This window comes from Elaeis guineensis, chromosome 3 (assembly GCF_000442705.2).
Source record: "Elaeis guineensis isolate ETL-2024a chromosome 3, EG11, whole genome shotgun sequence".
Lineage (NCBI taxonomy): Eukaryota > Viridiplantae > Streptophyta > Magnoliopsida > Arecales > Arecaceae > Elaeis > Elaeis guineensis.
In genome coordinates, this window is record NC_025995.2 from 112,534,789 (window position 1) to 112,657,665 (window position 122,877).

Consider the following 122,877-nt stretch of genomic DNA (forward strand, 5'->3'; position numbering starts at 1 on the left):
TTACTATAACCACCATGATGGCAATAATTATTGTGACCTTGACCGCATCCACGGCCATGACCTCCCCATGCCCAAAATTGTTAAATGATATCACATTCACTTCAAAAAATGGAGCAGAACCAATTGGGTGGGCTTCATGATTTCTTATTAATAGCTCGTTATTTTGTTTATCCATAAGAAGATATATAATCAGTTTAGAGTACTTCATAAAACCCTTTTCACGATATTGCTGCTACAGGAGTGCATTTGCGGTATGAAAGTTAGAGAATGTTTTTTCTGACATATCCTCATCAGTAATATCTTCTCCACATAATTTCAATTGTGAACTGATTCTAAATATCGTTGAATTATACTCCCTTATAGTTTTAAAATCCCGCAATTTTAAATGTATCCAATCATAATGAGCTTTTGAAAGAATCATTATTTTTTCGTGGTCATATCTTTTCTTTAAATTTTTTCAAAAATCAAGTGGATCTTTTACTGTAAGATACTCAGATTTTAATCTTTCATGGAGATGGTGATGAAGAAAAATCATCGCTTTTGCCTTATCTTGATTGGATGCTTTATGCTTCTTTAATTGTGTCTCCAAGACCCATAGCATCGAGATAAATTTCAACATCTAGTATCCATGACAGATAATTCTTGCCCGTAATATCCAGAGCCACAAATTCAAGCTTTGCAAGATTTGACACGATGAAAACTATCATAGAATATAGCAAATAAATTATAAAAATAAACGTTCAATATAATAATGATTTAATAATTACAAAATTATTAATCAACATATAATTGAAAAATAAATAAAAATAATAACAAATTAATAGATAATGCATTCAATCTACTACTATAATAAGATCAAAATAAGAAATTTAATGGGATCAAAATTACCTATGGCAATCAAAATTACCTACCAAACATGCCTTTAGACTTGTCATACTCCCTTCTCTTGATTCATATGGCAATCAATGCTCATACACAGAATGCGACAACAATGAAATTACATCAAAAGTTTGCCCTATGCAGGATACAATGGTTCTCAGGAGCCATACAAAATTTTTATCATTCAATTAAGCCCGTGGCTTAGATTTTTTGTTTTTTACTGTGCATGGAAACTAGAGCCATCAACATGACAAGCACTCAGAATAGTAGCAGATTAAGTGTTTGAACAAATGCTAGAACAAAGGATCTACCTCTACTCCTTAACAAATAAAAATCCTTTAATGGGCATCAAAATTACCCAAAGAAATGAAGCTTGGCTTATAGAAATGATGAAGAGATAGTACCAAAACTTGAGAAATTAGAGCCTCCTGCTGATAACGTATTATAAAATATAACTAAAAGAGCAAATTGGAATTAAAGATGGAGATGAGAGAAATGGAGTTCTTTTATTTCATTTTCCAAGTGTATCAATTACAAACTACATGGCCTCTATTTATAGGCTCATGTTTATAAGTAATTATATTTACAATAAATTAAGAAAATAAAGAGGGGAATTAAACACATTAGATGTTATGGAATGTGAAAAGTTTTGGAAGGTGAAGAACGAGAAAGGGCATCTACACATATAATATTCAAAACAACAATATCCATATGTGAAAGTGGTCCAATGTGCATCCAACTAGACAAATATGCAGGACCCACCAAGGCTCTAATTACATCATACTGTTAGGATTTGATATCTCGATATTCGATCCATATTGAATCCACAGCCAGGTTCGCGATGAAAAATGGAGTCCAACGAGATCAAGATCACCTCAAACGGAGTTTAGATGGCCGAGATACGTCATTTTGAAGTCTGCAAGGAACCCAAGGCGACGGAGGACCGCCGGCGGCGGACTGGCGAAGCGATGGCAGCGCGACCGTCGGAGGTGGGATGCCGCCCAGCATGTGGCCCGGCCTAGGCATGCGTGCAGGGGGCGCGGCCCGGGCCCTGGGGCCCGATGCGGGCGTAGCCCAGGCCCGTGCGTTCGGGCCGGCCTAGGCCCAGGCGCCGCACTTGGGGCCTGTACCTCGGTCCACCATGGATCGGATGGTCCACGACCCAGCGCATGGACGGCATGGGCATTTCTCACACATTTCGCACGGTCCATAGTACTATTTCATGAATCGATGTGCGATCAGAGGGCGTGGGTTGATCTGAGACTTGACCCGACGGCTGAAGGAGTTTTTGGGCTATTGTTTGAGCCTGATTAGGATTCCTAATCCTTATCTAACCTGGGTTTAAGGCCTTTAAAAGCTTGTGTACATGAACAGAGAAAGGTGGTGGCTTGTTTTTCTCTGTGGATGCGCGAAAAGGCTCCATGCTTGCATGAATCTGAGAAGGCCAAAACCCTGTGAAGAGATAAGAGGAGAGTCGTACGCTGGGAGAGAAGAAGCAGGGCTCTTGGACAGTAGACAGCAGTCACTTTAGGGGTTCAGAGGGGTCTTCCAAGAGAGAGCTTTTGTGAGGAAAAACTTTCTGTGAGGGAGAAATTTGGTATACGAGGGTTAAGGGTGAGATCTCCTCTTGTAATATTTTTTTTCATAATGAAATTTGTATGCTCCATGGAGGCGAGCCCTTTTATGGCTGATCCACGTATTTTGATTATTTTTATTTTGTTTCTTCTTTCTTTCTGCTGCATCGTACAGTACCGAAAAGGTCTTGGGAGATGGTGTCCTGGCCAGACATCCACCCAACAAGTGATATCAGAGTGAGACGGTACAAAGATGCAGATTGCAGCGGTGATAAGCAAGACTGAAGATGGAGAAGATAGGAACAATCAAGATGGAGATCAACAAATTTGATGGTAAGAGCAATTTATTCTTGTGACAGGCAAGAGTGAAGGACGTGCTCATCCAACAGGGGTTGATCGATGCTCTCTTATGCGATGAGAAGCCGACTACCATGGAGGTGCGGGATGGAAATGGCTACAGATGCAGGCAGTGAGTACCATCCGCATGTACCTAGCGGATGAGGTGGTAATCCATGTACTGAGCGAGACTTCTCCGACAGTGTTGTGGTCGAAGCTCGAGGAGTTGTACATGACGAAGTCTCTCACCAACACTCTTTTCCTCTGGAAGTAGTTTTACCAACTACAGATGACTGAGGGACAGAGCGTGCAGGAGCATTTAAGCCACTTCCAGAAGATCCTCACCAACCTCCTCAACATTGGTGAGAATATTGAGGAGAAGATCAGGGCGTTGGTTTTGCTAGCATCACTTCCACCTTTGTATGAATCCTTGGTGACTACTCTTGGAGAAGAGCACCATCAAGATGGACGAGGTTATCACGGTGATACTCCAGAATGAGATTCTTAGGAGGGAGAACCCGACTTCGAGCTCAGATGGCGGTAGCTCAGCTTTGGTGGCTTCTGGAGGAGCAGGAGGAGGTAGATGGAGTGATAGAAGATCGCGACAAGGACGGTCTAAGTCTAGGAGGGACTTGAGCAAAACCAGATGTTACCGATGTGAGGAGTTGGGGCATCTAGCCAGAGATTGCCCTCAACTAAAAAATCGGACGGTGGCTGCTGTAGCGACGGTCGGCAGTGATTCAGATGGAGATGTCCTGGAGATATCTGATGAGATATCTATTTTTTTCAATAGTGGATATTAGATTCTGCATGCCCCTATCATGTATATTGCAGAGAGGAGTAGTTTGACTCTCTGAAGAACAGTGAGGGTACTGTATATCTATCGAATGGATCGAGCTGTGCGATTAGAGGTATTAGGACGATCAGCTGGAGGACATATGACGGTGCAGTGAGGAGATTGGGGGAGGTCCGATACATATCCGATTTCAAACAGAATCTTATTTCACTAAGCAGATTGGATTCGAGAGGCTACAGGATGGTAGCTGGTGGAGGAATCTTGAGGGTGTTACGTGACGATAGGATTGTACTGGAGAGGAAGAAGGGGAGCAGAGGACATTATTACATGACGAAAAGTTCAGTGCGAGGTGGAGCTTCGAAAGTCAGGTGGAGCCCAGAACGAGGTGGAGCTCCAGGAGGAGGTGGATCGGACATGAGATGGAGACTCGGGAGAATGAAAGATGACGTCGCAAGGTGAGATTCCTATTGCCGCAGGATGATGCCCCGAGTATATCTCAGGTCAGAAGGAGTACAGCATACGATGGAGATGGGATTGAGCGGTCTGGCTCGACTCACATATTTGTCCATCCATGATCAACAGGCGATTGCCCCAGGACATGGAGGCGAGGAGATCCAAAAGCTTTCGGAGTTAGGAAGAGACCGAATATCGAGTCGAGATGGAGATTGTTAGGTTTGACACCTCAAGATTCAATTCACATTGAGCCCACAGCAAGGTTCATGATGAAAAATAGAGTTCAACGAGATCAAGATCACCTCAAACGGAGTCCGGATGGCCGAGATATGTGCTTTTGAAGCTTGTATGGAATTCTAGGCGACGGAGGACCGCCGGCGGTCGGCTGCGGGCCGGTGGAGCGACGGCGGCGCGGCCGCAGGAGGTGGGACGCTGCCCAGCGTGCAGCAGTGCACGGGCCAGGCATGCAGGGCACGGCCTGGCCCAGGCACGCGCGCAGGGGGCGCGGCTCGGGCCCAGGCACCAGGCGGGGGCACGGCCCAAGCCCACGCGCGAGGGCCGGCCCAGGCCCAGGCGTCTCAGCTGGGGCTTGTACCCCGGTCCACCATGGACCGGATGGTCCACAGCCCAGTGCGTGGACCACATGGGTGTTTTCCATGCATTTTGCATGGTCCATGGTACTATTCCATGGACCGGTGCATGATCAGAGAGCGTGGGTTGATCTGGGACTTGATCCAACGGCTGAAGGGGTTTTTGAGCTATTGTTTGAGCATGATTAGGATTCCTAATCCTAATCTAACTTGGGTTAAGGCCTTTAAAAGCCTGTGTACACGAACAGAGAGAGGTGGTGGCTTGTTTTTCTCCGTGGACGCGCGAAAAGGCTCTATGCATGCGTGAATCCGAGAAGGCTAGAACCTTGTGAAGAGAGAAGAGAGAGAGCCATACGTTGGGAGAGAAGGAGCAGGGTTCTTGGACAGCAGTCGCTTCAGGGGTTCAGGGGGTCTTCCAAAAGAGAGAGCTTTTGTGAGGAAGAATTTCTTGTGAGGAAGAAATTGGATGTACGAGGGTTGAGGATGAGATCTCCTCTTGTAATATTTTTTTTTCATCGTGAAGTTTGCATGCTTCATGGAGGTGAGCCCTTTTGTGGCTGATCTACGTATTTTGATTGTTTTTATTTTATTTTTTTCTTTTTTTCTGTTGCATCGTGCAGTACGAAAAAGATTTTGAGAGATGATATCCTGACCAGACATCCACCCAACACACACTTCCTGCACATCTTGGTCATCCAATGTGTACAACATGGGATAAAGGTGGTAAGCAAAATGGTCCAACATGAGTTCAATCTCAGTGCAAGCATCTGGCTTCCAGCTATCTATACCAAGAAAAACAGGCCAGTGAAACTTCGCAACGCTTTCCTGGCATTAGGTTTGTACAGGCAAAACTGAAAATTTTATAAGGGAAAATTCATTAGAGGGAGGGAGGAGACGGTGGGTACAGGAGGAAGGCAGGTGAGATACCCATATGCCCAATGGAAGGGTCTACGTCACGAAAAAGACTGCACATGGGACAAGCATCCACCTATATCTTCTGGCCTCCTCTTCTTGTCCTTGGACCATTGGATTAACCATGCTGCCATTCACATATGGAAGTAAGTAGTGTACTGAAAGATGTAAATAAGAAGTGGCTTGAGAACTGAAAATCAAAATATGGATCTAGTATATGCAGTTGCCTTTGAGCGTTTATCATTAGTCGAAAGCCATTAAATTGGGAGCCCTCCCAAGTTGCATTCGTCTTTTTTTTTTTTTTGGTTAGTTTATGATATATTAATTCATTCCACTTGTCTGGAAGCATAAAATTCTGAAGGCTAACATTAATTAATTAAGGGTTTTGCTAACCAATGCCCTAAGGGCACTGGTCAAGAAACATTTAATGTTTCTTGGAAACCAGCAAAACCTTTATTCAAGACATTAGAAATGAGGATTATACCCTTTTATATTCTTTGTAAAGAGTATAATTATCTTTATAAATATTTATTTTTAATATCGCATGAGTCAACGTCTTGAATAAAGATTTTGTTGATTTTTAAGAAATATTAAATATTTTTTAACCAGTGCCCTCATTAGCAAAACCTATTAATTAATACAGGATTCTGAAGAGCTTGATATTTATTAATTTATTTAAGTTATAATAAGATGAAATAGATAAAAATTAAATCAAAGTTTTTATATATATATATTTTTAAATATTTAAATTTTATTTAAATATCTTTATAAAATTATTATTTGTATATATATTTTTATAATTTTTTTTATATATTTATTTATAATGATAATTTAATTATTTTAATTTTAAATAATTAATTTTTTAACGGTATTAGATGAGGTAGATATATGTGCAAAAACCGAGATAATATGTTTAGTGCCCTGCTGAAGAGCTCACAACAAAACAAAATAAAGAGAATCCATGCTCTGTTTGATCAAAGACACAGGAAAAAAAGAATATTAGAATAGGGTCAGTCTCTAAAGGTCTGCCTCGATATCAACGCGCTAAGCATATTTCAAGGGGACTGGTGGTTGTCAACAAAAGAGGGGGAAAAAAAAAAAAAGACTGGTGGTTCTCTAAGAACCTTTTTTTTTTTTCACATGTATTTTTCCAGCTGATGAGTGGTTGGAGTGCCTTCTGTAGCACAGTGTTTGTGGAAGAGCTTTTTTGAAAAAAAAAAAAAAAAAGAAGAAGAAGAAGGGAGTTCCATTTAAGCCAACTGCACCAACAAAATGCCATTACAAGCTGGTCACATCCTCTTCTCAATTATTTTTCAAGTTTACTGTTTTGGCGGCTGTTCGTACGTCTTCCATGCAAAATATCTTCACTAAAGTTTTCAGTTTGAGCCAAATGAACATGCCTTCCTTTGCATGGTGAAAGAAGCAGTTTATGGTGTGAACGCGCCAGTCTCCCATCTTTGCGTGGTCCTGGAAACATTTGGAATATTTCCCTCTTTGCGTGGTCCTGAAAACATTTGGAAATTGAGCTGGCTTGTGATGGAACATTCAATTGCTTGCAAGATTTCATCGAATTGAATGGTAATGAAATGATAGTCTCTTCTGTGTTGTGGTGCAGAGAGAACTTCTTTAGTCCCACATTGGTTATGAGTTAAGAGAAAATATGATTTATATTGATTGAAACTTTCTCTTCCAATGTGAAGCGTCTTTTAAAGGACAAAACTGTGAGGCTCTAAATGATCAAGGTCCATTGAAACCTAAAAGCTCACTGAAGTCAAAACGGACAATACCTTTATGTATGCGGAGGCGACATGCATAAACCAACCATCTGAGCCTATTCGACTTCTTGACTCATGACCATAACACTCTCCTTCCTCTTTTATCTCCTCTCTTATATGTTGCGTGCGGTTGGTATGAGAATCGCTTTGCCTTCCTCAAGAAATCCCTAAACTTGTTCACCTCATGGTTTTTTCTGACTATCAAAGGGCATAGTAAGCAAACATTTCAGGCCCTATTAAACTATCTGGCCACCATGGTTGCTACTAAACAAAGAGGTTTACACCCCTTCTGAGTAGATTATTGGGTAAATATGGCAACATTCATTTGGTATTGTTGAACCTAAATGGAATTAAAGGAATCTACGATTGGAGACTGTTGTGGACAGGCCGCGGAGGGGCCTCCTTAATAGTCCCACATCGGGCAACTCTGGTGTGTGCATGTGCTTAAGTAGTGCGGGCTTCCTCTTACCCATGTGAGATGCCTTTTGCCCAGAGGGGCCGAGGGGCAAAACCGTGACTCCGGGTGCACGTGCGCCAGTAGAGGCGGCATCTCCGGAGAGAGCGGACAATACCTTACGTGCGGTGGAGGAGGAAAAGTTCCGTAAACTTAACACGTGTACACAACAGTGGCGCGCCAGATAGGGGCACCCGTCCCCTATCGTTCAACACATGCACCCTCCAGAGTGGAGGGCTGTGTTATGGGCAGACCGCGGGGGGGCCTCCTTAATAGTTTCACATCGGACAATTTTGGTGTGTGCATGTGCTTAAGTAGTACGGGCTCCCTCTTGTCCACGTGAGGTGCCTTATGTCCAGGGGGGCCGAGGGGTAAAATCGTGACTCCGGGTGCACGTACGTCGGTAGAGGTAGCGTTTTCGAAGAGAACAGATAATACCTTACGTGTGATGGAGGGAAAAAAATTTTGTAATCTTAACACGTGTACACAATATAGACTATAGAAGAGCTGCATCAAATAAGCTAGACTCAAGTTGCGTAACCACCGTGACATAAATTTTTTAGCTATTTATTTGAGCTAATAATAGAGCCACCAATCAACTTGATTATCACACGGCATAATCAACAAGAAGGATAAGAATTTTTTTGAGCTAATAGCAGAGCAGCCTGTCAAGTTGACTGTGACATCGCGTGATCGATAAGAAGGAGAAGCATTGATGTGACTTCTTGGTCTGAGATGGGTAGGTTTAACGCCAAAAAGTCAACGGGCCGACACTCTGGGTAGATAGTAGAAATAATGCATACCAGGATCTCCTATTAAACTCTAATCTTGTATACGTCCAACTCATTTGGTTCGCAGGAAAAAAAATATCTTATTCCTAAAAAGTTGATGCCCAAGTATTTGATATGCGGGAAAATGGCTTAGTACAAATACTTTTTCAGATGGCTTATATTAGATTGAACATTTATTTTTATAAAAAATTATATAAAATATTTATTATATATTTAATAAAAAAATAAAAAAATATCATATATATATATATATTAAAAAAATAATATATTTTTTATTTTTAAAAAAATAATTTTTTCATATCATACTTGAATTGTTCTTTCTTATAAATTATGAATAATTTATTTTTATGAAAAAAAAATATTTCTCCATCTTTTTTATTAAAAATTTTTAATTAAATATGAGATTTTTTTTTTCGTTGATCGTATCTTCCCTCCTACTCTTTGCAAGCTAAGTGAGTCTGTATTATATTGAAATTAATCAGGTACATTAATGAAAGTAAAAATCAGAACTGAGGTATTGCGGTCAATCCCCTGTTGCATCCGCCATCGAAAAAGAACATCTGCAAAAAGAAGTCTCTACCAACTTAAGCATCAAAGAATCCCACCAAAATTATCGATCGGTGGTCATTCGGACTTCCACAATTACCGATATAGAGTCGATATATTCAGACTGCTGACATAGAGTCAGCATACCAGAAACTGCTAGTGTAGAAACCGCATAATGACCAGAACATGATCAGTGATGGGTATAACCGTCCATCTCACGATCACATAATGCCGGAATAAGTAGGATCCACGTCTCTAACCGTTACAAACAGTTATCAATAACTCGTCTATAAAAGGAGGTAAATGAACAATATCTGAAAAAGATATTCTTTTAAGCTGATACTCTGTTTCTCTAAACATTCATCTGCTGTTCACCATTCCTCACTGACTTAAGCATTGGAGGGTCTCTACCGGATATAATTCTGATCAGTGCGGATTTTTTTTTGCAGATACTCTTTTGGTGACGGACACAATAAAAGATTGGCCGTAACACGAGGAATGATCCTGAGCAATATCTGTCACGCCCCGAACCCAACACCCGGGTCGGATACGTGATGGCCGCACACTCCTTAGAGCAAGCCCTAAAGAATATGCAAGGCCAAAATAAATCATTACAATCTTATCAACCATAATATTTAATTTCAACAGTAATTCATAAAACTTGCATAATAACAATTAACATTCCTTCAATTCTCTGATCAGATACTATGATACTCTATTTATCCTTCTGCTCACCCATAAATCCAAGCCATAACCAATCTAAGTCATCCTGTAACTCTGAGAAGAAAAAGAAAGATGAAGGGGTGTGAGCTTTACAGCCCAGTAAGAATTCCCATATCACACTGATATAGTAATATAGTCTGAAAATAAGGATAAGCAATAAAATATAAAATCTCATGTTCAATGTCCAGAATAATGCAAACATTCATAAATTTTCTGTCTTGTCAAAATAGATGCATCATCATATGTTAACAGGTAAAACACTTTTGTTCAATAATTATTTCATGTCTTATCTTTCATTTCTTCTTTCACAATCACATGATTTTTAACAGTTTCCTTCTGGCTCTGGACTATCCAAGTCTATACCTCAGTCATCATCCGGATCGAATCCATTTAAAAAGTCTTTCAAGACTGTCCCAGGATGAGCTCCTGGCCGGCTGTCCCACGTACCAAAGCCCGTGAGAGGCTGTCCCAGGCATAAGCTCCTGGCGGGCTGTCCCAGGCATGAGCTCCTGGCCGGCTGATCCACCTGTAAGCCAGTGGGGGCTGTCCCAGGCATAAGCTCCTGGCGGGCTGTCCCAGGCATAAGCTCCTGGCCGGCTGTTCCACATGACAAGGCTAGTCCATACCATATATCTCTTTCTTTTCATTTAATCATTATGTATTGATTTCATCAAATCAATTCCGACTTGCATTATGATCAACTCAGATATGTCATATCCATATAATCATGCTATAAATCTCTGATACATATATATTGACATAACATACTCATGCTCAAAATCAAATAACAGTATCTCAGATATAATAAATTCATCGATCTCAAATCCGACAATGCAAAACCAATAATGCAAGACCAACAGTAAAATAGCATATATATAATAGTGATCATGTACAGAGATTCTTACCTTTATCGGTGACTGATCCAAACACAGAAATCAATGTTCTTCTTTGATTTATGAATTTTTCTAACAAAATATTCCACTCGATATCATATGCAGACAATCATCTCTTCATAACCCTGATCAATATAAAAATCACATATATGGAGAAAATTACCGATAATCGATCTGATAACACAAATCTAGGATCTCTCTTAGGATTAACCAAAATTAGGATTTACCTAAGTATCTGGATCCTCCACTGATCCATAAGACTTCTAGAGAGAGAAAATCCATGAAGAGAGAGAAAATTCTAAAGAGAGAAAGTAGAGAGAGAAAGTGGAGAGAGAAACTTTTGTATCCTTCCGATGAGGCACTCATGATCGAGATCATCAGAGGTCCTATCAGGGTGACTCAATATGAATCAAGTGTTACAAATTTCGAATAGGATCGGACTGAGATCAGATCTACCGCACGAAATTCGGAGCAATCTCAAATCATCTTATTTTCATCTTCAAGTTTATTCTAGGGTTCATGATGCAATCAGAGAGGAAGAAAAGATCCTAGAGAGACAAAATCCGTAAAGAGAGAGAAAAGTCTAGAGAGAGAAAATGTAGAGAGAGAAGGTAGAGAGAGGAGAGAGAAAAGAGAGAGAAAGAAGAGAGAAAGGAGAGAGAGGAAAATTCTCTCCTTCTTCTTCTTTTTTATTTTATTTTATTTTATTTTTATTTTTATTTTTCTCTTTCTCTTTTTTCCTTTTTTTTTCTTTTCTTTTTTCTTTTTCTTTTCTTTTTCTTTTTCCTTTTTCTTTTTCCTTTTTCTTTTCTTTTCTTCTTCTTCTTCTTTCTTCTTCTTTTCTTTTCCCGCGGCCTCCCTTGGCTGAAACAGGGGAGGACCGTGAGCTCCCCCCCCGGTGGCTCGGGCTCCGGCAGGGTGGCGGCCTGGCCGGAGATCCAACAACGGCCGGCGGCCATGCGAGCTGGCCGGCGAGCATTCTCCCTTTTTTTTTTTCGAAAAACAGGGGATCCGTCCCCTTTCTTCATGATTTCCGGCCATGGGCCGATCGCCGGCGGTCGAGATTTTTCAGGGAAAGAAGAGAGGGAGATGGGGGTTCGGTCTCGGGGATGGGACGCCGCAACCGACGGCGCCGGTGGCCGAAAAAGAGAAGAGAGGACCCGGCCAAAATAGAGCAAAACAGGGATTACTATCTTCAAGGATTTTCCGACGATCCTGACGGTCGACGAGGAATTTAAAAACATGGGAAGAAAGAGAAGAGGGAGAGGAAGAAAGATTGAACCCTTACCTGAACTCCGGTGACCTCTTCGACCTTCAATTTCCGACGAACATGAGAAGAGGTTGCCGCAGCCTCTACGGAGAAAAGGAGAGAAATCGGGCTCGAAGATCACCGGTGGAGGGTCTTGAGAGAGGGAGAGGCTTATTTATAGGGGTCCCTAGGGCTCGGATGATCCTAGGACTCCCCTTCCATCCGGGATTCATCGAGGAAGAAGACTCCCTTCGGGAGTCTCCTTCTGCTCTGTTTTTTTTTTTTTTTTTGTTTGGGTTTTGGGCTTGATCCTGGGCCGGGATGTTACAATATCCCCACATGCCATGATCAATAATAAAATCAATCATATTGGCCTAAAAAAAAAAAAAAAAGCCAACACGAGGAACGTGCCATTTTTATACAAAACAACGTAAGGTAAACGGAACAAAGGGAAATTTTTTATACAAAACAACCATTATTGTAAGGTAAATGGAAACAAAGGACCGGCTTTCTTGATTTTAGCCTACAAAACAAAGCAAAAGAATCCAGCTGGGCTGGATCACTCCAATAAGACACTTCCATAGACTGGATTCTGTAAGTCATGTACCCTCAAACTTCAAGTCATTTTTTAGAATTTGTGAGGGTTGAAACTAGGGCTGAATTGAATTTGATACTGATTAAATACCATTATATCCATATCCATATTTGTTTTATTTGATGAATATATATATAGATATGGATATTAGTTGGATGTGAAAGTTTGCATCTATATCTAGTTCTAATGGTATAGATACAAATCACATACTAAAAGTATGGATATAAATAAGATATATATTGGATAATGAAGTTTTATGATCATGAAATCAAAGGTATTACTAAGTAGATGGTAATCAAGTAAATAGCATATTTATATGATCACATATTTTCTTAAAAATTTATGAATACTATTTAAAATAAATATTATAAATAAAATTAGATATTTGATATGGGTTGAATAGTTGTTTATTCATATTCATATTTATTTTTTTTTAATAGATATGGATACAAATATAGATATTAATTGGATACTCAAATATGTATGCATATCCAAATATATTCGGATATGTATAATTCGAACTCATATTATTTGGTGCACTTTCACCCCCTAGTTGAAACTTAAAATCTCTCCCTATCACATGGATCCAAGAGAGCGGTGCCAAGCAACAACAACTAAACTCTAGTAAATGGACAATATTATACTATTATCAACATTCTCATCTGCCTATTTGATGTATTTACATTATGTCTATACATGTTTCCATTTTTGAACTTTGAATTACCTAATCCAAATTCATGAGAATTCGAACCTAAAGCCTCTCTTCAGATTATGTGCCAAGGAAAGTAGTGCCAGTTGTGAAACTTAAAACACCCTCAATTTAACGATTGATATCTTTCATATCATGTTGTGCTAAACTATTATTATCTATTTTTACATATTTCTATTACATCTACACATGTTTATGGTCTCAAACTTTAAATAATATATCCTAATCCTCTAGAATTCAAACCGTGAACTTCTTTCTGGTGTACTTGTGGAAAAGACCAGTATCAACCAGCAAATTTTAAAATTTTGTTAATATAATAATTAACAAATTTTACATTATTTCATATTACCATGAGAATTCAAACCTCAAACTTTTGGTGCCGGGAAGAAGTACTAACCACTAAATTTAAAGTCCTATTAGTATGTATTATGTTGGAATTGATCTGGCACACCAATGAAAGTAAAAATCAGAACTGAGGAATGGTCCCGAGCGGGATCCCCACATGCCATGACCAATAACAAAATCAATCATACATGGCCTAAAAAAAAGGGAAGCGTATATTTTAAATCAAAATCAGAGCTGCGGAATGGTCCCGAACAGTATCCCCACACGCCAGGACCAATAATAAAATCAATCATACATGGCCTAAAAAAAAGGGAAGCGTATATTTTAAATCAAAATCAGAGCTGCGGAATGGTCCCGAACAGTATCCCCACACGCCAGGACCAATAATAAAATCAATCATACGTGGCCTAAAAAGAAGTAAAATAGCATGTAAAATAGCATGTCCTCAAGCAGAAACGGGGAGTTTAGTTCTCATAAGTAATGGTCTAGCAATTAACTAGAGGTGTTTAATAAATGATTCTGCTAAATCATTTTATGTATGAACATGTGCAACAGGTTATTCCAATTGACATACAATAATTCTTAAAAGCTTGAGGTGTAAATTCACCAGCATTTTCAAGATGAATTGTCTTAATTGCATAATCTGAAAGATGTGCTCGTAAGCGAATTATTTGCGAAAGCAATCTCGCAAATGCCAAGTTGCGAGTTGATAATAAACACACATGTGACCATCTTGTCGATGCATCAATTAAAACCATAAAATATCTAAATGGTCCACATGGTGGATTTATGGGCCCACATATTTCACCTTGAATACGTTCTAGAAATGCAGGAGATTCAATCCCAACTTTAGCCGGTGATGGTCTAATAATTAATTTGCCTTGAGAACAAGCAGCACACGAGAATTCATTAGATTGAAGAATCTTCTGATTCTTCAGTAGATGTCTGTGTGAATTTTTCATTGATTTTTCATATCATTATTGATCCGATATGGCCCAACCGATCATGCCAAACAATAAAATTATTTTGATCAGTAAACTTCTGATTTACTGTAGCATATGTTTCAATCGTACTAATATTCATGTAGTACAATTTGAAAGAAAAAGCAGATAATTTTTTCGATATACATTTCTGACCCGAGACAATAGTTCTAATATAGAGGGTACTCAATATTTTTCTCATTTGTTGTCCCAATATGATATCCGTTATGACGAATATCTTTAAAACTTAATAAGTTCCCTGGAGACTTAGTGGAAAGTAATGCATCATTTATCATAAACTTCGTTCCACTGGGTAATAGTATATTAGCTCTTCCGGAGCCTTCAATTAATTTTGTGCTACCAGATATTGTATTGACATTGGCTTCTTTCATTATCAAATGAGAAAAATATTTTTTATCTTTAAGAATGGTGTGCATTGTTGTACTATCTGCGAGACATATATCTTTATCATTGATCTTGGATCTAGCTAAAAATTGAAGTTTTTTCCATATTTTTCTTCATTAAAACAAGATATATAGTAAGAAATCTTACAAATTAACATAAGAAAATATTGCATATGAATTTTGTTATTGAAACCATAATGGAAAACTTATCAAACATAAGTAAAATTTCATAATGAAATTTCTTATTGAACACATGCTGAAAACATACTAAAAATAGACCTCAAACATACAAAGAAACACTAAAATATCTTCATTTTTGGACATTTCCATCACCAATCAAATGATCAATTCTCCCTTCAGGATTTTCAAAGAAATTGGCAACATCCAAATGTGTTATATCAACAAGGCCAGGTCGAAATTGTCATCTTGATGTGCAAGGTTTGTCTCTATATTTTTCCCCTTATCTTTGAGCGATTCTTGATAAAGTTTAACAAGATATTTCGACATACGATGGATACGTGACCAATGCCCTTTCATGCCATAATGATAACATAAATTTTCTATATTTCGTTTATTCCATCCATTTTTATCTTTCTCTTATTTTTCTCCACTATTCTGTCACTTCTGGTGGTGAGATATGTTCTTATAATTGGAAGAGTTATTATTATAACCAACATGATTGCAATAATTATTGCGACCTCGACCGCATCCACGGCCACGGCCATGACCTCGCCGATGCCCAAAATTATTAAATGATGTCACATTCACTTTAGAGAATGGAGCAGAACCAATTGGGTGAAGCCGCTATTTTGTTTATCCACAAGAAGATATATAATCAGTTCAGAGTATTTCATAAAACCCTTTTCATGATATTGCTGCTACAGGAGTGCATTTGCAGCATGAAAGTTAGAGAATGTTTTCTCTGACATATCCTCATCAGTAATATCTTCTCCACATAATTTCAATTGTGAACTGATTCTAAATATCGCTGAATTATACTCCCTTACAGTTTTAAAATCCTACAATCGTAAATGTATCCGATCATAATGAGCTTTTGGAAGAATCACTATTTTTTGGTGGTCATATCTTTTCTTTAAATTTTTTCAAAAATCAAGTGGATCTTTTACTGTAAGATACTCAGATTTTAATCCTTCATAGAGATAGTGACGAAGAAAAATCATCGCTTTTGTCTTATCTTGATTGGATGCTTTATGCTTCTTTAATTGTGTCTCCAAGACCCATAGCATCGTGATGAATTTCAACATCTAGTATCCATGACAGATAATTCTTGTCCGTAATATCAAGAGCCACAAATTCAAGCTTTGCAAGATTTGACATGATGAAAACTATCATAGAATATAGCAAATAAATTAGAAAAATAAACGTTCAATATAATAATGATTTAATAATTGCAAAATTATTAATCAATATATAATAGAAAAATAAATGAAAATAATAACAAATTAATAGATAATGCATTCAATCTACTACTATAATAAGATCAAAATAAGAAATTTAATGGGATCAAAATTACCTATGGCAATCAAAATTACCTACCAAACATGCCTTTAGACTTGTCATACTCCCTTCTCTTGATTCATATGGCAATCAATGCTCATACACAGAATGCGACAACAATGAAATTACATCAAAAGTTTGCCTTATGCAGGATACAATGGTTCTCAGGAGCCATACAAAATTTTTATCATTCAATTAAGCCCGTGGCTTAGATTTTTTGTTTTTTACTGTGCATGGAAACTAAAGCCATCAACATGACAAGCACTCAGAATAGTAGCAGATTAAGTGTTTGAACAAATGCTAGAACAAAGGATCTACCTCTACTCCTTAACAAATAAAAATCCTTTAGTGGGCATCAAAATTACCCAAAGAAATGAAGCTTGGCTTATAGAAATGATGAAGAGAGAGTACCAAAACTTGAGAAATTAGAGCCTCCTGCTGATAACGTATTATAAAATATAACTAAAAGAGCAAATTGGAATTAAAGATGGAGATGAGAGAAATGGAGTTCTTTTATTTCATTTTCCAAGTGTATCCATTACAAACTACATGGCCTCTATTTATAGGCTCATGTTTATAAGTAATTATATTTACAATAAATTAAGAAAATAAAGAGGGGAATTAAACACATTAGACGTTATGGAATGTGAAAAGTTTTGGAAGGTGAAGAACGAGAAAGGGCATCTACACATATAATATTCAAAACAACAATATCCATATGTGAAAGTGGTCCAATGTGCATCCAACTAGACAAATATGCAGGACCCACCAAGGCTCTAATTACATCATACTGTTAGGATTTGATACCTCGAGATTCGATCCATATTGAATCCACAGCCAGGTTCGCGATGAAAAATGGAGTCCAACGAGATCAAGATCACCTCAAACGAAGTTTAGATGGCCGAGATACGTCCTTTTGAAGTCTGCAAGGAACCCAAGGCGACGGAGGACCGCCGACGGCCGGCGGCGGACTGGCGAAGCGATGGCAGTGCGGCCGTCGGAGGTGGGATGCCGCCCAGCACGTGGCCCGGCCTAGGCATGCGTGCAGGGGGCGCGGCTCGGGCCCAGGCGCCCGGTGCGGGCGCAGCCCAGGCCCGTGCGTTCGGGCCGGCCTAGGCCCAGGCGCCGCACTTGGGGCCTGTACCTCGGTCCACCATGGATCGGATGGTCCACGACCCAGCGCATGGACGGCATGGGCATTTCTCACACATTTCGCACGGTCCATAGTACTATTTCATGGATCGATGTGCGATCAGAGGGCGTGGGTTGATCTGAGACTTGACCCGATGGCTGAAGGAGTTTTTGGGCTATTGTTTGAGCCTGATTAGGATTCCTAATCCTTATCTAACATGGGTTTAAGGCCTTTAAAAGCTTGTGTACATGAACAGAGAAAGGCGGTGGCTTGTTTTTCTTTGTGGATGCGCGAAAAGGCTCCATGCTTGCATGAATCTGAGAAGGCCAAAACCCTGTGAAGAGATAAGAGTAGAGTCGTACGCTGGGAGAGAAGAAGCAGGGCTCTTGGACAGTGGACAGCAGTCACTTTAGGGGTTCAAAGGGGTCTTCCAAGAGAGAGCTTTTGTGAGGAAGAACTTTCTGTGAGGGAGAAATTTGGTGTACGAGGGTTAAGGGTGAGATCTCCTCTTGTAATATTTTTTTTCATAATGAAATTTGTATGCTCCATGGAGGCGAGCCCTTTTGTGGCTGATCCACGTATTTTGATTATTTTTATTTTATTTCTTCTTTCTTTCTACTGCATCATGCAGTACCGAAAAGGTCTTGGGAGGTGGTGTCCTGGCCAGACATCCACCCAATAAGTGATATCAGAGTGAGACGGTACAAAGATGCAGATTGCAGCGGTGATAAGCAAGACTGAAGATGGAAAAGATAGGAACAATCAAGATGGAGATCAACAAATTTGATGGTAAGAGCAATTTCTTCTTGTGACAGGCAAGAGTGAAGGACGTGCTCATCCAACAGGGGTTGATCGATGCTCTCTTATACGATGAGAAGCCGACTATCATGGAGGTACAGGATTGGAAATGGCTACAGATGCAGGCGGTGAGTACCATCCGCATGTACCTAGCGGATGAGGTGGTAATCCATGTACTGAGCGAGACTTCTCCGACAGTGTTGTGATCGAAGCTCGAGGAGTTGTACATGGCGAAGTCTCTCACCAACACTCTTTTCCTTTGGAAGTAGTTTTACCAACTACGGATGACTGAGGGACAGAGCGTGCAGAAGCATTTAAGCCACTTTCAAAAGATCCTCACCAACCTCCTCAACATTGGTGAGAATATTGAGGAGAAGATCAGGGCGTTGGTTTTGCTAGCATCACTTCCACCTTTGTATGAATCCTTGGTGACTACTCTTGGAGAAGAGCACCATCAAGATGGACGAGGTCATCACGGTGATACTCCAGAACGAGATTCTTAGGAGGGAGAATCCGACTTCGAGCTCAGATGGTGGTAGCTCAGCTTTGGTGGCTTCTGGAGGAGCAAGAGGAGGTAGATGGAGTGACAGAAGATCGCGACAAGGACGGTCTAAGTCCAGGAGGGACTTGAGCAAAACCAGATGTTACCGATGTGAGGAGTTGGGGCATCTAGCCAGAGATTGCCCTCAACTAAAAAATCAGACGGTGGCTGCTGTAGCGACGGTCGGCAGCGATTCAGATGGAGATGTCCTGGAGATATCTGATGAGGTATCTATTTTTTTCAATAGTGGATATTAGATTCTGCATGCCTCTATCATGTATGTTGCAGAGAGGAGTAGTTTGACTCTCTGAAGAATAGTGAGGGTACTGTATATCTATCGAATAGATCGAGCTGTGCGATTAGAGGTATTAGGACGATCAGCTGGAGGACATATGACGGTGCAGTGAGGAGATTGGGGGAGGTCCGATACATATCCGATTTCAAACAGAATCTTATTTCACTAAGCAGATTGGATTCGAGAGGCTACAGGATGGTAGCTGATGGAGGAATCTTGAGGGTGTTACGTGGCGATAGGATTATGCTGGAGAGGAAGAAGGGGAGCAGAGGACATTATTACATGACGAAAAGTCCAGTGTGAGGTGGAGCTTCGAAAGTCAGGTGGAGCCCAGAACGAGGTGGAGCTCCAGGAGGAGGTGGATCGGACATGAGACAGGAGACTCGGGAGAATGAAAGACGACGTCGCAAGGTGAGATTCCTATTGCCGCAGGATGATGCCCCGAGTATATCTCAGGTCAGAAGGAGTACAGCATACGATGGAAATGGGATTGAGCGGCCTGGCTCGACTCACATATTTATCCATCCATGATCAACAGGCGATTGCCCCAGGACATGGAGGCGAGGAGATCCAGAAGCTTTCGGAGTTAGGAAGAGACCAAATATCGAGTCGAGATGGAGATTGTTAGGTTTGACACCTCAAGATTCGATCCATATTGAGCCCACAGCAAGGTTCACGGTGAAAAATGGAGTTCAACGAGACCAAGATCACCTCAAACGGAGTCCGGATGACCGAGATATGTGCTTTTGAAGCCTGCATGAAATTCGAGGCGACGGAGGACCGCCGGCGGCCGGCTTCGGGCCGGTGGAGCGGCGGCGGCGCGGCCGCAGGAGGTGGGACGCTGCCCAGCGTGCGGCAGTGCGCGGGCCAGGCATGCAGGGCATGGCCTGGCCCAGGCACGCGCGCAGGGGGTGCGGCTCGGGCCCAGGCACCAGGCGGGGGCGCGGCCCAGGCCCACGCGCGAGGGCCGGCCCAGGCGTCTCAGCTGGGGCTTGTACCCCGGTCCACCATGGACCGAATGGTCCACAGCCCAGTGCGTGGACCGCATGGGTGTTTTCCATGCATTTTGCATGGTCCATGGTACTATTCCATGGACCGGTGCATGATCAGAGAGCGTGGGTTGATCTGAGACTTGATCCAACGGCTGAAGGGGTTTTTGGGCTATTGTTTGAGCATGATTAGGATTCCTAATCCTAATCTAACTTGGGTTAAGGCCTTTAAAAGCCTGTGTACACGAACAGAGAGAGGCGGTGGCTTGTTTTTCTCCGTGGACGCGCGAAAAGGCTCTATGCATGCGTGAATCCGAGAAGGCTAGAACCTTGTGAAGAGAGAAGAGAGAGAGCCATACGTTGGGAGAGAAGGAGCAGGGTTCTTGGACAGCAGTCGCTTCAGGGGTTCAAGGGGTCTTCCAAAAGAGAGAGCTTTTGTGAGGAAGAATTTTTTGTGATGGAGAAATTGGATGTACGAGGGTTGAGGATGAGATCTCCTCTTGTAATATTTTTTTTTCATCGTAAAGTTTGCATGCTTCGTGGAGATGAGCCCTTTTGTGGCTGATCTACGTATTTTGATTGTTTTTATTTTATTATTATTATTTTTTTGTTGCATCGTGCAGTACGAAAAAGATTTTGAGAGATGATATCCTGACCAGACATCCACCCAACACACACTTCCTGCACATCTTGGTCATCCAATGTGTACAACATGGGATAAAGGTGGTAAGCAAAATGGTCCAACATGAGTTCAATCTCAGTGCAAGCATCTGGCTTCCAGCTATCTATACCAAGAAAAACAGGCCAGTGAAACTTCGCAACGCTTTCCTGGCATTAGGTTTGTACAGGCAAAACTGAAAATTTTATAAGGGAAAATTCATTAGAGGGAGGGAGGAGACGGTGGGTACAGGAGGAAGGCAGGTGAGATACCCATATGCCCAATAGAAGGGTCTACGTCACGAAAAAGACTGCACATGGGACAAGCATCCACCTATATCTTCTGGCCTCCTCTTCTTGTCCTTGGACCATTGGATTAACCATGCTGCCATTCACATATGGAAGTAAGTAGTGTACTGAAAGATGTAAATAAGAAGTGGCTTGAGAACTGAAAATCAAAATATGGATCTAGTATGATGCAGTTGCCTTTGAGCGTTTATCATTAGTCGAAAGCCATTAAATTGGGAGCCCTCCCAAGTTGCATTCGTCTTTTTTTTTTTTTTGGTTAGTTTATGATATATTAATTCATTCCACTTGTCTGGAAGCATAAAATTCTGAAGGCTAACATTAATTAATTAAGGGTTTTGCTAACCAATGCCCTAAGGGCACTGGTCAAGAAACATTTAATGTTTCTTGGAAACCAGCAAAACCTTTATTCAAGACATTAGAAATGAGGATTATACCCTTTTATATTCTTTGTAAAGAGTATAATTATCTTTATAAATATTTATTTTTAATATCGCATGAGTCAACGTCTTGAATAAAGATTTTGTTGATTTTTAAGAAATATTAAATATTTTTTAACCAGTGCCCTCGTTAGCAAAACCTATTAATTAATACAGGATTCTGAAGAGCTTGATATTTATTAATTTATTTAAGTTATAATAAGATGAAATAGATAAAAATTAAATCAAAGTTTTTATATATATATATTTTTAAATATTTAAATTTTATTTAAATATTTTTATAAAATTATTATTTGTATATATATTTTTATAATTTTTTTTATATATTTATTTATAATGATAATTTAATTATTTTAATTTTAAATAATTAATTTTTTAACGGTATTAGATGAGGTAGATATATGTGCAAAAACCGAGATAATATGTTTAGTGCCCTGCTGAAGAGCTCACAACAAAACAAAATAAAGAGAATCCATGCTCTGTTTGATCAAAGACACAGGAAAAAAAGAATATTAGAATAGGGTCAGTCTCTAAAGGTCTGCCTCGATATCAACGCGCTAAGCATATTTCAAGGGGACTGGTGGTTGTCAACAAAAGAGGGGGCAAAAAAAAAAAAGACTGGTGGTTCTCTAAGAACCTTTTTTTTTTTTCACATGTATTTTTCCAGCTGATGAGTGGTTGGAGTGCCTTCTGTAGCACAGTGTTTGTGGAAGAGCTTTTTTGAAAAAAAAAAAAAAAAGAAGAAGAAGAAGGGAGTTCCATTTAAGCCAACTGCACCAACAAAATGCCATTACAAGCTGGTCACATCCTCTTCTCAATTATTTTTCAAGTTTACTGTTTTGGCGGCTGTTCGTACGTCTTCCATGCAAAATATCTTCACTAAAGTTTTCAGTTTGAGCCAAATGAACATGCCTTCCTTTGCATGGTGAAAGAAGCAGTTTATGGTGTGAACGCGCCAGTCTCCCATCTTTGCGTGGTCCTGGAAACATTTGGAATATTTCCCTCTTTGCGTGGTCCTGAAAACATTTGGAAATTGAGCTGGCTTGTGATGGAACATTCAATTGCTTGCAAGATTTCATCGAATTGAATGGTAATGAAATGATAGTCTCTTCTGTGTTGTGGTGCAGAGAGAACTTCTTTAGTCCCACATTGGTCATGAGTTAAGAAAAAATATGATTTATATTGATTGAAACTTTCTCTTCCAATGTGAAGCGTCTTTTAAAGGACAAAACTGTGAGGCTCTAAATGATCAAGGTCCATTGAAACCTAAAAGCTCACTGAAGTCAAAACGGACAATACCTTTATGTATGCGGAGGCGACATGCATAAACCAACCATCTGAGCCTATTCGACTTCTTGACTCATGACCATAACACTCTCCTTCCTCTTTTATCTCCTCTCTTATGTTGCGTGCAGTTGGTATGGGAATCGCTTTGCCTTCCTCAAGAAATCCCTAAACTTGTTCAACTCATGGTTTTTTCTGATTATCAAAGGGCATAGTAAGCAAACATTTCAGGCCCTATTAAACTATCTGGCCACCATGGTTGCTACTAAACAAAGAGGTTTACACCCCTCCTGAGTAGATTATTGGGTAAATATGGTAGCATTCATTTGGTATTGTTGAACCTAAATGGAATTAAAGGAATCTACGATTGGAGACTGTTGTGGACAGGCTGTGGAGGGGCCTCCTTAATAGTTTCACATCGGACAACTCTGGTGTATGCATGTGCTTAAGTAGTACGGGCTTCCTTTTGCCCATGTGAGACGTCTTTTGCCCAGAGGGGCCGAGGGACAAAACCGTGACTCCGGGTGCACGTGCGCCGGTAGAGACGGCATCTCCGAAGAGAGCGGACAATACCTTGCGTGCGGTGGAGGAGAAAAGATTCCGTAAACTTAACACGTGTACACAACAGTGGCGCGCCAGATAGGGGCACCCAACCCCTATCGTTCAACACATGCACCCTCCAGAGTGGGGGGCTGTGTTATGGGCAGGCCACGGGGGGACCTCCTTAATAGTTCCACATCGGGCAACTTTGGTGTGTGCATGTGCTTAAGTAGTACGGGCTCTCTCTTGCCCATATGAGATGTCTTTGTCCATGGAGATCGAGGGGTAAAATCGTGACTCCGGGTGCACGTGCGTCGGTAGAGGCATCGTTTCCGAAGAGAGTGGATAATACCTTACATGTGATGGAAGGAAAAAAATTTTATAATCTTAACACGTGTACACAACAGAGACTATAGAAAAGCTGCATCAAATAAGCTAGACTCAAGTTGCGTCACCACCGTGACATAAATTTTTTAGCTATTTATTTGAGCTAATAATAGAGCCACCAATCAACTTGATTATCACACGGCATAATCAACAAGAAGAATAAGAATTTTTTTGAGCTAATAGCAGAGCAGCCTGTCAAGTTGACTGTGACATCGCGTGATCGATAAGAAGGAGAAGCATTGATGTGACTTCTTGGTCTGAGATGGGTAGGTTTAACGCCAAAAAGTCAACGGGCCGACACTCTGGGTAGATAGTAGAAATAATGCATACCAGGATCTCCTATTAAACTCTAATCTTGTATACGTCCAACTCATTTGGTTCGCAGGAAAAAAAATATCTTATTCCTAAAAAGTTGATGCCCAAGTATTTGATATGCGGGAAAATGGCTTAGTACAAATACTTTTTCAGATGGCTTATATTAGATTGAACATTTATTTTCATAAAAAATTATATAAAATATTTATTATATATTTAATAAAAAAATAAAAAAATATCATATATATATATATATATTAAAAAAATAATATATTTTTTTATTTTTAGAAAAATAATTTTCTCATATCATACATGAATTATTCTTTCTTATAAATTATGAAAAATTTATTTTTATGAAAAAAAAATATTTCTCCATCTCTTTTATTAAAAATCTTCAATTAAATATGAGATTTTTTTTTCGTTGATCGTATCTTCCCTCCTACTCTTTGCAAGCTAAGTGAGTCTGTATTATATTGAAATTAATCAGGTACACTAATGAAAGTAAAAATCAGAACTGAGGTATTGCGGTCAATCTCCTGTTGCGTCCGCCATCGAAAAAGAACATCTGCAAAAAGAAGTCTCTACCAACTTAAGCATCAAAAAATCCCACCAAAATTATCGATCGGTGGTCATTCGGACTTCCATAATTACCGACATAGAGTCGATATATTCAGACTGCTGACATAGAGTCAGCGTACCGAAAACTGCTAGTGTAGAAACTGCATAATGGTCAGAACATGATCAGTGATGGGTATAACCGTCCATCTCACGATCACATAATGCCAGAATAAGTAGGATCCACGTCTCTAACCGTTACAAACGGTTACCAATAACTCGTCTATAAAAGGAGGTAAATGAACAATATCTGAAAAAGATATTCTTTTAAGCTGATACTCTGTTTCTCTAAATATTCATCTGCTGTTCACCATTCCTCACTGACTTAAGCATTGGAGGATCTCTACCGGATATAATTCTGATCAGTGCGGATTTTTTTTTGCAGATATACTTTTGGTGACGGACACAATAAAAGATTGGCCGTAACACGAGGAATGATCCTGAGCAATATCCCCACATGCCATGATCAATAATAAAATCAATCATATTGGCCTAAAAAAAAAAAAAAAAGCCAACACGAGGAACGTGCCATTTTTATACAAAACAACGTAAGGTAAACGGAACAAAGGGAAAATTTTTATACAAAACAACCATTATTGTAAGGTAAATGGAAACAAAGGACCGGCTTTCTTGATTTTAGCCTACAAAACAAAGCAAAAGAATCCAGCTGGGCTGGATCACTCCAATAAGACACTTCCATAGACTGGATTCTGTAAGTCATGTACCCTCAAACTTCAAGTCATTTTTTAGAATTTGTGAGGGTTGAAACTAGGGCTGAATTGAATTTGATACTGATTAAATACCATTATATCCATATCCATATTTGTTTTATTTGATGAATATATATATAGATATGGATATTAGTTGGATGTGAAAGTTTGCATCTATATCTAGTTCTAATGGTATAGATACAAATCACATACTAAAAGTATGGATATAAATAAGATATATATTGGATAATGAAGTTTTATGATCATGAAATCAAAGGTATTACTAAGTAGATGGTAATCAAGTAAATAGCATATTTATATGATCACATATTTTCTTAAAAATTTATGAATACTATTTAAAATAAATATTATAAATAAAATTAGATATTTGATATGGGTTGAATAGTTGTCTATTCATATTTATATTTATTTTTTTTTAATAGATATGGATATAAATATAGATATTAATTGGATACTCAAATATGTATGCATATCCAAATATATTCGGATATGTATAATTCGAACTCATATTATTTGGTGCACTTTCACCCCCTAGTTGAAACTTAAAATCTCTCCCTATCACATGGATCCAAGAGAGCGGTGCCAAGCAACAACAACTAAACTCTAGTAAATGGACAATATTCTACTATTATCAACATTCTCATCTGCCTATTTGATGTATTTACATTATGTCTATACATGTTTCCATTTTTGAACTTTGAATTACCTAATCCAAATTCATGAGAATTCGAACCTAAAGCCTCTCTTCAGATTATGTGCCAAGGAAAGTAGTGCCAGTTGTGAAACTTAAAACACCCTCAATTTAACGATTGATATATTTCATATCATGTTGTGCTAAACTATTATTATCTATTTTTACATATTTCTATTACATCTACACATGTTTATGGTCTCAAACTTTAAATAATATATCCTAATCCTCTAGAATTCAAACCGTGAACTTCTTTCTAGTGTACTTGTGGAAAAGACCAGTATCAACCAGCAAATTTTAAAATTTTGTTAATATAATAATTAACAAATTTTACATTATTTCATATTACCATGAGAATTCAAACCTCAAACTTTTGGTGCCGGGCAGAAGTACTAACCACTAAATTTAAAGTCCTATTAGTATGTATTATGTTGGAATTGATCTGGCACACCAATGAAAGTAAAAATCAGAACTGAGGAATGGTCCCGAGCGGGATCCCCACATGCCATGACCAATAACAAAATCAATCATACATGGCCTAAAAAAAAGGGAAGCGTATATTTTAAATCAAAATCAGAGCTGCGGAATGGTCCCGAACAGTATCCCCACACGCCAGGACCAATAATAAAATCAATCATACGTGGCCTAAAAAGAAGTAAAATAGCATGTAAAATAGCATGTCCTCAAGCAGAAACGGGGAGTTTAGTTCTCCTAAGTAATGGTCTAGCAATTAACTGGAGGTGTTTAATAAATGATTTTTCTAAATCATTTTATGTATGAACATGTGCAACAGGTTATTCCAATTGACATACAATAATTCTTAAAAGCTTGAGGTGTAAATTCACCAGCATTTTCAAGATGAATTGTCTTAATTGCATAATCCGAAAGATGTGCTCGTAAGCGAATTATTTGCGCAAGCAATCTCGCAAATGCCAAGTTGCGAGTTGATAATAAACACACATGTGACCATCTTGTCGATGCATCAATTAAAACCATAAAATATCTAAATGGTCCACATGGTGGATTTATGGGCCCACATATTTCACCTTGAATACGTTCTAGAAATGCAGGAGATTCAATCCCAACTTTAGCCGGTGATGGTCTAATAATTAATTTGCCTTGAGAACAAGCAGCACACGAGAATTCATTAGATTGAAGAATCTTCTGATTCTTCAGTAGATGTCTGTGTGAATTTTTCATTGATTTTTCATATCATTATGGATCCGATATGGCCCAACCGATCATGCCAAACAATAAAATTATTTTGATCAGTAAACTTCTGATTTACTGTAGCATATGTTTCAATCGTACTAATATTCATGTAGTACAATTTGAAAGAAAAAGCAGATAATTTTTTCGATATACATTTCTGACCCGAGACAATAGTTCTAATATAGAGGTACTCAATATTTTTCTCATTTGTTGTCTCAATATGATATCCGTTATGACGAATATCTTTAAAACTTAATAAGTTCCCTGGAGACTTAGTGGAAAGTAATGCATCATTTATCATAAACTTCGTTCCTCTGGGTAATAGTATATTAGCTCTTCCGGAGCCTTCAATTAATTTTGTGCTACCAGATATTGTATTGACATTGGCTTCTTTCATTATCAAATGAGAAAAATATTTTTTATCTTTAAGAATGGTGTGCATTGTTGTACTATCTGCGAGACATATATCTTTATCATTGATCTTGGATCTAGCTAAAAATTGAAGTTTTTTCCATATTTTTCTTCGTTAAAACAAGATATATAGTAAGAAATCTTACAAATTAACATAAGAAAATATTGCATATGAATTTTGTTATTGAAACCATAATGGAAAACTTATCAAACATAAGTAAAATTTCATAATGAAATTTCTTATTGAACACATGCTGAAAACATACTAAAAATAGACCTCAAACATACAAAGAAACACTAAAATATCTTCATTTTTGGACATTTCCATCACCAATCAAATGATCAATTCTCCCTTCAGGATTTTCAAAGAAATTGGCAACATCCAAATGTGTTATATCAACAAGGCCAGGTCGAAATTGTCATCTTGATGTGCAAGGTTTGTCTCTATATTTTTCCCCTTATCTTTGAGCGATTCTTGATAAAGTTTAACAAGATATTTCGACATACGATGGATACGTGGCCAATGCCCTTTCATGCCATAATGATAACAAAAATTTTCTATATTTCATTTATTCCGTCCATTTTTATCTTTCTCTTATTTTTCTCCACTATTCTGTCACTTCTGGTGGTGAGATATGTTCTTATAATTGGAAGAGTTATTACTATAACCACCATGATGGCAATAATTATTGCGACCTTGACCGCATCCACGGCCATGACCTCCCCATGCCCAAAATTATTAAATGATATCACATTCACTTCAGAAAATGGAGCAGAACCAATTGGGTGGGCTTCATGATTTCTTATTAATAGCTCGTTATTTTGTTTATCCATAAGAAGATATATAATCAGTTTAGAGTACTTCATAAAACCCTTTTCACGATATTGCTGCTACAGGAGTGCATTTGCGGTATGAAAGTTAGAGAATGTTTTTTCTGACATATCCTCATCAGTAATATCTTCTCCATATAATTTCAATTGTGAACTGATTCTAAATATCGTTGAATTATACTCCCTTATAGTTTTAAAATCCCGCAATTTTAAATGTATCCAATCATAATGAGCTTTTGAAAGAATCATTATTTTTTCGTGGTCATATCTTTTCTTTAAATTTTTTCAAAAATCAAGTGGATCTTTTACTGTAAGATACTCAGATTTTAATCTTTCATGGAGATGGTGATGAAGAAAAATCATCGCTTTTGCCTTATCTTGATTGGATGCTTTATGCTTCTTTAATTGTGTCTCCAAGACCCATAGCATCGAGATAAATTTCAACATCTAGTATCCATGACAGATAATTCTTGCCCGTAATATCCAGAGCCACAAATTCAAGCTTTGCAAGATTTGACACGATGAAAACTATCATAGAATATAGCAAATAAATTAGAAAAATAAACGTTCAATATAATAATGATTTAATAATTACAAAATTATTAATCAACATATAATTGAAAAATAAATAAAAATAATAACAAATTAATAGATAATGCATTCAATCTACTACTATAATAAGATCAAAATAAGAAATTTAATGGGATCAAAATTACCTATGGCAATCAAAATTACCTACCAAACATGCCTTTAGACTTGTCATACTCCCTTCTCTTGATTCATATGGCAATCAATGCTCATACACAGAATGCGACAACAATGAAATTACATCAAAAGTTTGCCCTATGCAGGATACAATGGTTCTCAGGAGCCATACAAAATTTTTATCATTCAATTAAGCCCATGGCTTAGATTTTTTGTTTTTTACTGTGCATGGAAACTAAAGCCATCAACATGACAAGCACTCAGAATAGTAGCAGATTAAGTGTTTGAACAAATGCTAGAACAAAGGATCTACCTCTACTCCTTAACAAATAAAAATCCTTTAATGGGCATCAAAATTACCCAAAGAAATGAAGCTTGGCTTATAGAAATGATGAAGAGATAGTACCAAACTTGAGAAATTAGAGCCTCCTGCTGATAACGTATTATAAAATATAACTAAAAGAGCAAATTGGAATTAAAGATGGAGATGAGAGAAATGGAGTTCTTTTATTTCATTTTCCAAGTGTATCAATTACAAACTACATGGCCTCTATTTATAGGCTCATGTTTATAAGTAATTATATTTACAATAAATTAAGAAAATAAAGAGGGGAATTAAACACATTAGATGTTATGGAATGTGAAAAGTTTTGGAAGGTGAAGAACGAGAAAGGGCATCTACCCATATAATATTCAAAACAACAATATCCATATGTGAAAGTGGTCCAATGTGCATCCAACTAGACAAATATGCAGGACCCACCAAGGCTCTAATTACATCACACTGTTAGGATTTGATACCTTGAGATTCGATCCATATTGAACCCACAGCGAGGTTTGCGGTGAAAAACGGAGTCAACGAGATTAAGATCATCTCAAACGGAGTTTAGATGGCTGAGATATGTGCTTTTGAAACCTGCAAGGAACCCAAGGCGACGGAGGACCGCCGGCGGCGGGCTGGCGGAGCGGCGGCAGCGTGGCCGCAGGAGGTGGGATGTCGCCCAGCACATGGCCCGGCCTAGGCATGCGTGCAGGGGATGCGGCCCGGGCCTAGGCGCCCGGTACCGGTGTGGCCCAGGCCCGCGCGTTCGGGCCGGCCCAAGCCCAGGTGCCGCACTTGGGGCCTGTATCCCAGTCCACCATGGATCGGGTGATCCACGACCCAGCGCATGGACGGCATGGGCGTTTCTCACACATTTCGCACGGTTCATAGTACTATTTCGTAGACCGATGCATGATCAGAGGATGTGGGTTAATCTGGGACTTGACCCGACGGCTGAAGGGGTTTTTGGGCTATTGTTGGAGCCTGATTAGGATTCCTAATCCTAATCTAACCTGGGTTTAAGGCCTTTAAAAGCTTGTGTACACGAACAGAGAAAGGCGATGGCTTGTTTTTCTCTGTGGACGCACGAAAAGCCTCCGTGCTTGCATGAATCCGAGAAGGCCAGAACCCTGTGAAGAGATATAAGAAAGAGCCGTACGCTGGGAGAGAAGGAGCAGGGCTCTTGGACAGCGGACAGCGGTCGCTTCAGGGGTTCAGGGGGGTCTTCCAAGAGAGAGAGAGCTTTTGTGAAGAAGAACTTTCTGTGAGAAAGAAATTTGGTGTACGAGGGTTAAGGATGAGATCTCCTCTTGTAATATTTTTTTTTCATAGTGAAGTTAGCATGCTCCATGGAGGCGAGCCCTTTTGTGGCCGATCCACATATTTTGATTATTTTTATTTTATTTCTTCTTTCTTCCTGCTGCATCGTGCAGTACCGAAAAAGTCTTGGGAGGTGGTGTCCTGACCAGACATCCACCCAACAAGTGATATCAGAGCGAGACGGTACAAAGATGCAGATTGCAGCGGTGGTAAGCAAGACTGAAGATGGAGAAGATAGGAACAATCAAGATAGAGATCAACAAATTTGATGGACAGAGCAATTTCTCCTTATGACAGGTAAGGGTGAAGAACGTGCTCATCCAATAGGGGTTGATCGATGCTCTTTTATATGATGAGAAGCCGACTACTATAGAGATGCGGGATTGAAAATGGCTACAGATGCAGGCGGTGAGTACCATCCGTATGTACCTAACAGATGAGGTGGTGATCCATGTACTGAGCGAGACTTCTCTAATGATGCTGTGGTCGAAGCTCGAGGAGTTGTACATGGTGAAGTCTCTCACTAACATTCTTTTTCTCTGAAAGTAGTTTTACCAATTGCAGATGACTGAGGGACAGAGCGTGCAGGAGCATCTAAGCTACTTCAGAAGATCCTCACCGACCTCCTCAGTGTTGGTGAGAATGTTGAGAAGAAGATCAGGACGCTGGTTTTGCTAGCATCGCTTCCACCTTCGTACGAATCCTTGGTGACTGCTCTTCTTGTGGAGAAGAGCACCATCAAGATGGACAAGGTTACCGCGGCGATACTTCAGAATGAGATTCTCAGGAAGGAGAACCTGACTTCGAGCTCAGATGGCTGTAGCTCAGCTTTGGTGGCTTCTGGAGGAGTAGGAGGTGGTAGATGGAGCGACAGAAGATCGCGACGAGGACGGTCCAAGTCCAGGAAGGACTTGAACAAAGCCAGATGTTACCGATGTGAGGAGTTGGGGCATCTAACCAGAGATTATTCTCAACTCAAAAATCAGACAGTGGCTACTGTAGCGATGGTCGGCAGCGATTCAGATGGAGATGTCTTGGAGATATCTGATGAGGTATCTATTTTTTTCCAATAGTGGATATTAAATTCTGCATGCCCCTATCATGTATGTTGCAGAGAGGAGCAGTTTGACTTCCTGAAGAACAGTGAGGGTACTGTATATCTGCCGGATGGATCGGGCTGTGCGATTAAAGGTATTGGGATGGTCAGCTAGAGGACACATGATAGTGCAGTGAGGAGATTGGGGGAGGTCCGATACATATCCGATTTCAGACAGAATCTTATTTCACTAAGCAGATTGGATTCGAGAGGCTATAGGATGGTAGCTGGTGGAGGAATTCTGAGGGTCCTACGCGGCGATAGGATTGTGCTGGAGAGGAAGAAGGGAAGCAGAGGATATTATTACCTGACGGAAAGCCCAGTGCGAGGTGGAGCTTCGGAAGCCAGGTGGAGTCCAGAGCGAGGTAGAGCTCCAGGTGGAGATGGATCAGACACGAGACATGAGACTCGGGAGGACGAAAGGCGATGTCGCAAAGTGAGATTCCTATTGCCCCAAGATGATGCTCCGAGTAGGTCTCAGGTCAGAAGGAGCACAGCATACGATAGAGATGGGATCGAGCGACCTGGCTCGACTCACATATTTGCTCATCCATGATCAACAAGTGATTGCCCCAGGACATGGAGGTGAGGAGATCCAGAAGCTCTCGGAGTTAGGAGGAGGCCGAATATCGATTCGATGTGAAGATTGTTAGATTTGATACCTCAAAATTCGATCCACATTGAGCTCATAGCGAGGTTCGCGGTAAAAAATGGAGTCCAACGAGACCAAGATCACCTCAAATGGAGTCTGGATGGCCGAGATGTGTGCTTTTAAAGCCTGTACGAAATTCGAGGCGACGGAGGACTGCCGGCGGCCGGCTGTGGGCCAGTGGAGCGGCGGCGGCACGGCCGCAGGAGGTGGGATGCCGCCCGGTGTGCGGCAGTGCGCAGGCCAGGCATGCAGGGCATGGCCCAGTGCGGGGCGCGTGGCCTGGCCCAGGCACGCGCGTAGGGGGCACGGCTCGGGCCCAGGCACCAGGCGAGGCCCGCACGCGCTGGTGCGGCCCAGGCCCATGTGCGAGGGACGGCCCAGGCCCAGGCGTCTCGCCTAGGGCTTGTACCCTGATCCACCATGGACCGGGTGGTCCACAGCCCAGCGCATGGACACATGGGTGTTTTCCACGCGTTTCGCATGGTCCACGGCACTATTCTATGGACCGATGTATGATCAGAGAGCGTGGGTTGATCTAGGACTTGATCCAACGGCTGAAGGGGTTTTTGGGCTATTGTTTGGGCCTGATTAGGATTCCTAATCCTAATCTAACTTGGGTTAAGGCTTTTAAAAGCCTGTGTACACGAACAAAGAAAGGCGGTGGCTTGTTCTTCTCCGTGGACGCGCGAAAAGGCTCCATGCGTGCATGAATCCGAGAAGGCTAGAACCTTGTGAAGAGAGAAGAGAGAGAGCCATACGCTGGGAGAGAAGGAGTAGGGTTCTTGGACAGCGGACAGCGATCGCTTTAGGGGTTCAGGGGGGTCTTCCAAGAGAGAGAGCTTTTATGAGGAAGAACATCTTGTGAGTGAGAAATTGGGTGTACGAGGGTTGAGGGTGAGATCTCCTCTTGTAATATTTTTTTTTCATAGTGAAGTTTGCATGCCCCGTGAAGACGAGCTCTTTTGTGACTGATCTACGTATTTTGATTATTTTTGTTTTTTTTTTTTTTTTTTTCCTATTGCACCATGCAGTATCGAAAAAATTTTGAAAGATGGTATTTTGACCAGACATTCACCCAACACACATTTCCTGCACATCTTGGTCATCCAATGTATACAACATGGAATAAAGGTGGTAAGCAAAATGGTCCAACATGAGTTCAATCTCGCTGCCAGCATGTGGCTTCTAGCTATCTATACCAAGAAAAAAAGGCCAGTGAAACTTCGCAACGCTTTCCAGGCATTACGTTTGTACAGGCAAAACTGAAAATTTTATTAGGGAAAATTCATTAGAGGGAGGGAGGAGACGGTGGGTACAGGAGGAAGGCAGGTGAGACACCCATATGCCCAATAGAAGGGTCTACGTCACGAAAAAGACTGCGCATGAGACAAGCATCCACCTATATCTTCTGGCCTTCTCTTCCTGTCCTTGGACCATTGGATTAACCATGCTGCCATTCACATATGGAACTAAGTAGTGTACTGAAAGATGTAAATAAGAAGTGGCTTGAGAACTGAAAATCAAAATATGGATCTAGTATATGCAGTTGCCTTTGAGCGTTTATCATTAGTCGAAAGCCATTAAATTGGGAGCCCTCCCAAGTTGCATTCGTCTTTTTTTTTTTTGGTTAGTTTATGATATATTAATTCATTCCACTTGTCTGGAAGCATAAAATTCTGAAGGCTAACATTAATTAATTAAGGGTTTTGCTAACCAATGCCCTAAGGGCACTGGTCAAGAAACATTTAATGTTTCTTCGAAACCAGCAAAACCTTTATTCAAGACATTAGAAATGAGGATTATACCCTTTTATATTCTTTGTAAAGAGTATAATTATTTTTATAAATATTTATTTTTAATATCGCATGAGTCAACGTCTTGAATAAAGATTTTGTTGATTTTTAAGAAATATTAAATATTTTTTAACCAGTGCCCTCGTTAGCAAAACCTATTAATTAATACAGGATTATGAAGAGCTTGATATTTATTAATTTATTTAAGTTAAAATAAGATGAAATAGATAAAAATTAAATCAAAGTTTTTATGCATATATTTTTTAAAATATTTAAATTTTATTTAAATATTTTTATAAAATTATTATTTATATATATTTTTTTATAATTTTTTTATATATTTATCTATAATGATAATTCAATTATTTTAATTTTAAATAGTTAACTTTTTAACCATTTCAAGGGGACTGGTAGTTGTCAACAAAAGAGGGGAAAAAAAAAAAAAGACTGGTGGTTCTCTAAGAACCTCTTTTTTTTTTTTCACATGTACTTTTCCAGCTGATGAGTGGTTGGAGTGCCTTCTGTAGCACAGTATTTATGGAAGAGCTTTTTTGAAAAAAAAAAAGAAGAAGAAGAAGAAGGGAGTTCCATTTATGCCAACTGCACCAACAAAATGCCATTACAAGCTGGTCACATCCTCTTCTCAATTATTTTTCAAGTTTACTGTTTTGGCGGCTGTTCGTACGTCTTCCATGCAAAATATCTTCACTAAAGTTTTCAGTTTGAGCCAAATGAACATGCCTTCCTTTGCATGGTGAAAGAAGCAGTTTATGGTGTGAACGCGCCAGTCTCCCATCTTTGCGTGGTCCTGGAAACATTTGGAATATTTCCCTCTTTGCGTGGTCCTGAAAACATTTGGAAATTGAGCTGGCTTGTGATGGAACATTCAATTGCTTGCAAGATTTCATCGAATTGAATGGTAATGAAATGATAGTCTCTTCTGTGTTGTGGTGCAGAGAGAACTTCTTTAGTCCCACATTGGTTATGAGTTAAGAGAAAATATGGCTTATATTGATTGAAACGTTCTCTTCCAACGTGAGGCACTTTTTAAAGGACAAAATTGTGAGGCTCTAAATGATCAAGACCCATTGAAACCTAAAATTCAAAACGGACAATACCTTACTTATGCGAAGGCGACAAGCATAAGCCAACCATCTGAGCTCATTCGACCTCTTTACTCATGACCACAACACTCTCGTTCTTTTTTTATCTCCTCTCTTATGTTGCGTGCAGTTGGTATGGGAAATGCTTTGCCTCTCTCAAGAAATCCCTAAACTTGTTCAACTCATGGTTTTTTCTGATTATCAAAGGGCATAGTAAGCAAACATTTCAGGCCCTGTTAAACTATCTGGCCACCATGGTTGCTACTAAACAAAGAGGTTTACACCCCTTTCTGAGTAGATTATTGGGTAAATATGGTAGCATTCATTTGGTATTGTTGAACCTAAATGGAATTAAAGGAATCTACGATTGGAGACTATAGAAGAGCTGCATCAAGTAAGCTAGACTCAAGTTGCGTAACCACCGTGACATGAATTTTTTAGCTATTTATTTGAGCTAATAATAGAGCCACCAATCAACTTGATTATCACACGGCATAATCAACAAGAAGGATAAGAATTTTTTTGAGCTAATAGCAGAGCCGCCTGTCAAGTTGACTGTGACATCGCGTGATCGATAAGAAGGAGAAGCATTGATGTGAATTCTTGGTCTGAGATGGGTAGGTTTAACGCCAAAAAGTCAACGGGCCTACACTCTGGGTAGATAGTAGAAATAATGCATACCAGGATCTCCTATTAAACTCTAATCTTATATACGTCCAACTCATTTGGTTCGTAGGAAAAAATTTATCTTATTCCTAAAAAGTTGATGCTCAAGTATATGATATGCGGAAAAATAGCTTAGTACAAATACTTTTTCAGATGGCTTATATTAGATTGAACATTTATTTTTATAAAAAATTATATAAAATATCTATTATATATTTGATAAAAAAATAAAAAAATATCATATATATATATATATATATCATATTTTTTATTTTAAAAAAAATAATTTTCTCATATCATATATAAATTATTCTTTTCTATAAATTATGAAAAATTTATTTTTATGAAAAAAAATTGTTTGTCCATCCCTTTCATTAAAAATTTTTAATTAAACATCAGATTTTTCTTTTTTTCATTGATCGTATCTTTCCTCCTACTCTTTGCAAGCTAAGTGAGTCTGTATTATATTGGAATTAATTTGGTACACTAATGAAAGTAAAAATTAGAATTGAGGTGTTGCGATCATTCTCCTGTTGCATCCGTCATCGAAAAAGAACACCTGCAAAAAGAAGTCTCTACTAACTTAAGCATCAGAGAGTCCCATCAGAATTATCGATCGGTGGTCAGTCGGATTTCCATAATTACCGACATAGAGTCGATATATTCAGATTGCTGACATAGAGTCAGCATACCAGAAACCGCCAGTATAGAAATTGCATAATGGTCAGAACATGATCAGTGATGGGTATAACCGTCCATCTCACGATCACATAGTGCCGGAATAAGTAGGATCCACGTCTCTAACCGTTACAAATAGTTACCAACAATTCGTCTATAAAAGGAGGTAAATGAACAACATTTGAAAAAAATATTCTTTTAAGCTGATACTCTGCCTCTCTAAATATTCATCAACTGTTCATCACTCCCCACTGACTTAAGCATTGGAGGGTCTTTACCGGACAGAATTCCGATCAGTGCGGATTTTTTTTTGCAGGTACTCTTTTGGCGACGGACACAGCAGGAGATTGGCCATAATGATCCCGAGCAGTATCCCACATGCCATGACCAATAATAAAATTAAAAAAAAAAAAAAAAAAAAAAGGAAACATGAGGAACGTGCCATTTTTATACAAAACAACCATAATCGTAAGGTAAATGGAAACACGAGGACGTGCCATTTTTATACAAATCAACCAGAACCGTAAGGTAAACGGAACAAAGGGAAACGTGCCATTTTTATACAAAACAACCATTATTGTAAGGTAAATGGAAACAAAGGACCGGCTCTCTTGATTTTAGCCTACAAAACAAAGCAAAAGAATCCAGCTGGGCTGGATCACTCCAATAAGACACTTCGTTCCATAGACTGTAAACATATTGTAGCAAAACTTGTCATGGATCAATGCACCAAAATTATCACAAAAAAGTCTTTTTTTCTTTTTTACTTTGAGGATATTATCACAGAAAAAGTCTGTTCACAAATTCCAGTCCCGCACAGAAGTCTCTCTTGGACCTCATTTAAAACCTACATTCTGCTCACACACACAAAGCAAGCTCTCCCTCTCATAAGCTTGTTATCCTCTCTTTCTCTCTTGAAGAGAGGGAAGAGATAATGGAAGTTATGAGGCAGCTTGCTGTCCTCCTGACTGTTGTGGTGGTGATAACAACAATCACAACCATATCAGAGGGGGCTATCCCAACGAACACATTGAAAAAAGTTCTGATGGTGAACAACAAGGGCCCTTTTTTGGGCCTTGTGGTGCCGAATTCCTTTGAGATGAACCCTCTCCTACAGTCTTCCCAATTTGTCCAGAGCAAGGAGCTGCCATACTTGGATTTTGGAGGTAAGGATGTTGTGATTCCTTCTAACAGCCCTTTTTTTTTTTTTTGCTCTTGCTTCCCTCTTTTGCTAATGAAATATATATCAGTTAATATGTATTAGTCAATAAGAAATATAACATTCCTGTTCTCTTCTCTTCTTCTTTTCAAATCCTTCTTGGTGTAGGTCTAAAGATTGTCTCAAATTTTTTTTGGTTTAGAAACTGTCTCGTAAATTTTTTTTTTTCCCATACCTCTATATGATTTCCTTCCACCTTTTATGGTTTTATACAATCTCTGACTCACTTTGGACTTGATAAATATATCCTTTCGGTAAATAAATTGCTCATGCATATATTTTTTTGTCATCATCAAAAGGGAGAAGGTTCCGATTTGGAAAGGTAGGGGAGCAAAAGGTGATCATTGTCATGACGGGATTAAGCATGGTATGTGGCTTATTGGTGTCTTTCGTTCTCTCTAATTATGCATACATTGCTCAAAGAAGAGATTAGTATTCTGACTTGGAGTCGGTTGTTTTAAATTATGGCTGCAGCTTAATGCCGGCATAACCACTCAGCTGCTATTGGCTCTATTTGATGTGAAGGGAGTGGTGCATTTCGGAATCGCTGGAAATGCTAATTCCGACCTCCAGATCGGAGACGTGACAATTCCCAAGCGATGGGCTCACACAGGCCTCTGGAATTGGCAGGTGTGTTGCATTTTCACTGAATAAAAACATAGAACAAAATGAAAAGTTCTAATAAACAAAAGAGCAAAAAGGAAAAGAAACATTAAAACTGAGGTGATATATGTTGCAAAACAAATGGATCATCTTGGTGGATAGAAGAGATCCTCTCTCTCGGGCAAAGCTGGGATTTAGGGCCTGTTTGGAAAATCCAGCAGAATTAGGCTGAATTTTCTTTAGGAATCGAGCCTGCTAGCCTGCCCAGCTCATTTTTCTCTAAAAGGCCATTCTAGTCTTGGTCTGAATCCCACCAATATGCATGTTGGACTTTAAGATATATTAAAAAAAAAAATGGAGGTGTTTTTTTTTTCTCCCACAGGATTTGGACTTGAGAGGGACTGAGTTGATATGGACCTTATTTAAATATGCCTCTGCTTCAGCTAGGCATGAAGTCAGAATAAAAAAAGCTTACTTCGAAATTAAGTACTGATATGGTTTGCAGATAGAAATCAGGTCTGACATATAATCAGGAAATGTTTGTAAAACATGCCAACATGCATCCAAGTGTTGGTTAATTTGCCAGATATGGTTGTGTTAGGACATAAAGTGCTAGCTTGCCTGCTTGACTAGGGACCAGGAAAATATGAAGTTCCCTGAATTTGTTTTTGCAGCTTTTTTTTAACTTCATAGTATTATTCTTTTTATTTGATTAGGATTTGCAAGTAGCTGCCGGTTTTTCTTTCAGTTCATCTTCTTACATATATATAGTTTTTTCTTTTTTTTTTAAATTTAAAGATATTAATTTTTGTATTGCCTCCTTGCTCAGAGATATGGAGATGGGCCTAATGATGAGCTAGCCTTCGAATCCAGTGGTGACTATACAAGGAAAATTGGATATCTTAACTTTTCAGATTTCGACATAAATAAAAATAAAAATTTTGGGAATTATTTGAACAGTGTGTGGTACCAGCCAGAGGAAGTCTTTCCAGTAAGTGGAGTTCCTGAAGTTAGAAAGCATGCCTTTTGGGTTTCTGTTGACCAGCATTACTTTGCACTCTCAAAGAAATTAGAGGTAATATTTATGGTTTTATGCTAGATTATAGATATTTGACCTTTCAGTCTTCTATTTGCATAGCTTTCATAAAACAAGCACTCCACCTTCTCTGCAAAGAAGAAAACAATAATATGTTTAGCCTTTAGAAAAGGTAAATAGTGAGAGATGTTAATCAAATACCTACATTTATCAATTAATTAGATCTTCTTTTCTTATGCCATCTTAAAATAATATTACATAAACTTGCACAGTTTTTTTGTCTGATTTTGAAGTGCTGAGGCTTTTTGATGCATTTAAAAAAAAAAAAAAACAAAGGTACAGAATGAAATTTAATTTTTGAATATCTCTAAGTTTTCTTCTTGGATACAGTTTCTTTAATTAATGTTTATGGTTCCAAGTCATGCACAACTTCATGCTTAATTAGCAACAAAGCCTCCTCACTATATGCAGCAGAAATGTGTCATGGCGAATATTTTTAGATCTTGGAGGTCTGGAAATTGTGCATGAACATAGTAACATATCCAGGAGGAGCCGATTTTCATTTTAACTATACTAAAACTTTCTTTATGCATATACTTATTTAATTCTATAACAAAAAAAAAAAAAATTTCCAGTGAAATATTGAAAATTTTATCCTAGAATTCAGTACTTATTTTCTAATATTACTCTCCTTTTTGGAATGCCTATGTTAGGGCATGAATCTCACAAGGTGCGTTAACTCCACAACTTGTCTAAAAAGGAGCCCTGTTGTGAAAAGAGTCGAAGGGGGTTGCAGTGCTAGCATCTTCATTGATAACGCAGCGTATAGCCAGTTTCTGAGATCCAAATTTAATGTGACTCCAGTTGACATGGAGACTGCTGCAGTTGCACTCATTTGCCTCGAACAAGAAGTTCCTTTCATAGCTATTAGAGCTCTCTCTGATTTGGCTGGCCGTGGCTCTTCCAAGTCCAATGAAGCTTCTATTTTCGGTTCCTTGGCAGCACAAAATGCTGTTAGTGTTGTCACAAAATTCATATCCTTGTTGGCCTAGAGCTGTATTTCAATATCACTATAGACTGAATTGATCCAATAAATTTTCATGATATGCTTAGCTCTTTTAGTTTGAGTTGTTGAAACAATACTCATTGATAAAGTGCAGCATACATTAAGAAAGAACAAAGTTCTGATCCTGTGGTGTTGGTAGCATGAAGAGAAATTTTGTATAAAAGGAAGAACTGAATTCGTCTCATTTTACGAGAAACTTATTAATTGCAAGGAAACTCTATGGGTGTTTGCATGGGCACAAAGTCCTCATAAAATGTATCTTTTGTTATCCATCAAAGACCATCTGCTTGGGTCCCATTTTTTGGTAATGTGGTTATGCAACATGAGGCATTTTGAGTTGGACTTATCTTTGCTATATCAAATAGTCTGACCAATTGTATCATACATATGGATCACAGTATTAGTCCATGGAAAGAGAATAAAAATTCAGAATGAATATCTACTCAGAAAAACTCAGAGAATGAATAGATTACATTTCAGAATGCTTAGTTAAGCTTGAAAAAAATATTAGGAAGAACAAACATAGGATTCCAAAATTCGAAAGGATCGATAATTTCAGGCAAGTGGATAAGATTTCAAAATCAAAAAAAAAAAAAGAAATAAAACAAAGAATAGAATGGACCAAATGCTCCTATAAAGGCTTTTATGTATCAGCGTTCTATCTTTCCAAAAATAACTTCAATCTCATGCGGAATTGGTTGGATCAAGATTGGGTACTATTACCAATCCCCTTTCAACGTTTACGTAGGTTATTTATAGGTTTACTCTGGCCATCTGAACTAAGTCTAACATATGGTTTTTCCTTTGATTAGCATCAATTGATCTTTCCTTCTGATCATCAATATTTTTCCTTTTTTCTCACCAAGTGTAACTTAAGGCTAGTAGGATAAACCACATAATGTGATTATAGCAATTGACGACTTTTTAAAATTGATATTTGGATTAGTATCTATATTTTTCTGGTGTGTAAGTCATGTACCCTCAAACTTCAAGTCATTTGTCAGAATTTGTGAGGGTTGAAACTAGGGCTGAATTGAATCTGATACCGATTAGATACCATTATATCTATATCCATATTTATTTTATTTGACGAATATATATATAGATATGAATATTAGTCCGATGTGAAAGTTTACATCTATATCTAATTTTAATAGTATAGATACAAATCACATACTAAAAGTTGGATAATGAAGCTTTATGATCGTGAAATCAAAGATATTACTAAATAGATGGTAAATCAAGATAATAGCATATTTATATGATCACATATTTTCTTAAAAGTTTATGAGTACTATTTAAAATAAATATTATAAATAAAATCAGATATTTGATATAGATTGAATAGTTGTCTATTCATAATCATATCCATTTTTTTTAATGGATATAGATACAAATAGATATTAGTTGGATATTTAAATATCTATTCATATCCGAATATATTCGGATATATATGATTCAAACTCATATTATCCGGTACACCTTCACCTCCAAGTTGAAACTTAAAATCTCTCTCTATCACATATATCTAAGAGAGTGGTGCCAAGCAACAATAACAAAGGTCTAGTTAATGGACAATATTCTACTATTATCAACATTCTCATCTGCCTATTTTATGTATTTACATTATGTCTATACATGTTTATGTTAGGATTTGATGCCTCGAGATTCAGTCCACATTGAGCCCACAGTGAGGTTCGCGGCGAAAAACGGAGTCCAACGAGATCAAGATCACCTGAAACGGAGCTCGGATGGAGGAGATACGAGCTTTTGAAGTCGGCACGAGAATCAAGGCGGCGGAGGACCGCCGGCGGCGGGCGGCAGCGGCGCGGCCGCAGGCGGCGGTGCGCGGGACGCGCGTCCCAGGCCCGCGTGGGATGCGGGACCCAGGCCCGCGCGGGACGCGCGACCCAGGCGCAGGCCCACGCGGGACGCGCGACCCAGGCCTGCTGGCCCCTTGCCCCGGTCCACCGTGGACCGGGTGGTCCACGGCGCGGTCTGTGGACCGCATGGGCGTTTCCCACGTGTTTCTCACGGTCCACGGCACTATTCCGTGGATCGGAGCGCGATCCAACGGCCCAGAGGGCTCCCGGTCTTGATCCGATGGTCCAGGGGTTTTTTGGCTTTGTTTAGGACTCCTAATCCCTCTCTAATCAAGGTTTAAAGCCTGTTTAAACCTATAAAAAGCCCTGTGACCAAACAGAGAGGATTGGTGGTTGTTTTTTCGCCGCGAACCTCGCTGTGGGCTCAATGTGGGCTGAATTTCGAGGCGTCAAATCCTAACAATCTCCACCTCGACTCGATATTCGGCCTCCTCCAAACTCCGAGAGCTTCTGGATACAATCAAGATGGAGATCAACAAGTTCGATGGTAAGAGCAATTTCTCCTTGTGGCAGGCAAGGGTGAAGGACGTGCTCATCCAACAGGGGTTGATCGATGCTCTCTTGTGCGATGAGAAGCCGACCACCATGGAGGTGCGGGATTGAAAACGGCTACAGATGCAAGCGGTGAGTACCATCCGCATGTACCTGGCGGATGAGGTGGTGATCCATGTGCTGAGAGAGACTTCCCCGACGGTGCTGTGGTCGAAGCTCGAGGAGTTGTACATGGCGAAGTCTCTCACCAACACTCTTTTCCTCTGGAGGCAGTTTTATCAACTGCGGATGACTGAGGGACAGAGCGTGCAGGAGCATCTGAGCCACTTCCAGAAGATCCTCACCGACCTTCTCAGCGTTGGCGAGAACGTTGAGGAGAAGATCAGGGCGCTGGTTTTGCTGGCGTCGCTTCCTTCTTCGTACGAGTCCTTGGTGACTGCTCTTTTAGTGGGGAAGAGTACTATCAAGATGGACGAGGTCACCGCGGCGATACTCCAGAACGAGGTTCTCAGGAGGGAGAACCTAGCTTCGAGCTCAGGTGGCGATAGCTCAGCTTTGGTGACTTCTGGAGGTGCAGGAGGCGGTAGACGGAGCGACAGAAAATCGCATCGAGGGCGGTCTAAGTCCAGGAGGGACTTGAGCAAAACCAGGTGTTACCGGTGTGAGGAGTTGGGGCATCTAGCCAGAGATTGTCCTCAACTGAAAAATCGGACGGTGGCTGCTGTAGCGACGGCCGGCAGCGATTTAGATGGAGATGTCTTTGAGATATCTGATGAGGTATCTACTTCTTCCCAGAAGTGGATATTAGATTCTGCATGCCCCTATCATGTGTGTTGCAGAGAGGAGCAGTTTGACTCCTTGGAGAACAGTGAGAGCACTGTATATCTGCCGGATGGATCGAGCTGTGCGATCAGAAGCATTGGGACGGTCAGTTGGAGGACACATGATGGTGCAGTGAGGAGATTGGGGGAGGTCCGATACATACCCGATTTCAAGCGGAATCTTATCTCACTTAGCAGACTGGATTCGAGAGGCTACAGGACGGTAGCTGGTGGAGAAATCCTGAGGGTGCTACGCGGCGATAGGATTGTGCTGGAGGGGAAGAAGGGGAGCAGAGGACATTATTACCTGGCAGGGAGCCCAGTGCGAGGTGGAGCATCGGGAGCCAGGTGGAGCCCAGAGCGAGGTGGAGCTCCAGGAGGCGGATCGGGCACGAGACAGGAGACTCGGGAGGACGAGAGGCGACGTCGTAAGGTAAGATTCCTATTGCCGCAGGATGATGCCCCGAGCAGGTCTCAGGTCAGGAGGAGCACAGCATACGACGGAGATGGGATCGAGCAGCCTGGCTCGACTCCCATGTTTGCCCATCCATGATCAGCAGGCGATTGCCCCAGGGCATGGGGGCGAGGAGATCCAGAAGCTCTCGGAGTTTGAAGGAGGCCGAATATCGAGTCGAGGTGGAGATTGTTAGGATTTGACGCCTCGAGATTCATCCCACATTGAGCCCACAGCGAGGTTCGCGGCGAAAAATGGAGTCCAACGAGACCAAGATCACCTGAAACGGAGCTCGGATGGAGGAGATACGAGCTTTTGAAGTCGGCACGAGAATCGAGGCGGCGGAGGACCGTCGGCGACCGGCGGCGGGCGGCAGCGGCGCGGCCGCAGACGGCGGCGCGTGGGACGCGCGTCCCAGGCCCACGTGGGACGCGGGACCCAGGCCCGTGCGGGACGCGCGACCCAGGCCCAGGCCCGCGCGGGACGCGCGACCCAGGCCTGCTGGCCCCTTGCCCCGGTCCACCGTGGACCGGGTGGTCCACGACGCGGTCTGTGGACCGCGTGGGCGTTTCCCACGCGTTTCTCACGGTCCACGGCACTATTCCATGGACCGGAGCGCGATCCAATGGCCCAGAGGGCTCCCGATCTTGATCCGATGGTTCAGGGGTTTTTTGGCTTTGTTTAGGACTCCTAATCCCTCTCTAATCAAGGTTTAAAGCCTATTTAAACCTATAAAAAGCCCTGTGACCAAACAGAGAGGATTGGTGGTTGTTTTCTCGCCGTCGTACGAACCGAGAGAAGAGAGAGAGGCGTGAGGCGCTGTGAGAGAAGGAGCAGGAGGCTCCTAGACAGCGGTCGCCAGGCTCTTCAGGAGTTCAGGGGGGTCTCCAAGAGAGAGAGAGCTTTTGTGAGGGGAACTTCAGGTGAGAGAGAATTGGGTGTACAAGGGTTGAGGGTGAGGTCTCCTCTTGTAAAATTTTCTTTTCATAGTGAAGTTTGCATGCCCCGTGAAGGCGAGCCCTTTTGTGGCTGATCCACGTATTTTGATTATTTTTCCTTTTGTTTTGTTTCTTCTTTCTTCCTGCTGCATCGCATGGTACTGAAAGGATTTTGGAAGGTGGTGTCCTGGCCAGACATCCACCCTACAGTTTATATTTTTGAACTTTGAATTACCTAATCCAAATTAATGAGAATTCAAACCTAAAGCCTCTCTACAGATTATGTGCTAAGGAAAGTAGTGCCAATTGTGAAACTTAAAACACTGTTAGTATGATGATTGATATCTTTCATATCATGTTGTGCTAAACTATTATTATCTATTTTTACATATTTCTATTACATCTACACATGTTTATGGTCTCAAACTTTAAATAATATATCTTAATCCTCTAGAATTCAAACCGTGAACTTCTTTCTAGTGTACTTGTGGAAAAGACTAGTATCAACCAGCAAATTTTAAAATTTTGTTAATATAATAATTTACAAATTTTACTTATTTCATATTACCATGAGAATTCAAACCTCAAACTTTTGGTGCCGGGAAGAAGTACTAAACACTAAATTTAAAGTCCTATTAGTATGTCAGTTAACAACATTCGTGTGCCATTTTGCATTAAACAATGGTCTTGAAGATTTTTTCATGTATTTGCATTATATTCATACATCTTGCTATTACAAACTTTGAAGATAAGAGGGTTGATTAGTTTCTTCTATTTTAACAAAAAAACTTTCTAGTCATAGTAAATATTAATTTTTTCCCTAAAGCTAATATATACGTTCTTTATAAACATTTTTGGCCAATATTTTGAAGACATTTTTGGTCGTATGCAAATATCGGTGCCGATATGATACATATAGATTTCTGAAGCCTTTAATCCCAATAAAACCGCTATTCCGGTCATATTTCGTATCGGACGGCCATCGTAACAGCCAACATGTCGATCTTTAAATACCTCATTGCCCCATTCCACCAAACGACCTCTTCGCTTCCCTATTCCTGTTTCCATTTCCTTCCCTTTTCTCTCTGCCGTGTTAGAAGCCCTAGCTATTCCTTCTTGTTCCTTCCCGGGAGATAGGAAGAAGGCGGCGTTGGGGAACAAATCGAGAGCCCCAGGTATGCCGATCATCTTCTGATCCCTAATTGATTTGTTTTCCCTTTCGATTTGCAGAGCGATTAGCTATTGATTTTTTCTATTAGGGTTCAAGATTCTCGATCCTTCTTGGCTCCGAAAGTTTTTATTTTTTTGTTGTCTTTTGATCGACCGCCGAAATTTCTTTGGGGTTCTGTGGATTTCTGTGATTCTTTTTGTTTTTTTTGGTCGAAGTGATTCTTTTTCTTCGTAAAGCGGCTTCTATGCAACTACAGTCAAATAGAAGACCTAGCAGCAGTGCCCTCCCTGACGTCAAGCCCCTCTTGGAGGAAATCTAGAGGGAATGACTCTTACTTGTAAAATCTCGTCAGGAGATGTGCTCAAAATTTCTCCTTTGTTAGGGTTGAATCCAACGAGAGCTCCTTTTTCTTGGGGGTTAATTCTTTTCTTTCAAACCTAATCATCTCTGCTATAACATAATTTTGTCATCTGATAATTCTTTGCTACTGTTATTTTGTACATGTTTAGTATCTTTATAATTTGTGGTATTAGTATTTCAAATGAAAATTTTAGTTTTTTTGAGAGAATTCTTAATCTTGCATTCAGGTGCTCTGTGGTGCTAGTTTGGAAGATTTCTTGCAGGTGAAGAGAGGGCTTGCCTCGACTTGTTTCTTGTGGTAAGTTTTGATGGGGTTTCCAATAGAAGGGTTAGCTGGGCATACTTTTCTATGTATTGAATTGTTATAAACACTTGCAGATTGTTTGGAAAGATCCTTGATCATGGCAGACTTGGAGAACCTGCTGTTGCAGGCAGCAGGGAGAACGGGCGCATCCGGGAGGAAGAACAGCCACTCTCGTCCTCAGTCAAGATGGCGAAGGGAAGGCTCGTTTTCTGATGGAAGTGATTCCAAAGATGATGATTCTGATAATCCTAGGTATAATAAAAGAAAATCAGCAGGCTCTCAGGTCCCTCTTAAGAAGAGGCTCGACCCTCCTGAGAAAGACAAGAGGAATGGCTGGGGGGATGATGACGATGACGATGATGACAGGCACAGCAGTGATGATTCCGACAGTGCTCCATCTGTTGGAAGTGATCTTTATAGGGATGAGGCAGATAAGGAGGAACTGGGGAAGATGTCTGAATTGGACCGGGAGTTGATCCTAGCAGAGCGGAGCACCAAGATAGATGATTACAAATTAAAGAAGATGGCTAGAGCATCATCGAAGATTGATAAGTCCCGAAAAGAGAGCCCTCCCCCTCTGCCATACCGCAGCCGCTCATCAGCCCGCACTGATAGGACAGCTGCCAAAAGTGCCTTGAATGAGCTGAGGGCCAAGCGGATGAGACAGCAAGATCCAGAGGGTTATCGTAGTAGATTCAAGGATGCAGCTGGAGAAGGAGGTGGTGGTGCTGGTAATCAGGATTCATCTCCTTCCAGACATAGATCAGTAGCCAGTCCTCCTAGTGACTTGAGCAATGACCGTGAAAATGGGGGCAGAACGGATAGCGAGGATGAGAGGTTCCCAGGGAACAACAAAATTGAGGATGATCTATTAGATGATTCGCCATCTAGATTGGATCCACTGAAGTTTGAGGATATCAAAGATATAACAATTCGGAGGTCAAAGCTGGTTAAGTGGTTCAGAGAACCTTTCTTTGAAGAGCTCATTGTTGGGTGCTTTGTAAGAGTCCAGGTTGGATCTCGATCTGGTGCCAGATATAAGTTGTGCTTAGTTCGAAATGTTGATGCAAGCAACCCCAGTAAACAGTACAAGCTGGAGCATTATATGACTTATAAGTTGTTGAACTTGACATGGGGTAATATGTCAGAGAGGTATGAGATGGCTTATGTATCAGACTCTCCAGCTCTTGAGAAGGAGTTTAAGGAATGGCAACATGAGGTTGAAAAGAGTGGTGGTCAGATGCCAACTCGTCAGGATGTGCATGAGAAGAAGGAAGCTATTCAGAAGATCAGCAACTTTGTCTATTCAGCAGCCACTGTGAAGCAGATGCTGCAAGAGAAGAAGTCAGCCTTGGCAAGGCCAGTCAATGTTGCAGCTGAGAAGGATCGGTTGAGGAAGGAGATGGAGGTGGCAGAGAGTCGGCGGGATGAGGCAGAAGTGGAAAGGATTCGGGCAAGGCTGAAGGAGTTAGAGGAAATGTCTCGGCAAGCAGAACAGAAGGATTTAAAAGCTGTTAGATTGGCTGAGATGAATAGGAAGAACCGAGCTGAGAACTTTAAGAATGCTTCAGAGTTGAAGCCAGTGAACACAAGCTTAAAGGCTGGGGAGGCAGGTTATGATCCTTTTTCTAGGAGATGGACTAGGTCAAGGAACTATTATGTGTCAAAGCCTGGGGGAGATGGGAATGCAGAAGCTGCAAATGGGGATAATGGGAGTGCAGCGATGGGTAATGGAGATGCAGTTGCAGTGGGGCTACTGAATGGGGTCGAGGCTGGTGTGGCAGCCACTGCTGCAGCTCAGGAAGCAGCAGCAGGTGCAGGGAAGTTGGTGGACACGAGTGCACCAGTTGATCAGGGGACAGAATCAAACACACTGCATGATTTTGAGTTGCCAATCTCTTTGGCTGCTCTACAGAAGTACGGGGGTCCTCATGCTGTGCATTTGAATTTTATGTCAAGGAAGCAAAAGATAGAAGCAACGACTGGATGCAAGGTTCCAGACAATGATGGGCGGCGACATGCTTTGACTTTGACAGTTAGTGACTACAAGAGGCGGAGGGGTCTGCTTTGAATTACGGCTTCAAATGGGTTTCAATCTGTCATGTCTGGTTGGAACTTCTTTGGTTCCAATTCAGTGTCCGGGTTCTCTCTCTCTCTCTCTCTCTTTCTCTCTCTCTCACACACTCACACACACACACACACACACACACGCACACACAGACCCACCCACCCACCTACCTCCTTCTGCCTTCCCCTTACCGACTTTCAAAAATTGAATTTTGGAGTTTATGTTGCTTCAATGGAAGATATTATTTACTTTATGAATATTTTTGAAATGAGGATTTATGTTCAGATTATGTTGAACAACACCTCTTGGACAATATTTCTTGTTTAACTAATCAACATAGTTGGATCCCTGATTTTAGATGTGCAAGTATCCTTGTGAGCTTCTGAGATCTCCATCCAAAGTCCAAACTGAATGGCAATTAATCTGTGCATGAACTTGTCTTTAGTTTCTGGGATAGAATTGTCTCACACTTGTAATCATGTTTGCTGTAATCATTGTGATTGAGATCTTCATCCTTTGCTTTGATCTTCCTGTCAATGGACTCATCATTCCTTATCAAAAAAAAAAAAAAAGGACTTGTCATTGATGAAATATGTCAATTTTAAAACTTAGGCAAGTATATCTTCTGTCATATGTGAAACAATCCTACCTGGTCTTTTCGCGATGTACATGTAAATAGTCATGTTTACTTGATATCATGCTATTTTCAAGTATTTAACAAACCCAGCTATGATCTTCATGCACATTGTTAGAGTAAAACCTTGACTTCATACATTGTCAATTATTTACGAGCGTAAATTTCTTTTTGCATAATGCAGTTATTACTAGTTTGTAGGGCAGCTATGCACAATCTACATTGTTGGGACCACATCTCTGGGATTACTAATTTGTTTAGGATGCATGACCGAAAGATTGTAGAAAATTTCTTTCTTGCATGATTTGTTCGATGATGCACTTCTTCAAATTCACCCATCATCGGTGGGAGGTTCGTGATACAAATCTGGCACAACAGAGCGTTATCTTCTTTGCATATATGTTTGATCTTTGCCTTTGTCTACTGTTGTGGGTGACCAGAGACCGGTAATGACCCATTTGGCTTAACCAATTGCCAATCTCGCAGGTCCTCAGACTTTTGAGAGAGGAATCAATTTGCATTGCATTCAACCATGCGATCAGCTCAACATCCCTGATCTCCACATTTACCTTCGCCATCGCCGAGAGATCCAGAAGCCAATTGGTTCTGTCAATCTCCATTGCCGTCAGAGGTTTCCCGTGTGCCAATGCATGGTCAAAAGCTATCATTGTTCTCTCGAAATGCCCAAATGACAGGTGCGGGGCGTCGAACATGTTGTTCACGAACCCTTCTGGAATTAGGGATATGTGGTCAATTAGGATTTTATATAGTGGAGGGATGGTGGCATCTTGCATGAACATGCGACACTTGTGGCATGCGTTTCTTCTGACGATGCTTTTACACATATAAATATGTCCTGTAAAGCTAGGCCACATCTTTGGATTCCAAGGATATATTTTATCAGAGGTATGGGTTGAGAGAGACCGAGTGAGATAATGGGAGAAATGCATGAGACATACGACTTGATGGTTAAAACGTTAATTAGTATGGGAAATGGAGACATGCTAATTCAGCGTGCTATGTTTTAATAATTTATTGTGTACTTCCTTATTATCATGCTCATACGTCCAGAGCAATCTTGGTTACAGGTAAGCATGCAGATAATCATAGATCATGAAGTAAAAGAATATAAGCTTTTCAAAATATATTTATTTATTTAAGAAAGATGTATGAAAGATGCGAGAATAAAGAATTATACAAGAAACAACACTGTTGGCAACAAATGTACAACATCATCAGCCAGTAATACATAAATTTTGCAAATTAGTCATGAATAAATTGTAAAACTTATATATATTTTATGAATAATTGGTTAGTTTGAATTGATCGATTATTCAAGAAATATGCATGACTAAGTAGAAAATCAATGATAATTCAAGAAATTTTTATAATTGGGAAAATATTTCTATGATACTTACCCTGATCGTATGCATGGAGGTAGGAGTCTTAGAAAGTAAGGCAACAAATAGTGTTTGATGGTATTGAAAATATTGAGTTATCAGAAAAATATTATTGCTATTGAAAAATGGAAATAGCTTATTCCATCGGATATAAGGATCATGGTACACGGATGGTTGATTGGCGCGTGCCAGATCTCATCCAACAGCTCCCGTGTGTTGCACCCTATATGATACTGTCAGTTAGGAGTGGCAATGGATTGCTTAGTCAATGAAACACTATCGCTTTGACAATTTTTTTTTCTCATCTGGAATGTTGAAATGATTGTTGCCAGACTGTTTATTGTTGATCTCCTAACAACTAGATCCTTCGAGTGGCTTTTTGTGATTTTTTTGTTTTTTTGTTTTTTGGAGAGAACGTATTGTTTGCAGTAAAATTATTAGTAAATATAATCTGCAAAGCTTGGATTCCCTGTGACTCCAAAACAAAAAACTCTTGGATCCTGAACCACTATCGGTAAAACAAAATTTCCTTAAGTATATCCTTATAAACTACCAAATAAAAGAGGAATTCTGAACGCAACCACACTACAAGATGCCAATTTTAATGGAACAAAGGCAAAAAAAAAAAGAAAAGAAAAGAAAGCAAAACAGACTCTAGGATCGTCTTTCAGTTTTTTTCATATTCCGATCAAAAATTTTATTTCTTAAAAAAATTTAATCCTTTACCTCTCAATAGTATATTTGAGGAAGAATATACATTCTCACGATTTATATCCAAAGGCCAATTAGAAATTGAATAAAAAAGATTGGATTATGGATATGGAGTCGCGAAGCATAATTTTTTTGGATTGGATTAACTCTTCCAATTGAATGGGTACGAATAAAGGATCTATGGATGAAGATACAAAAGTTTATTTTCAATCGTAACTAGATCTTCAATTTTTTTTTGTAAAAGGGAAATTGAAGCCAAATAGCTATAAAATGATGGTTTTGGTTTACCAGAACCATCAGCATATTGTTTCAGCTCGGTGGAAACCAAATTCTTTTCCTCAGGATCCTGCGAGTGGAAATAGGGAACGAAGTAACTAGACTAAATGGATTTAGTATAATCTCCCTCCTCTAAAGGGATCATCTAGAAAGCAAGTAGCTTTGGATGGATTCATACAGAAAAGCTAACATAGATGTTATGGATCTAATTTTTCTCTTTGGGAATACATCGATCTTCTATAAAGGAGCCGAATGAAACCAAAATTTCATATTCGGTTTTGAATTATCTAAATGCTCTTACTCCTTCACTTCAGCATCGATCAAACTCTCCATTTCTTCACTTGCCTGACAACCACAGGTCGGCCTTAGCTCATTATATTGCCATCTTTGAGGCCTCAACCAATTTCCTTGGACATCCATCCATGCAATAGATCTGACACCACCATTCTCCATATTCAACATTGCCATCGCCACAAAGATCCACAAGCCAGTTACATCGATCAATCTTTATATTTATCATTGTTATATTTTATCTAAATGCGTAGCGTAGTGCATTCATGGTCCCAATGGGGAAGTCTAGCCACTCTACTCTTTGGGCACGGTAGAACAAGACGCGGCCGGGGAAGCAAAATGAAAGAGAGGGCTTGGGAGCGATCAATTCATGATCGTATCATACTCTCTGATCTCTCTCCCATGCATCCTGGCCCAATGTTGGCGAAATATATTTCTTTATTTACGTCCACGATCACTTCTTCGTTTTGTGGATTTTTTTTCAAATTTTAGTTAGAATTCTATATATATATTTTTAAAAAAATTTAAACGAATGTTAATAAGAAAAGTATGAATTATATATATATATATATATATATATATATATATATATATATATATATATATATATATATATATATTATAAAAAAAACTATGGCCGTCCATGGCTATAAAATGTGTCACGAGCGAACTCTAATTATTTGTGAAGCGGTAAAGGCAAAGGAGGGAGCTTGGCGTGCGGCACGCTAGTTATTTTTGAAGTGGTAAAGGCAAAGGAGGGAGCCTGGCGAAGGGATAGGGTTATATATATATATATATATATATATATATATATATATATTAATTTTATAAAAAAAACTATGGCCGTCCATGGCTATAAAATGTGTCACGTGCGAACTCTAGTTATTTTTGAAGTGGTAAAGGCAAAGGAGGGAGCTTGGCGAAGGGATAGGGTTGAGAGGTGAGAGGAGGACCGACTCGTAGAAGTGGTAAAGGCAAAGGAGGGAGCTTGTCGAAGGGATAGGGTTGAGAGGTGAGAGCAGGACCGACTCGTAGCCATGGCGGCAGCCAAGCGGAGCGAAACGGCGATGCTTGTCATCGATATGCAGGCATGAGATATAATCTTCCACTTTTGCCCACGTGTTTTTCATTGTCTACCATGAGACTCGTCGCCGGTGTTTGGAGAGTTCCCTACCCCCCAGATTTTGGAATTCCTCTCGCCCTTCAGATTAATTTATTTATATGGTCCTTTTTATGACAATTTTCAATTTATTTGTAGTTAACATCGTCTTCTTTCTTCGCTAATTTCCAGAACGATTTTGTATTGCCGGAGATGGAAAGTCCGATGCTGGTGGCCGGGGGCGAAGCTATCGTCCCATCCGTCGTCAAGGCCATTTCGGTGGCCCGAGAGCGTGGCATTTTCGTTATTTGGGTCAGTTGCAGGTCCCTTTTTCTTTTTCGTTCTCCTTTCCTCCCAAATGATGCCTGCGTTGGTATGGTAATCGGCGATTCTTCACCAGTCACCACGAAATCTTTTCCGATAATTTTACGTGCATTGTTTTAGACGACACCCTCTTTCTGTCTAATTCATGGACAGATTTATTGATTTTATTATTAAGTTCTCCACAATGATCCCCTCTTTGAGAATGCCAGATATACTTGACAAAATATTAACCAGCGTTTTTCTTTTATCACACGGTGCAAAATAATCAAGGGATTATGATTAAATTCTGATAACTTAAATGTCCGTAATATTGATATTGACAACAATTGAATAGATTATTTGCAACTATCCCAAAGGATTTTATGGAATTTATGATGGTGGCTTCTGGAGTTTTTGTATTAGTTTGTATATTTCTCAGTCAGTTAAAAAAATATGAAGGATCGTAGGTTGTTCGAGAACATGACCCCATGGGTAGAGATGTTGAGCTCTTCCGCAGGCACTTGTATTCCAATGGTGAAGGACCTACCGCGAAGGGTGCCAAAGGTGCAGCACTGGTTGATGGACTTGCAATCAAGGAAGGAGAGTATAAGTTGGTGAAGACTCGCTTTAGTGCATTCTTCGCGACCCACCTTCATTCACTTCTCCAGAGCTCTGGAATCAAGAGCTTAGTTATTGTTGGTAAGCACTAATCTACTGTGGATTGTATAGCTTGTCTGCTTGTTAAAGAAGAACTTTTCCTTCATAAGCTCTAAATTTATAAGTCATACAAAAAAGCTATAAGACTTTGATGCGACAGTTCTTCATTTTGCTATATTAATTCATGCTGCTTATGTTTGCGTTGTTTTTTTTCTCTTTTTTTTCCTTTTTTTAAAAATCTGTTTATTTTAGAAATAAGGTCAGACTGCCACCTCCAAGGCTCAAACTCTGGGTCCATACCTAGTTCATGTGTGGAAAGATACAATGTTTGGTTATTGTATTTTTAATTCATGCGTTTCAATAACTCAGTACTCAAGTATTAATCTTCAATCCTTCATCCTCCCAGTTATATTTTATCCTGTTGAAACAAGCACGCCATCAGGGGACTAACCCAACAACCTCTTCTGTGTTTAGGAGTCCAAACACCAAACTGTATTAGACAAACTGTGTTTGATGCAGTAGCACTGGATTACCAAACTGTCACTGTCATTGTTGATGCAACAGCTGCAGCTACACCTGAAATTCATTCTGGTGAGTGGGTTTATGATTTTTATGCAGTAATTCTCATACTTCTTTCCTACTTGCTTGTGATTTCAACTGGTAGTTGTAGTTATATTGGTTACTGGAAACTTGCCACTAACATCCTGTTGCTTTCACATCTAATTGAGACATGAGAGCTGTGAGCTAGCCTTCAAGAATGAGTCAATGGTACTAGGCTTATCCTTTGCACAATCAAATTTTTATGAATACCAAGAAAGCCGGATACAGCTGGAAAATGGATACATGGAAGGAAAGATAAAATACCAAAATGATAGAGAATTTGAAACTATCAGATTTAACAAAATATTAGCTGGAAAACCTTTTTTTTTTTACTACTGGATATTGCCTCCTAGTCTCTTGCCATGTTGCATGACTGCTACTTGTGGTTCTTGATTCAGTTCTTTTTCGAGGTAATATAGTGGTGTTTCTGCACATGTAGTTTCTTTTTACCATAATTATGATCTCTATTATTCTTGCTCTCCGCTCAAATTGTCTTTCCATGGATTTGAAGTTCTTCAATATGACTACCATGCATGGAACTTGAGGAATTGAATGAGGATTACCTATTACTGCAGTCGGTCTGGCCTAAGAAATTTGATGATAAGCCCCTTGGGAAGTTCACAGCAGATCTCTCCCTGTATCAATTTCTACACTGTGGAGCAGGTCCTCTGTCCATTTTATTATGTGTTGCGAAGACTTCAGGGCCTGATAAACTTAATTTTTTGTATGTGGCTGGTGATTAAGAATTTCCTTCATACTGCTGAGGTCCTAAGTAAATAGGCATGGACAGTATCCTCTAGTTGTTCATTGTGGGATGCTGCAACAGAAACGGTATCTCACCTATTCCTGCATTGCTCTTTCAGTAAGAGCTAGGGTTTGTCATTAAGGTATGTGTTCAAGCAGCAAAGGACACCCACCCAATGCCTGGATTTCACTGAACCAGGTCTTGACAAATGCTCTTCATGACTTCAGAGAATGGGTTAGACTGTGCCCTGCCAAGTCAATGGCCTTTCACTCTAGGGTGGCAGAAAAATCTCGTCTCTCTTCTATCAATCCTAGTTGGCTTGGATTGCATCCCTTTCTCCTTGCTGCGGCTGCTGTATTTTCCCTTCTGTTTGGCTTTTTGTCTTTTTTCCCTCCCCCCTTCTTTGTATATGTTACATTTTTCTGATATTTAATGTAGGAGCATATAAGACGCTCCTCCCATTATTTATACAAAAAAAGTTCTTCAATATGAGGCAGTTGATCATAGGTTATCAATAAGAAATAAAACTGATATGGAACCCAATGACTGTCTATGGAGAACTTTAATAGGGATGTTGTGAAGTCAACTTTATTACTAATTTGTCTCATTTGATTGTTGCTGTCACTAAGATTACATATAGATATGCTTTATTCTGATGCTTTACCAACTTGCAGTTCTTCAGAAAACACTAATTTTAAATTTATTTTCTTGAACCAGCCAACATTAGAGACATGAAAAATATAGGAGTGTTAACGCCAACGTTGCAGGAGTGGTGCAGCTTTGATGCTTGATTAAGTAATTGTGATTGTCAGAGCAGATTCATGGGGTCAGTATCTGGAATACGATACCTTGTTTAATATACTTTAGCGTGTAAGTACCATTGCCTCATATGGTTTTAACACATGTATGTAACATCTAGAATTATTGGTATATTCAGCATTTTTTTCTTTTCCCCATTCAACAAGTTCAAAGTCGAATCTTTGTTCCTTGTGATGAACTATTTCAGATTTTTGCACATCATGAAGGAGAAAAGAAAATAAGAGCAATGTCACTATAATTTGTTTTTCAGGTTTGCAGTTACAGTATGAAAGAGCAGCGCCACAACTCTAAAAGTCAGAATAAAGTAAATGAAAAGAAGAGCAGCAGTAGAGCTATGGAAGAGCAAGAGGAGGGGGATATAATTTATGTCTCATCTCACTGAACTACATATTATGTCTGTGTTATCCGCCCACCTTTCTTTTATTATCTGCTATTTCTGAGGTAATGGTGAAGGGCAATGAGATCTGAATATAAGAACCAATGCCTAAGGTTAAATATGATGGTCCTGACAAGAAGGAAGTTCTGACTCGCCCTTTCATGAGAAACTATTGATAGATACTGATTGATTTGTATGTGTGCAGAAACATAACAATGCAGAAATGAAACTCCTTAGGTAAGAGAAAGAGTGTCGACTTCATGCTTTTGTTCATGGCTTTAGAGAAGACATGCAACCAAGTTGCCTCCTTATAAATAGCTTATTAATGTAAATTATGGAATGATTACATTATGTTTCATATATTACAACCGTCATAGATGGATAACCTTCTTTGTCGTAATTCGTGGTTAGAAAGATCATAGTTTTTGACAACATAGAATGCTCATTTGATGTTATCAAAAAGGTGTTAGAAGTTATTTATTGTATACATTTTCTTTCCTGTATTCCTATAGCTGATCAACTTGTGCTTTCTTTGGGTAGTCTGGAGAATGCCCTGCAATTAGATGCTGAAGTCAACAAGGGAGACCACCTGACTTGTTAATAGTTTGTTTCATGGCCCCACCGTCAGTGGCTAGCTTTGTTCTATCATGGAACTCTTGTAGTCTTTTTTTTCTTTTTTTTTATCTTCTGGTGTCTTGATATGAAAATGAGTTGGACACTATCAATAGAATGTGTGGTTATTTGACTATTTAATAACATGGGAAAGCAGGATTTCTTGCAACACAATCATGATAGAGTTACACAGGATTTTTATCATTGAAAACAAGATTTTAAATCTCATTGGATAGAGGTGCCCTGATTTCTTCATAAAATGACACACTCTATTGTGCTATCCCATTCCAGCAATCTGATCGTACATTTTGGTAGATATTCTTCATCTCTCTTCCCTTCTTCCTTCATTTTTTTCTTTCTTTTCCTTTTTTTCTTCTTTTCTTTTTCTCTTCCATCTTCTTCTTCTTTTTTCTTTTTCTTTATTTTTTGATCCTTTACTTTCTTTCTTTTTTTTTTTTTTTGCTTCTTCTTCTTTCTCTTTCTTTTCTTTCTTCTTTTCTTCCCCCTTTTTTTTTTTTTACTTTTCTCTTATTTTCTTTCTTTCATTCTCCTCTCTTTTAACTTTTTATTTTCTTCATCTTTTCTTTCTTTCTTTCTTTCCTCTATTTTCTTCTCTCTAGATGAATTTTGGAGTTTCGATCCTATATTGATTCTTTTTTCTCGTAAGAACAGAATGGGATGGTCGGGACACCTCCTAACCCGTTGAGACATCAAACTTTGATTGAAAAGAATATGTTATGATTGACTCTACCAACTAGATTGTGTTGAATGTTAACTGTAGTAGAGTTTGCACCGTTAGAGTTGCAAGGCTCTAGTTCCTATGCTTCCATCCAACAATGACATGCATAATTTAGGTCTATCAACCACTCCTTTTATTGTATTTTTGCGGTTCAATTGCTTTTAACTGTTTATGCTTCTTATAAGTATGTTACTATAATATGAATGGAGTAGACGGGATTGCATGGGGGTCTTTGTTTGCACACCCCCATGAAGATATTTCAATTAACCAGTGATGAGCAGGAAGACAGATGAAAGAGAATATCAAGCTGTATTGTTCCCTTCCTATAAATATGTTTGGCCATACATGAGATGATACCCAATGCAATTTACTAAACATCTGCCAACATTTTCAGTGAAAACTTTATGGACAAATTTCTGCCTATTTGTTTTAACTTTCTATTATATTTTTCATGGATCCACCTAACCTCCTTTTTTGAAGAGTAATGGAGGAAGTAAGTCACTTCTCTCAAATTTATTAAAATGGGACAGAATGCAAAAAATGTAAGCAAGTACAGGGTTAAGGCATGGGAGGAAGAGAAGTGTAGAGGAGAGCTTGGTTCTTCCCTTCAATAGCAATCGACGGATATCAGGTAACTTTTTGATGCGTAAATTTTCCTAGAGATAAAAAGAGCGAATAGTTCTATGAAAGACCTCGCGAAGGGTGAACAGTTTTACGTAAGACCGCGGTCGATGAAGAAGAAATAAGTGAAGAGTCTCACCTCCAGAGAGCAAGACACTTTCAGGAAGCGAATATATATATATATATATATATATATATATATATATATATATATATATATATATATATATATATATATTAATTAAAAGATATATATCAAAAGAAAAAAGAGAGAGAAAAACTATGATGGCATAATTTATAACTAATTGCTGATGGTATCTTCAATATGAGACCTACTTTTCTATCCAGCCACCACAAAATTAACTGTTTTCAGTGGTGGACGTAACTCGTATAGGATTCATCCTACCAAAACCAAGTAGTTTATGTTGCTGTTGAATTAATATTTATTTCAAATAAATAAAATATTATTAAAGATTTTATAAATAATTTGTCCACCCCAGCTGGCATTGTTTATAAACAATATTCGTGGTGTCCGGAAGTTTCATCTCGTTCTTATTTTTCAATCAACAAGTGTCTATGTGTATTCATCAATAAATAATCCATGCTTGGAAGTAAAATTTAAATAAATTAATTAAAGTTTTGATGGATAGCCCAAGAGCATTGTTGGGTTCAGCTGTTACCATGGTAGGTGTTTATCTTTCTTCTTCGCTCTTTATGTTATTTACATGAATGTGCACGTGCTGATTTAGTTACTACCCTGTTTCATTTTGGCATTTTTATGTAAGCCATTCAGAAGTGTTGTCTCTTGGTTCGGGCCATTCAGAGTTCGGCCTCGCTCCGAGTAGTTCTCTGATCTATTAGGTTTAATAATTTGTCTAAACTCTCCCATGTACCGTCCGGAGAGATCATTTTGTTATTTCTGTTGTCATAGATTTTTTTAATAATTATAAAATAATATTATATTATTAATTTAATTATTTTATAATTATAAAATAATATTATATTATTATAAAATAATTATATTATTATAAAATTATATTATATTATTATAAAATAATATTGTATTGTTGTAAAATAATATTACAATAAAAAGATATTACATTATTTATTATTACAAAAAAATATTATAATAATATAATATAATATTATTTTATTGTAAAAATATAATATAATATTGTAATTTTTTTAAAAGATACAAAGATATAAAGGTAATTTTAATTAAAATAGATAGTTATTTTAATTTATATTTGAAATGGGGAGGTATTTTTATATAAAATTTATTTGGAAGAATTTTATAGGTTGGATATGAAACTAAAAATTTATTTTTAATTTTTTATATAATATTTAAATTTTATTTAAAATTAAATAATAAGTTAGAGCGTCGGATAAAAATAAAATAAATATAATTCATCTCTGATGGACTTCCTGCTTTACGGTTTATCGGAAGGACGAAGGGCGAAGGAAGCCGGAATCAAATCCCAAAAATGTCCATCGCCACTCTTTCTCCCTTCTCCTCCACCGGACCCTTCTTCCCCCGAAACCCTAATTCTAAACCCCTAATTCGAACACAAATAGGAGCTCGCTGGAGAGATCAAGCTCCGTCCAAGGCGATATCGCTCGTTCCTCGTCGAACGTCCATTGAACCGGCGACGACCACTTTCTTGAGCAGCGGACGTTCTGGAGGGTCCGCCGCTGCAATACCAGCGGCTCAGGTATCCTTTTTCTAGGGTTTCTTCTCCTCCTCCTGACAGTATCATTTGAAGCTTTATGTATCTATTGGTTTTCTGCTTTCCCTGGTTTGCATCAAGAATCTTTTTCTAGACCCTATCAAAAAAAAAAAATTCTTTTTCTAGATGTCGTCTTTGCCATTAACTTAGACATAAAGCGCACATGGAAGAGACATTCGGTCTTGGTACGATCAGACATTCTACATCTGATCACAAATTTATGCTTTTACTGCAGTCTAACTATGATTCTCTCTCCATAAGTCATCTTTTTTGATGAAAAAATATTGAATCTTGATAACTTAGTTGGTAGATTTTTTATGGAGAAGATATCTTATTTAATGCAATTTTACTTTTGCTATTGAGATGATAGTTCTGTTACTAATTATTTAGTTTTTGTAGGAAAAGATGTCCCATGTTATTGAGATTGTAGACCAAATGTAGCTTGTAATATTATTTTGCGTATGTTGTAGATTTCTGGAGAAACTGTCCAATCTAATGCAGAGAAATGGAGCAAAACAGCAATGTTGGTCATAGATATGCAGGTGAGAGAGATATCTTCTTTTGCCCGAATTTTTTTACTCTTTTTGCCTTGTTCCCACTCTTTGGGAATTTGTTTCTTGTTAAATGAACGTACATTTCTTTGTTAATCTCCAACTTACCCTGGTTATATAAAGTTTTTATTAACATTCTATTTATTTCATTTCCAGAATGATTTTATTTTGCCAGATAGACCGATGTGTGTGGCTGGAGGCCAAGCTATTGTCCCATCTGTCATCCAGGCCATTTCTGTTGCAAGAGAGCGTGGAATTTTTGTGATATGGGTCAGTTTTAAGGCCCGCACAACACCACCCCCTCCTCCTTCCTTGATTTTTGCCTGTCCTCTCTACCTATTGATATAGATTTTTTGAAGATAGAACGTACATATATGGACTATTAAGATGACCTTTTACTACTCTTGTTCACCTATAAATTTTAAATTCTAATCTAATTAAATTAATTTCAGAAACATGTCTGCCGATGTGTGGATGCATACCTAGACATGTACACTGTACAATTACATTCCACTGCAGACACTTGTGCACGAACACACACACAAAAATGCAAATCATTTTGAATCCGTATGTATGAATGCGAAGATAACCTGGATCATATTTAAATCTTATAAATTATTTCTATTGGTGGAATCTTTTAATAACTTTGAACCATCTAAAATTTTTTTCATATTATTCTGAGAAACTTATTTTTCTTTTTGCAATCATCTTTTATTTTTCTTCTTTCATATGCCCAATGGATACTTGGTAGAGGATTGACTTGAAGAAAGTTTTCAACATACATAGAAAATAATAAAGAGGTTGTGTGCACATTATAAACCTAAGGCATTTTTCATATTTTAATGAAATTGTGGAAGGATCAATACACCTTTCCATAGAAAGCTTGTAGAAAGTTTTAGATGGTTCTTACATTTAAAGTCATTTATGTTATTTATCTCACACCCGTGACAGTAAAAGAACAGAGAATGTAGGTTGTTCGAGAACATGATCCTTTAGGAAGAGATGTAGAGCTCTTCCGCAGGCACTTGTATACTGATGGTGAAGGACCTGCTATGAATGGTTCCAAAGGTGCAGATCTAGTTGATGGACTCTTGATAAAGGAAGGAGATTACAAGTTGGTGAAGACACGCTTCAGTGCATTCTGTGCCACACAACTTCATTTGCTTCTTCAGACCTCTGGAGTCAAGAGCTTGGTTGTTGTGGGTAAGGAGCAACAGAGTAAATTGTATACTTTTTTGTTTTTGGCATCTGCAACAATCAGGTTTTTTCATCAAGCTTAAGATCTTATGTGCTGGTTTAACATAGTCCATTAATTTCTGCTCAGTTTCAAGGTTCGTTGGAACAAATCAAAAACCTGTGCAATGCAATACATGTTCTGAGGATTACAAGTGCCATTCTGTACAAAAGTAGTCTTGTATCAAGTTTTGAACTCAATTTGATTGCAATTCGCTTGTCGTTGGGAAAAATGTATCTAAAAAGGGTCATTAAACTTAGTGTATTCGTACTTTAATTAAGAATAGTCGCTTGTTTGACCGCATCTCTTTCCTTGCTCTCTCCGTCTCTTTGCGCGCGCCTCGCCCCCCGTGGTCTCTCAGTCTGTTTATGTGCGTGTGTGCATGCTCGCATGTTGATTTTGTAGAAAGTGTGGGTCAGAGGATTTGTATAGTTTTGACAATAACAGCTGGTATTCCCCATCTCTGTTGTGCTTTTTCATTTGCTTGTTCTTATTATTCTTCAGTGCATTCTCAAATGTTTTTCTTTAGTTCATGGACTTTGACATTCTAAACTGTTTGTGATTCTGTTGGAGCTTCCTTCTCCATCGCTTGGCTATTTTTTGGCATTCTACCCTGAAATCTTGAACAACATCAACCCTTCCCTTGCCCTTCCTGAACCACCACTACCAGAAAAGAAATCTTCTTTTATGTTTATATCTTTTCTCTTGCCAGTCTCAAGCATACTAGGAAGTTGGAACAAATAGAGGGTTTATAAAGCCACCGCAGTTAGTTGGGGTCACTTCACTGCTTGTGGTAACAATATCCTTTTGTTGGTTTTGTATAGGCTGATGATGCAATTACCCTGACAATGCGAATGACGTGCCATAACATTTTAGCATTTTTGGACCATTGCATTTTGCTCCATCCTATAAATACTGTTTGGAAATTAACTCATCCAACTTTTCAATGTTCAGGAGTTCAAACACCAAATTGTATTAGGCAGACTGTCTTCGATGCAGTATCCTTGGATTACCAATCTGTTACTGTCATTGTCGATGCAACAGCTGCTGCTACTCCTGAAATTCATCTTGGTAGGTACTTTTATTGGCTACTATACACTAATAGTCCATTCCTGTATGTCCTATTTGCCTCTGTTTTCTGTTGATAGTTGTATATATTTTGGTGCTTGGAAGCTGCGTTCTGGTTATTTGATGGATATTATATACACCACCTTTCAACAATATAAAATCTGATTGACAGCTAAAAGCTAGGTTATTGGAACTCATGATAATTTGAATAAGGTTTGGTTTTTGCACTATCAAAGTTCTTGGAATCAGGAAAGGCAACATTAAACTAACCCCAAGCATGAAAAGAATATGGAGCTGATTGAAGAAAAGACCATTACAACCAAAACCAAAATCTTTAGCTTGATACTCTTTGCCTTTCACATGATGACATGAATGCTGTGAGTGCCTCTTTTTGTTCAGCTTTTTTCTAGCAGATATATTGATGTATTGGCACAACAAGATGTAGTACCAAAATATAAAAATGGAAACACATTCCTTATTTTCTATTCCAGTTGGCTCAGCTGGCTTTTAGGCTTTTCAGAATGTCGTGATTGATTTAGTGTAGGTGAGTGAATTAGTTTAGTAAATAACTAAATATGATATATATGCCCTTGAGAATGTTGCGGTCAATAACTCTATTTCAGATCTCTCTGTCTCAGGCACCCATGCATATGACTAGTTCCTCTATCTCATTCATTTACAAGTAGATGCACTTTACTTTGATATCTTGTTACTTGAATAGCTTGAAGAAACTCCAGTGTAACTGAAGTTTACTATCTTGAACCAGCCAACATCAGAGACATGAAAAACATTGGAGTGGCAACACCAACTTTGCAGGAATGGTGCAGCTTGGATGCTTAATTGTGGTTCCTGGTGGTAAAGAAGTTTTCTTTGTAGATCCACATCTCAATTGTGATGCTTAGTTGAATAAAGCTGAACATGTACATGTGTCATTTTCACTTGGCAAAGATTCACCTGACTTGGTTCGCATTAGCTTATCGGTTTCATTGCTTCTGAGGGACGCACAAGGATCTCCAAATACTATCAGCTGCCCTTGACAAATCTGCTTAAGTTAAAACCTTCCAAAGATGGGATGCTAACCATCTATTCTTTGCTCCATCGTAACAAACGCTAGTCAATTTACTGCACAGTTCTTATGATTTTTAGAACCCAAAATTGCTGATTTTGCCCTTAAGCTTGTACCGCTGTTTTGTATCAGGCACAGGTCATGTGATATAGACCCCCATTGTCAATTGATGGAAGAGCGCAAAAGAGACAAGCAACAGGTTGATCTCTGTTATGGAAGGAAGCGAGCAGGTGAGATTCATGTTGGGCAGGTTGGCAAGTCTTTGGCATCCATTGAAATACAAACATTTGTGTAGGATAAATATTGATATGAACAATATAACATTGTTGGATGCCTCATTCCATCATCAAATGATTAGTTGCCTGATAATCCAATGTGTGAGATGATTTAGAGATCAGCAGGAGTGCTGTGTATAGAGAGGGAAGGAGAGTAGTGAGAAGAACACGAGTTCTGGCTCATTAAACCAGCACCCAAAACTTAGAAAAAAAATGATATTAGGATTTTAGAAATGTGAAAAATTAAGGATTTTGCTAATTCTTGTGATTTGTGTCTTTTTGCCTCTTTTCGCAGAAGATATCGTGAGAAGAGTCGATTTGATGTCTGGAAAGGACCCAAGGACCTGCCAAATCTTTCTAATGGTCTTAGTCAACAGATCTCTTCCAATATGTCTTTGTTAGTAATGAAGAAACCGTGGGTTTTATACCAAAAAAGAAAAGAAAAGAAACCATTGGTTAACGAGTCTCAAACAAAACTTGCGCATTCTGTTTTAAGAACTAGGACTGGAGGAAATTTAACGAAACTCAGGTCAAGCCTGAAATCTAATTCAGGTCATTGGTATCAATCTCCATAACAACCATTAACAACCATTTGCCTCCTCCATTAGCAACCATTTCCCTTGTAAATTGGGCGGATGTTGTTGGTGGCAAGCAGCTGCGACATATTCATTACTTTACTCTGATATCACATCCAAGTTAAACGGCATGATCTTTAGTTATCACATTATCAAAATTTTGGAGACCAAGAAGGCAAACACGGTACAGACCGGAAATATCAAAACGTTTGAGGAATTCAAAATACTCAATTATGCATACATATATGTGCATGTACGTATTTGTGTGTGTGTGTGTATATGTATAAGTGTGTGTGCATAACCTTTCAAGTCTATTGACATATCATATTCCTGTCATAGGTACTTTCAATTCAGTGCTTTTGAAGGGAAAATAATCATTATCTGTGCACAATGAGAAGATTTCCAGGAACCTAATGCTTTTAGGATTTGAATTGGCCTTAATTTGAGTCTCAACATATAATTAATAAATGTATGGCATATCAATGGTGATTGCTTGCCATTGGTGACATTTGATCCCGTGACTACTTATGGATCATTTTCATGGAAATGTTGCAATAAGTAACTCGTAATGTCATCTGAATGCCTCTGATACTATTAGTTTTATATGGAGAAGCATTTTATTTTGATATCACATTTATGAGTTACGTTTCATTCATGAGTCAGCATTAAAGTCAACTACACTTTCGTAGACCATCCACTCTCCATTCCAAGTTAACAACTCACCTGCATTTTACCCCCCTTGCTTCCCTTTTTAGTTTTTATCCCCTCTTCTATTTCATCTTCATTTTCCTAACAGGAGCAACTCACTATTAAAGCACGCATGTGAAAGGACGTGGCCGTGAACGGCTGCATAATGAGACTCTTAGTGATACAGATTGGACTTTAGGAGATCTAGTTTGGGTTGTATCTTTCGTGCAAAAGAATAATAATTATTATTAATTTTTTAAGGGATGTCAACTGTTGGATTATATCTGGCACAGATCTCAAGGCACTCTAACATTCTTCCACGTGTTTTGACAGATCCCAAAGTATCTATTGCACAATCTAATGATTGACATCGGAAAAAAGAGCTGAATCATTCTCTCGCATGGAGGAACAATCCACACCCTAAGAGACATTGGGTGAAAGTTAGTGTACGCTGGAATGTATGGTGAGACTTGTCTTGTTCTAAAGGGAGAGCATGGTCTGAGCTCAACAGCCGTGCAGTAATCCATGCAGCCGCAAGGTCTAGAGTGGAAAAGCAGTGCTTGCGCAAATCACGCTGCCTGTTCAAACAGGCCTAGTGATAAGGTCAACGAGATGGTTCGTCATGATCTTCATTTGGAAGAGCTGGTCAAACTTTACTGGAATGTTCTTGCGACGAGTTTGGTTCATTGATTACTTCAAAGATGTAGAAGAAACAGTTGTGTAGAGGGAACTTTTGGTCATAGTATTGACGCAAAAACAGAATAGGTACGATGGATTGAGAATGAAATTGTTGTCTTTTTTCACCTGATAGATAATATTTAACAAAAAGAATATAGTTTGATTTGTTCTATTGGTATTTCATGTCTCATCTAGATGAGTTTACTAGATGTTCTTATTTATTTTTTTTTTTTTCCAGCAGGCTGTTCTCATTTGTTTAATAGCTCTCTCTCTCTCTCTCTCTCTCTCTCGTTTATTTGACGTGAGAAATTCTGCCGGCTCTTGCTATTAGATTAGTTATTTGTCAAATTTGTTCCTTGTATAGCTAAAAAGAAAAAAGTGATAATGGAAAATTAAGAGAATGGGAAAAAAAAAAAGGCGTCGAAGACGAAGAGAAGGAAATTATGGAGGATGGTTGACATGATGACATTACAAGAAATAATTTTATGACCATGAGTGAAGAAGATTCAGGACTCTGTCTTGAACTATCTGAAGAGAAGGTAACAAACCAAAATTTATAACCTTCGAAGGTCCGGTACTCTGGCTTTTTAAAGAGCTGCACCCTTTTAGAGTCATTTTAAACCAGAAATAAATCTGTAAATATTGAATCATTCCATGCGGACGAATGGATTTTTCGAAACTGTAATTTTTGTTGAAATTTTTGGCCAAGTGAGGGTTCGAAAATTTTCAATTCTCATACTCATGGTTCGACCGGTCCCAATGGTGGGATCTCCTCGCCGCCTGGCTTTTGGAGTCCAAACTGCTATTCAAGTCCAACGGCTAAGCGCGTCCGGTCGTTATCATCGCGGAATCGTACTTGTCGCCGAACCTGAGTTCATTATTTAAATAATTTTTTTAAAAAAATTATTTATTAAAATAATATATTTTTTAATTTATTTATAAAATTAATATAAATTTAAAAAATGTCATTTGAAATGACGTTTTATAATGTCCACATCACAACCCTATCTGTTCCACATAGATGATTAAAAAAATATAATAATAAAGTCATCATTTGAGATGACGATTTTAAAAATCTCATTTCAAATGATGACTTTCATTATTTACTTCTAAAAAAAAATTATAATTTTAATTTTTTTTTAAAAATAAAAATTTTAATTTTGATTCAAATAAAAATTTCATTTCAAATTAGTATCCCCATTTCAAATTATTTTTTAAAAAAAATATCCTAAAAAAATGGGTCTATAAAAATAAAAAAATAAAAACTACCATAAAAAAAGGAAAAAAAAAGGAAAAGAATGGAAAAAAAATAAAAATTGTAATTCTAAATTTTAAGAAAATAAAAATTTTAATTTTAATTCAAATAAAAATCATCATTTCAAATTACAATCTCCATTTCAAATTAATTTTTTTTAAAAAAATATCCCAAAAAAATACCTCAAAAAAAATGAAAAAAAATAAAAAACACCATAAAAAAAAAGGAAGAAATGGAAAAAATGGAAAAAAAAATAAAAACTATAATTCTAAATTTTAAAAAAAATAAAAATTTTAATTTCAATTCAAATAAAAATCATCATTTCAAATTAGGATCCTCATTTCAAATTAATTTTTTAAAAAAAAATATCTCAAAAAAAGAAGAAAAAATATCTAAAAAATAAAAAACATCATAAAAAAATAAAAATTATAATTCTAAATTTAAAAAAAATTAAAATTTTAATTTAATTCAAATAAAAATCATCATTTCAAATTAGTATCTCCATTACAGATTAATTATTTTAAAAAAATATTCCAAAAAAAAAAAAAAATACCTGAAAAAAATAAAAATAAATAAATAACACCATAAAAAAATGAAAAAAAAGGAAAAAATAGGAAAAAAATAAAAATTATAATTTTAATTTTAAAGAAAATAAAAATTTTAATTTTAGTTTTAATTCAAATAAAAATTATCATTTCAAATTAGTATCCCCATTTCAAATTAATTTAAAAAAAATATCTGAAAAAAAATATCTCAAAAAATAAAAAATAAAAAATATCATAAAAAAGAAAAAAATGAGAAAAAATAAAAATTATAATTCTAAATTTTAAATAAAATAAAAAATTTTAATTTTAATTCAAATAAAAATCATTATTTCAAATTAGTATCTCCATTACAAATTAATTTTTTTAAAAAAATATTCAGAAAAAGAAAAAAATACCTCAAAAAAATAAAAAAATAAAAAACATCATAAAAAAGAAAAAATTAAGAAAAAAATGAGAAGAGAAATCAAAATTATAATTTTAAATTAAAAAAATAAAAATTTTAAATTTAATTGAAATAAATTTTAATTTAAAAAATGAAATAAGAATTTTAATTTTAATTCAAATAAATTTTAAAAATAAAATAAAATAAAAAATCAATCTGTATCATCTCCTTACCGATCAGTATCAGTGCCGTACCGACTTAAATTATCTGATATATTATTATTATTTACGTTATAATTTTTATAGCCATTTTAGCATAATTTTTTCTCTCCTAATGTTCTGAGACACATGAGATTATGTGTATCCATATCCACAAAGCATAATATCCGATCACTTGAAATGACGTTTTAAAAAATGAGCTTAAATATCAAAAAAATAAAAAATATAAATTTTAAATTTTAAAAATAAAAATAAAAAATTATAATTATAATTTTAAATTTAAATTTAAAAAAAATAAAAATTTTAAATTTATTTAAAATAAATTTTAATTTAAAAAAAATAAAAATTTTAATTTTAATTCAAATAAATTTTAAAAAAAGAAAAAAATAGAAAATCAATCCGTATCATCTCCGTACCGACCAGTACCGGTGTCGTACCGACTTATAGCAGCCGAAACCGCATCGCACCGAACGGTTGGTAAAAGCACCATAATGTACCAGAGTCTTACCGACCTATACCAGCTTATACCGCACCGTAAGTAGCTGTTCGTGTCCGTATCAGATTGAGATGTACCAATGCGATCCGATTCATCTCATTTATCGAAAAATCGACTTGAACTTTGCTGGTTCCCCGCCGACTTATCTGATTTAGCTTATTTTTAGATATTTCAAGAAATATAATTAAATTATCCGATATATTATTATTATTTATGTTATAATTTCTATAGTCCTTTTAGCATAACTTTTTCTCTCCTAATGTTCTGAGACATATGAGACTATGTATATCCATGTCCACAAAGTATAATATCTGATCACTTGAAATTAAATAATATAAAATAGAATCAATAATTAATAATATAAAATAGAATAAAAATGTCAAGTGTACAAAAAATAGTACAATAAAAATTTTAAAAATATTAAGTACAAATCTAAAAACTACTAAGTCCCACAAGGACATCTTGGTGCCCGTGGTCGCTTGGACCTTCTCAGGAAGGTCCTCAACAGCTATTCCTGCTCTTGTATCTGCTGTGATGGCTCCTCTCCTACATCAGTGGAGGTCTGCTGGTCATGCTGCTCAGGAATAACTGGTGCTGTCGGATCATCTACGGACTGAGTGGCCCCCTCAACCCTTTCATCTGGATATACAGATGGATCTAAAAAGAAAATGTCATACTCATGTGGCCAACTGATACCCAGTGATGTCGTCTGGGGGATGTAGGAAGAAGAAGGCCCTGCCATCTGTGGATCAAAAGGTGATGGCATCTGTGCAGCATATAGTGATGATATCTGCGGAATATGCGGTGATGACATGTGTAGAAATATGGTGACGGTATATATCTCATATCTGGCGCATCAGCTGCTTCATACCAAGGTGCACAGCTATTTGGGTCAACACCAATCACTATCAATATTTTTGAATTTGTTCTCTCTATCTCACGCAGTATCTGAATCTGCTCGTCCTCATCAATCGTAGATAAAGCACGACGAGCATCCAACATAAGACCCGACATAGAATCAGTCTACATAATAAAAATAAAATTAGCAATATACTGTAAAATATAAAACAAAAATATAACACAAACAACATAAACTATTTTTCAATCTTAATTATTAGAAGTAAAGACATTGATATAAAATATAATTTTTATGGTCTTATCAAAAGACGTATAGCAGAACTCTCGCTCTCGTATTCTGGAATTGCATACCGAGGCTGTCCAATGACTCGCACTGTAATGCAAAAAAATCAAACCATGTAGTCCTCGGTATATGGACGGCTTCTCAAAATGAGATCACCATAAACAATGTGATCTCGACATGCATCCCAAATATCGATATACTCTGCATGTCTGATACGTCAGTCAATACAAGCTCTCTCTCGTCGATCAATATGATGAAGTTCCTGACTGGTATCAAACTACTCTGGAATGCCCTGAATCTGACCAAACTGCCGCAGGACACGATCGAGAAGATGCCATTCTACCACATCAAAATAAATAAGTGGCATCCTAGCAGTCCATATGTCATGTCCAATTGTACACATTTGCGATAATATAGCCAATATCTTATGTATATATAGCCTCCACAAAAACTAACAGAGTTAAAATAAAAAAAATTAGTAAGATAAAATTTTAATAGATTTTGAATACTGTAAAATAATATTTGTAAATAAATAAAAATTATCCATCTATGTATATCAACTAATGTTTCAACTGGCACCTATAAATCTATGCCACTCTTGTCGATACATGATGAACGTTGAATGCAACGTTCCATCTGTTTGACAGTCTACTCATGTTAAATAGATTTTTTTAGATTTAAAACAGTACTAAATTTTAAGTAAACGAAGCAATATTTTTATACCTATATCCCAATGGTCTGTCTAATCTGAATGGAATATCAGGGTCATACTGCTCTGGTGGCATCTCGAGCAACTATCATCGTAATAGACTAATAGTCGGCATCCTCTTCCATGCCCAAATATGTAAATTTCAAAAAAATCATACCTGATATATCAAATCAAAGCTACAATATTAAATTTTTAAAAATATTAAAAATATTAAAAATATAAATTTTTAATTCACATACCTGTAGTAATACAAGATAACCATCAATCTCGTTCTGGTCAGCATAAGAACCCCAGCACATAGTCCTGTACAGACAAGCTAGTACTGCACTGTCCCAACTGAGCCTACGAATGAACTCTAAATCCTCTAATAATGGTAAAAACATCAACTTTATCTTGTTCGATGAAGTATCAGATAATAGAACATCACTTAGCAACTGCAGCACCTGACCCCTGACATACTACTGCACCATCTCCTCTGATGCATCATCTCCAATGTGAAAATATCGATAACGATCATCCAAACACTCTATCCTGAGTCGTGAATGATCGAAAAACTGGACGTCGGGCTCAAACCCTAGCAATCATAAGCATAAAGCCTACTACTCCAGAATGGTAAGTGTGGGATCAACTTCGATAACTGGATCGTCATCAACTGGTAGTCCGATAAGAATGTTGACATCCTGTAACGTGATGGTCGCTTCACCGAATGAAAGATGAAACATATGTCTCTAGATGCCATCTCTCAAGCAAGACAGTAATAAGATCAACGTTCATCTGTATGCGATCAATCCGATACACTCCATAAAATCCAAGATATCACAAATAATCCATCACTCTAAGTGGGATATGCTCTGTCCTCTAGAAGTCAGCATCGGATTGTCGTAGTCGAAGATGTCTGGACTCCTGCAATAAGATATAATAATTAGATAATATATATGATTTTAAAAAAATATTAATAATAAGAGTAGGATTGGAATGCTTACGCCGTCATCTAAAATAGTCTGTGACCGATGGTGCTCCTGTAATGTAAGAATACTCGTATCTCGAGGATCTGGATACCGCTGATCGTAAGCCATAGCATGCTAATGAATCTAAAATAATGATATTATCCCAAGTGTATTAGAGCATAAAAAATATGATAGCCATTCATTTTATGAGAAATATGTTTTAAATACAATATTGTCATATAATACAACTTAAACACATAATACAGTTCATCTTCGGATAGAAAACAACATTGAAAATACAATCCCACATAAATACATAAAACAACATTCCATATAAATATATAAAATAATATTAAAAATATATCTTCGGAGCCTTTAATTTCTTCCACTGCTTGAAGTTGAAGTGTGTTGAAGTATCCTAGGACAGCGGCGACGATCATGACCTTGTTCCTTACAAATGCCACAGTGATTCTTACTTCTTATTTGCCTATCATCCATTTCATTTCGCAGTCTTATCGACTTTGGTCTGCCTTTCTGCTTGAATCTTAAACGATGATGATCAGAAATACATTTGAACATATGTGTATGCATCCAATAACCTTCATGTGGTAATAGATTAAACTCGCCACTCCAAGCATTCATATATGTTGTAATTGTATATGCATCATTCACAAACCCACTAAAATGTACAGTCATTTTTTGGCACACAGCTAAAATGTGTGAACATGGATATTTGTACATGCTCCACTTTACACAAGAATATTTTTTTTCAGTTAAAGTAATAATATAAAAATTTTCTCCACCGCGTAATCCTGCGCTTGTTCTTCTCGTAAGCACTTTATATATGCCTCTTTGAAGGTTGAATGCTGTTACTCGGTGCTGGTTAGTTTTAACTTGATCTTCAGTAATCTTAATTGTAACATGAGGAGTAGAAAGATTATTTGAATTTTTTTGTACATATCTCAAGACTTGGGTATGCCTCGTATTAAAGTATTTCACAAGATGGTAAAATATTATTTGAACATAAGCCATAATTGGCACATTTCTAGCTCTTCGTAAAATATTGTTAAAAACCTCCGATAAATTTATAGTTAAGATCCGATAGCGCAGGCCGTCATCATGTGCCAACGTTCACTTCTCTTTGTCTAACTCAGACAACCAGTTTTAAGCCTCTTTATTTACTGTTCTGATCCTACCCATGATAAAATTGAACTTGCAAACTTGATGAGTGCTTCTTACTTGCCATACTGCTCTTTTCAGCTGTACATTTTTAAAATGAGTATTGAGATTACTGCAGATATATCTTAAGCAGTATCGGTGATAGACATGTGGCGGACTCCATCTAATAGATTTATCTGTGATGGCATTTAATATACCTGGATGCCTGTCAGAAATTAAGCATATTCTATTTCTATCTTTGACGATATGTGTTCCGAGCTGGAAAAGAAATCAACTCCAACTTGCAGTGTTTCCTCTTCCACAATTGCATATGCTAATGAAAATATCCCATTCTCTGCATCAATTCCTGTTACAATTAACATCTTACCTTTAAATTTTCCATACAAATACGTGCCATCAATACTGATTACAAGACGGCAGTGCCTAAAATCCTGGATGGATGGTTTGAAAGCTCAGAAAATATAATTTAAAATTCAGATATTAAAATTCGCAGTTTGAAAAAAATTTCATGAAACAACTATACCAAAATTTACATATTGAAATGCAGCCATATAATAGGATAATTTAGCATAAGACGGCTCTCATTCTCCATAAATATCAACCAATGTCTTCTGCTTTCCACACCATGCTTTCCTATATGGCACTGTATATTAAAATTGATCATTAATGGTTGCCACAATAGCTTCAACTCTAACACTAGGATCATTCTCAACAATATATCGGACTAGTATGCCAATCATCTTTCCACTGATATGTTTGTGGTCTCGACTCAACTCCGTAAACAAACAAGTGTGAGGATCCTCATATTTTGTGATTTGAAAATATCCATATTTTGTGATTTGAAAATATCTATATTTTTTCAACAATGCAGCATGAAATCTTTATTAATAATTTTGAACATTATCTGATGATGCGCATCGTACGGACCACAACTTTGAATGTCACTGAACTACATTGTATGTCCGATGCTTCATAATGTGATATCAATAGCTCTCCTTACATAATCTTTACTCTCAAATATTAGACCTTTAGAAAATTCAGTCATCAAGGAGTCTCAAAACTGATAGTCAGAGTTCAATTTTCGACCAACACTAACACAACCACCATCATCTAAATTTATATCGTTAAAAAATCATGGGGGTTCGTGCAAACAAGGTTGAGATTCTTCCACATTAATATTAGGCTGAACTTTTTCATCATCATCCTCATCTTCACCATCATCATCATGACTGCTACTGTCCTCATCCATCCAATAGTCTTCATCTCCACTTTCATCTAACTCAAAGTTTAGATTATCAAAATTTATTCCACCGCCTATCAAGTCATCATTCCCTATGTGAGTGTTGTCTCTCGTGCTTACCACTACTTCTACCAAAGAAGAAGTCACCATAGCAGAAGACACAGGAGAAGTCACCATAAGACTTTGAATAATTGGACAACTAGGGCCGGCAGTAGTAGAATGTTGTTCTGCAAATATGGCCTCAACACTATCGGTTCGTACTATAGGAGTTACGAAAGGCGAGGAAGGCCCAACAGTATTGTCCGCTTGGGTTAAAAGCCGACTATAGTATCTAAAGCTTGGTACATCTTCTTTTTCAATATATAATTTTAAAAATCGATATTCTAAATATTTCAAAAGAAAGGTCAGTATTTCTTCGATATCTTCATCGTCATCAATTGGAACTAAGATATACTTGCTCTGCATTAACTGTCCTGACAGATTAGGAGATCTCTATTTCAATTTTATTTCATATTTTTCTTTATCTACAGGAATACTACTGTATAAATGGTCCAATAATTCTTGACGTGAGAATGATGAAGATACTCTAATCATTTAATTTGCAAGGTGACTGTACTGCACATCAGTTTCATCATTCTGTATCATGCCATCATAATACAATAGTACACGAATCTGAGTACTGGCCATTTTCTCATAGAAATCTATGATAAAATCAAAATCAAAAAATTAAATATTAGTAATTATTTTATCATTTCAAAAGATTTACATGATAAATGCATCATATCATCAACAAATAGATACAGATAAGTCCTATTCCATTCGAGAATTGCATTAATTCTATAGGTTAATTACATTAATCAAACGATACGCAATAGAGATCGAAAAAAATTTCGACAGTATTTTTTTTTAGTTTTCTCTACACGACTGAAAATATATGAGAACTAAAAAAAAAATACTATCCGAAATTTCTCTCGAACCCTCTGCATATTGTTCGAATAATGTAATTACCTACAGAATTAAATACAATTTTCAAACTATCCAAACTGGACAATCAATTGACCAATGTATATATTTTACGGTGCCCGTACAAAAATATATAATCAAATATATATTTTATATGGATACTGTAGAATATCCTATATTAGTCAACTGACGGGTCTACGGTTTTATTAAATGTAACATATTTTAAAATTCTTAAATTAGGATCGAATCAAATTTTAAATCAAATCTGAATTTAATGAGATAAAAATAAAAAATAAAAAATAATGAGATAAAAATAAAAAATAAAAAGACTGAAATAGGAGGTGGGGGGATGCACGGGGCCACCGTCGGGGGGCCATCGTCGATCGACCGTAGGGCCGTTGTCGACTAGCCACCGCAGGGCCACACCGAGCCAAGGAAAGGGGGGTGGGGGGGCGCAGTGACTGCGGTGCCGCCGATGGGCCAAAGATGTGGGGGGGCGCAAGGCTGCCACCGGCTGGCCGCTGCAGGGCCGCACGGGGCCGCCGTCGGGGGGCTGTCGTCGGTTAATCATAACAGGGCCGCGCGGGGCTGCCGGTCGGGGGCTGCCATAGGGCCGTCATCGGTCGGCCGCAGCAAGGCCGCCGCTGGGGGGCTGTCGTAGGGCCATTGCCGATTGGCCGCAGTAGGGCCGTGCGGGGCTGCCATCTGGTGGCCGTCGCAGCGCCGCGTGGGGCCACCGTCGGGGGCCGCCGTCGGTCGGCCGTCGCAGGGCCACCGCTAGTCGGCTGCCATAGGGCCATCGTCTGGGGGCCGTCGTCGGTCTGCCGCCGTCTGCCGACGAGGGGGGAGGGCCAACGAGGGGGGGCAGGTGGGGAGGGGGTGGCCGCCGCCTGCCCGCCATCGAGCCAAGGATGTGGAGGGGGGTGGCGCATGGCATTGCCGCCGGGGGGGCAGCCACCGACATGCCATCGGTCGGCCGCCACAGGTCGAGCAAGGGGGAAGGGTGCGGGGAGGGGCGGCCGAGCAAGGGGATGGGGCGGCCGGCCAAGGGAAGGAGAAGGGGCAGGACGGCTGCTGCCGGCCCACCGACGGGCCAACGACATGGGGGGGGTGTGCGGGTCCACCGTCGGTCGGCTGTCGTCGGTGGGCCAAGGAAAAGGAGAGAAGAGGGAGAGAGAGAGGAAGAGGAAAGAGAGAAGAGGGAGCTCACTATCGTCGGAGCTCGCCGCCGTGCCGTCGGAGAGTAGAAGGAAGATGCTGGAGCTCGCCACCAAGGTGAGTTCTGATTCTACTTTTTTCTTTTTTTTTGGGTCTTAACCAGCTAAAATACCAAAGGAAATGATATTTTTAAAAATACCATTTCAAATAACGTTTTCAAAAACATCATTTTCTATGACGTTTTTTAATTTTTTTGAGATATTTTTTTATTTTTTGAGATATTTTTTTAAAAAAATTAATTTGATATGGAGATAGTAATTTGAAAAGGTAATTTTTATTTGAATTAAAATTAAAATTTTTATTTTTTAAAAAAAAATTTAAATTATAATTTTTATTTTTTTTCTTTTTTTATGATATTTTTTATTTTTTTTATTTTTTTGAGGTATTTTTTTGAGATATTTTTTTAAAAAATTAATTTGAAATGGGGATAGTAATTTGAAATGGTAATTTTTATTTGAATTAAAATTAAAATTTTTATTTTTTAAATTTTAAATTATAATTTTTAGTTTTTTTCCCATTTTTTCCATTTTTTATGGTATTTTTTAATTTTTTTATATTTTTTTGAGTTATTTTTTTCTTTTTTTGAGATATTTTTTTAAAAAATAAATTTGAAATGGAAATAGTAATTTGAAACGGTAATTTTTATTTGAATTAAAGTTAAAAATTTTTATTTTTTTTAAATTTAGAATTATAATTTTTATTTTTTTCTCATTTTTTTCCATTTTTTCCCTTTTTTATGATGTTTTTTATTTTTTTTATTTTTTTGAGGTATTTTTTTCTTATTTGGGATATTTTATTAAAAATTTAATTTAAAATGGGGAAAGTAATTTGAAATGGTGATTTTTTTTGAATTCAAATTGAAATTTTTAGTTTTTTTAAAATTTAAAATTTTAATTTTAATTTTTTTCCCATTTTTTCTTTTTCATGGTATTTTTTATTTTTTATAATTTTTTTGAGATATTTTTTCTCTTTTTTGAGATATTTTATTAAAAATATTAATTTGAAATGGAGAAAGTAATTTGAAATGATGATTTTTTTAATTTAAATTTAAATTTTTATTTTTTTTAATTTAAAATTATAATTATAATTTTTTTTTTTCATTTTTTTCTATTTTTATGATATTTTTTTTATTTTTTAGGTATTTTTTTCTTTTTTTGGGATATTTTTTAAAAAAATTAATTTGAAATGGGAAAAGTAATTTGAAATGATATTTTTTATTTGAATTAAAATTAAAATTTTTATTTTTTTAAATTTAAAATTATATTTTTTATTTTTTTCTCATTTTTTTCTATTTTTTCTTTTTTTATGTCATTTTTTTAAAATTTTTTTAGGTATTTTTTTGAAATATTTTTAAAAAAAATTAATTTGAAATGGAGATTGTAATTTGAAATGATGATTTTTATTTAAATTAAAATTAAAATTTTTATTTTTTAAAAAATTTAAAATTATAATTTTTATTTTTTCTCATTTTTTTCAATTTTTTTTTCTTATGGCTTTTTTTTGTTTTTTTATTTTTTTTATTTATTTTTTGAATGTTTTTTTTGAAAAATAATTTTAATGGAGATAGTAATTTGAAATAGTGATTTTAATTTTAATGAAAAATGAAAAATTTTTATTTTTTTAAAAAAATAAAATTAAAATTAAAATTATTTTTTTAGAAAATAAATAATTAATTTTAAAAATATAATTTAAAATGATAATTTTTATTTTTTTTTTTATGATCGTCAATGTAAAATTAAGGAATGGTGACGTAGATATTATAAAATATTATTTTAAATGATATTTTATGAGTTTATATTAAATAATTTTTTTTTAAAATTACTTTGGTAATGATCTCCGCCGAACCTTAACGCAGAGGCGAGATCGGCTCCGCTGCTGGCCGAAGGATTTTGTTCCACTGAGGCTGGACATCATCCAGCACAGGCTTTTCCATTCGTGTATAATTAGATGGCGCATTTACGTAATCATGAAGTATGGCGTGCATCACATCCCACGCAATTGGAAGTGATAGATATCTACGGGGCTTCGGATCTCAACCGCATCCAATTTAGAAGGCCTATTCCGTGCCGCCACTTGGACGTTCCAAATAGGAAGCCGGCCGTTCCCAGTTGACAGGGCACGAGCCTCTAGCGCGCAATTTAACGACGTCTCAAATTACCACCATACCCCTACATCTCTCCTATCCATTATTCGTTCGTCCAGCAGTCGGGTTCCAGTAACGGAATTGCGTTTCCGTAATTATATTCCAATGTTGAGGTCATTTGCGAATCACTGTCTTCTTCATCATTGTCCTGCAGCTTTGTGCCGCGACTGCTGACGCTCTCTCCCCACGGGCAGAGCTCGCCTCGCCGGTACGATGACCGCCGCCACCCCGGGCTCTGTCCTCCGCCCCATCACCGCCTTCTTGGACGAAGCCCTCTCCCAGCCCGACCTCCACCACCGCATCCTCTCTGCCGCCCTTGGGCGGCCGCCCTTCCCCGACCCCGCCGCCCTCCAAGCCCTCTCCCTCTTGTCCCAAGCCCTCGACTCCTCTGCCGCCACTTCTCCGGCCCGGTCCTCCCCCTCGGCCCTCCGCGCGGCCGAGAAGCTCCTGCTTTCTCTCCCCAGCCGGTCTCCCCTCTCGGTGCTCCTCCTCTCCCTCACCCACGCCCTCCACCGCCGTCCTGCCGCGGCCGCCCTCGTCCTCCTCGACCTCTTCGCCCTTGACCCTGCTCTTTCCCGCGAAGATGTTGCACCCTCCGTCTTCGAGGACCTCTTCTTGCCCCACCTCCTCCCCGTCCTCCACTGGTTCGCCGACCAGCGCGCCCGGATCCTGTCCACTGACTCGCCCTCACCGGCTCCGGCGGCGGCGGCGGTGGAGGATGATGGGTGGTCGGTGGAGTCGTCTGCCGCCGTGAGCCTGCTTTCGAGGATGAGCGGGGGGCAGGCGGCGGAGCTGAAGAAGTTGGAGAGAGGGTACGAGGACGTTCTTGATGCCAACTCTAGGGTTTATGCAGAGTACCTTAAGGAGGTTTTAGAATCGGCCGATGAAGCCTGGCAAGCTCGGGGCCCACCGCAGCTAATACTTGGGAGGTTTGATGGTGAGGGAGGGGAAATTGAGGAGGGAGGGGAGGAGGAAGAAGAGAGTGAGGAGGCAATTGGATTAAGAAGTGGGCAGCGACGGTATAATGTAATGCACTCTTTCTTTTGCCTTGTTTTCTTGCACAAAAAGTTTATCTTGGGATCATGCCATGGATTTGCATTTGGATTCAACTGCTGATTGAAGTTTTGCATCTTAACACTTTTCATTCAAATTTAGTTTCTAATCAAGTTGTTTTGTTTGATTTCTTGAATGTTATTATTGTATGATCGGTTTTGTTTCAAACTTTGTCAGTGATCTTCCAGTTATAGTGCTAGTTGAGAACAGTTCTGCCCATAATTCAAGCAATCTCCATTTTTAGTTAGTATGACTTCTTTCTCTTATGTCCATCCACTTGCTGAACCATTTGACACAGAGAATCCCTATGATGGTATTTTGCACTATGCTGGTTAATTTTTTCCCTTCAGTTGTGTTCATCCTTTTTTGATTACTAATATCGTTTTGTTTTCTAAATATTTGGAGCTTTTTGTTTTTTGAAAATTTTTCAGCAGATATCTTGTTGAACGGTCTGGAAAGTATCTCTAAAGCTTTGAACCCAGAACCTCTGCCTGGTGGAAGAGGGACGCAACCACTAGCTAGAATATAACAATCTGTGCAAAGTACACAGAATGTTTAAGGAAAAATTATTGAAAAATTTTAAATGATTCTGACTACTATAGATGTGCAACCAAAGCCATATGCATAGGATGGCATGGACGCTACTCCATCTTTAGCCATTGGGTGTAGTCACTGCATAAGATGAGTGTTTGGATGACTAGTCTGTTTGTCAATACTATATACTTGACTTGTAAAGGTCCCACTAAAGGAATTTGGTTATGTGTCTCATGTTCCTTAAAACTTCTAGGCTCGATAATTTTGAAATATTTAATAATTTTCCATTTTCTAAAGGAATTTTTGTATCTATGTTTCCTTATATTATTGTTCTATCAGTGTTCGATCATTGTGCTTATTTTTTTTTCTTTCATTTTTCTTTACTAGCAACATCTACCATTAGCTGACTGCTTTTTTTTTTCTCTGCTTATTTCTTTTCCTCAATTTTTCCAATTCATAACTTCGTTATTTGAACCTTGGCAGCCATTATGGGCTGATGCAGATCAGTCTATTGATTTTTCTAGCAGGCACGGTGGCAAAAGTCAAAACAAATTTGCAAAACTTCCATCTTTATATCCTCAAAGAGTCCCTATACATCTGCTCATCAGGCAACCTTCTAGTGATGGCAGAGATGGTGCAGCAAACTTGATTTCTGATAGTGGCCCAGCCTTCTCTTGTAATGACAACTCAGAGGATTTTTCTTCTGAAATTGACACCGATCTAAAGGTTAAAAAACTTTGATGCTAACAAGAGCAATTTCTTTGTAGTCCTACTTGTCTGATATATCTATGTGCCTTATTTTGTAGTTTTGGAATTTTGATATAGCTTATGTTGTTTTGTCCTGTAGGAAAAGAACATAGTTCAGGCATTGTTGCATCGCAACAAAATCCAGCACCAAAGCCTTGAGGAAGCATCTGCCCCATACACATGGTATGTTGTGATCATCTAGGAAAACCCACCACCTCCTATATTATCTCCTCCTTGCAGGACTCCTTTTAGAAAAATATAAATTGATACTAATTAGCTTATGTTTCACCCCAATCTCTGTTCTCTTAGTTTTTTCAATACAGAGTTGAACACCTTCATTTAATAGAAATCCTTTTCTATTCCTCCTTCAGTTTGTGATACATGGAATACCAAAGCTAAAAGGCTAAAATTTTCATCTTTTCTTGTTTCCTTTTCACTGTCTTTTTTCAGTTCTCAAAGTCCTCCCATGGATGATTCTGATAGCATCCTTGCCCCTGGCAAACAAACTCCTCCTAAGGACTTTATCTGCCCCATCACTAGCCACATATTTGATGACCCTGTGACACTCGAGACTGGCCAGACCTATGAACGTAGAGCTATCCAAGAATGGCTGGACCGGGGGAAATCAACATGCCCAATCACTCGCCAAAAGCTTCATAGCACCCAGTTGCCCAAAACAAACTATGTGCTCAAACGGCTCATAGCCAGCTGGCAGGAACAGAACCCTTATTCAACTCCAATCAGAATGGAAAATCCTCCTTCAAAGAATGTCCAAGAGCTGAATACACTGAGTCATTTACCTTCTCCAACTAGTGTCATAACTCAAGCTTCCACTGATGGAATAACTGCTGATCTGCGTATTGCAATATCACACCTATGTACATCTGAGATTCTGGGGGAGTCTGAGATGGCTGTCCTCCAGATTGAACGGTTCTGGAGGGAGAGCAGGATGGAACCTGAGATCCTAGCAGCACTTTCAAAACCTGCAGTTATCAATGGTTTTGTAGAAATTTTGTTCAACTCTGTCAACCCTCAGGTGCTGAGAGTGACAGTGTTCCTGCTATCTGAGCTGGCATCCAAGGACAAATCTGTTGTTCAGACACTCACGCGGGTTGATTCAGATGTAGAGTGCATGGTTGCTCTCTTCAAGAAGGGATTGGTTGAGGCTGTGGTGTTGATTTATTTGTTAACTCCTCCATGGCAGAGTCTCATTGAAATGGATACGCTAGAGGCCCTAATGATGACTATTAAAAGAGATGAAGAAGATTTGTTGGGAATGTGTGTTAAGCCCAGGACTGCTTCAATTTTTATTTTGGGGCAGATTCTGAGACGAGAAGATCATAAAAGTGCACCCACAATTGTTGGTATGCTAATTTCTGAAAGAGTGGTTGAGAGAGTGATTCCAAGCTTGGAAGCAGACTTGGTGGAGGAACAGATCACTGTCGCTGGGATCTTGCTGAGATGCATGAAGGAGGATGGGTATTGCAGGAACATTATTGCTGATAAAGCTCAGTTAGCACCTCTATTAGAAAGCTTTGCTATGGTGAGTGATGTGGACCAGTTCGAGATTATTCAATTCCTTTCTGAGCTAGTGAAGCTAAACAGGTATAGCTATTTTATCTTCTTCTTCCCTTTTTTTTTTTGTGGTGGTTGTTGGGTTTGGGGGAGGTGGGGTAGGACTGAATACTGTTTCTTCGTATGAAAAATTCTGCTTCTATTTTTCCATGGACAAAGCTACATTTTGGAACAATTTATGAACCTTTATTGCTTTCTATCTGCTTGTAACATGTTTATTGTTGCTTGATTAGCCAGATATGATGTTCAAATAGACTTTATGCAAGCTTGCAAGCCATACACTTCAACAGTTCCTTGCTGTTTTTTTAATGTTAATAGTCTAATTACTGAAATGAACTATGTTTCTCTAGGAGGAGATTCAATGAACAGCTTCTTCATATCATAAAGAATGAAGGTGTTTTCAGCACGATGCATACTCTCCTTGTCTATCTACAGTCAGCACTTCAGGATCAGTCCCCTGTTGTTGCTGGTCTTCTTCTCCAGCTTGATCTTTTGGTTTGACTTCTATATACCTTCACCCCACTGTTTCTTTTTCTTGCAAGTAGATGTAGCAGGAGTCTTGTATCAGACAATATTCCAGCATGTTTCAAACAGAGTCTCGACTCCTTATGGTTGCAAACAGTCGTTGATCAATTATGGGTTGAACCCACCTATATCAGTTTAACAATTATTTATAGTAACATTATACTAGATTGATAATTATAATTTACATAGATAATAAACTATGAAGCATGGATATGATGCATCGTTCAGATACCATACAGGACAAATAAACTGATATCACAAATCTTGAAAAATAGGATGCAGTATGTCTGGGATACAACAATAAATTGATATGTTCACTAGAAGGTCAACAATAATCCAAAGTGGGAAAGAGGGAATAAAAGTTAGTAAGAAAGAAAAAATCCTCCATCTATCTCATCCCCAGAAATTTTAAAAATAGGATACTTAGATACCATGCTTGACAAGTACTGATATCCAATATGTATTGGATACACAACCCTGCATCCTAGATAATGCATAGTAAGTTCAAAATTTGAAAATTTTAGAAATATTTCTTAGTAATGAACTTATGTGGTTCATCAGGTGGAACCAAGAAAGGTTAGTGTGTATTGTGAAGAGGCCATAGATGCTCTTATTTCATGCCTGAGAAATCCAGATTTTCCAAGTGCTCAACTGTTGGCTGCTGAAACGATCTTGTCTCTCCAAGGCAGTTTTTCATCCTCTGGGAAACCACTTGCTCGAGCTATTGTTCTAAAGTATGCAGGAATGAATAAAAGCTACAGAGCATTAATGCGAGCAGAACAGAGCACCTCCGTTCCTGAGGATTCTGAAGATAATTTGGTTAGTTATGATTATTATCTTGTTGTTCTGAATCTGAGTTTGTAAATTACCATATTTTGAAGAGGAAGGAGAAAATCATATAACCTTTCAGACATACACATGCGCACAAATGTCAGAGAGAGAGAGAGAGAGAGAGAGAGAGAGAGAGAGGAGACCAGGTGTGTTATCCACTTATCAAAATCTAGTGCAGTAGGGGGTCACCGAACTCAGCAACATAAAGCACATCAATTTTGACCCCAATTGAACTGAAAATCATGATAACCATTTCTCTAGAAAAAAAAAAAAAAAATCATGATCCCCATATGCCACCAACTATCCTAACGAGTAACTTTTACTAGATATTCAATTAGATGGTTTGGATTAAATTTGTGATTGTCAGACTGCATCTTCAAATGTGGATGTACATATAACACTGTATATGCTGCCTAAATTTGATCAGTTTCTTATGCCACTTTATCTATTTCATTTCTGACATTTTTTTTTTTGTTTTTGTTTCAATTACCCTTCTTCTATTATTATAGGAGGAAGAGAAGGCTGCTAATGACTGGGAGAGAAAAATGGCATATGCTTTAGCTAGCCATGAATTTGGGTTACTGTTTGAGGCTTTAGCTGACGGTTTGAAGAGTGGAAATACAGGGATATTCTCTGCATGTCTTGTATCTGCTGCTTGGCTAACTCACATGCTCTCTCTTCTTCCTGATACTGGGATACGAGGAGCCGCAAGGGTTTGCTTGCTAAAACAATTTGTTTCAATTCTCAAGTCTGCAAGGCATACTGATGACAAAGCACTTGCCATGCTTGCTCTGAGAAGCTTTATGCATGACCCTGGTAAGTTATTGTAAAGATCTGGATGGTTCAGACTACAAGGTTACAGACATCTAGATGCAAAGAAACAAAGTGTTAGTAGGATGAATGTTCATTTATGAACATATTCTTCAGAATGATTCTAAGGATCTGTGATTTAATTTACTGCTTTTGATATTTTACATATTGTAAATGTGAAGCAATCATTTTTGTTAGTTCTTTTCATTATTATTAAAAAAATCATATTGCTGTATGAATTAAGGTTTATACAAAAATGTAGAGATTAGTGATGTCTTGGAGCAAAGGCCAGAAAGTTTTCCTTGTCTAAGGCTGCATATCATGTTGCTTTGAATTTTCAGAGGGATTGCACGATCTCACTCTCCACATTAAGGACATATTGAAAGCATTAAGAGAGCTTAAGAAGTCTACTCTTTTAGCACATGAAATGCGAAAACTTCTCTCAGGTGGCCAAGATTCCAGCATTGTAAGTTTCACCATTCTCTCAATCCTTGTTTAAGAAACCTTTTAAGATATCTTGTGGAGTACTAACTCAGTAAATTTTCGTCGTAGCAGGATATCTGGAATCATAAGGAGTTGGTTCAAGTTGATTGCAGCACACATGGAGAAGTGCTGGCAGTAATTTGCTTCAAGAATAAGATATTCTCTGGACACTCAGATGGAACGATAAAGGTGAGTGTTTTGTCTTTGCTGACATCCCATCTCATTGTTCATGTAATTAAATGAAAGAATTTGCTTTATGTAGTTTGTAGTATCATAATCATAACCAATTGGCCTTGCTTCATTTATTTGAACTGAGGCAGATTTTTGAGTTCTAGATTTCATATTCCTATAAAGGGGTAATATGAACTTCAAATTGTTTTACATCTCTGCTTCTGATTTTCTCAAATTCCCTCTCCTTTTTCCACCCATTTTGAGCTTTACATAAATCACATCCATTCTCCATGTCGAGCCCTAAAGACCATGTGGCACATAACCAATTGACCAAACAACCTCAGTTATTTGTTGTTGCAACTGCTTGTTTTCCTGATATATGCTGGTTGCTTTGTTGAATTTAATTTATGTGTGGCTAATGCTTTTGAAGAAACTGTTACAAGGTTTTATTTTTAAAAAGAAAAAACACATATGTGACGTATAGAACCCTCATACTACAACAAGACAACAAGAAAGACTTGAAATATTATGGAGTATGGACTATACTTTGGTTGAGAGTTAAGACATTTGGGCAGTATCTCTGCATGAGTTACATCCAAATCTGCATGTATAGAAGCTATAGATGCAATCCATATATATTTACATGCATTGATTAGAAGAATATACAACATACTAATCAATAACTTTTTGAAATGCCTTTAGGTCTTGCTTCTTCCAAATTCATCCAATGCCATGACTTTACACTTTGCATGCATTAGCAAGCTTGAAGAGTTATCTTTATTATATTGTTGCTCCAAATCCTGCCATAATCTGCACAAACGTGGTACAATTGTCCTTCCAATATTAAACTAGCAGGGCAGAAGGATGTGTAAAGATTAATAAATTTCCAATTCTTATATAACATATTTTTTGTTAATTCCAGAAAAGGGAAATATGGATATCATGTAAAATCTTTTGAAAAGATGGTGGATCTGCAAAGATTAATTGAGGAATACAAACTATCTTTGATTTGATTTTTATCCTTTTGTAGTGGTCAAGGACCTATTCATCTTGAATCACTGCTTCATCATGTTCCAGACATGAATCGAAGCCAAGTAGATAGGTCAGGAGTAGAAGACAAGTAGATAGGTTTAACCTAGAAAATAAACAATCTCTTAATAAAATGATAATTTAGTTTCAGTCTTCTTGGTACATGCTCTTATGGTGAGTTCAGGAATTGATAGTATTAAAATATTATTTAATTTGAAGTTTCAAACTCAGATAACTAAACCTGAACAAATGAAACATTAAATGATACACCTTCTTAATCTTCTTCAAGAATCCAGAAATATGTGCTAGGACTTGGATTGACATCAGATAGCATCTGCTTCTACACTTCAATCATTGCAAAATTTGAATCCCTGATATCACTTCTCTTTTGGTATCACCATGCACTGGAGTTGCAGAACCTGCAAATCCCTCTTGTCATCAAACCTTTATTATTTAGCTCTGGTTTGATGCCATCCTAAATGTTAAACTTACTAATTCATGGACACCAAGAGCCTGTATTTTAAACTAGTCTTCATGGGAAAGATACAGAAAAGTATGTGCTATATTCATCCTTATCATAGATTTTTTATTTCCTTTTCTTGAGAAATTATTATCAACTTTAATCATTTTGATTTCTGTGGGCCTAGTATGTGTTGCTAATCTGTAACATTGCAGGTCTGGGAAGGAAATGAGAACCTTCTTCATCCTGTCCATGAAACACGGGAACATTCAAAGGCAGTCACCAGCTTGGCAGTATCAAATTCTGGGGAGAAACTATACAGTGGTTCGCTTGACAAGACTGTGAGAGTATGTAATTGTAATTTTTATACAAAGCTACATTTACATAGAGACCTAAATCTATGATTTTTACGACAGGTTTGGTCTGTTCAAGATAGGCAGATTCATTGTGTAGAAATTCATGACATGAAAGATCCAGTTCATAATCTCACTGTTGCAAATACCATTGCTTGTTTTATTCCACATGGAGCTGGTGTCAAGGTATTGTGAAATGCATTCTTCTGGGGTTGCTCTCCCAACCATTATTGTTGTAATTCTCATAAGGAATTTATAATTACTTGCTGACATAATCACTCACTGTCAAGGTATAACCACAATTACTCTACTGAACATTTGAAAGAGCTCCTCATGCTTCTTTGGTCAATCATAATAAAATGAAACTTTGCCTGTTTGAGATCAAGTTTATTTGAATTTGGGTGCTGAATGAAGGCTAGTTATACTTATGCTTTTTAAGTCATTTTCAGAATTGTAATAGTGTGAATTAAGAAATATAAGTCTTGTCTGAGCGTTTCAATGATTCTGAGAAAGTGATCTTTCTTTCAGCTATTCAAATGCAATCTCCATTACCTTTTCTTTTCTTTGATTAGGTACTATCTTGGAATGGAGGCTACAAACTTCTAAATCCAAGCAAACATGTGAGGTGTTTGGCTCTTGTACAAGGGAAGCTTTATTGTGGATGTCATGATGGTAGCATCCAGGTCCACCCAAACCAACTGATCCTTTATCTGAATGATATAGTTTGTCAATATTGGTAGAATGTATGGAAGTCATGTATGACCTGGTTATTGAGTTGCTCTGTTGGCACAGCATGTTAGTGTACATGTTACATAAATTTACTTGCATGAACAAACATATGCATGTGCATCAGCCTGCATATGCATCCATATGTAGGACATAACGGATGAGAAATTCTACTTTGAATGCAGTTCACTCTCAAAGTATTCTTTGTTTATTAATCAGAGCGACAATAAATACCAGAATCAAGATAAGCTTGCAACCATTTATTCCCTTTTCCTGTACCCTTCATTTTAATGACCGATTTCTTTGAGACTTTGGAATTTAAAGAATTCTTCCATTTTTTGTTTTTCTTACGCTTCCATATTTCCCATTAGTTTTCACATAAATAGTATATCCTGGCAATCTTGTTAATGGTCCTATCATCAGCTAAATTCTCAGTTTTTAGATGTGCCAAATGTTTCATTTATTAAACAAACCTCAAATTTTCAGGAAATTGATTTGGCTACCGGAACATTTGGTACAATTCAATCAGGTAACAGAAAGTTGCTGGGAAAAGCAAATCCAGTCCATGCGGTGCAAGTTCATGATGGACTGCTGTATGCAGCCAGCACTTCTTTAGATGGAGCAGCAGTTAAGGTGATTTCTTTTGAGCAAACAATTGCTGAAAGCTGGCCGATTCACCATACGTTTTGTACCTGTTTTATTGTCTTTGGTGGATCTTAAAGAACCCCTTATTTGTGTTTGTTTGCCGGTTGTCTAATATCTTAGTCTGCAGTGATACTGTGGATGGCTTAAAAATACTATATTTTGAGAAAAGAAACTAACAATCACAAAGTTTATTTAATTTATGATTTTCCTGAAAAGCTAATAGATTTCAGTACTGGCCCTGCTGTTCAGACAGTGTCAGATAATCAGAATCTACTATAGCTATTATCTTGGTCACAAATTTTGAACTCGGTCACTATGTCTTACTCTGTCAATGTTTCTTCAGATTCCTTTATAAGCATATTCTAGAACAAAATAAAAATCCTTTCCATTTCTTTTCAAGAAATACGGTTGTGAGACATGTGCCAACCAGCTGAGATAAGGCTGGTTGGCACAACCACCTAAAAATCCCATGATAACATTTTTTTTTCTTTAACTTTTTGGAGTTTGTTGTACTAGCTGGAACCTTAATCATATTTATTTGTGACTGGTTTTTGTAACTTCGGTAATGTTGCAGATATGGAGTGCTTCAAATTACAGCCTTGTTGGATCTATATCACCTACTGTTGAAGTGCGATCAATGGCTATCAGCACAGAATTGATATATTTGGGTTCTAAGACTGGAGTTGTTGAGATTTGGTCCAAGAACAAGCTTATCAGGGTAGGAACTCTTCAGACAGGCACCAATTCAAAAGTCCAATGCATGGCTGTTGATGCTGATGCGGAACTTTTGATTGTAGCGACATCTGATGGCAACATTCAGGTAGCTGATTCAACACTAAGAAACACTTAATCCATTTTATGATCTTACATTAGTAAAACAAACTTGCCTCAACCCTTTACAGTTGAATTTGCGAATTCTTCATCACCATTCCTTTCCATAGGAACTACCTCTTTTGTAAGGTTCCACAGTCTCAACTATCCTAGTAATCTTACGTTCCCCCTTCTCAGGGATTCATTACACATGCTGATTAGTTTTATACCATACATGAGTTGATGCAAATTCTAGACCACCGATAATATACTCAGTCCCTTGTCCTCTCAATATTGTCCTTTCTGGAATGTAAATAATTTTCTAGCTATTTGGGCCCTCTTCAATACTCAACATTTTGAGCCACACAACCTTGCAAGCCTTGTGGTCATTTAAGAAGTTTTCCCTTGATCAAGGAATGGCAATATCAACAGATGATAAGATAAAGAAAATCAGCAACAAAATTTGTAAGTAGATAACCTCCATGCAACAAGGGCATTTCATTTTTTTCAGAAAAAGAAGAGTCCGGTGACAGTAAATTGCCAGCTCTTTTTTTTCTTCTCTCTTTTTTTGGTAGAAGTTAGTCAATTACTAATCCAATGAGCCAAGATTGCAACCACAATAACAAATACTATTTTGTAAATTATATGTTCTGTGTATGTACATGTTAAATATGGAGATTCAGTTTTGTATCAATGACTTTTAAGAATCTATTGTTTTAAATATATTTTAAGGTTTATATTTTTAATATATGATTTCTCTATTGAGGTTTATGCATGGTAATTTGTGTTATTATTGCCGCACTATTCAAGTTGATTTCTCCTTCTTAACCATGAGGATACATTTTTTGCAGGCCTGGGGATTGACCTGAAGAAGGACAAATGAATATAAAGAAATAGGTATTTTTCCATAGAAAAAAAAGAAAAATTAAAATTTTTTTCTTTGTTATTTTTTTCCACATAAGTCTTTTTCATTCTGGTGATAATTATTGGAAAATTGTATATATCTATTATGTTGTAATGATCATTCTTTGAGCCATGAAATTTGTGCACAGATATAACTAAACTCAGACTTTGTGCTCTTAAAAATTTCAAATTATGTTTGCAATCGGTTTTGCAAGATAACATTACTAGATTACCACATAATGTCATCTTTGGAATTTATACAACCAGCTTTTCTGGACTTCGTTGCTCCTCTCCTAACTCTGTAGATGCACTGCAACTTGGTGGGTGGCTGGATAAGTAACTATTTCTTCCTAAGGCATCAACCGTGGGGGCATTTGGTTCGCAAGTAGAATCAAAACTAAAATGGATTGGAATGGAAATCGGAATCGGCTATATCCATTGATATAGTTGGTTTGTGACGGGACTTGGAATGAAATTTGAATATTAGAGAGGAGTAAGGATTGGATTTTGAGGTATTGGGGTATATTTTCATTTTGCTTTAGGATTACAACAAAAATAAGACTCCTAACTAAATAGTCAAATAGGAGTCGCCTATTCTTATTCTAAAGTCTAACTTTTCTCAACCAAACATGCTCTTACAGTAGTGAGTTTCCTATATTAGCATTTTCTCTTTTCCTCCTCTTACGGTCTTACACCTTCCATATGTTCATCTATTTCCTGACTAACACTCTATAGGTTGTTTTGCAGACGCCTAATGAAAAGTTTGCCGAAAAACAAAAAGATGCATAGAATTGAGAGTTCATGTGAAGCAGTGAAGCTGAAGGGTTAGCTAATGCTGTCATGGTTTCTGAGTTTCTCATTAATAAGCAGTATAGTTACCATATAAAATTAAAAATAACAATAGCGAATTGCTTTTTGGTGTTTCAGGAAAAAATAGAGTAGAGGAAAGATTTTAAAAAGCAACAATCTAAATTTGTTCAAAATCCAACTTTACCTATTTTAAATTGGATCGATCTTGGATCACAAGAAACACCACAGAGCACTGGAAGGTGAGAGGATAACCATGCCTCGCTGCATGGTAGATGGATGCATGGATAGATTCAATTTTGGTCAAGTTTACCAAAAATCCCATTGAAATATTACTAGATTACTATTACCAATATATATATATATATATATATATATATATTACTAGATAGATATGTGCGAAGCATGTGGTTAGAAATGTATAAACGAGTGAAGTTCCTTTCGAATAGCACAAGAGGCATGATGTAGAAGACGGATCTCAAATCGCAATCCAATCGCTATTAAAAGAGGACTTTCAAAGTTCTGGGTTGCATCTTCGTACGGATCCACCGTTGGATCACGAACTGCACAGATCTGAAAGCGCTCCGAACACAGCATTCATCCACCTGTACGGATCTCAAAGCGACGAGTGGATGATCTAACGGTGGAGTCTTGCCAAGGAGGGTTACGCCTTGTTTCGCGCAAAAGATGCATCACCTTCAGACAGACACTTGTGGTAAGCTATCAATCAAAATGTTAAATTACATTCATCTTTTCATTATTTTTTTTAAAAATTACGGGTTGTTTGTAAGTAACTTGTGTTTGGTTTGAAATTTAGCTCAAAATTTCGGTTAATTAATAAATAAAATGAGATAGAATTATGAAAATAAGGTATAGTTACTTCTCTAAAAAATCTATGATACTGCTTGCTTGGCCGTGCGTGGGTGGACAAACACGTGCATTTGTGGGCCTTAGCCCAAGAGCCCAGCATAGTCGCCAAAGTATAAAAATAAAAACACGCATAAACACGTGAATAATTAGCAATAAAAATTATCCTATCACTGTATAAACGCAGAACTTACCGTGAAAAAAAAAAAATCTAAAATGAATTATTCAAAATTATCAAAAAAATAAAAAATCTCAAAAGACTTCGTCCATGTAAAATGGGTATATATCCTGGTGGTCGCTTCTTTCTGCTCAGCAGATCTGGTTCTCGGATATATATATCTAAAAAAAATTCGGACATGGATGATGACATATATGACTCTCTTTTCATTTTTTTTTCTTGAAAAGAAATAAACATATCCAAGCGACGTACAAGGCTCATTCCAGCTATTAACAACTCCTGCTGAAGAGGTCACCGCAGTTCCCGTGGCTTTGACGGAGGGCTTAGTTACTCTCGCTCCACAGCGAGTACCGCAACATCCGCATTCTAATAAATGCCCGATAGCACGGAAAGGAACCTGGCCAGTAGGCATGGCACGGTGTCTCCTCTCGGTCTTGGCCGGGGAGAAGTCCCATTTAATGAATTCCTACTGATCACGTCATTTCAAGCATCCAAACATACCGTTCCAATTTTCACGTTACCATATCCTAAGCACGTTGAAAGATTTATACTTTCTTTTTGGTCGTTTGAAACAAAAAAGCTAGGGAACCAAATCATTTCATTTAGTTTAACGAGCCATACCTTGGAAGGAGGGCCAACAATTGCTCGACTGCTACGTGTTATGACACAAAACAAGCAAAGCAGCTGCATTGCTAGGTGTCTCGTCGAATTGCACCCCCGCGTATGCCATGTGTCAGGTTGTTCCTTGTCCATGGCTTTCACGCCTAGACTTCTTAGTACGTGCAATTCACGTGAATGTTGCACTAATGGCGTTCCAAGACACACGTGACCTTCAGCGGCCGGGAGAGCCGCATTTAGTGCCGGCGTGGCCTCGCTCTCCAACGTCTCTCTCTACAGTGGGTTCAAAGTAAAGTTAAAAGAAAAAGGAAAATCTCGCTAGATTTTGAAGCGAGTCATGGGGGCCAAAAAAGTGCGGAAGATTCTCTCCCTCGCACCTCTTCCACCCCTCCTTCTAAAGTCCTCCTCGGTATATATTTTCTAAACCCCACAAAAATAGCATTTGTATCAGCTCCTCTTGCTTGTCCAACCCCCTCCTCCCCTCTGGGAATTCCTGGTTAGCTGGCTTATTAAGGGCTTCGCTCTCTCTCACACACACACTGCCATAGCTGTTTGATGACTGTAATTTTTCTAAGATAGTTGTGCTCTATTTCTGTGCTAGCTAGCGAGGGTGGTGAAGGAAATGAGTGCCCCAAAGTTCGTAAAATGTGTGACTGTTGGAGATGGAGCTGTTGGGAAGACTTGCATGCTCATCTGCTACACCAGCAACAAGTTCCCAACCGTATTTTTAACCTCCCCATCCCATTCATTCCAAATAATGAGTTTATCTTTTTTTTTTATTATTTTTTACTATGAGTATAGGTATCTTTTTTTTTTTCCCTTACATTTTTCTCTTCTTTGTTTGGAATGCTTGGATGTATATCGATATCGCACATTATATACGTCTCTTTTTTTCATTAACCATACAATTTAAATTAATTCTTCCCATCATGTTCCTTGAAAAAGCGGTGTCTGATATTTCTTAAATTAGTTTATCCCATGCTTTCCTCCTTTTCTGTAATTATTATTTTGCCTTCCACCTTGGGTTTGGCTTCCGAGATGAGTAAATATTTGGTTGCTTGTTTTTCATTTTTCATTTTTTTTTAACGTTTTTTTATCATCTGAGTATACTGACCTTTTATTGCCCTTTTTCTACAATTTTCTGGTATCTTAAATATTCTTGTTTCCTTACATATCATCTTAAAAGCTATAGCTAATGAATCATTCCCACTACAAGATATTCTTGTTCTCTAAATCTCGTACTATAGAGGATGCACTTGTTTCTTGTGAGCAGGATTATGTTCCCACTGTCTTTGACAACTTCAGTGCTAACGTTTCTGTGGATGGGAGCATTGTCAACTTGGGATTGTGGGACACTGCAGGTGCTTAGATTATTGATTCAATCTCTTTGAAGGGATTGATGCTCCTTGTTTTCTTGTTTATAGTTTGTAATGCCTTCACTTTGGTATGTCTTGGTTAACAGGCCAAGAAGATTATAGCAGATTGAGGCCGCTGAGTTACAGAGGAGCAGACATATTTATTCTGGCTTTCTCATTAATCAGCAGGGCAAGCTATGAGAATGTTCTTAAGAAGGTATTAATCAATGTGTCACTTTAATGCCTTTTCTCTTTTTTCACCTTTTCTACTGTGGAATTGGATTTCTGGTGTTTGGGCAAATAGGCTTGTTGTCATTTTGAAATAAAGTGTAAAAATGATGGATGCCCAGCTCAGTCTTTAATCTTTAGTACTTCCCTGGTCAAATGGGAAGGCCGACTGATTAACTGTATCCTGTACTATCTTTGACACAGTTATCCTGGACACTACTTTTCCTGTAACTTTAATTTGACTGTGTTTAAAATTTTGTTTGAATAAAGTGTTGTTCTACTTTCAGTTTAATGCCTAATCATGACCAGTCAAAGGTTTATTGTAACAATCCAAAACCCAACCTAAAAAGGTCAGTCGAAAAATATAATTTGAATTCTTAGGAACCTAAGATCTCCCCAATGAATAACTAATGTGGGACCAAAAACATGTCCGCATGGGTTCTCACACTCTTCCCCTATTTAATCCCTGGCATCCTTGCTAAACTAAAGGTTCAAATCCAATCACAAACACCATGATCAACTTATGGTCAAACCAAATGGGCTCATGCTATAGTATACCCTAGTCAACATAGGTCATAGGTTGGGTCACTCTGATACCATTTGTAACAACCCTGGATCTCACTTAGAAAGATTGGTCGGAACGTATTATTTAGTTTTCTAAGTCCCATATAAGTGCCCAAGATCTCCCTGATGAATAACCGATGTGATACTAAACACATGCCCGCACAAGTTCTCACATTTATGCTTCACTTCGCTCTTGAAGTATATGGATTAACATGTGCTTTTCATATCTTTTCATTGGTCACCATAATGCTCTTGTTATCTATTACAATGCTTGTGAGTTTGCTTTGAAGTAACATGCTATATTAACAGAATTATGCAGCATTGATTGGGTATCAAGCTCTCTCTCTTTTTTTTTCCCCCTTCATATTATTTGTTTAAGACAGTACGAAGAATCAACATACTAATGAAGGATGCTTTATTATCAAAATTTTTATCTTCTTGGCTTGTGCACTAAATAAACAACACTTGATAGATGGTTATTTTTTTTTATTTTCGTTGATCAGTGGATGCCTGAACTTCGTCGCTTTGCACCCAATGTTCCAGTTGTTCTAGTTGGAGCCAAGTTAGGTTTGTAATCGCTTTGCATTGAACAATTTTTGGCTTATATGCTATAGTGACGCATTTAAAGACAAGGCAACATCCTCTAACAACATAGGTATCCTGTTATTCAATATTCTCAGATCTACGTGAAGATAAAGGATTTCTTGCCGATCATCCAGGTGCATCTGTGATTACATCTGCACAAGTAAGTGGCATCTGTTTGTCATCTTAGAAGAGTTCTAGTCATATAATCACCAAAATTCGTTGGGCATTTCAACTAATTATTGTTGTGTAGGGGGAAGAACTTAGAAGACACATAGGTGCTGCAGCATACATTGAATGCAGCTCAAAGACTCAACAGGCATGTTCCTCCAGAGATGAGTGTTTTAAATATGAACAGAAGTTAGGCTTCTTCATATTTTAATTATGTTGCTTTCTTCTAGTTTTCCCAACCTTGGTATATATCCCTCCCCACCGCTTTGTAATAAAAAGTGAGCCTTCTAAATGTCGTTGTCTGAGAGATTTTACTTTTCTGTTATTTTTCCCTCTCATTTCAATATCGATGCTTTTCTCAACAAAATGTTTTTGGTTTGGATAGAACATCAAGGCTATTTTTGACACTGCAATCAAGGTGGTTCTTCAACCGCCACAAAGGAAGAACATGATGAAGAAGAAAACTAGAAGAAACTCTGGTTACTCAATGAGGTAAGTAGCTGATTGGGATTATCTTTGATTTGCTTACAACCAGTTTCTAGATTCGGGACTAAAAATATTCACAGTTTTCTGTTTCATCCTGAGATGGACTTTATTGAAAAATTGATAAATTTCATCAAGCAACCATTGCTTTTCTCTCAACTAAACAGTTCTTCACATCCCTTTGATTCCTGAAGTTGGAAGATGTAATTTTTTATAGAAGTACTATGTTCGGAGTAATATACTGCCATCCTCTTTCATCCTGGGACTGGGAATTCCTAACTTTGAGATTTTCTAAAAGACAATAAAACGTATAGATACGCTGAAGATGATTAGCCTAAAGGCATCATTAATTTAGAGGAACCTTGTAGAAATTTTCAAAGCTATCATGACACATATGTTAACATCTTTTCTGCAGGAGATTCGTGTGTGGTAGTGCATGTGTTGCGTAGTACAAGAAAGCAGACTTATTTTGGCTTGTTTGTAAGTACATGTGCTAATGTCCATGTTAGCTGAAACATATTACCATCAGTCTTCTAGTTCTAGTGAGACAGCAGGCAAGCGATTTGTTTTATCTGTGGCCAGAGGGAACTTTTTGTTCTCCCATGCTTATATGGAAGGAATCCTTCTTTTGTTGTTGTTGTTGTTGTTGTTGTTGTTGTAAGAACTGAACATCCTTTATCTTCATAAGTTATATGCTTCATGTTCTTTCTAGTTATTTGGTTAGAGATTCATGCAATAGTAAATAGTTTGACATTATTATAGGAACATAGATGACATGATGTTCATGTCAAGATAGTATATGAATGTTAAATGAAATTTATTTTGGTCAAGCTGGACTCAGATCAGAAAGCAAAAGGTGGGTCCTCACCAAGAAAACAGGACTAGAGCATATGATGCACAAATCAGAATTGCCTACTCATAATTTTTGAGGGTTCTTGGTAAAATAACCAGTAAATTCCCTAAGAATAAATAAAAAAACATGCACCAGAATCTACAAACTTTCCATGAAAACAAGTGGGGGAGGGGAAGTTATAATTATGGATACAGGCTAGAAAACACAGAGATGTTGGAGATTGGATTGAATGAGATGCAATCAACTTATATAATGAAGGACGAGTTACTGATATAATGAGACAAATAAACTGTAATTTGTGTTACAGGAGTACAATATCAGACAAAATTTGTAAAATTGCTAGTATTTAAACTTCTGATGGCGGCTACTGCAACAGGTGTAGGAAACAAGAATGAACTCAATCAAAGTAGGCAAATTCCAACTCAGAATATTCACAATGACTAGTAGGGCAAGATATTGAGAACTAGAATACTAAACAGCAAACACTTGCACTGATGCATACAGAATCAACTCGATGTGACTGATGCACAAATACTTGCATAGTAGACTAAAAGTTGAAAGGAAAACAAAAAACACATTACAAGAAAAATAAAATAAAACAACTGCTCGCGAATATGTTTCTTGGGATTCACTTATTCATGGAGTGCACCATGGGAGGAATCATGTTTGCTTCTTGTTGCTGAGCAAGGTAACCCATCCAACCTGCCAACAAGAACCATTAGCACATTTAACAAGCTTGTTGCATAAAATACTACTTGAAACATGTATCGGAGGAAAGAGATTAATTGAAAAGACTAGGCAAGTTAGGGAAGTTTGCCCTAGGTCTGTTCTTTATCTGGATATTTTGGATAACATGATCATTGAGATTTCTGGGCCATCACCAGTGAAGGCATGGTTCACAAAAGAAAGGTGAAGATCACCTATTGAAGGGTCAATTCCTCTGTTTTGGAGCTCCCTGTATTCCTGGCAAAGGGCACAGTATGGGCAAAAGAGATGGACACTCCAATCCTCCGCTGGAGCCTGGACCAGGTTGTATTTTTGTCTCACCTTTTGCCGGTAACTGGTGCCCAAGATAGAGCAGGCAAGAACTGGCAACAGCAAACCATGCATGAAACTGCCCAGAGTGCAACCTACATAACATTCATTGTGTCATGAATCATAACAAAGAACAAGCTAGAAAGCATAAGTAGTTATATGATCAGATCATTGTTGTCGAATAATTTAATAATATCTATGCCTATCAAGGAATTCCTAAACTTGCTAGCAAAATGGATTTTACCTTTAGATAATGGAGAAATAGGATCCATAAATGGTGCAAAAAGAGTAACAAATTTGACCCCAAACAGATGGGATAAGGCTTTTTACTTATGGTTGCTAAGTTTTGGCGCATGCAGACATCCATGGAAATCATAGTGTGATAGTTTTGTACTGCTGATTTTGTTTAGACCAAGTGATGAAATAATAAAAATGAGTAGACTGAACAGTCCTAGTATACAAGGCAGGTGGTGAAGTAGATAAATGAAGTGCAGATGGATTGATGCACAGCCTCCGCATTCTAGCTGCTGCGTTTGCATCACTCTAGGTTGGCTAATCTTTTACATTTTAGGCGCACTTTAATTGAGATAATTCTTTCTTCTTGGTATGATATAATTGTTTTTCCTTTTTCATTCATGTATAAAGATTTAAGAAGATGAGAAATCATTTTTGTCTTTATTACAAGAATGCAAGATATCAAAGAGTAATAAGAGAATTTGACTAAAGAGGCTGCTGGATGTATGATGGCCTTCTGATCCATTGATGAAATCTCTGAAGTTGAAGTTTACCTCCTCTTTTTCCCAATAATTTAATTTGTAAAAAACTTATGCCAATCATTCGGATCCGGCCAGCTTGTGATTGGTTGAGAAGGTGATTCTAGAGAAGTTGATGGATGACTATAGTCTCGTCAATCAGTGAAATTTTGGGGCTTAGATCTTTTGCCATCATTATTTTAGTAATTTATATGTATTCAGATTAGTAGCCTGTTGGTGTCTCTCTTTTTTTTCCTCAAAATTGCACATCAAGAGACAAAGCCTCAATAAATTTGTATTTCCTAGAAAGGGGTTTTATGTAATAGAAATACACTTACCCAAAATGAGTCACACATCTAAAGAATGTACAAGTCATGTTAAATCTGTTTTTTATATTAAAAAAATTAGTATATTCTATTTTTTTTTCTTTTTATCCATAAAAAATAAGTATGAGATCTTGACTCATAAAATTAGAAAGAGGGAATACATTAGGTGAGATAATTAGAAGTTCCCCTCTATTGAGGACGTTACTGACTTCAGCAGTCGTCTCCTAGACTTGCATCAACGAAGGCTTTCTATTTTTCTTTTTCCTTCTCTTGTTTCTCTTCCCGTTGGAAATTAATGCTGAGGGACATGCGGGATTTGGAGTAGCTGCATAAATCCAGGCCGGAATGCGTGATAACTTGGTCATATTAGTATTTCTAAGATCCATGTCCCATGCCTAGCTCTCAAATTATTGATGTCTTTTCCGCTCGTGAATCTCTTATACATGGCAATGAATTAATACGAAAGTAGCAATTTTCTGATAATTCTGGAACTTCTTTGAATACTTTGTCAAAGCTCTGTATGAGTTACTAAAAATTGGAATACAATCTCAGTTTTTGTGCATGTACGAAATATTTTTTATGTTTTAACTGTAAACTTATGAATTTAGGTGCAATATTCTATGTTTTGAGTATTATATTGATAATATGTTCAAATTTAAAAATAATTAATATGTCAGATCTTTAAAATGTTCATAAGCTATTTTCATTTGTTTTCAAAGTTTTAAGAATCGCCGATGTTTGTTCTTTTATTTTGACAAATTTTTAAACAAAACCCAAGAGAACATATTATCCAAGAACTGCAGAGATTTGTCAATAAATTTTGGAAAAAACTCAACTCAACTAAATCTTAATCCAAAACTAGTTGGAATCAGCTATATGAATCCGTCTCCTACATTCCATGCACTTATAGTTTAAAAAAAAAAAAAAATCTCATTGCCTAGCACCAACAATATATGCATAGAGCCGAGATTTACGTTAGTTTGGTTGAAAACGCAAAACTATTTGCTTTTACTTACTGGTTTGCCCCTCGTCCAAAATCTCAGCAATCTGCCCGAACGTGACACAAGGGAAGAAGGCCGTCATCACAGCTGCAATACAAAAAACGCCACCGGTAGATCAATAAACAAAACTTACAAGAAATCTATATACAAAATGATCAACTTGTTACGTAGGCCCAAAAAGTTAGGCAAGTCTTCAGGCATGCTCTACTGTCAATGTCTAAGTAGAGTGTTGGTCAATCCATCCCATCCATTCCCATGACATGGTTGTAAGGTGCAATACTTCAGACATGGGTGGAATCGTGAATTATTCATTTTGTACCTTTGCTGCTGCAGTGTTGTGTGGATGACTATGCTTTGAAGTTTGAACAACCATGAATTGTAACGCAATAGCAGATCATCTGTGCTGCTAATTTATGCATCAAGAAGTGGAAGACATTGTAATGCAAAGGAAAAACTAAATTCAGCCATTCATGAGCAGTCCTACCATTAGTCGAATTCTGGTCACAGTCAAAAAGGCCCGTTGTCCATGGATTCCCGACCTTCAAAGGATATGGAGAGCCACCAACATTCATATGTTGTTGGGGTATGACCGGCCCTGCCGGAGGGAATGACACCGGGGTGCCGGTGGCAACTGGAGGATGCTGTGGCATGGTAGCTGGTGGTGGAGGATATGGTGCTACCAGAGGAGGGTACGGTGCTGGAGTGTTACCCATGACCGTCGGTAGTTGCTGCGGAGTATCGTTGTTCGACGGTGGAGTGTACGGCACAGCCGGAGGGAATTGCACCGGAGAGCCCATCGCATGCTGAGCCTCACTGCCATGGCCAAGCTGCATGGCTGCAGGCTGAGCATTGCTAGGCTGAGGTCTACCCATTGCAGGCTGCAGCTCACAATTAAGATGGTTTCTTTCACTGACCTCAATGACTCGTTGAGTGTGGCATATATCTCTAGCATTTGGAATGAAGACGCTTTCCAAGCGATGCCAGGATAACTTACGTCCATGGACCTCTGAGTTGGAAACTTTGAAGTCAACCATCATTCCCTCCAAAAGTCGTAGTTGCGGATTGGGTTGGAGGGCATTTGGGATGTTTGCAGCTTTCTACGAAATAGAAGATTGTGAGCATGTCGGCAAGTTGGGTGTTTTAATCAGTGAGATTGGAACTTGGATGGAATGTCAGATTGGATGGGACTCATATGAGATTCTACGTTATATATGCAAGTCGTTGGATTATTGTTTGAGCAATCTACCCGCGTCCTGCCGCAATTTATCGCAGTGGGTTGGCATCTCTGACTTTAAATGTTGGAGCGGCTATTCGACAAGAGTGTCCCACCGGGAAGACATCACTTCACGATACAACAACACTAGTTTACTTTTGACTGCTGACTTCAAGAGCTCATCTTCTAAGAAAAACTTCTCTTTCTCTCAATTCATTCCCCATTACCTTGTTTAGGGTATTAGAATCCATGTATCATTGATTGAACCCAAAATCACATTAGGAAATAGTAGATGATAGCGGTTATAAAACAAAACAATTAAGGTATATTTAGTTAGGAGATATTAGATTTTAGAATAAGAATAGGAACGAATGACTCTTATTCCAATCATTTGGTTGGGGAGATTCTTATTCCCATGCCGATTCCAAGAAGAAATAGAAATATTCCAATCCTCAAAACTCAATCCCAACTCTTCCAGTTTTCTGATATTCAAATCTCATTCTAATTCCAATTTCAAACCAAAATTGCATTGGAGGATATAGCCATTCCAACTTCCATTTTGAGTCATCCGGATTCCAATTCAGATTTCGATTTCGATTTCAATTCCGATCGTAAATCAAATGCATCCTTAATGGATATCTTGACTATCTAAATTTTTTAAAGTTAATACACAAATACAGGATTTCATCAAGCCCACCACCTTCTCTTTGGAGCAGTGGTGGAGCAATAATGTTAAGCATCATTTGCTTCGCCTTCGGGGTCAAAGGATCGCCTCTCGCAAGTTCAGCGCCGTGAAGTGCACGTTAGTCTTCTGCCTGTGCCTCTTGTAAGCCCATGGATACACCGGCTGCCGTCCCAGCAATAAGGCACCATCCATGATTCATCCACGGAAGTTGTGTCAGCCTATTTCTTTTTTTTTTTTTCTTCCGTTTTGATCAAATAATATATAATGCAAGCCTGTATACCAATTAAATATCAACAACTCTCCATTGGTATTAACGCCACCAAGGCCTGCATGCATACCGTCTAATTTTGACGTTCTATCATCATTATTTTTCTTTCAGGGGAGAACGTGACTTCCACAGTCATAGATGCATCAGATAAAATTCCCAAGTTGGAACATAGATTAGCATCTTCTTATTGTCAGTTGCCAACTAGTTGGTATCCACATATTTTGCAGACAGTTGACCCAGCCTACATCTCAAGCTTGCGGATGCAGAGACCGACTCATTTGATTTATCCGAGCCATTCGAGTCCTTGACTGCAATACTATCGATTAAAACTTCGTGACAATGAAACATCCATACGCCGAAAGAATGATGTAATCTTACCACACCGCTGAACTGAATTGTGAAATTAGAGAGTGCAAGAGTAAGAATCACAACCATGATCATCAAGCATTGTCCAAATTCTCTCTGATATGGTAATGCAAGAGGCAGGAGAAAATGCATAAAGCTAACATGTAGCCCTGCTGTTAACATGCCTCTGATAAACTATTAGAACCACTTGGTATGCTTCCAGTCATATGTCACTAAAATGTTGTATCTTTTCAAGTGGAATGACTTCTAGAGACCGAGAGGTGATAATCATAATGCAGCAGTTTGCAGATCAAATTTTAAGGCATACACTACAGTCTCCCCAACGTCCTCCTCTAGCCTTTTCATAGATCTCCTTACCAGTTTTACCAGCCCGGATCACGTCCCAAATCAACTGCACGATGTAAGAAAAAATTTACTAGAGGACAAGAGGCAACACTCTTCAGCCATGAAGGGTGAAACAATCTGAAAAAATAAAAAACACGGCAAAATTTCTAGTTATTCTAGCATTAAGTTTTAAAATATGTGAAAAGCACCAAAATTGTCAAATGAGAAGCAACAAACCCGTAAAATTTGCTTGACCTTGAAGCTGCAACAAATACAAGTGCCTCCATTTTGACCAGGTTACCTTGAACAAGAAACTGAGTTTATGGACAGGGTAACAGAAATCTAGGCATGATGAGTGCTCATAAGGAAGAAAGGGATGTGCAGGAGCAGCAGGATCATCGCTCAGGTCATGCAGGGCACTCCATGATGGGGATGCATCAGAGTAGCATGAAAGAAAAAGATGCTCTTGAAATGACCATCATGGCTGAAGCATGACTCAAGATGTCTCAATTTGTGGCAGACTCAAAGCAAGCGCGCATGATCCATTAGGCGTTGTTTGAAAAAATACCAAGTCACCACTGTAGCCCAACCTTCCAGATATTAACATTTTTTTTTTTGAAAAAACACCCATTAACAGATGAAATGACACTGGGCAGGTGCTTTGCATCTGATCCACGGTTTGAGAGGAGGAACTAATTTGAAGTTCCACTGGGAAGTGACAATGCGAACAACCCTGAAAAAATTACACAGCTTATATGATGCGTGTGATCGATTGGAAAGAAAACAATGTGGTGGACAGATGTGAGCCCCTCCACATGACACATCAAGCACACCTCTAATTCAAGAGGAGGGGCTGATCGGACTGTAGCCCAAGTGGAACGGGGCTTTGTTTTCATGTGATGGACTCGGATTTGAAACACGTGCGTGTTGATTAAATGAGGGAGTGGATGCTCTATGCTCTGGTTGGTCACATGGGAATGCTATCCGGTCTACTTGGTTGGCACAGGGGTGACATATTCATGCGAGGAAGAGGAATCCCCTCGACTCGGGTGGAGAGAACCGGCCACTTTGAGTGCCCTATGGTGAGGCTTATGACTCGAATGAGTCGGCCGTAAGGCAAAAGTCATTCGAATCGAATATTTCTCGATGGAAGGAGGTCTTTATGGTCACATCCATAGGGGATTGCTATGCGGGTCGCCCCTCTTTCCTTTGTAATAACAAAAAAATTCAAGAGGAGGGAGTATTTGATTGATGTCTCTGATGACATTCAATGATAAAATTATACTCCGCAAATGGGATATGTATGATGGGTTCAAGAGCAAGGGGTACTTCGTGAATAGCTTTGATTCAAGATGAAAGGCTGCGACTCAAAAAGGTGTATGATGGATGAGCACATCATTGCTTTAGATAGGATTATTGCAATTATTAGTGATGTAAGTTGAGAAATGTACTCTCACTTTGATGCATGTTTCCTTTGTCTTGTATATGAGAGAATTCGCAAGGACGTTTCACTTAAAGAAACAAGTCTTTTTAAAATGTAAACTCCATTACCTCTAGAAACTACTCACAACACACGCCCAAGGCCCCTATTCCATATTTCCAAATATTTAAGAGGATGTCTGATTGAAGGGAATGGGGGTCTGAAATCAGAATGAGAATGGATGACTTCCATTCCAACCATTTGGTTGGGAGGAGTCTTATTCCTATTTCGATTCTGTGATGGAATGAGAATGGTCCAATTTTTGTAGAACTCAATCCCTACTCTTCTCTATATATTTAAATTTTCATTCCAATTCTGATTTCAATTTCGATTTCGATCAGAAACCAAGCACATCGAGGAATTTGATCATTTCGATTCTGATTCCAAACCATTCCGATTTTCATTTCAATTCCGATTTCAGTCGCGAACCAAGCACCCCCTAAGAAGTTTTTATATAGAAACCCTTGGATAAAGGGCATTTCGTCTCCAGGACATGAGAACACTCTCCTTTTTGGAAGTCATTTGCCATTTGAACAGAAGAAAAATTCTTTATGCACTGTGGGCGGTATAGAAAATCCGACGTGGAGCGCACCGTCTTATCCGATTGATCCACATAGTTACTACTTTTCAATGCACATTTAATGTCTATAGCTTTACTTTTTAGTTTAAAATTTTAAATAACAAAAATATCTTTATTTTTTGAAAAAATTATAACATTCTATATCCATATTATAATATTCTACATCTAAAAAGTTATAATTTTTATCCACAAGATGTTATAATGTAATGCAGGATGTCATAATTTTTCTAAAAAATCGAAGCATTTTCATCATTCAAAATTTTCAAACAAAAAAATAAAGCTGCAAACATTAAATGCATGTCAGAAAGTAGTTAGACAAAATTACCCTTCTATATTATGATATCTTGGGCCATATTATGACATCTTGGGCCATATTATGACATCCTGCATGTAGGAAGTCATAATTTGATACAGAATGCCATAATATACACAGGATGCCATAATTTTCTGAACCATATTATGACATTCTACATATAGAAAGTCATCATATACCACAGGATAGCATAATTTTTTTCAAGAGCAGAGTTATTTTCGTCATACAAAATTTTTAAATAAAAAAATATAACTACATATATTAAATATGTATTGAAAAATAATGACTACATGGACCAATCACATAAAATGATGCGCTCCATACTGAATTTCTACATCGCCCGTGGTGCATAAAGAATTTCTCTTGAACAGAAATCTTTTTCCCCTAGCTTTATTTTAAGGGTTTGTAGAGCACAATCATTGATCAATTTTTTGAAAAAAAAATCATATTTATGCATCTGGTCACAAAATTATAGACAAAGTAAGATTATCAAGGTTGGCTGTCCATTCTATTTCAGTATGTTACCAATATTGAGATACACAAGTAACACGGAAGCCCGTTAACAAGGACAACTTACAAACAGAGAAAGCAAAAGAAAGTATGAGATTCGATACCTTCCTGAGAAGAACAGCAGCATCGGCCTGTGAGTCTACAATGGACTGACGCCCACATTCAGTGCACCAAACATGCTATAGTGTGAGGCTTCCCTTTCCATTGCAAAAGAGCCTGCCTGCCTCAAAGAACTCTATGGTAGATCGAAAACCCTATAGTCTGAGCTCTCGATGGCATCAAACCATGCGGAACAAGTTAGCAAATGAACACCAGATATCCACTCGCTTCATTCTCTTATCTTATATAAAAGTGCTATAGTGAGAGTTTATAGAGAATCTTCAAGCTATAAGACCACAACCTAAGATGCTTGGTTGGAAGTTCCAAGCCACAAAGAAGTTCACAAACTACCACTATACTTTCCTTTAAACTAGCTCTATTATATTTAATTACATTTTCAGGTTAGCCACTTCATCGAATATTGTTAGTTCTCTTTTGAATGTTAACTCATGCATCTGAGAAAATTTTTTGTATACTGCGGGTGGTGTAAAAAATTCGATATGGAGCATATCGCCTTATATGATTGATCCACGTAATTATCATTTTCCAACACCTATTTAATGCCTACAGTTCTATTTTTTTTTAAAAAAAATTTGAATGATAAAAATATTCTTATTTTTTGAAAAAAAATATGCCATCTTATGTCTATATTATAACATTCTGCATGCAGAAAATCATAATTTTGATGTAAAATATTATAATATATAATAAAATATTATAATTTTTTTTTAAAAATAAAAATATTTTTATCATTTAAAATTTTTAAATAAAAAAAATGAAACCACACATATTAAATATACGTTGAAAAGTAATTAAATAAAATATTCTTTCATAATATGCTACGTGATCTCATATTTTTTTTTTAAATAAAAATATTTTTATTATATAAAATTTTTAAATAAAAAAATAAAATTATATGTATTAACTATATGTTAGAATATCGCACATAAAAAATTTCTCCATGCATCCGCGGTTTAGCATTCAGTTCCTACGAACTTCACTTTTTTCTTAACCATTACTAGAGTGTGAAGTAACCGTTGTTTATCTCCTTTTCTTAAATTCCAAGTTCAACCAAGGTGGGGAAAATCCCGGCGCGAAAGGTCCCACGCCAGGAAAAACTTCAAACGAAGATATCCAAACTAAGGTCACAGGAACTAGTAACATAAAGCACACAGATTACAAAATTATTTACATTAATACCCTCTCACTAAACTGCTGAACGCTAACCGACGAAGGGCAATATGGTATTATTATGCATGTGTAAGGGCTTTTACGTAAAGTCAAGCCTCTCCGGCTCTCTCCTGGTCGTAGAAAACAACGGCCAACCCAACCCCCAAAAAGCCTCGCCGAAGCCCTAGCTCCTCCTCTGCCTCTCGATCGCCGCCGCCGCCATGGATCCGTCTGCCCCTTCGTCCCGGAGCTGGAGCATCTACGGCCGGTTGGAGATCACCCAGCGGTACGAGATCCTCGAACGCATCGGCTCCGGCGCGTACGCCGACGTCTACCGCGGCCGCCGACGGTCGGACGGCATCGTTGTGGCCCTTAAGGAGATCCACGACTACCAGAGTTCGTTCCGGGAGATCGAGGCCCTCCAGACCCTCCGTGACTCTCCCAACGTCGTCGACCTCCTCGAGTACTTCTGGCAGGAGGACGAGGACGCCGTGCTCGTCCTGGAGTTCCTCCCCACCGACCTCGCATCCGTCATCCGCGATGCCAAGAGGGGCCCCGGCCTCGCAGCCGGCGAGGTCAAGCAGTGGATGCTCCAGATCCTAAGGGGAGTCGACGCGTGCCACCGGAACTCGGTGGTCCACCGTGATCTCAAACCGTCCAATCTGCTCATCTCTGCCGAGGGGGTTCTCAAGCTGGCGGACTTCGGCCAGGTATCTGCTGGAATTCCCCCCAAGTTGTTATCTTTTGGTCTCTTGAGGTTATAATTTGTTTCTACGATTTTTGCAGTCCTTTGTTTGTTTCGTGCATTAATTTGGGTGCTTGGCTTGGCTGATAAAGAATAATAGTTTTCTATTCATTTGTATTTATGAGTTTTGTTCTCCTTGCTTTATCTCATGTTGCTAGTTTTCACAGTTTCATACTTGCGAAGAGAGTGTGTTTTTTTTTTTTTTTTGTTTTAACCACCAAAACAGAGAGTTACTTCTAAACAGTCAGCACATGAGAAATTATCACTAGAAAAGAAAATAGTTGCAAATGCTTTATCAGGTTGTTCCTAGTACCATTTTTCGAACATGGTTTTCAACTCAGCATGATTATTCTGAAAAAATAAGTGATGTTAGACATGGATGATTAAACCTTAATAACAGGAATCTTCAGCCATATAAGGGTAATGCCCCTGTTTCGGAATCTTCCCAGAATCTAGAAGCTGTACCTGTGTTCCTATGCACTTCTTTACTTCCAAGTGCTTTACAATGCGCACTTTCCCGCATGCACTCCGAGTTCTAGCAACTAAGGATCAAACTGATACTGGCATTAGTTATAGTTATTCCTTTTATTACTCTTAGCGGGAGGATAAGATCTTTGGTTTGGTTCGGAATGGGTGAAGGACTGGTCTCTCATGTTAACCTTGAATTTACTAGTGAAATTTCATCTATACCATTCTGATGCACATATGATCAGAGGTTGTTACTGTCATATGGAGAACAATAATACCTTTCTTTTGGACTCTGCTGGTTGCGGAGAGGTTGGTGACAGATGTAGAACTAGGTTTCTGGAATACCCTCCTCTCCTATTGGCAAATATATGATTGTGTTGACACATCTCCATGTCACTATCTATTGCACCTATATATGTCATACCTGTTGTTGACGCTGAACTTGTCAAAATATAATTGAGGAGGTGCTAGGATATTATAGTTAAAGGACATTAGTTTTTTCTTCATATACCTTAGCTGCGCTGAGCCAATAATTCCTGCTAGTGATTGTGGCGATGGTACTTGGAGCTAAAGAGTTATCTTTGAAAGCAGAATTTTATTTTAGCCATTTATTTCTGATACAGTCAGCTACTTGGAGGGACAAAGGGCTTGGGATGGACATGTTAAGGGTCCTAAGGCCCAGGTTAAAAAATGCTTGGACATTGTGTTTGTTGACAATGAACAACCCGCATTAGGGGCAAAACAATTATCATGTTTGGAGAAAAATCAGAGATATATTAATTAGCTATCAGGAAGGTATATCATTTCTTCGTTTCTGTTTAGACGACATTTTGAGTTTTCTAATTTATTGTCTTTTCTTTACTTTTAAAGTTCTTGGTGGATTCAATTAGCTGCTTATCTAGCTAGAGTTTTGAATTATAAAAGTGAAAGCTAGGGAAAGAAAAGGTGTTGTGATTTCAAGGTCTGGCTTTATGGGTGATAGGAAGCTAAAGTTGTGAAGATATGGGTTTGTGAGCTTTAAAAGGAGAGAAGTGGTTCTCCATCTTTAATTTTTATCAAGGAAGGCCTTTGAAATATATTAAAAATGGATACCTGAAGGGTAATGTAGTTTGTAATTTGTGCATATTATAGTCAGGGATAGTAGAAAGTGTGGCAAATTTTGATACGAGCACAAAAATAATATTGGGACTTGTGTAGAGTTTTGCTCATCATAAACAATTGTGGTATCATGCAAATGCGTGATAAATATAAGAAGTTGGATGTATGATGGGAGGGTATAGGATTAAGGGTATTAGCAGTTTGACAAAGGACTTAAGTGGGGTCTAAAGGATTGCTTCTGAAAGGGTTAGCACTCAGAGTCAAAAACTCAAAATATTTTTGGACATTAGTACTTCATCTTCTCATTAGCTGGAAAGACTTTTCTTTTGTGTTCCCTGTGGAACTAGAAAATTGTTGTCTTTCTTGAGTCCTTGCAGGAATTGCAAATGATGATTTCAATAATCATACCAACCAAGACATGGTACTTGAATTTACCAAGCACTTTATTTGGTTGCAAATAAATTTCCTTGTTTTTTTGCTTTTTATTGTTTGGTGATCCAATATTTAATTTGTTTGACATATAGTAGTGATTTCTAGATACACAATAATAGTGTATATACCCACTTACATTGATTATGCTGATCTGTTCCGAAGAGTAAACGCATTTGTGGTTCTGCATCTCACTAGTATAGTTTCTATTGTTTTTCCTTTTTAATTTTTCCTCTCTGTTGGAATGGGGGGTTAGAGATAGGTGTTGTACATTTAAACTATGAGTGGATGTACTTTAAGTGGTTTTGTGATCAAATTTCTTGTTTGTCGTTTTTTGAAAAAAAAACAAATCTCTATTTTTGGTTTGTCAGTCAAGGATACTTCAGGAAACAAGATATATCTCCAGAGACAACCGTCCACATGAACCAGGTTCTGAGAATGAGGCATGGATACCACAACAGCCTGCAATTGTGGGGGAGGGAAACCAGCCATGGCCGGATGTTCCTGAAAATCCAACTTCTCTACAGCCCAGACCTATCAATGAAGATGAGTATCTGCGGGAGTTGGATGGCCTCAAGGCAAAGTATGCAATGGAGGACACTGATAAGGAGATGAGCCTGCAAGATGGTGATGCATCTTGTCTTGCCACATGTAGTACAGGTGATGTGGAAGATGATCCCTTCAAAGGCTCCTACACCTATGAGGTAGAAGAGGTTCAAGAAGATGATGAGTCCGGTGCCCTCACCTCATGTGTTGGGACGCGGTGGTTCAGAGCCCCAGAACTACTCTATGGATCCACAACTTACGGGCTAGAGATTGACCTCTGGTCGCTAGGCTGCATTTTTGCCGAACTTCTTAGTTTAGCACCACTCTTTCCAGGGACGTCAGATATCGATCAGCTTGGTAAAATTATTAGTGTTTTGGGAGACTTGACTGAAGAAACTTGGCCAGGTTGCTCGAAGTTACCTGATTACAATAAGATCTTCTTTAATAAAATTGAAAACCCAATTGGTCTGGAAGCATGCCTGCAAAACCGATCAGCAGCTGAAGTTAATATTGTGAGGAGGCTTCTTTGCTATAATCCAGCCAGTAGAGCTTCTGCAATGGAGTTGCTCCAAGACAGATACTTTGCTGAAGAGCCCCTGCCTGTTCCTATAAGTGAGTTGAAAGTCCCTTCCACAAAAGATGGGCATGACGAGAGCTCTCCAGAAGAATGGGCTGATTACAGGGATTTGGGTTCAGACTCTGATCTTGATGAGTTCGGCAGCGTGGATGTGACAACCACTGAAAAAGGTTTCTCTATACGGTTCGCTTGATGAAGATTGTGTATTGGTTATTTTTGTGTCTTACATTGTGTTGACAAAATGAAAAATTTCATAAACTTGATCCGAGTATGTATATGAGAAGGATGATGAGCTGGGTTTATAGAGACGCTATAACGATGTTGGGAAAAATAACAGCAATTTTCTCCAGTAATGATTCATATGGGAAAGGTTGTGGAGAAACTTGGGGTTGCATTGTTAAAAAATGATGGGAGTTTACTATTGAAAAAAAAAAAAAAAAAAATTGTGAATGGTTGTTTCAGTCCTTTGTGATTTAGGGTCTTCGCTGTCTCTGTCAAGCTATAACGAATCCGAAGGGAGGTGGTGTTATTTCACCATTGTTTTGTTTCATTTGGAAAGTTCATACATCAGCTATTTTCCCTCCATGTCTTCTGCTTAAATTCTGGATAACCTGTCAACATCTGCCAATTACCAGATTGAAAATCTGAATAAAAACAACCGCATTCATAAATTTTAAATGGATGATCACTTCTAGCCGCATTCTCTTTTGCCTCAAATTCCTACATGTTTGTAGGCGTGTTTGGAGCAAAGATGGCGACAAAAAGGAAGAAAGGGAGAGAATGGAAAAGAGTCTTCTATTTTTTTTCCTTTCGCTAAATGCCTCTCCCTGGCTTTCCTCACCGGACCCAGCATTATAGCTTAACCCTGCACGCATCGCATATTTTAAAGGGAACATATATACAGCGAAGCCAATCCAATTGTAAACATTTATAAGGCATGATACAAACTGCGTAAGTATTATGACCACTTCACGATAAACTTCCGAAACTGAAGACAACTTGGTGACTCCGTGATAACTGCACACATTAGGCTGAGCTACAGAACAGAGAAACTGGTGCACTGAAGCATGCTAAAAGCTATGGACAGAAAACATATCAAGATCCAACTTACAGAATTAAAAACACCTAAAATTATCAAGTGCTTATATGAGTGAGTGCAGGTGCGTAAGTGCTAGAGAGAGAGAGAGAGATCAAATGTTGCTGATGGCATTTGTCTTTAAAGTACAATTCTATGCTCAAGTTCCTCCCTCACTATCTCATAAAAAAAGCAGAACAATCAGGTCAACAAATTCATCTTGCTTTGATCCAACACTTTGAGCAGACAATCTAATTGGAAGACTACTCTCATATCTTGCATTGTTTTATATACACATACCCAAAAAAAAAATCATGTTCACATTTGAAAACCTTTAAGCCAATATATTAGGTACAACAGCAGCAGACAGACAGATCAATGTTTACAATCCCTACCTTTACCAATTTATGATCACAAGAGTCGATTGTTTCCTGTTTGGAATTGACTAATGGCGCCCTGTTTTATTATTTTTTGCACATTAACCAAGACAGAAAGGTCATTAGGCTGCCAGAAACCACTGAAAGTTGGAAAACTTTATTTAAGGTCAAAGCACACAACAAATTATCACCCACGCCCATGTTCCTTCTTGCACCTTACAGCATCAAGCCTGCAGCATGAGTACCTGAATCAGCAAATTGTCCTGATGATCAAATTGCCCAATTTATGACAAGCTTTAGTTTAAAACCAGCTTACAACTCTCAGAGTGAAAGTTTACAGAAACAGAAATTTTACCTGTAGAACTTCAGAATATCTTTTAAGAAGTTCCTGGAGTTAGGAGAATGCTTGACACTGTGATCTGCCTCACAGAAAAGAAATCAGCTTCGCATTAGCCCATTTAAAGCTGCAACTCTCCTCACTTTCTGCCTTCTTTGTCCATTAGGATGAAATCTACTTGGTAGGTTCACAGTAGGGGTTGTAGGTCTAGGCCATATATTATCACTCGCTATCATATATTCATTGTCCTCATCTACTATGGTAAAGTCAGCAGGATTTCTGTTAATAACACATATTTCCTTTTCACAATGTTGATTCAGGGGCTCAACTGCTGCTCCCTTACTGCTGATCCCTAAACCAGTTATATCATTCCTCATAGAATACCATACATGATGCACATTAGAATTTACAACAGAAAAAGTGCTTTCAGAATTCTCATTTCTAGAAATAGGAACCTGGGCATTCAGTACTCCAGCCTTATTTGCAGAGTATGAAAGTTCAGAATTATCCTTTCTACTAGCTTCAAGAGATGTCATTTTGCTGGAATATCCGATTCTGAAAGTTCCAGAATCATCCAGAGGACTTGATATTTCCTTCTGCAACAAAGACCCATATACACCAACTCTTGGAAGTGGACGATAAGGTTTGCAAGAAATTTCTTGATGCTGAACTTGATTAGGATGTTGAACTACCAATGGAGGGTTTGCAGCCTGATTACTTTTACCTCTAGGTCCTAAGCCAACCATTTCCTTTTCACATTGACCAGTAGAAGAAAGATCAGACTCCCAACAGGATCCTATATGGTTTGTATTTGGCAAATCTTGAAGAGACATGCCCGACCATTTTGCTGAATCCATCAGCCTGAGCAAATGCATTGCTGGTATGCTTTCATTTGTATATAGATCTTGTGGTCTCATCATTTCTGAATTAGATGTATTTCCTAGCTCTGCAAAAGATGTCAATGCCGGGAAGCTTCTGTTGTGAACTGAGAATTCAGCACTCTCTTTCCTATTCTGGAGGTGAAGTTTAGCCTGGTCCATTGTTTTCAAATAATCAATGTTGAGTGCAACTGTCATTGGTTTTTCTTGAAGTAAGGTATTATGGCCAAACATATTCATATGACTGTAATCAGCACTAACCCTTTCACTATTGATAGCAAAGGGTGTCCTGCTTAATGGCGTTGATGACTCACCCAGGGCATTTCTGAATGTATTCTGACCTAAAATTTCCTGACCTTTATGGCATGATTCTGATGTCTGCATCCCCATTTTGCTCCAGCTGTGATGTTGCAAATGGCAATTTTTTTTTGAATCAGTCATAGGAAGATTAGGATGACCTCTACATTGCAAAGGTGTTATGAATCCCGTACTGGCACTAACAAGCTCTTCTTGATTTAGATTTATGTGATCATTTTTTCTACCATGGCTGGTCGCATAATCCAATGATTTCATACTTTCATCATCATTCTTGTCACTTCTGACAGCAGTCCAAACACTAATTCCTGTATTGTTCCACACAGATTTTTGCTGGGAAAAGTTCTCATGTAGTGCACCCGGTACCTTGTCTCCATGGCCTTCATTGACATCCAAAACATGATTATCCTCCATGATTTCGGTCCTTTCCAATATACTATGTGTGTTAACCATAGCAGCCTTAGCATTCATCAGCCGTCTATTTTTGGCCAAGAGTTCAACTATGTCCATTGGGATGTCATCTAAAGCTTCTTGTTCACATGTCTGTGTGGTTTCTCGCTCTTCTATAACTTCTTTCCGCCCCTGAAATTCAATGACATTCTAAATCTCATGTTTGTCCGATGAAATCCAGATCCAGTACATCATCAACTACTGCCATGAATAGATAATATGCTATAGATATGTACAGATATCGTCTAATCATAAGAAAGACGGAACATGCCTTATAGATTATAGAAGTGTGTATATAAGCATCATTGTGCATATATATTATAATTGCCAACCATATACCACTATGAGTTTCATGATATTTATGGTAATCATCAGTCGAGAACCAACCAAGCTCAGAAGAAGCTACCTCAAAATTCAGGGGGCAAAAAAAATCTTGACTCCAGTTTCAGTTTAGCAGGTGGTGTAGAACTTACTATTAAACTGCCAAGTTTAGTTTATTTAAGCCGTTGAACTAGAATTATGCTATATCATTAAAAAAAAGGAACTTAAATTCATACATCTAATGCTGTGAATACATACGAAGTAAATAGAGGGATTTTCGTGACTCTAGATGGTACTCTTTAATTTAATTGCCCTATATCTCTCAGAACCTTCATAAGAAGGCTCCTTGTAAAGATCTTTTCCCTTTATGGACCCACCTAAAATGTACTGTAATATGATCCTTTTTCCCTTAATCATCAAGGGATATACCTTTACTCAACCAGTTAATCCTTTTCTCATAATAGCTGTGACCTAAGGTTTATTTGACCATCAAAGTGCAGCACCTCAGGCAAGGCGCTCATTGTTCTCTTATTGATCTCCTTTGAGCAATGGATCCAGTAGTACATTTAGTAAGTTAAAAGCTTAATCAAGTTCAGGACCCATCATTGTTTTAGAAAGACATTAAAACAACAACAGAAAAAAAAGGTAGAATAGACAAGCAACCACATGACACACACAAGATAAACACAGATGCACGGGCATACAAAGTACAAAAACACAAGGCAGCATGAAGGTAGTCGCTACTTGCTATCCTTTTTCACTCTTGTGATCAATAGTTAACTCTTCTATGTCTTTGACCCAGTATATTTAACACCTGATCAAACTAGAACTTATCACCACGTTCAAACTCACAGAATGCTATAGGAAGTGAAAAAAGAAATGACAACAACATAAGAACATCAGTCCCAGACTAAACATCATAAGGGAACTTAAACTCAATGAGTATGAACAACATGAAAAGGGAATCCTTACCTTTGGCAAGTCCATCTTTCCAGGTTCTTCATTGTTAATATAATGCTCCTTCTTTTTCTTCTTTCTCAAGGTAACCTTTTCACTGGTGTTGCTACAAGTATCTGGATGATGAAGCAAGTTCCTCCCAGCTTTTACAGTTCTTTTCAATTTAGGATGAACTTTTTTGTCATTCACTTGTTTTGTTGCTTTACCGTCAACAATAAAAATGTCCTTGTTAATCATATTTTCTTGTTGGGGCATGAGGCAGCCCTGTTGCATTGCATTTTGCATCCCAATAGCATTTTGCTTGTGCTCTTTGGCCGTACATACTTTGAGGCTATTGACTAAACCATTTTCAGCTGATGCAGCTGCTTCAGCATCAATGTGCTTATATCTCCTCTTTATCTTGCCTTCCTTACGAGCTTTCTTTATCCAGTACATTAGAGATGATCCATCATCTAAATTTTCAAAATCTATATATCTCCTCTTACCCTTGAATGACTTCACATTGGTTTTTCTGGGGGAAGTATGATGAATTTCAGGACCAAGTTCTGGATCTTTCCTGCTCAATGTATGTGGCCTTCTGTCAACTCTGTCCTCAATTTGATTGGCATCTTCACTACCATCAGAAACATCAATCTTACCAGAAGAGTCCAACTCCTCAGTTCTCATGATCTCGTCTAACAGGCGCATCTTCCTACCCTTTTTATGTTGCAGATTTCCATCAGAAAAGCCCACTTGCATGGCACCATTTCGACTTTGGACAGTATCTTGAGGCAAAGTTACATTATTGTCAGATGTTTCATCATCGTTTTCATCCAATCCCTTTGAGTCCATTTCAGAGAGATGAGCTGCAACAGCAGTTTGAGAATCAACTTGCGGCATAGCAATATTTTTTTCTAGTGGTGCTTCAGTTTCTCTGGCTGCTTTACTAAATTGTTGTTTCGTCTTGCACATTTCCCTAATCAATTGTTCATCTTTCTCCCCATGTACCATACTATCAATACAAGCAGGACTGGTAACCATCCTGAAATCAGTACTTCTATTGACTATTTCAGTTTCCTTTGATTTAGCATTTACCATGTCTTCACAATACAAAGCTTCCAAAGCGTTTGCCATTGATGCCATATTTCTTTCTCCTCTTCCTCCCATGTGGCATGCTTCACCTTTTGTCTCAACATAAGCAAGCATGTCACTTGATGGATTCTGAATCCCTTCATAGCTACCTTGGCTAGCTTTGGCTACCTGCAAGCCTGTGAAAAGCAAAAGGTAAGTCATGAAAATGAAATCATTAAGTTAAATGGGGAAATGTAAATTCAAGTTGCTAGTGGACAACCTTCTGTGGCTGCAACCGTTAGATGATTCTTTGCATTCTTGTTGCAATTTGCTGATGGCCAACATTCATGATTTGGCACATCAACAGAAGTACCGGCTTCAGTTAGTCCATCTACAATTTTTTCTTTTAATAGTTGATGAAAGCCAGGAAGCATCTCTTTATCATTGGCGGGAGTCATGCAGGTGTTTCCGAGAAAAACAGTGCCCCTTTTTACTTCAGCATTCTGAATATCAGGAGGAGCTTCATTTGCTCTTGTTGTGGCACAATTAACAGCTTTGTGCCAACAGTTTGGGCAATTCCACCGTCTAAATTTAGTCATAGGTAGAGGGGGAAGGAGGCTGATATGTTTATCAGATGTTTGACCATGAAACATAGGGAATGGCCAACATATCTTTGGATCTTTCTTACGAATCTCAGCAACATATCCTCTGTGGTCAAGACAGAGCACATTAGAAAAATCAAGAAATACAATTTAACTTCTTAGCTGCTACTTTGAAGTTAAATGTTTAAACATATTAAAGCCTCTTGAGGTACTTCGATCAACTATCCTTCAAACGGCTAAGTACTCCAAAAAATGTAAGAAGTTCTATAGACGATCAACAAGATCCTCCCATGCAGTATTTCAGGATATTTTCCTTGAAAAAAGACTTAAGAGATACAAAGGTATGAAGCCCTAACTGATGACCTATGAGCCACAGATACATGCACACACTGCATGTGCACGCACGCACACACACATAATACGTATGCTTGGAAATTGTACAAGAAAAATGCCCTCATCTCTGTGAAGTGCATAGGAGTAAAAGGAAGGGCATTTAGGTAAATTATGTGGTTTGCAAAAATCTCTTTCATCGGCCTCACATGTACTTTAACCAAAGACCTATGTTCATATGTACTAATGTAATTAAATGCACACCAATATTTATTCATACATACATACATACCTCTATATATAACATGGCTGATTGGTCCACTCATGCATGGCAAGTGCACATCACACAAAAAAAAAAAGGGTGCATCCATCCACCAATACTAGTGCGCCCGCTCAACCCACAGAAAAAAAAAAAAAAAAAAAAAAGAAAAAAAACATACATATGTGCACACAAAAACATAGATATGCCCGTATATATGAATGAGTATCTGCATACGTCGACATGTACATGTTTACGTGTAATATGGCTTATAAACATTTAAACACACGAACTCAAGAATATTTATACGCGTAAACACAGAAAAGCAACATGCTTAAACATGGACATGCATTTATATATTATGGCTCGGAGGCACATAGAGATATATAAAGTGATAAACTAGTGCATCAACACATACCCGCAGGGATATGTATAGAAAAAGATAGAAATAAATACGCACAGATAAAAGATATGCAACGCTTCAAGATAAAGATAGGAATACATATGTATAGATGAAAATACATAATGTGTATAGACAAAGATAGGGATAGATATGTATAGATTTTTGGTACATAAAAGATACGTATATATAAGGCTGCATATTGCGTATAGATAGGGTACATAATTTGGCAGACAAGTTCATGCACCCACACCCACACGCACAGATATGTATACATAAAGATAGCGATGGACAAATCACAGCCGTTAATCCTAATAGCGAAAAATTTATATCGTGTTAGTAAAGCATTTTATGACCAACCTATGTTCAGTGAACCCTATAGCGATGCTCAATTAAAGCTCACGTTACGTTACGGAATAACAGAAATTAATAGGAGATGGACAGACTTACCGAATGGAAAAATGGTCACAAGTTTCCGTTCCTGGAACACCATCAGCTGCAGCTGTTTCAATGAGTCTGGGTTCTTTTTGTGAAAGGCTAGACTGGGGTTCCCCTCTACAATTGCTCTCCTTTACGGAACTTATTTCCATCCCGCGGAAGCACCAAAACACTAACACTATTAAGCATGTCCTACATGGAAAAGAAAAGCTTCTCATCAGCAAGTATTTGTCTTCTGGAAACGTGAAAATTTTCTAGCTTGATATCATATTCCCATGAGGAAAAAAAAAAAAACAGAAGAGATGTTCTGTGCGATAATGATTCATGATGCAAGCAAACGAAGACAGTACTTGTAGTCTTCGAATTGGACGCATCAAAGTCGAAAACAAAACAAATTTTGTGCATGTCTCGCGGAAGAACAAAGATCTAACAACATACCAAGAGCGATAAAGTTCACTTTCTTAGCCTGTTGGCAAGCGGAAAACAAAAGACCTAGCTTGCAAACAACCTATAGATATACAAAACAACGACAAAGCCCACACATTGCGGTGAAATAATAGAACAATACAAGAGGACTGCTAGAATAACGAACTCACACACCACTGTGATGAGAAACAAATAAAGAAAGGAATAATAGAAGATTTTGCGAGCAACCGACCACATTTACGACATGAAATATAAGGAAATACGAAACATTAATAACTTGTGTTCCAAACCAACCTCTATGTGTTCAAACTGAAGCATAAAATCACGTCAATCTAGGGTTTATGTAGAGATAATTACACTTTGTAACCGAACATCATACCAACTATCAACCATCACTCCAGGCTTATCATAGATCATGAAATCACGCATGCGAAGCCGAAACCCAAAAATTCGTATCTGCGATGCTTATCGATCTTGTTGCTTCATGAAATCCGGAAGAAGAGAGGGAAAACACTTCGTCCCCTCGCTATAACCGATCAAAGCCAACTTCTGTTGCAACCTCGATGCATAAAGCAAAGTTTCACCCCATAAAATCATGCATCCCACACCCCTAAACAAACAAATAGAGATTCGCCCACAAAAAAATATCCATTCTTACGAGCATCCAACTCTCCGATTCTAAAACCGGACCACAGAACAATCAAGAACAACAGCAAAAGCCGACTCTAGAGGAAACTCGATGAGAAAAGCAGTACAAGAATGGGGGGAAACCACGTCAAATCTCGAGCTTGACAAGAAAGACAGCAGAAAAAACACCAAATAGAATCAACCGGTACCAAACTAGCTCCGAGGAAAGATCATCGAGAAATCTAGGAATGAATACCTCTAATCGAGCCACATACAGGATAAAAAAGGAGTCACTTTTATCTCGGGCAGCTCATCGCCATCCACGGCACGGCCGATCGAGATGACACCGCGGGGAGAGAGAGATTTCTCAACGATGGATCCCACGGGACGAGCTCCGCGAGGAATCCAGCGGCGGATTAGGGAGAATTGGAGAGCTGAATGGGAGAGAGAGCATGGGTTTCAATCTAGGGTTTAGGGGAGAAGGAAAGAGAGAAGGGGGGACGAATGGTAATGAGATTTATGGTATATATATGTGGGTGACATGGATGTGTGTGGCTCTGGGAAGCCCCGCCATGTCATCCCCACACGGCCACAGCATTAAAGAAATTTATTGAAAGCGAAGGAGAGGTGGCCGAATCGGATGCCACCACCAATACCCCATGTATGGTCACCCCCTCCCCTCCCCCGCCGCACGCCTCACCCCACCACCCATAAAAGGCAAAACCCTAATCCTAGCCTAGCCCTAAAGGTAGCATCTAAAGGTACAGCATTTACTATTTATACTATTTGTGTTGAGTATACCAATGAAAAAAAAAAAAAAAATCTGTAATCTACATCACTCATTAGGTGAAGCGCCAACAGAATTTTATAGAAGTTGACGAGTGAGTTGCGACAGATACTTTCAAAGAATATATATATATATATATATATAGTATTTGTTTAACCTAACCATTAGCTAATGTTTGCCACAATATTCATCTATTGGGCTTGTTGCACTTGTGAAACAGTCCCATCTGGTATCCCCTTACTAGAGCAAAGGTGATTTATGATGCAAATAATTGACATTAGTTTAGGAAGCTAATTTGATAAAAATTAAAGACTAAGATAGAATTTTAATGTAAATAAAATTCATCCCAAAGCTCAAAAAAAAAAAAAAAAAAAAACTCCAATATGATACGGGTGAAACCTTTAGTATTTATTTAGTAAACTTACATATCGTATCATGAGTTTTTGTACCATGCATGTAACATGGATTATATTGTTAATTGAAATTTTTTGGCATCTAATAAAAAGTTGCTTTTCTATTGCACAACTCAGAAGCTAACTTGCTTTTGTTGTTCCATGGCAAGCTATAACTAAACGGTAAGCAATGAAAAAATATATTTTTGACAAATAAACTAATTAAAATGATTTTTTGATATTTATTAAATATTATTTATTATGGTCATCTTCAAGTGCATCTGAATCTAGTGAAGAGCGACCTGCAAAACAAGTTCACACTGATCAAAATTATATTCGACGAAAATCTTCTGATACTTAAGTCAATGGAAAGTGGTGAATAGTAGAATTGATAATAAAATTTGGTAAAATTTAACCCAATCAAAAATCTCTTACCATCGCTGTTTCCTTACCTCCCTTTTTTAGGTAATTTGGATGTAACCGTCAGACACGTAGGGTCCCGTTTGTTGTGGCATGAAAGGATAGTTAATCTCCAATATCGGGCCATGATCATAAAGTTAGTGGACAGTTTACATCCACTAACAGTCATGGTATGGCGCTGTTATCCACGATTATGGTGTCATTACTATAGATTCTCATAACTACAGATTCTGATACCAACTGGGTATCGATAATCTTGATGGACCGACTGTATGTCAGTATTTTTGGTATGTCGCTGGCCATCGGTCGGTAGTTCTGATATACCAACTGACCATCGACTATACAGTCGATCGAATCACTGTAGGTTACCGTCTAGAAAAACGATCGGAAGTTGTCAATAACTAGTCGGTTGTATTTCACGATACTAATAATATATCGGGTTAGTGAACTCTGTAGATGCTAT

The 122,877-nt window shown here is 38.1% G+C and overlaps 9 protein-coding genes across 24 annotated transcripts; 7 read left to right on the top strand and 2 right to left on the bottom strand.

The window, feature by feature from the left end:
• Nucleotides 1-37,883: 37,883 nt before the first annotated feature.
• LOC105040850 (bark storage protein A) lies at nucleotides 37,884-41,011 on the top strand. Its single transcript, XM_010917570.4, has 5 exons — nucleotides 37,884-38,198; nucleotides 38,551-38,618; nucleotides 38,726-38,881; nucleotides 39,684-39,929; nucleotides 40,604-41,011. The coding sequence occupies exons 1-5, from the start codon at nucleotides 37,967-37,969 to the stop codon at nucleotides 40,940-40,942; spliced, it is 1,041 nt and encodes a 346-aa protein (XP_010915872.1). The 5' UTR covers nucleotides 37,884-37,966; the 3' UTR covers nucleotides 40,943-41,011.
• Nucleotides 41,012-46,562: 5,551 nt separating this feature from the next.
• On the top strand, nucleotides 46,563-51,112 carry LOC105040849 (protein RTF1 homolog). Of its 5 annotated transcripts, none has more exons than XR_012140002.1 (4): nucleotides 46,563-46,719; nucleotides 47,303-47,373; nucleotides 47,454-50,432; nucleotides 50,568-51,112. XR_012140002.1 is itself a non-coding variant. In XM_019849426.2 (3 exons), the coding sequence occupies exon 3, from the start codon at nucleotides 47,477-47,479 to the stop codon at nucleotides 49,448-49,450; it is 1,974 nt and encodes a 657-aa protein (XP_019704985.1). In that variant the 5' UTR covers nucleotides 46,563-46,719; nucleotides 47,303-47,373; nucleotides 47,454-47,476; the 3' UTR covers nucleotides 49,451-51,112. The 5 variants fall into 5 exon arrangements, 1 of the variants encoding a protein (XP_019704985.1); XR_012140003.1 differs by having other exon boundaries at nucleotides 47,454-49,521; nucleotides 50,266-51,112; XR_012140001.1 differs by having other exon boundaries at nucleotides 47,454-49,521.
• A 2,514-nt stretch (nucleotides 51,113-53,626) lies between these two features.
• On the top strand, nucleotides 53,627-58,144 carry LOC105040847 (probable inactive nicotinamidase At3g16190). Of its 4 annotated transcripts, XR_012140005.1 has the most exons (7): nucleotides 53,631-53,847; nucleotides 54,051-54,170; nucleotides 54,629-54,860; nucleotides 55,293-55,409; nucleotides 56,881-56,989; nucleotides 57,233-57,595; nucleotides 57,899-58,144. XR_012140005.1 is itself a non-coding variant. In XM_010917566.2 (6 exons), exons 1-5 carry the CDS (start codon nucleotides 53,797-53,799, stop codon nucleotides 56,952-56,954), a joined length of 594 nt encoding a protein of 197 aa, XP_010915868.1. In that variant the 5' UTR covers nucleotides 53,631-53,796; the 3' UTR covers nucleotides 56,955-56,989; nucleotides 57,233-57,758. The 4 variants fall into 4 exon arrangements, 2 of the variants coding, with proteins under 2 accessions (XP_029119128.1, XP_010915868.1); XR_003800246.2 differs by lacking the exon at nucleotides 57,899-58,144 and having other exon boundaries at nucleotides 56,881-57,033; nucleotides 57,233-57,758; XM_010917566.2 differs by lacking the exon at nucleotides 57,899-58,144 and having other exon boundaries at nucleotides 57,233-57,758.
• Nucleotides 58,145-60,663: 2,519 nt separating this feature from the next.
• LOC105040846 (probable inactive nicotinamidase At3g16190) lies at nucleotides 60,664-67,369 on the top strand. Of its 5 annotated transcripts, none has more exons than XR_012140007.1 (9): nucleotides 60,664-61,042; nucleotides 61,528-61,599; nucleotides 61,765-61,878; nucleotides 62,580-62,811; nucleotides 63,797-63,913; nucleotides 64,677-65,010; nucleotides 65,109-65,206; nucleotides 65,547-65,614; nucleotides 66,847-67,369. XR_012140007.1 is itself a non-coding variant. In XM_019848964.3 (7 exons), exons 1-6 carry the CDS (start codon nucleotides 60,815-60,817, stop codon nucleotides 64,748-64,750), a joined length of 837 nt encoding a protein of 278 aa, XP_019704523.1. In that variant the 5' UTR covers nucleotides 60,666-60,814; the 3' UTR covers nucleotides 64,751-64,765; nucleotides 65,109-65,510. The 5 variants fall into 5 exon arrangements, 1 of the variants encoding a protein (XP_019704523.1); XR_012140006.1 differs by having other exon boundaries at nucleotides 60,666-61,042; nucleotides 64,677-64,765; XR_002164140.3 differs by lacking the exon at nucleotides 65,547-65,614.
• A 12,386-nt stretch (nucleotides 67,370-79,755) lies between these two features.
• Nucleotides 79,756-92,445, top strand: LOC105040845 (putative E3 ubiquitin-protein ligase LIN-1). Of its 2 annotated transcripts, XM_019848895.3 has the most exons (16): nucleotides 79,756-80,653; nucleotides 81,698-81,940; nucleotides 82,062-82,144; nucleotides 82,412-83,566; nucleotides 83,887-84,031; nucleotides 84,623-84,880; nucleotides 85,402-85,708; nucleotides 86,044-86,168; nucleotides 86,258-86,374; nucleotides 88,061-88,192; nucleotides 88,262-88,384; nucleotides 88,771-88,881; nucleotides 89,411-89,557; nucleotides 90,144-90,389; nucleotides 91,231-91,276; nucleotides 92,030-92,445. In XM_019848895.3, exons 1-15 carry the CDS (start codon nucleotides 79,841-79,843, stop codon nucleotides 91,246-91,248), a joined length of 4,023 nt encoding a protein of 1,340 aa, XP_019704454.1. In that variant the 5' UTR covers nucleotides 79,756-79,840; the 3' UTR covers nucleotides 91,249-91,276; nucleotides 92,030-92,445. The 2 variants fall into 2 exon arrangements, with proteins under 2 accessions (XP_019704454.1, XP_010915863.1); XM_010917561.4 differs by lacking the exon at nucleotides 92,030-92,445 and having other exon boundaries at nucleotides 79,757-80,653; nucleotides 91,231-91,521.
• Nucleotides 92,446-94,004: 1,559 nt separating this feature from the next.
• LOC105040844 (rac-like GTP-binding protein 2) lies at nucleotides 94,005-97,846 on the top strand. The gene is made up of 9 exons (XM_010917558.3): nucleotides 94,005-94,161; nucleotides 94,354-94,473; nucleotides 95,026-95,113; nucleotides 95,215-95,324; nucleotides 96,403-96,466; nucleotides 96,580-96,644; nucleotides 96,735-96,800; nucleotides 97,038-97,144; nucleotides 97,551-97,846. Exons 1-9 carry the CDS (start codon nucleotides 94,090-94,092, stop codon nucleotides 97,582-97,584), a joined length of 726 nt encoding a protein of 241 aa, XP_010915860.1. The 5' UTR covers nucleotides 94,005-94,089; the 3' UTR covers nucleotides 97,585-97,846.
• Nucleotides 97,847-98,303: 457 nt separating this feature from the next.
• Nucleotides 98,304-102,249, bottom strand: LOC105040843 (uncharacterized). The gene is made up of 4 exons (XM_010917557.4): nucleotides 101,587-102,249; nucleotides 101,118-101,189; nucleotides 98,909-99,118; nucleotides 98,304-98,690 (listed from the first exon to the last, which is right to left on the bottom strand). The coding sequence occupies exons 1-4, from the start codon at nucleotides 102,137-102,139 to the stop codon at nucleotides 98,617-98,619; spliced, it is 909 nt and encodes a 302-aa protein (XP_010915859.2). The 5' UTR covers nucleotides 102,140-102,249; the 3' UTR covers nucleotides 98,304-98,616.
• Nucleotides 102,250-108,260: 6,011 nt separating this feature from the next.
• Nucleotides 108,261-112,322, top strand: LOC105040841 (cyclin-dependent kinase F-1). The gene is made up of 2 exons (XM_010917556.4): nucleotides 108,261-108,820; nucleotides 111,222-112,322. Exons 1-2 carry the CDS (start codon nucleotides 108,332-108,334, stop codon nucleotides 112,164-112,166), a joined length of 1,434 nt encoding a protein of 477 aa, XP_010915858.1. The 5' UTR covers nucleotides 108,261-108,331; the 3' UTR covers nucleotides 112,167-112,322.
• Nucleotides 112,323-113,161: 839 nt separating this feature from the next.
• Nucleotides 113,162-121,474, bottom strand: LOC105040840 (uncharacterized). Of its 4 annotated transcripts, none has more exons than XM_029263293.2 (6): nucleotides 121,091-121,474; nucleotides 119,775-119,954; nucleotides 118,014-118,441; nucleotides 116,699-117,930; nucleotides 113,781-115,537; nucleotides 113,162-113,670 (listed from the first exon to the last, which is right to left on the bottom strand). In XM_029263293.2, exons 2-5 carry the CDS (start codon nucleotides 119,912-119,914, stop codon nucleotides 113,864-113,866), a joined length of 3,474 nt encoding a protein of 1,157 aa, XP_029119126.1. In that variant the 5' UTR covers nucleotides 119,915-119,954; nucleotides 121,091-121,474; the 3' UTR covers nucleotides 113,162-113,670; nucleotides 113,781-113,863. The 4 variants fall into 4 exon arrangements, with proteins under 4 accessions (XP_029119126.1, XP_010915857.1, XP_073110551.1 ...); XM_010917555.4 differs by having other exon boundaries at nucleotides 121,072-121,474; XM_073254450.1 differs by lacking the exon at nucleotides 121,091-121,474 and adding an exon at nucleotides 120,546-121,026 and having other exon boundaries at nucleotides 113,162-113,655.
• Nucleotides 121,475-122,877: the final 1,403 nt, after the last annotated feature.

Bases quoted from the DNA above. Each gene is read 5' to 3' on its own strand.
- LOC105040846 (XM_019848964.3), top strand. From the start codon at position 60,815: ATGTCCATCGCCACTCTTTCTCCCTTCTCCTCCACCGGACCCTTCTTC. The intron at 61,879-62,579 runs GTCAGTTTTAAG...CAGAGAATGTAG, and splicing joins GTGGAATTTTTGTGATATGG to GTTGTTCGAGAACATGATCC. The intron at 63,914-64,676 runs GTAGGTACTTTT...ATCTTGAACCAG, and splicing joins TACTCCTGAAATTCATCTTG to CCAACATCAGAGACATGAAA.
- LOC105040840 (XM_073254450.1), bottom strand. From the start codon at position 120,565: ATGATGTTCGGTTACAAAGT. The intron at 118,442-119,774 runs GTAAGTCTGTCC...TCTTGACCACAG, and splicing joins TGTGACCATTTTTCCATTCG to AGGATATGTTGCTGAGATTC. The intron at 117,931-118,013 runs GTTGTCCACTAG...TGCTTTTCACAG, and splicing joins AACGGTTGCAGCCACAGAAG to GCTTGCAGGTAGCCAAAGCT.
- LOC105040847 (XM_010917566.2), top strand. From the start codon at position 53,797: ATGGCGGCAGCCAAGCGGAGCGAAACGGCGATGCTTGTCATCGATATG. The intron at 54,171-54,628 runs GTCAGTTGCAGG...GAAGGATCGTAG, and splicing joins GTGGCATTTTCGTTATTTGG to GTTGTTCGAGAACATGACCC. The intron at 55,410-56,880 runs GTGAGTGGGTTT...TTCTTGAACCAG, and splicing joins TACACCTGAAATTCATTCTG to CCAACATTAGAGACATGAAA.
- LOC105040844 (XM_010917558.3), top strand. From the start codon at position 94,090: ATGGGGGCCAAAAAAGTGCGGAAGATTCTCTCCCTCGCACCTCTTCCA. The intron at 95,114-95,214 runs GTGCTTAGATTA...CTTGGTTAACAG, and splicing joins GGGATTGTGGGACACTGCAG to GCCAAGAAGATTATAGCAGA. The intron at 96,801-97,037 runs GCATGTTCCTCC...TGGTTTGGATAG, and splicing joins GCAGCTCAAAGACTCAACAG to AACATCAAGGCTATTTTTGA.
- LOC105040843 (XM_010917557.4), bottom strand. From the start codon at position 102,139: ATGATGGTTGACTTCAAAGTTTCCAACTCAGAGGTCCATGGACGTAAG. The intron at 101,190-101,586 runs GTAGGACTGCTC...TTTGTATTGCAG, and splicing joins TGACCAGAATTCGACTAATG to CTGTGATGACGGCCTTCTTC. The intron at 98,691-98,908 runs GTGATCTTCACC...TCTTGTTGGCAG, and splicing joins AGGAATTGACCCTTCAATAG to GTTGGATGGGTTACCTTGCT.
- LOC105040850 (XM_010917570.4), top strand. From the start codon at position 37,967: ATGGAAGTTATGAGGCAGCTTGCTGTCCTCCTGACTGTTGTGGTGGTG. The intron at 38,199-38,550 runs GTAAGGATGTTG...CATCATCAAAAG, and splicing joins GCCATACTTGGATTTTGGAG to GGAGAAGGTTCCGATTTGGA. The intron at 38,882-39,683 runs GTGTGTTGCATT...CTCCTTGCTCAG, and splicing joins CAGGCCTCTGGAATTGGCAG to AGATATGGAGATGGGCCTAA.
- LOC105040849 (XM_019849426.2), top strand. From the start codon at position 47,477: ATGGCAGACTTGGAGAACCTGCTGTTGCAGGCAGCAGGGAGAACGGGC.
- LOC105040845 (XM_019848895.3), top strand. From the start codon at position 79,841: ATGACCGCCGCCACCCCGGGCTCTGTCCTCCGCCCCATCACCGCCTTC. The intron at 81,941-82,061 runs GTTAAAAAACTT...TTTGTCCTGTAG, and splicing joins AAATTGACACCGATCTAAAG to GAAAAGAACATAGTTCAGGC. The intron at 85,709-86,043 runs GTAAGTTATTGT...TTGAATTTTCAG, and splicing joins AAGCTTTATGCATGACCCTG to AGGGATTGCACGATCTCACT.
- LOC105040841 (XM_010917556.4), top strand. From the start codon at position 108,332: ATGGATCCGTCTGCCCCTTCGTCCCGGAGCTGGAGCATCTACGGCCGG. The intron at 108,821-111,221 runs GTATCTGCTGGA...TTGGTTTGTCAG, and splicing joins AGCTGGCGGACTTCGGCCAG to TCAAGGATACTTCAGGAAAC.